The 132,836-nt window shown below is 43.9% G+C and overlaps 2 protein-coding genes across 6 annotated transcripts; both read left to right on the top strand.

Annotated features, from left to right (window-relative positions):
- Positions 1–26,621: 26,621 nt before the first annotated feature.
- Positions 26,622–68,246, top strand: LOC143928292 (torsin-1A-interacting protein 1-like). Of its 2 annotated transcripts, XM_077453086.1 has the most exons (11): positions 26,623–26,808; positions 29,046–29,096; positions 34,378–34,560; positions 36,116–36,208; positions 39,106–39,162; positions 45,442–45,495; positions 45,627–45,668; positions 47,313–47,366; positions 49,832–49,864; positions 58,181–58,213; positions 66,331–68,246. In XM_077453086.1, the coding sequence occupies exons 1-11, from the start codon at positions 26,754–26,756 to the stop codon at positions 67,113–67,115; spliced, it is 1,440 nt and encodes a 479-aa protein (XP_077309212.1). In that variant the 5' UTR covers positions 26,623–26,753; the 3' UTR covers positions 67,116–68,246. The 2 variants fall into 2 exon arrangements, with proteins under 2 accessions (XP_077309213.1, XP_077309212.1); XM_077453087.1 differs by lacking the exon at positions 58,181–58,213 and having other exon boundaries at positions 26,622–26,808.
- A 19,129-nt stretch (positions 68,247–87,375) lies between these two features.
- Positions 87,376–116,744, top strand: LOC143928291 (uncharacterized). 4 transcript variants are annotated; one of them, XM_077453082.1, is made up of 4 exons: positions 87,436–87,518; positions 100,888–100,940; positions 111,696–112,896; positions 115,544–116,744. In XM_077453082.1, the coding sequence occupies exons 3-4, from the start codon at positions 111,984–111,986 to the stop codon at positions 116,302–116,304; spliced, it is 1,674 nt and encodes a 557-aa protein (XP_077309208.1). In that variant the 5' UTR covers positions 87,436–87,518; positions 100,888–100,940; positions 111,696–111,983; the 3' UTR covers positions 116,305–116,744. The 4 variants fall into 4 exon arrangements, with proteins under 4 accessions (XP_077309211.1, XP_077309207.1, XP_077309208.1 ...); XM_077453085.1 differs by lacking the exon at positions 100,888–100,940 and having other exon boundaries at positions 87,376–87,518; positions 111,696–112,890; XM_077453081.1 differs by lacking the exon at positions 100,888–100,940 and having other exon boundaries at positions 87,376–87,518.
- Positions 116,745–132,836: the final 16,092 nt, after the last annotated feature.

Here is a 132,836-nt window from a genome sequence, read left to right as displayed (position 1 = left end):
ATGGGGGGGCCCCAAGAAAAGTTTTGCCCTGGGTCCAATCAATATTAAAGACGGCCCTGTTGATGAGGACAAGGAGCTCTTCCCGACAACCCTGGCCGTTGGTTGTTGGGGTCTGCGGGTGGGGGGCTTATTGGAATCCAGGAGCCCCCTTTAATAAGGGGGCCCCCAGATTCCAGCCCCCCACCCTATGTGAATGAGTATGGGGTACGATGTACACCTACCCATTCACCTGGGGGGAAAATGTACATAAAAAACACACAACATAGGTTTTTTAAGTAGTTTATTCATTAGCTTCGGGGGTCTTCTTCCGGCTTTGGGGGTCTTCTTGTCGGCTCCTCTGCTATCATCTGCTCTTTTACTAGAGGAGGAGCCCGGCTTTCTCCTTCGTCGTCGCTGCCGTCCGGGGGTCTTCTTCTGACTTCAGGGGTCTTCTTCCAACTTAGGGGGTCTTGTCCCGCTCTTCAGTTCTTCTGCCGGGCCTCCACAATCTTCTTACAGCTCTTTTACTAGCGTTGGCCCGGTCTTGTCTTCTTCTTCTTCTCCCTTCTTCCGATATTGACACAACGCTCTCTCTGGCCGTAATGACAGGGACACACTGCGCGGCGACTTATATAGGCATAAGGGGGGGTCACCGGGTGATGTGGTGATTCCACATAGTGACCCTTCCCCTTATGATGTCACAGTCCCAGCATCCCCTGGGACTGTGACATCACCCGGTGACCCCGCCCCTTATATAAGTCGCTACGCAATGTGTCCCTGTCATTATGGCCAGAGAGAGGATCATGCCAACATCAGAAGAAGGAGGAAGAAGAAGAAGAAGAAAGTAGGAGGGAGGAGGAGGCAAAGGCGGCAAAAGCAAGACCAGGCCAACGCTAGTAAAAGAGCTGTAAGAAGTTAGCGGAGGCCCAGCAGAAGAACCGAAGAGTGGGACAAGACCCCCAAAGTCAGAATAAGACCCCCAGAGCTGACTAATAAACAAATTTAAAAACCTGTGTTGTGTGTTTTTTATGTACATTTTTTCTCCCAGGTGAATGGGCAGGGGTACATCGTAATCCATACTCATTCACATAGGGTGGGCGGCCATAATCTGGGGGCCCCCTTATTAAAGGGGGCTCCCGGATTCCGATAAGCCCCCCACCCGCAGACCCTGACAACCAATGGCCAGGGTTGTCGGGAAGAGGCCCTTGTCATCATCAACATGGGCACAAGGTGCTTTGGGGTGGGGGGCCGCAGGGCCCCCCTTCCCCAAAGCACCCACCCATGTTGAGGGCAAGCGGCCTGGTACGGTTCAGGAGGGGGGGGCGCTCGCTCGTCCCCACCCCCTTTCCTGACCGGCCAGGCTGCATGCTCGGATAAGGGTCTGGTATGGACTTTGGGGGGACCCCCACACCGTTTTTTCGGCCTAGGTGTTCCCCTTTGAAACCATACCAGGCGACGGGGCTCGCGAGGTGTCAATCTCGCCGATGGAGGCGGCGACATTGACTTCCTTCGCTGGTCCCGTCTACCTGGAGTCACATTTAAAATGAACGGACTTTACGCCGTGTGTGGGCAAGTCCGTTCATTTGAAAAGTCCAGCGGACTAGCACACAGACAGGCGGATTGTCCGGCAGACAATTTTGAGTCAAAACTTCGTTGTCCACTGGTCTTTTGGGAAGAAACGTCCTCCGGAGCCCACACATGGGCAAATTGTGCAGCTGACCAGAGTCAACTAAGTCATCCGGATAGTCCGATCGTGTGTATGCGGCAATAGACATTACCAAAGACTGGGTTTCCTCCTTCCTCATGCTCTACCAGGCTTTAACTGTAGCTGTCTTCAGTTGCTCTTTGTTTGCGGGTCTTTCTGCTTGTAGTTTTGCCTTCAGCAAGTGAAATGCATGCTCAATTGGGTTAAGATCAGGTAATTGACCCGGCCATTGCAGAATATTCCACTTATTTTCCTTCAAAAGCTCCTGGGTTGCTTTTGCAGTGTGTTTTGGATCATTGTTCATCTTTACTGTAAAGCGCCACCCAATCAACTTTGCTGCATTTGGCTGAATCTGGGATGACAGTATATCTCATAACACTGCATAATTCATCCGGCTGCTTATGCCTTCTGTCACAACATCAATCTACATCTTTGACCCAGTGCCACTGGAAGCCATGCATGCCAATGCCATTACACTGCCTCTACCATGTTTTACAGATAACAATGAGTGCTTTGGATCATGGGTAAGGATGAGCTCCGGCGTGTTCGCACACTCCACATGCAGAGCCTGCCAGGAAGACGGCGCAGCGCTGTGCTAATAACAGGCAGTGAGCCATTGCCCCTATGAAGAAAGCTGCAGAGATCGGGAAATGTCTCACTGCCTGTGATTAGCGCAGTGCTGCGCCGACTTCCTGGCGGGGTCTGCACGTGGAGTGTGCGAACACGCCGGAGCTCATCCCTAATCATGAGCTGTTCCAAGCTTTCTCCACACTTTTTTCTTCCCGTCATTTTGATACAGATTAATCTTATCCATCCAAAGAATGCTTTTCCAGAAGTGGTCTGGCTTTTTTAGATGTTTTTTGCCAAAGTCTAAAAGTCACTTTTCTATTCTTCAGGCTTATGAATGGTTTGCACCTTGTGGTGAACCCTCTGTATTTGCTCTCATGAAGTCTTCACTTGATTGTAAACTTGGCAATGATACGCCCAGTGGCGGAATTATCAGGTTTGCAGCAGTTGCATTTGCGACTGGACCCTGCAGTTCTGTCACTTCAGGGGGGCCACCCCCCTCAATACCACTGCTGCTGCCAAACCCTCTCAGCACCACCGCTACCACCCCCTCAACCCTACCACCTATGCCACCGCTGCCACCCCCCCTCAACATCACTGCTGCCACCCCCTCAACACTACCACTGCTGCTACCCCCTAAATAATACCATGCCACCCCTGCCACACCCCTCAAAGCCGCCGCTGCCAGCCCCTCCAACACCACCGCTGCCACTCCCCTCAACACTATCACTGCCACCCCCCTCAATACCACTGCTGCTGCCACCTCCCCTCAATACCACCGCTACCTCCCCCTCAACACTACCAATGCTGCCATTCCCTCTTAACACTACCACTGCCACCCCCCCTCAACACCACCACCACTGCCACTGATGCCACCCCCCCTCAACACCACCACCACTGCCACTGATGCCACCCTCCCCAACACCCCATCAAAAAAAAAGTATCAAAATCATGCTTTTTCTGGGGGGGGGGGGCCTTCGTGATTTCTTGCACCGGGCCCTGAACTTTCTAGTTATGCATCTGGATACACCCACCTCCTGGAGAGTGTCCTTCACTTGTCTGGATGTTGTGAATGGGTTTTTCTTTACCATAGAGAGGATCCTGCAATCATCCACCTCTGTAGTCTTCCATGGACGTCCAGGACTTTTTATGTTGCTAAGCTCACCAGTGCATTCTTCTTTCCTCAGAATGTACCAAACTGTTGATTTGGCCACTCCTAATGTTGCTGCTATCTTTCTGATGGATTTGTTTCATTTTTGAAGCCTTATAATGGTCTGTTTCACTTACATGGGCAGCTCCACATGTTGTAGGTTCACAGCAATAGATTTCAACTGCAAATACCACACTTAGAATCAACTTGTAGCGGCCATAACCCGTTGCAGGGCGGCCTTGACTTAATGGGCTTCCCAGTTACCTTCTCTTGGCCTGCTCTTCCACTTCTAGGAGTTCCCAGGGTTGATACCCAACGACTTGTACACTGACACAGATGAAGTCCTTTCAAAAAGGTTTTATTTTGCAGTAGAACTTTCAATTAACACAGTTTCTTAGGGAAGAGTGGGCACGGGTGAAGAACTCAGGCACCTTGAACTGCAGGTCTAGCAAAGTCTCTATTTCCACCCAGAGAGTAGCCACTCGCAGCTGGGTACTTCAAGGCTGAACAGATCTCTAGCCAGAGATCATGGCAGTCAGCACGTTGACTCAAAACTTGAACAGTGTCAGAAACCATGAAACAGACGGAGACCGAAGTACAATCAAATCACACTTGTTTATTAATAAAAATAAAAAGGTAAATAGAAAAAAGCATAGTCAAGCATAGCCAGAGTCCAGAAGCCAGATCGGGTAGTCAGCCAGTCCAAAGTTCATTAACCAGAACGGGTAATCAGCCAGGCCAGAAGTCAGGGATCCAAGGAGAGCAACTGCAAGCAGGATAAGAAGCCAGGAGGGATGTCAGCAAGCCAGTCTTGAAACAAACAGCAGGAGATGGTTCCTTGTGATGTGACCAACGCGAAGGCAAAGGAAAAAGTGAGCTGGAAGGCTTTAAATAGGCAGGTCAGACGAGCATCATCCGGAACAGCTGGTAACTGTGGAAAGAGAAGAGAGCTGGCAATTAGCTGACAGCTGAGCGGCCAGCTCAGAGGAGAAAGGGCTAAGCCAGCCCTGACAAACAGACAACTAAGAGTAAACAGGAACCTTTTTCCTCCGTACCTTGAATGTTTCCCATCTCCTTTATGGTACTGGAAAAGTGTGAATTCGTCTATGTCCTTCTCAACTCAGCAACCAGGCACTTCTCAGTATGCCACTTGTCGGCCCTCCTCCGAAGAGTCCTCCTCCGGTCACTTCCACGAGCTGCGGGGTCCCTCCAAGCCGAGAGCACACCCAGATACTTTGAATCCTCCCTCAGTTACTGTGCCTCCGACCAGCGGGTTCCGAGACTCGGTAACAGGCGGATCCCTACCCCAGACCAGGCAGGTCTATCAGGGGCCACTGACAGGAACATGTTGCTGGGTGTCGAACACCCCGTGACCGGGACCCCTCACGGGGCTACCCCGGTCCTGGAACCAGACCAGACCACACGGGTCTCTCGAACAACTCCGGAACCCCGAACACGTGACCCACACCCCTTTAAGTACCCCTTCCCAGACTCCTCAGCGGGGTCCGGCACTCCCACTGATTGGCTCCGAGAAGGCCGATACCCAAACATCCAACCAGACTTGGTTCTAGAAAAAATAGAAAAATATGCGCTTAGTAAAAACCAATAAAAAATAAGCAGCTGAACACCATAACCAGGATACTGGGCACAAAGAAAACAGAAGAAATAAAGTGCAGCGCTTGGCCACTAAATGTGAATGTGACCTGACAAATTGTACAAAAAAATAAATATAAATAAAAAAAACTGTGAAATCAAATACACAAATAATGTGAAAAAAATCTTAATGAAAAAATCTTAAACTCAAGTGTCCAATGAGATAATAAAACAAACTGTGAATTCAAATGACCATGTGTAAATTGATGCAAAAAAAAAATTATATATAAGTAATGTCCTGTGTAAATATGAAGCAGAAGTAGCTGAAACTTGTTCATTCAATAAAATAGTACTTGACCACGTGGACCCTTCACCTCTAAACACTAATAGATGGAGGCTTACCAGATCCTCAGTGGCCCCCTGTTAGGGGAGGTCAAACTGCACAGATTCGATCACGAATCACATAACGTCTCGATAACCAGATGCCGGAGATCGTCCCAATCGTTAGGATGTCCCGTGATCTGCAGACCCGCTCGGATGCTCTCAGCACGCCTCCAAACGACGTATCACCATAGAGAAACAAAATGCGCCAAATCGTGTGATATAGTTTCAACAGGATTTATTTAAACCGAATAATCAAGCGCTTAAAATGACTCCACCGAGTCATAAGAAAAAAGATACAGATACCGTTTAAAAAAGCGAACGAAATGCTAGCAAGGTTAAAAAAACTCATCAACGTGAGTTAGTAATGCGAACGCAGATGCACAATGGGTGTGAGCGTGGCTACCCGACGATCGTTTCGTCAAAGATCTGACGTCATCAGGGGTACGCCCACACCATTGTGCCAAAGCTTTTTATAGCCTACTGATAAGGAAAGGAGCCCTGCCATAGGTTAAAACGAACGCTCCATCACGGGCTTAATATACTAACCACCGGAAGTATTAAACATTCGAACGGGGTAAGTGTCACAAAATAATCAAGTTAGTAAAACGGCCGTATAACAATACAAACCGATGGGGATATTTAAATATCTAAATTTCTGTTTATGAAGAACTTAAAAATGGAAATTAAAAAATGCTAAAAAATAAAAAATGAAAAATAAGAGATGTCGCCATCTAGTGGTTAGAAAAATAACTCCAATTAAACAATAGTTATATGTCTAAACCAGCTACCCATCATTACCAATAGTCTATTTACAAAATAGCCTTGTTGATAAACAAATAAAAAAAATTTAATTAAAATTAAAAACATTAACATTTCTTTGAATAGTGAGGTACAGCTCACATTCCAAAAAGACATAATAACCAAATTCAGTACAACATATCTATCAAAGTACTTAAATTTTGTTCACCAGTCAGCATTTGATAAAAGTAACCACTGTAACGGGCCAAGGAGAAGGACATCAACCGTTGTTAATAAAACAGTTGATGTCCCACTCCACATTAAGCCCCCCAGGACTGTGCGTGTCCAATTTATATATCCAATTAGTTTCAGCTCGTGAAATGGTACGCTTCGCATTACTGCCGCGCCAATGAGGCACATATTTTTCAATAGCTAAAAAAGTGGTACCTCTCGGCTCATGATTATGTTTCAAGTCATAATGTTTACTCACATTATGCTTATCAAAGCCCTTGCAGATATTAGTTATGTGCTCACCCAGACGTATATGTAACATACGAACTGTGCGTCCCACATATTCTAAACCACAGGGACACCTGAGGAGATACACAACACACTTAGTGGAACATGTAATAAAAGTTTGGATAGGATATGTGAGCCCCGTGCCACTTGAAGTGAACTCTGTGAATCTTCTCCCCCGTAATGCATTCAACTTACAGGCTCTACATTTGCCACACGGAAAAAAACCTTTTAGATCGCCAAAAAAGGTTGGTCTCGTAAGGGGGTCTGGGACGTTAGGAGCAATCATGTTCCTCAAATTAGTGGCACCCCTGAAGATAACATTTGGTCTATCTGATAACAAGGGGCCTAGGACACGATCATTCTTTATAACTGGGCAATGTTTTTTTATAATCCTTTTAATGGCCCAGTGCTGACTAGAAAAAATTGTGATAAAATCTAGACCATAATTGTCCGCACTGTCTGCCCTTGGTTGCTTATCAACCAATAGTGATTGACGATCCCTATTTCCAACCTCAACAATAATAGAGTCGAGAGTGTCACCATCATATCCCTTGGCCACAAATCTATTTTACTTTCAATATGTTTTTATTCACTATGCGAAGTCAGACAACAAGATAATATCACAAAAAATACAATCAGTAAACATCAGATCTTAAAGATGTGATTTTCAACATAAACATCAGTTAGGTCCTCCGACAGTGTAATTGGGAGTGCAGTTTCTCAAAACTGTAAATTGAACATAAACTATATGTGACAAAAATATTGATGAACTGCACATTACTTAGCAAACTAGAAGAGTATAGTGCTTTATCGCCCAGGTCTTGAAATATGCCCCACATTCTGCCATGCCCATTTACACCTCACCCAGGGAGCCGTTTAGGCCCGTTTTGTCAGGGGCGGTGATAGCGCAGGGAAAAGAACAGGGTGAGGGGGGAAAAAAAAGGGGGGGCAGTTCCCTTGCGCCCTTCTGCCGTGAGTATCAACATCATAGAGTTGCGCCTGATATCAAGTCATCTTTTATTTCTAAGATTGTCTTGCTGGACAGTAAATATGGAGAAGAAAAAGGAAAGACATAAAAGAGGAAAAAGACAAGGAAGAGGGAAAGGAGGGAAAAAGAAGAAGAGAGAAAGGGAGGGTCAACCAGTGGTAAATCACAAGGGAGATACATATCTGATCCACGGGTCCCATATCATATCGAATTTCTTGGTATTATTATGGAGGGTCCAGGTGAGTCTATCGTTAACCATGATCCAGTTAAGCTTAGTTTTCACAGAGTCAAGAGGAACCATCGACTGCTTCCAATATCTAGCTATGGTTATCCTGGCAGCTAAAATTATATATATTATTCGTTTTGAGGATTTTTTAGGAACTCCATCAGGGAGTTTTTGGAAAAGTGCAATTTCCGGGGCTCTACGAATATTAACCCCAGTTACTGTGTATATGAGGTTAAATATACGAATCCAAAATCTAGTAATCGTCGGGCACTGCCACCAAATGTGGTACATTGTACCCACCTGGCTACACCGTCTAAAGCACATGGGAGATGCAGATGGGTGCATCTTAGCAATCCTGGTTGGTACTAAATACCATCGAAGGAGGGTTTTATAATTAGCCTCAATCGGTGTTGTGTTAATGGATACTTTATATAAAGCATAAGCTATGTCTTGCCAGTCGGACAGTTCAAAAGTAGTGTTCAAGTCCCATTCCCAATGAGTCATATAGGGGAGTTTAGTATTTGGATCCGTAATAGCGGCATAAACAGTAGATATACGTCCCCGTAATAGGTCCTTTGATTGACAAGACAATTCAAAATTTGTAAGTGTAAACGGTCCATCTAGCAAACAGTTTAGTACGTATAAAGGAGATAATTTGATTACACCTAAACAGTTCGCTAGAGGGCATTTGCATTGTCTCTGTGAAGTACTGTAACGAGTGAGGTCGGTTCCCCTCTAGATAGTCAACTATCCTTAGGAGTCCTTTATTAAGCCACCATTGAAATACCTGTGGAGTCAAGCCAGGGGAGAATTCTGGATTACAGAACACCGGGGCCAATGGGGTATGCGGAGATGATAGCGGTTTACGATGTTGCACCCTGTCCCAGACCTCCAGGGAGTGAGACAGGGTGTGGCACAGAATGGGAGGGCGATGGGGACTAGGCAGCCACATCAAGGAGCCAATAGTAAAAGGGTGGCACGAGAGAGCTTCAATAGACACCCAAAGGGGTAGAGGCCCCTTAGCCGTAGTGTATGAAAGCTGTGTTATTTGAGCTGCTTGATAATAAGCTTGTAAATTAGGGAGGCCAAGCCCACCGCATGCTTTTGAGGCGTGTAACGTTAACTTATTCATGCGAGGTTTCTTATTACCCCAAATAAAGCGGAGAACATCCATTTGTAGGTGTTGTAGTTCTCTCCTCGGGACTGCAATGGGTAAGGTTCTAAAATAATAGAGTAGTCTGGGAAGAAATGTCATCTTAATAGAATTAATTTTGCCAAACCAAGACAAGGGATAGTCCGCCCACCGCCGGAGATCCTCCCGCAGTCGGCGAAAAAGTGGGGGATAATTAGCCCTATATAAAGTGTCGATCGAGGATGTCAGCTGGATGCCTAAGTATGGAATAGAGGTTGAGGTCCATTGAAAATTATAGGTGTGTCGCAACTGTTGTTCTACTAAGGGGGGCAAGGAGACATTAAGGGCCATCGTTTTCTGAGTGTTTAAAGTGAGTCCTGAAAGCTGGGAGAACTGGTAAAATAGGGACAACAGAGTAGGTAAAGTGACTGCAGGGTTAGTAACATACATGAGAACGTCATCGGCAAACAGAGAACATTTATGTTCCTGCTGTCCACAACATATTCCATGGATTCGAGGATGGGATCGAATTGCGACAGCTAAAGGCTCAATTGCCAATGCAAAAAGCAATGGGGAAAGTGGGAAACCCTGCCTTGTGCCACGTCGAATAGGAAATGAGGGGGATCTATAACCCCGAATAGCGACCTGGGCCGACGGTTTGCTGTAGAGTTTTTGCAACAGCGAAATAAAAACAGAACTGAAATCAAAGGCCCTGAGGATAGTAAATAAGTATTCCCAGTTTAGACTATCAAAGGCCTTGTGGAGGTCCAATGATAGCACTAACAGTTCCCGAGACCCAGGAGCATCCCATTGAGAACGAACTGCGGAGATCAACGCTATAGAGCGGCAAATTTGGTCTAAGGTTTGGCATTGGTTTATATAGCCGGAATGGTCTTTGTGAATATATTGTGGTAAAAAAGCACCTAATCGTAATGCTAATAATTTCGTAAGAATTTTGAGATCACAATTAATCAGTGATATAGGGCGGTAATTAAGAATATCTGTGGAATCTTTGTTTGGTTTAGGTATGACACTAATGTGGGCCCTATTTTTGTCTGGAGGTACTTCGCCACCGTCTCGCAAGGAATTAATATAGAGGGCCATATGGGGGACCAGATATTCAGAATTTTTTTTATAATAACTATTGGGGAGGCCGTCAGGGCCAGGCGATTTATGCAGAGACAATAACTTAATAGTATGGCATATTTATTCACAAGTGTTGGTTTTTTCCATAATTTCCCTATGAGATTCCGTGAGAGACGGTAGCGATACAGTGCTCAAGAAGTTGTTGATAGAAGCAGACACACTGCCCTGGGTTGGGGCATACAGGGTAGTATAGAAATCCTGGAATTCACTAAGGACATCTTGAGGGTTTTGAGAGAAATTACCCCCCGAGAGTCTAATTTTAGGGAGGGCCGTATGCGTATGTTTAGGGGTAAGTTTTCACGCTAACAACTAGCCTGGGCGGTCACGCCAGGTAAAAAATCTATGGTTGGCCCAACGAAGGCATTTCTCTGCCTTTGTAGTAAGGCATATATTAAGTTCGGTACGGGCCTGTTCAAGCTTAAGCAGCAACTCTGGATGTGGGGATCGTTTATGTTGGGTAGCTAGGGTTTGATATTCTTTAGTTTTGGTCAGGATCATTTCATTGTTAGCTTTATTAAGTCTGGATGCTAATTGAATCAGGGAGCCTCGTATTGAGGATTTATGTGCCGCCCAGTTAATAGCAGGATTGGTGTCCTCTGCCTTATTGACTTCAAAATATGCTTTTAGGTGGGCAATAATATCCGTGCAGTAAGATTCGTTACTGAGGACAGATTCATTTAGCCTCCAGTGGGACTTCGCTAACTTGAACGTTATATTAGAAAACAGTAGTACTACTGGATCATGGTCAGACCAAGGTGTCGATACAATTTTGGCTGCAGTCAATTTGGGTAACAATCCCGAGATGAGAAACACATGGTCGATACGCGAGTAGCGATTATGAGCCCTAGAAAAGTGAGAATAATCGCGAGTGGTAGGGTTGGCTTCCCTCCAAGCATCGACTAAGTCATAATGATGCAATAACTGTGCAAAAATTCGGCTATGTTTGGGAGGGGATCGAAGATGAGACAAATGTGATTTATCTAAAATGTGGTCCAGTGCTAAATTAGAGTCCCCGGCCAGGATCACATCTCCTTCAAATTCCTGCGCTAAAGACCGGAGCAAAGCCTTAAAAAATGCTACTTGATTCGTGTTGGGGGCATAGTAAACCAAAATTGTCACTAAATTATTCCCCAGGTGACCCTTAACCATTAGATACCTCCCCTCCTGATCCCGCAATACTTTAGACTCAGTAAATGAAAGTCGCCGCGACAAACAAAGTGCTACCCCTTGTTTTTTTTCCCCAGCATTAGCAAAGTAACATACGGGGTAATCCTTATGTATATAGCGGGGGGTGAAGGAGGAAGCAAAGTGTGTTTCCTGAAGACCTACAATATCCGCACCCAGTGATTTGTAATAATTAAATACCTGAATCCGTTTAGACGGGGAGCCCCCCGTACATTATGAGACAGCAGTCGAATGGTTCCAGTCAAGTCAGTTAAGCGGGACATGGTGTAAAATGTAAACAGTCATGATAGACAGACTCACCCACCGATGATAATGTGTGGACCCTTCCAATGACCAAGAGCACCTCTGGTTGACCCTCAAAAAGAAAAGAGAAAAAATAGTGAAGACTAGAAAGAGAGTAAAAAAGAAAAAGGAAAAGTCGACACATGGGCTTGACAACACCCAGTATCAACATGGATAACATAGGAAAAAACATTGAGCAACAGAAACTAAACATAGTTTAACTACGTAGTCCAGAACCTAGTTCTGGGAGTGTGGGAGTCTCCACCAAAGACGAACAATGGGGAGAGTCCTATCAACAGGGAGAGTGCATAGCCACCTCCCGGCACAAATGTGAAATAGTATTACGCCCTTAAATATATACCTGAAAAACTTGAATAAAACAAAGATCACAAATAGCAACCTGAACGGGAAAAAAAAACCCAATCAACAAGAAAAAAGAACCACAGTCGGTAGCTAATGTCCTATATTAGGACCACAGAGAAGCTACCGCTTGAAAAAAAAAAAAACCAAACCGCAGGAAAAAAAGAAAAAATATAAGAAAAAATATAAGTATATATACTCTTTCTATTCTCCCTTCCTTCCTGAGTCTGTCCTTCTTGTGCATTCAAGAAAAAAAAAAAAAAAAAAAAAAAAAGAAAGTTTCTCAGGTAACTCGGCGTGGTATTGCGGATTTCCTCGAAGTCGGGGAAGACCAGAGAGGTGAAAGCGGAGGGGGAGGGTCGTTAGCTTTTGACAGGTCAGGAGATGACAGGGTCTGAGTAATAAATCCCAACTTCAGCAAAAAAATTTCACCATCTGTAAACGTACAGAAAGCATACGATCGATTGTTATAATTGAACTGTAGTCGGAAGGGGTAGTTCCAGCGATATCGAATATTGCGTTGAATCAAAGGGGAAAGCAGTGGATTAAACGCCCTCCTTTTCTGAATGGTAGCTTGTGAAATGTCCGCAAAGATTTGGATGCGATGGCCTTCGACTTCCAAATCTGGGCGGTCCCTGGCATATCGCATGACCGCTTCTTTAACACCAAAGAAATGGGGTTTTACAATCACGTCTCGGGGAGGTCCATCAGGTTTCAGAGGGACCAAAGCTCTATGGATGCGATCAATTTCCATGTGGATGCCATCGATCTCTGGGACCGCCAATTGCATCAAAGAAGAAGTGAAAGAAGCCACATCTTTAACTGATTCCGGTAAGCCACGGATGTGGAAATTGTAACGTCTGGCACGATTCTCCAGGTCATCGATTCTATGGTAGGCTTCCTCTAAACGATCGTGGAGCTCAGTAATCCTGTTAGAATTCTGTGTGACTCTGTGGACGGTGTCATCAACTTTGGATTCTATGCTATCCAACCGACATCCTAAGTTGTGGAAATCTTGCTTCAGATCAGAAGCCAGTTTGGATGTAGCTTTCTCTAGCTCCTTTTTCAGCATATCTGCAAAGAGAGCGAGGAGGATAGTGTCTGGGAAATACGGTAATGGTGCAGGCAAAGGGTCAGGGGATCCCTCAGGGCTATCGGGATCCATATCTTGGCCACTGGTCTGGCTGAGGAACATGTCAGTCATGTCTTTTTCCAAGGCAGACGAGGCATGGGAAGCAGGGCTTGGAGATTGCATAGAAGCCTGGGACAGGGATCTGACAGGGCTGGATGCAGGACAGGGACGGTCCGTCGGCTCACCTGAGGATGGAGAGGCTGTAAGGGAGCCCATACAGAGAGATTCGCGGCCGGATGACTGTCCTCTGTGGCTGTGCTGTTCCTGTCTGCTCCCTGTGTGTTTGCCGGTCGCCATCTTGGATTTTCGGCCTGACCCACAAGGCGGGTGTAAACTGCCGCCATAAGCCTTCCCCACCGATCGGGTAAACATAGGGGTGCGATCCGCTCTATCTGTGCCCGCTGTCCCATTCTTGTACTGGGACGAGTGGGCCGGTGGGCAGCGTAAGTATGCTCAATGCGCCGGGAGTGTGCGGAGCGGTCTAAGCTTGCATCCGCTCCAGCCGCCCGCGCATGCGCTCCTCCACAAATCTATTTTTAAGAATTGATGCCTCCCTATAGAAATCTTCAGGAATGGTACAATTACGCTTTAAACGCAAAAATTTACCTTTAGGTACAGCCGACAACCATGATTTATGATGGCATGAATCCAAAGGAATATAGCTGTTCCTATCAGTCTTTTTAAAAAAACGTAGTGGTGACTATTTTGTTTTCCACAATGGAGATTTTTAAGTCCAAAAAATGGATATCAGTGGGGCTCAATATATGTCTAAGGACTATGCCTCGATCATTGCTGTTCAGATGGGAAAGAAAGAGCTCTGCAGATGTGCTGTCAGCATCCCATATGAACAGGATATCATCAATTAATCTTTTCCAGGCCACCAACTCTGGCGGCCTATTCCCCAAAACAGTGTCCTCCTCCTATTTTGCCATAAAGAGGTTGGCCATGCTGGGAGCAAATTTAGCTCCCATGGCCACCCCCTTTACTTGCAGAAAATGGGCTCCTTCATGCCAAAAATGATTACACGTCATAGCAAAAAGAAGTAATTCTAAAATAAAATTATGCTGGGTGACTGAGATGGTATTCTCCTGAACTAAAAAATTTTGTACTGCATCGTAACCCAATTGATGGGAAATGGCCGTGTATAACGAGGCTACATCAGCCGTAACCAACAAATAAGTGGATTTCCATTCCACAGATCGTAAGACATTAATAACATGTTTAGTATCCCTCAAAAAAGAAGGGGTACCCATCACCAGTGATTGTAGATAACAATCTATATACTTCCCTATACGGGAAGTTACAGAGTCAATACCACTGATGATGGGCCGCCCTGGAGGATTGCTCAAAGACTTATGAATCTTTGGCAGTAAGTAGATAATTGGCAAACGAGGCACTAGGGGAACCAAAAATTCCTTCTCTTTTTTATTTAAAATACCTATATCAAATCCTTTATTAATGAGTTCTTTTAGTTCACGTTTAAACATTATGGTAGGGTCCATAGGTAATGGGGAATAAGTGTCAGGGTCAGATAGAATCCTAGTCATCTCACTAGTGTACATTTCTTTGTCTAGGATTACAATTGCGTCCCCTTTATCCGCCGAACGGACCACTATATCCTTTCTGTTACATAATGCGTTGAATCCTGCCTTAAAATCCTGTGCAGGTTGGACTGGTTTCAACCTCAAATCATTAAGGTCTTTAATTACCAAATCACGAAAAACTTTTATATTAGGTGCCGTATTATTAGGAGTGTTAAAAAGGGAGGCATTTAACAGGCCCGAATGAACAATCATTGTTGATTCCCTAGCTAATAGTCGAGTAGGGTTACTCATAATGTATCTTTTTATGTTTAATTTACGCGTATATTTTTGGATGTCAATAAAGGTCTGAAATCTATTGAGATTGCGTGGAGGTGCAAATTTCAGGCCTTTACTGAGGGTTGTTAACTCTTCCTTTGATAACTCTTTAGTACTAAGATTAATAATACCACTACTGTCTACATCCTTCTCCTTTTTGGAGTGAAGACGTTTGCCCCCTCTGTACCCTCTCTTGTGTCCCTATATAATAGGGACAAGAAAGATTATAAGGATAATGTGGTTTAAATTGCAGGTATCTATTGAGAATTCTGGCCCACCACCAGCTGGGGTTGATTTGAATTCACAACCCCCCACTGTCTATAATATGGTAGCAAGTGGTGGGAGCGTTGTTGATCCTTATTCCTTACGGGGGCCCCCACATCAGGTTTCTCCAGCCTATTCTGGACGTTAGAGGGGTCCACAATCACAGCCGCACCCTTATTCCAATAGAGGATGGGGTGGTAGGGGAAATCCAAATCACCATCAACATTCAACCCCAGGTGGCCCTCCCCCACCTTGGAGGTTTAGGGGTGAAAAACCTTTTTTTCATGGTAGAAATAGAAGTAGAGATGTGAGACCTCCCCCTGATGTGAGGGATGTAGGGACCAATTACAGAGTTGATACCTCTAACAGATATGCTCCCCTTATGAGTGAGGCAATGAGGCACCCCGGGCCCTCTAGTAGATTTGGTGGTTCACAACCCCCATATGATCATCCCTCAGTAGGAAACCATTACCAACAGGGTTTTCAGGAGGGGACGCGGGGTGGACACAAAAGAAACGGGGACACAAGAGAGGGTGCAGAGGGGGCAAACGTCTCATGCCAAAAAGGAGAAGGATGTAGACAACAGTAGTGGTATTATTAATCTTAGTACTAAAGAGTTATCAAAGGAAGAGTTAACAACCCTCAGTAAAGGCCTGAAATTTGCACCTCCATGCAATCTCAATAGATTTCAGACCTTTATTGACATCCAAAAATATATGCGTAAATTAAACATAAAAAGATACATTATGAGTAACCCTACTCGACAATTAGCTAGGGAATCAACAATGATTGTTCATTCAGGCCTGTCAAATGCCTCCCTTTTTAACCCTCCTAATAATACGGCACCTAATATAAACGTTTTTCGTGATTTGGTAATTAAAGACCTTAATGATTTGAGGTTGAAACCAGTCCAACCTGCACAGGATTTTAAGGCAGGATTCGACTCATTATGTAACAGAAAGGATATAGTGGTCCGTTCGGCGGATAAAGGGGGCACGATTGTAATCCTAGACAAAGAAATGTACACTAGTGAGATGACTAGGATTCTATCTGACCCTGACACTTATTCCCCATTACCTATGGACCCTACCATAATGTTTAAACGTGAACTAAAATAACTCATTAATAAAGGATTTGATATGGGTATTTTAAATAAAAAAGAGAAGGAATTTTTGGTTCCCCTAGCGCCTCGTTTGCCAGTTATATACTCATTGCCAAAGATTCATAAGTCTTTGAGTAATCCTCCAGGGCGGCCCATCATCAGTGGTATTGACTCTGTAACTTCCCGTATAGGGAAGTATATACAGTGCCTTGCGAAAGTATTCGGCCCCCTTGAACTTTTCAACCTTTTGCCACATTTTAGGCTTCAAACATAAAGATATAAAAAAAAATTTTTTGTGAAGAATCACCAACAAGTGGGACACAATTGTGAAGTGGAACGGAATCTATTGGATAATTTAAACTTTTTTAGCAAATAAAAAACTGAAAAGTGGTGCGTGCAAAATTATTCGTCCCCTTTACTTTCAGTGCAGCAAACTCACTCCAGAAGTTCAGCGAGGATCTCTAAATGATCCAATGTTGTCCTAAATGACTGATGGTGATAAATAGAATCCACCTGTGTGTAATCAAGTCTCTGTATAAATGCACCTGCTCTGTGATAGTCTCAGGGTTCTGTTGAAAACGCAGAGAGCATCATGAAGACCAAGGAACACACCAGGCAGGTCCGTAATACTGTTGTGGAGAAGTTTAAAGCCGGATTTGGATACAAAAACATTTCGCAAGCTTTAAACATCCCAAGGAGCACTGTGCAAGCGATCATTTCTCGTGGAATGTGCCGTAACCGCCTCAGGAGGAGCCAAGCCCTTCTCTTTATAAGCCCACTGGATCGCTTGAACCACCCACGTGGAGATGGATCTGACCGAAGCCCTAAGGCCTTTGCTTTTACCATGAAAAAGAACAAAAAGGTAATCTGATTGCCGGAAAGAAGCTGTCGCCTCCAGGTATCGTTTCAGAATAACTCCCATGTCGAGAGGATGAAGATCCTGACTCCAAGCAGAATTAAAGGTAGTAAGAGTAATATCCTGATTTTCGTGGAAGACTGAGGTAACCTTTGGATTCGACCCCAGCATTGGCACTAGGACCACTCTGTCAGGGAAAAATGTGAGGAAAGGTTCCTTTGATCCTAAAGCCGCGTACACACGGGCGGACTGTATGGCCTACTTAGTCCGTCATACAATCCGACGGACAGTCCGTCATACTTTCGAATGAACGGACTTGACCACACACGGCACTTTTTGAGCGGACTAATACGGCGTACTAAGTCCGCCGTACTATCCGCCCTACTTTTGAAATGAACGGACTCGCCCACACACGCGGAGGAAAGTCCGCTCATTTCGAGCGCGTCTCCAGGTAGGCGGGGCCCGCGAAGGAGACGTCGCTTGCCCCGCCGCCTGGTATGGACTTAAAGGGGAACCCCAACGCCGACAAAAAATCGGCGTGGGGGTCCCCCCAAGTCCACAACAGACCCTTGTCCGAGCACGCTACCCGGCCGGCCAGGAAAGGGGGGCGAGCGAGTGCCCCCCTCCTGAGCCGTACCAGGCCGCGTGCCCTCAACATAAAAAACACAACACACGAGATAAAATGCTTTATTGCACAGCTCCGGGGGTCTTCCATCTTCGGGGGTCTTCTCGCCGGACTCCTCCGCTATCTTCTTGTAGCTCTTTTGCTAGCGGAGGAGTCCGGCTTTCTTCCTCGCCGCCGGCCTCTTCTCCCGACTTCGGGGGTCTTGTCCCCCTCTTCGGCTCTTCTGCCGGGCCACCGCGCCTTCTTATAGCTCTTTTACAGGCGGTGGCCCAGGCTTCTTTCGCCGCCGCCGCCTTCCGTTCTTCTTCTTCTTCTCCTTCTTCTCCAGGAGATGTTGACTCGACGCTCTCTCCGGCCACAATGCCAGGGCCGCGCTGCGCGGCCACTTATATAGGGACAAGGGGCGGTGTCACATGGCTTTATGTCACATGGGTTGGTGTCACAAGGGTTACGATGTCATAGTCCCCATGTGACCAACCCATGTGACAAAGCCATGTGACACCGCCCCTTGTCCCTATATAAGTGGCCACGCAGCGCGGCCCTGGCATTGTGGCCGGAGAGATCGTCGAGTCAACATCTCCTGGAGAAGAAGGAGAAGAAGAAGAAGAAGAAGAACGGAAGGCGGCGGCGGCGGCAGAAGAACCGAAGAGGGGGACAAGACCCCCGAAGTCGGGAGAAGAGGCCGGCGGCGAGGAAGAAAGCCGGACTCCTCCGCTAGCAAAAGAGCTACAAGAAGATAGCGGAGGAGTCCGGCGAGAAGACCCCCGAAGACGGAAGACCCCCGGAGCTGTGCAATAAAGTATTTTATCTCGTGTGTTGTGTTTTTTTTTGTACTTTTATTTTACAGGTGAATGGGTAGGGGTACATTGTACCCCATACTCATTCACATAGGGTGGGGGGCCGGTATCCGGGGGCCCCCGGATTCCGATAAGCCCCCGCCCGCAGACCCCGACAACCAACGGCCAGGGTTGTCGGGAAGAGGCCCTTGTCCTCATCAACATGGGGACAAGGTGCTTTGGGGTGGGGGGGCCGCGCGGCCCCCCCTTCCCCAAGGCACCCCCCATGTTGAGGGCACGCGGCCTGGTACGGCTCAGGAGGGGGGGGCGCTCGCTCCCCTTTCCTGGCCGGCCGGGTAGCGTGCTTGGACAAGGGTCTGTTGTGGACTTGGGGGGGACCCCCACGCCGATTTTTTTCGGCGTTGGGGTTCCCCTTTAAGTCCATACCAGGCGGCGGAGCCAGCGATGTCTCCTTCGCGGGCCCCACCTACCTGGATACCCGCTCGAAATGAGCGGACTTTTCTCCGGGCGGGAAAAGTCCGCTCATTTCAAAAGTACGGCGGACTGGCATACACACGGGCGGATTGTCCGCCGAAATGCGAGTACGACGGACAGTATTTAAAAAAATCCGAAATACTTAGTACGCCGTACTGCATGCTGAAAAAGTCCGCTGAAGCGCACACACGAGCGGACTGTCCGCTGAAATGTGTTTCGGCGGACTAAGTAGGCCATACAGTCCGCCCGTGTGTACGCAGCTTAATGACTGAATCTCAGAGACTCTCTTTGCTGAGGATATGGCTACCAAAAAAGATGTCATTAGGGACAATTCTTTGACTGAAAGTGTTCTGTCCAGTTGTGAGAAGAAGTCGAGAACCAGCGGTAAATCCCACTTGGGGAATCTAGGTTTCCTCTGTGGTCTAAGTCTAATTGCTCCTTTAAAAAATTGCTGAACCAAGGGATGTTTAGCCCAGGATACTCCAGAAAAGGCCGAAATTGCCGAGACTTGAACACGAAGAGCGCTGACAGATAGGGGAATGTCTAGTCCGGACTGTAAGAAACCCAAAACATCCTGAACCGTCAAATTACCATTGGAGCAAGACCTGGAAGACAAGTGACTTGTGAATCTAGACCAAATCCTCTCATACACCTGGTTGGTACTTTTCCTCCTTGCACTCATGAGAGTAGGAATGGCCTCCTTTGGACAACCCAGAGCCTCTAACCTTCCCCTCTCAAAAACCAGACCCTCAGACATAGATGGGCCGGGCAGGGATGGAGCTTCGAGCCCTGGGATAGAAGATCGGGTCTGAGAGGTAAGGGAATCGGATCTCTGACACTGAGGAGCATTAGAAGCGGAAACCATGGCCTGTTGGGCCAATAAGGTATTACAGCTATCACCTCTACTGCTTCTGATTTGAGTCTCCGCAGGAACTGTAGAATAATAGGAGTCGGAGGAAAGGCGTAAGCTTTGTTGAACCACCATCGATCCGTCAGAGCATCCACTCCGTAGGCCTGAGGATCCCGAAACCTGGAATAATACCTTGCCAGTTTCTTGTTGCAAGGGGAGGCAAATAGGTCGACCTCTGGGGAGAACCATAACGTTAGAATCCACCTGAAAACTTCTTCGTGAAGAGACCATTCGTTGTTGTCCAGACTGACTCGAGACAGAAAGTCCGCTTGGACGTTCTGCGTTCCTGGAACATAAGTTGCTGTAATGTTGACCAGGTTCTTCTGAGCCCAAGACATGATTGGCTCTACCTCCTGAAGAAGGGACAGACTCCGAGTACCTCCTTGTCTCCTTATATATGCCACTGCTGTTGTGTTGTCTAGTCTGAGTAGAACCGAGGTTCCTGAGACCAGATGACGAAAGGCTAGGAGCGCCTGGAAGGCTGCCCTTAATTCTAGAATATTCGACACCATCCTCCTGAAAGGGAAGTCCCAGGTGCCTTGTGCTACTTCCGTCAAACAGTGGGCGCCCCAGCCCCTGTTGCTGGCATCCGAAGTTATTGTTATCCATGAGATGGGGAGAATGGAATGACAATTGAATAGGTTCTCCTTCCGAAGCCACCAGGGCAGAGAGATTCTCATTGAAGATGTGATCCGGATAGGTTGAGTCTTGTCGTCTAGCCATTGGTGAAGAAACCCTTTTTGGAACGGTCTCATCTTCCATTGGGCCCACTTCACCATTGGAATCGTGGCCACCATAGTGCCAATAATTCTCAGGCACTGAAGAGCCGGGAGATGGGAGGCTGAGAGGGCCGGACGAATTCTGTCCCGAATTACCGCTACTTTCTCTTCGGGTAATGAGATGGTACCCTTCACTGTGTTGAAGAGTGCGCCTAGGAATACAAGAGACTGGGAAGGAATTAACTGACTCTTTTCTAGATTCAGGATCCAACCGAATTCTTGAAGAGTGGAGATAACCTGATCCTTGTGCAATAACAGACGGTCTCTGTCCTGGGCTAGCAGCAGAAGATCGTCCAAATAGTGGTGAAGACGAATTCCCTTGGTTCTCAATAGAGCCACTACGGCCAACAACACCTTTGAAAACACTCGGGGGGACGTTGAAAGCCCGAACGGGAGACATACGAACTGAAGATGTAGTTTTCCTACTGAAAATCGCAGAAACTGGTGAAAATCTTCTGCCACAGGGACATGAAAGTAAGCGTCCTTTAGGTCTATTGAAATCATCCAGTCGCCTGACTGGACTGACTGTTGTATTGTTGACAAGGTTTCCATCTTGAACCTTTCCTTTTTGATAAAACGATTCAGATGTGTAAGGTCTATGACTGGCCTCCAAGAACCGTTTTTCTTTTGGACCAAAAAAAGAGGAGAATAAATTCCTCTCCCTCGTTGATCGTCTGGCACGGGTACGGCAGCGCCTTGAGCCAATAAAGATTTCACGTAGGCCAACAAGATCTGCCTTTTTTCTTCTGAGGCCGGAAAGGAGGTGGGAACATACTTTAGTCTTGGGGACCTGCTGAAGGTCCAAGAATGGCCTGAAGAGACCGTTCTGACGGTCCAGAAGTCCTGGATTGAGGCCGCCCAGACATGCTGAAAATGTAGAAGACGAGCCCCCACCTGGCCTATCTGAGCGGGCCCAATCTCAAAAAGATTTGGTTGGTTCCCTCTCTCCTGTCGCACTGCTCTTCGCGGATTTCTTAAAGGAGGACTGCCTTGACTTCCATGATCTGGAATATTCCCGACCCGGTCTATAGCTACGGGCCTCCCTGGCCTGCTCTTGATATTGCTTTTTAGGAAAAAATCTCCTCTGGCTTTTTAAACGTCTATCCTGAGGAAGAAACCCTGACTTACCACCAGTGGCCCGGGTTATGGCATTATCCAATTTATTCCCAAAAAGGGAAGAACCCTCGAAAGGGATACGGCACCACACCTGTTTAGACGCTGGATCAGCCAGCCAGGGACGGAGCCAAAGAGCCCGTTTGGCGGTTACAGCTGAAAGCATAACCCGAGACACTAGGCGGATGATGTCAATCGAAGCCTCCCCCAGAAAAGCCGATGCAAGCCGTAACTCCTGGATAGGAGAGTTTTTAGCGACTTCATCCGAAATGTTTCTGAGGGTATCATCCACACCGTCCGTCCAGACTTCCATGGCCTTGGACATTGCCGCTAAAGCCAATGCTGGCTTGCATGCCATACCAGCAGTGAGGTAGACTCTCTTTAAATCGGAATCAATCCGCCTATCTAAGGCATCCTTGAATGAAACTGTATCTTCCAATGGAAGGGTCACATGTTTAACTAGTCTCATCACCGCTGCATCCACGAGTGGAGCAGATTCCAGATACTTGACCTCATCCTCCTTAAAGGGATATAACCTTAGGACTTTTGAGAGCATACTATTCTTTTTCTCAACTTTACTCCATTCATCCGTGATGACCTCACCAAGTTCAGACAGGAATGGAAAGTTAAGACGCTCCCTTTTAAGTTGCTTAAAATACTTCCTCTGTTTGGAAGGATTAGCCACCTCATCTTCCCAGTTCAAAGCCTCTCTGATAGCCTTCACCAAGGGGGAAAGTAAGGCAAAGTCAAACCCCACACAGGGACTATCTTCCTCAGATTCACTGACTGATGCAGCAGCTGAAGGGTGGCTTGTTAGAGAGGACTCCCAGAGCTCTTGAGCATGCGACTCCCTGACTGATGACTGAGGTGATTCTGACTGAGGTACAGGGGTCTGACTGGCCCCGATCCCCTTGAGGGATTCTTTCACCACTTTTTCCACAAGGGATCTTAGTTGCTGGTCCGTACCCCCTCTCTCACTAGAGGCTTTGGAAAAGCAGAGGTCACACAGGGATTTCCCAATAGGAACTTGCGATCTGCATCCCCAGCAAGTATTAATAACTGAGCGGCTGGAATGAGCCCTGGAGGAGCGAGATCGATCCTCGCTACGGCGCCCGGATCTTGAGGGTGAGCCGTGATGTTTAGACTTAGAATATGAATGCCGGTGGTAAGATTTAGAAGAATCGCTTCCTCTATGCGTTGAGCTGCGTTGCTGTTCTGATCTAGATGGGCTAAGATAGAGATAGAAAAGACATACAGATAAGGAAAGATAACAGACTGACTAATACCGGACCTCCCCCCCCTACTTCCCCCCCAGACAGTACCTATTATGAGAGGGCTGGCCACATACAGGCGGAGGTGAGTCCATATCTCTAGGGGTTTCCATAAATGCTGCAAAGATATATAAGTAAGGCTGAGAGCACCATACACACACACGCCCACCCCCTTCTTCCCAGAAGGCCACCTACCTCCACAGAAGAAATCCTGGACAAGGGGAAGTCACGAAATAACCTGCAAGCATTCCCAAAGCTTGTAGGCTATTTTCTATGTTTAAATAAGGCGCCTTAGTGACGTCATCACCGCGTCCTGTGCGCCGCTACTGCGCGAAAAGCGTCATTTTGCCGCTATCGCGCATGCGCGAACCAAGCCTCGATCCTGTGCCGTACTCGCGCATGCGCAGAACGAATGGATCAAACGAAAAACCAGGAAGTGAGCGGCGGCTGGAACGCAGGCTAATCCAGCCGCCATGCCTTTACTCACATACATGGACACACAAAAAACGAACGAAAATGAAGAAAAAGGCAAGGAACAAACACAAACTGCTGCCATGAAAAAGAGGAACAATCTTACCGCTCCCACACGATTGTCTCCAGGTCGAAGGTAAGAACAATACATACCGGACTTCTCAGGGCAAAATAGGTCACCTGCTATTTAGCTGGGCTATACGACCGAATGCGCAGCCTGCCTGCCAGTGGCTAGGCTCCTGGCTTCCTCCAGCGCTTATATCCAATGCCCACTCCATACCCTGCTAGTAGCTAGGGCTTAACGGAGTCATGCGACAATTCCATCCACAGTCGCTATTCGGCCAAACCAACAACGGAACCGTGTGGGAGCAATCTTCAGGTAGAAAGACCGTAATGGGTCCTACGGAGGAGGACAAAAAAAGAACACGGCCATGGGCAGGGAGCAAAGATTTATGGGAGTAGTGTCCTATAGGGTAGTGGAGGCGGGACTTAACCCACACGTTGCTGCCATGGAGTCTGTCAGGAAAAATGTGTTTTTTAATATATTTTTTTGTATACCGTATATACTCGAGTATAGGCCGACCCGAGTATAAGCCGAGGCCCCCAATTTACCCCCAAAAAACTGGAAAACTTATTGACTCGTGTATAAGCCGAGGGTGAGACATGGCTGTCCATCCCTGTGTGTCCGTCCATCCCTGTGTGTGTGTCCGTCCATCCATCCCTGTGTGTGTGTCCATCCATCCATCCATCCCTGTGTGTGTATCCATCCATCCATCCATCCCTGTGTGTGTGTGTGTGTGTGTGTGTGTATCCATCCATCCATCCATCCATCCCTGTGTGTGTGTGTGTGTGTGTGTGTGTGTGTATCCATCCATCCATCCATCCCTGTGTGTGTGTGTGTGTGTGTGTGTATCCATCCATCCATCCATCCATCCCTGTGTGTGTGTGTGTGTGTGTGTGTGTGTGTGTGTGTGTGTGTGTGTGTGTGTGTGTGTGTGTGTGTGTGTGTCCGTGCAGCCTTGTGTGTGTGTCCAGCCTACCTGTGTCCCAAGCCTCCGTCCCGAGCCGCCGTCGTCCCGAGCCTCCTCCGTCCCGTGCCGTGCCTCCCCCGTGCCGTGCCTCCCCCGTGCCGTGCCTCCTCCGTCCCGTGTCTCCTCCGTCCCGTGCCGTGCCGTGCCTCCTCCGTCCCGTGCCGATGGATCGCCGCTCTTCTCGGCGGCCATTCTACAATTCAAAATTCCGCCTCCGCCTGTGATAGGCGGAACACTCAATTTCCCAGCAGCCTGTGTTCCGCCTATCACAGACATCCTCTCATACTCGTCCGTAGTATGAGAATGAGCGGATGTCCGTGATAGGCGGAACACTGACTGCTGGGAAATTCAGTGTTCCGCCTATCACAGGCGGAGGCGGAGAAGGAGGCGCGGCTTTTGAAAATTAATGTCCGCCGTCTGTCTGCTCGATACGCTGATCGAGCAGTCAGACAGCGGCGACTCGAGTATAAGCCGAGGGGACACTTTCAGCCTCAAAAAAGAGGCTGAAAATCTCGGCTTATACTCGAGTATATACGGTATGTATTATAGCAAAAAGTAAAAAAAAAAAAAAAAAAAAAAGATTTTGTTTGGATACAACGTCGCACGACCGCGCAGTTGTCAGTTAAAGTGACACAGTGCCGTATTGCAAAAAAGGGTCTGGTCAATAAGGGGGCAAATCCTTCTGGGGCTGAAGTGGTTTAAGAAGAGTTCCGCGTGATGTCAGTGATCCAGTGATGTCGGAACCCCAGCCAATGTTTCCATTGTAGTAAGGGAAACCGGCAGTAAAGTGTGGTTCCCTACTGTGCAAAGCTCGCTGCGCTTCCTAAATGTCGTGGTGGTGGGGGAAGGAGGAGGGGTTGAACCTTGCCACAACGAGAAGTGGCGATGGGTTCCTGTGAAAAACAGTCCTCCCAAAAGGTGTCAAATGTAGCACCGGAAGGGGGAGGGGGAGGAGGCAGATAAGCGGAGGTTCCACTTTTGGGTGGAATTCCGCTTTGGGCCCCTTTTCACACGGATGGACCATTCAGGTCCTCCTGTCAGTTTTTTAGGTGGACCTGAACGGATGCTCCATAGGGGTGACATGTCCGCTGACATCCGATCCACTCCAATCCGCTAAAGTGTAATGGATGGAATCCCTACTTTTCCATCCATCTGGCGGATTGGATGAAAACGGACTCTAAATCCGATCTTCATCCGATCTCCCATAGAAGAAAGCCGCGCTCTGACAGGTCCGTTCCTGCGCAGTGTGCAGAGATGGACCTGTCATCTTCCTGCTCAGCGGAGCGATCCCTGCTGAGCAAAGTGGAGCCCTATACGGACACGTCTGTGTAAAAGGGCACTTAAAGTGGTTGTAAACCCTTACAAACCACTTTGACCTACAGGTAAGCCTAGATTAAGGCTTACCTGTAGGTCCAAGAAATATCTCCTAAACCTACATGGTTTAGGAGATATTTACTAAAAGTCAGGCACCGTTGTCAGCGGTGCGCAGGCGCACTTTTGCCGTTAGCAGCATGCTGCTGCTAACAGCGATATGCAGTTAGTGGCGGCTCCCATGCGCATGCGCGGCAGTGACGTCATCGCTCCTCCAGCGCTGTGAGTGGCCGCATCAGTGACAGCCGGAAGAAGATGGACGCTCCGGACTACAGGGGACAGCGGTGACTTAGCCGGCTCCTGTGTCAGGTAAGTGACACATAATGGGCTACTATGTGATGCATAGTAGCCCATTATGCTTTACCTTTGCAGGGAGACGAAGAAGTAAAGCCATCAGGGTTTACTTCCTCTTTAAGTGTTTTCCACCACTTCTAATGTGTGACCCCTGATAATGAAGGCAGAGACATGAAGCTAGATTTTTGCAGCCTCCATATACCAGTAAACACTGCGGCCACAGGGGGGCGCCCACACACCGGCGCGCACACACTAGTCACACCCAAACTACATCTTTCTATCTCACTTCCCCAAAAAACGAAACCACAAACCACGCCCCCTGCGCGGTGTATCACGAATGAGTGTCCCCCCGGAAACCTGTCCTAGCGGAACACTTGTTTACTAGGAAGTGGTACACCGTTCTGGAGTTGGTTTAACGACTATCTTGGCGGGCAGAGAGAGAAGCTGGAGATGAACACTCGGTCTAGGCAGAGAAACGGCGGGCAGGAGGCTGGCAGAGACGGGGGTGAGCGGGGTAGAGGGAGGGGACCATGAGAGGAAAGTGAAAGTAGCCCTTCCTCATAGCAGACATAGAGTGCACTGGGTGTACTATGGGCAGTGTCAGGGTGGGGGGAAGTGTCATTAACCACTTCAGTACCGGGCACATTTACCCCCTTCCTGCCCAGGCCTATTTTCGGCTTTCAGTGCCCTCACTTATGTTACCATAATAACATTATCCCTCTCTGGGGAAGTGATCAGTATTTTTTTTTTATTTGTATGTTATTATTATATGCAAGCATGTTACTGAGTGAAATTCATTCAGTTTGTTTTGTTCTAATTAGCTGTGATTGGCCAGAGCTGATTACATGGTACAGATGGGCTGTGATTGGTCCAGGCTGTACCATGCGATCACACTGACCAATCACAGCTAGCAACACAATTGCATACACTGGTTGGCTTGAAAGGAAGCCATCCATTGTTGATGACTGTCATGTGACCTGCTGTGATTGGTTACAGTGGTCACATGGTCCCGGAGGCGGACCGATACATTGAACAGGCATTGGCTCTGTCCGCTAAACGCAGCCAATGACAGATCGTGGCTGTGGGATGTGAATCGGGAAGACGTCATATGATGTCCGCCCTGATCAACGAGAGTTTCCTGCCAACGTCATCTTGTTATAGGCCGGGTGGGAATCGGTTAAGGGCTCATTCACACCATACGTGCCTGGGAACTGATGGGGAAACCACGCAGATTTCAAGTGATTGTAAAGGTTAATGGTTTTTTTTTTTTTTACCCCCAAAAAAAACAAACATGTTATACTTGCTGTGTGCAAGGGTTTTGCACAGAGCAGCCCCGATCCGCCTCTTCTGGGGTCCCCTGGCAGCGCTCCTGGCTCTTCACCGAGTGCCCCCATGGAGAGCCGCATTCCATGGGTGCGCTCCTAAGTTTTGAGTCCATTGACAGACAGCAGGACTCGGCCCTGCACCCCGTGTCACTGGATTTGATTGACAGCAGTGGGAGCCATTGGCTCCTGCTGCCATCAATCTATCCAATGGGGACCCGAGGCAGCGGCTGAAGCTGCTAGGCTAGTGCTCATCACTGGAAGGATTGGGTTCCGATAAGAAAAAGGGGGCCTGCTGCAGCACAGAAGGTTTTTCTTCTTAATGCCTTAAGGTGAAAAAAAACCTTGAGACTTTATAACTCCTTTCACTTGCAGAGAGGTCAGTTTACATCACTTTTCTTGCACACTGACATCAGTTTTCATGTGTGTCAGTTATGTGCCCTGTTCAAACCAATGCTGATTTCACGTCAGGATTTTTTTTCTGTACATGTTGCAGATTCCTGAGCAGAAGAAAATCTGTGCGTTGTGAACAGGGGACATAGATAACCATTGTGTGTTTTTTTATTTTTTTTTGTAGACCTTGCAGAACGCGTCCAGAAAAACTGATGTCTCAGGACATGGTGCGACGGGCTCGGGCCTCATTCACACCATGGTGCAGAGACGTCGGCTTTTCTCCATCCATTCTGCAAGGGCTCAAAAAAAAAAAAAAGTTCTCTTGTGTGCCCTGTTCACACCACAACGTGCAGATTTTTTTCTGTGCAGGAATCTGCAATGTGTATGCTCAGGGACAACCTGGACATACTCAGTTTGGTGTTTATTACTAGAGAGTTTTTTTTCTTGGGACAGTTGATGTGATAAGCACAGGGCCAATCAGCACTGTCCAGACAGAGGGTCAGGGGTCCTGCATTCTCATAGGACAGTAATGAGAGAATCAAAACTCCTCCTACAAGCTTTAACCAGACACAGATCTAAATCATAATATATACTGCTGATGAGAAAAGGTATTTAGCAGTTTATATTTACAAAAATAACTGCTTTTCCATGTTCAGTGTACTGTGGGAGATCAGATATAGTGAATGCAGGGTCCTGGGTTTAGTAACACTTTAAACCTTAAAGTGATTGTAAACCCTTACATACACCCAGTGAAGTGACTAGCCACATGTACACAGAGATGAAACCAATCCTCCTAAGTCATACCTGTTTATCTGCAGTCTTCTCACCTCTACATCCATTCAAAGTGCACAATTCATAATATTTGTCTGAAAAAAGGGGGGGGGGGGGGAAGCTGAAGTCACACTATGCAGAGTTCAGTGAGGAGAGCTGTTAGAGCTGATTGGAGGAAAGGGATGTGCCCCCCCCCCCCCTCCACACAGGAACAGAGCTGAGGCTGTTTAACAAACATTTTCTTTTTGTTTTGCAGATAACGAAAATGATTCTTTGATCCGACCATCGATCAGGAGTTCCAAAAAATGTAAATGCACTTGAGATTACATAAGAATGATGGTGTCTGGAATATTGTGGAAATTCAATTTCTTTCCCTACAAGTCCTTCTGATCTCTCTCTTATATTTATTTTTTTTTTTTTTTTTTTTTTAGTTCATCCAAGATTTTCGCTCTATAGCTGTACTTTTTTATTTGTAGATTTCTAATTATGTGTATGTGACACTTGAAGTGTTTATTAACCCAAAAAAATACAGATCCTGGTCACTTAAAGCAGATTGCACAGCACAGTGCTTGTGCTGTGTAATCTGCCCCAATCTAAACTGTAAAAAAAAAAAAAAAACCCTGGATCTGCCTTTTCCTGTATGCCCTCTCTATACTGACAACGAAGATCAGGGCTGCTCAGCCCTGATCACCGTGGTGAAAGTATGTCCCTCCGTCATACGCAGCCCTGCTATTCTCTCCTATCTCCCCCCCCCCCCTCCTTCCTGTCTGCTGTGTCTGTGTTTATGTCTTCACCCCGCCCCCACTCCCGCTGCTACTACTATTACAAATAAAAGCCTACAATGGTCACTGCCACCCCCTCCATTAGAGGCTCGCATAACACACTGTGGGGGTTATTTCCGAAAGGCAAATCCACTTTGCACTTGGAAGTGCAGTCGCTGTAAATCTAAGGGGTAGATCTGAAATGAGTGGAAGCGCTGCTGATTTTATCATCCAATCATGTGCAAGCTAAAATGCTGTTTTTTATTTTCCTTGCATGTCCCCCTCGGATCTACAGCGAGATGCTTCCAAGTGCACTTTCAGTGCAAAGTGGATTTTCCTGTAGTAAATAACCCTCTATGTACTTAGTTTTAAAAAACGAGCAGTCTAAATACCGAATTTCAGCTGTTTTCAGGCTGGTCACGGAACTCGTGGCCGCTTTACAGCTACGAGACAGAGCTTCTGCGGAGTAGACGAGCGGCTGTGTCATGTTCCGGGCTGGCGTCAGAGGGAGACCATGGCTTTTCCCACAGAAAACATCAGTCAGAGCTGTAAAGCGGCCGCGAGTCATGTGACCGGCCTGGAGACAGCTGAAATTCAGTATTTAGACTGCTTGTTTTTTTTTTAAAACCAAGTACATAGTGTGCTATGCCAGCCTCTAATAGAGGGCCTGGCATAGTCATATAAATGGGTTAACAAATCCTTTGAGTATATTAACAAAGAAAATCAGTAAGGCTTTTCAAAAAAGGGCCTGTATTGAACCATTCAATGTGAGAATCAACCACACCCTTCATAAACTCGTAGACCAAGCCCAAGCTAGTAAAATGGCAATGTTGGCATGCCACAGAAGGAACTGTGTCTGATCTGTTTACCAGCTAGTGGCTCCAGACCTAAGAAAATGTGGGTCTCAAACCTTCCCAATTTAGACCCGCTTTAAATTTTTTTTTAGATTTTACCATGTATAAATATATAAATGTATACATTTTTTATTTTTTTTTTGCTATAAATGACTGTAAACCACCCAAAAAATGTATATTTTTTTGAAAGCGGATATCCCAGAGAATAAAATGGTGCTGGTTACAAATTTAAGTTGTACGATATTTGTAGTTTTTTTTTTTCCTCAAGCACGTTTTTTTAGGAAAAATGCACCAAAATTAATTTTAATGCTAAAAAAAACAATTTTTTTGTAAAATATAAAAGATTGGGTTGTGTCGAGTAAATGGATATTAAAGATGTCGCTTTTTAACCCTTTCATGACTAAGCCTATTTCTGACATTTGTTGCTTACAAGTTAAAATCTGTATTTTTTGCTAGAAAATTACTTAGAACCTAATGGGGATCGTTTCAATATTTTATGTCACACGGTATTTGTGCATCGGTCTTTCAAACACAATTTTTTTGTGGAAAAAGACCCTTTCATGAATTAAAAAAAAAAAAAAAACGAATCAGTAAAGTTAGCCCAATTTTTTATTTTTTTTGTATAATGTGAAAGATGATGTTATGCTGAGTAAATAGATACCTAATATGTCATGCTTTGGAATTTGCCTACACTTGTGGAATGGCGACAACTACGGTACCTAAAAATCTCCATAGGTGGAAAAAAAAAATAGCGGTTACCAGGTTAGAGTTACAGAGGAGGTCTGGTGTTAGAATTATTGCTCTCGCTCTGATGAGCATGACGATACCTCACATGTGTGATTTGAACACCGTTTACATATGCGACTTATGTATGCGTTTTCTTTGTTGCGTGAGCTCACGGAGGCGATTAAAAAAAATATATATATATTTAATTTCTTTTTTCATTCTCTGTAAAAAAATAAAATAAATTTTGATCACAATGTTAACATCCCTTGTGACAGTAATAGGTGGAGACAGACCCCAAATACCTCCTTTAAAAGTATTCAGATACTCTATCTCTTATCCTGTCTAGTGGTCTCCAGAGTGGTGCCAGCAGCAGGAAAGGAGAGATCTTCAGGTCAGTGTGAAGTAATACACTGGGCATAATAGTATAGGGCTGCTTTACCACTGATGCACTGTGGTTTATGCACACCGTGGGTGCAGTGCAGTGTACCTGCAGCTATCCTACAGGTTTTCTACGTTTAGCTATAGACTTCTATAATATTCTGTGGTTTTGCCACCCCTACCTTTAGGTGTGATTGAGCACAAGTGCTGCTCCTCTGAAAAGCGATCCGGGTGTGTGTTGATGGGTGGTGAGGAGGTTATAAGTTTGCCTTCTCACCACCTGATTTAAACCCATTATTGCTGTGCAATGCACGCATTTGCGACACAGTAGTCCTGCAATTAAATGTTTAAGTCAGGTGTGAGATGGCAACACTATGACCGGTGATCTTTGACTTCACCCGTGTTGTTCAGGTAGATCTCCACTTCTCTAAGGTTGCCTACCCCTGCTTTTAATGGTTATCAGTTTAGCATCAACTGTGAACTATGGCCTTAGAAATATTAGTCACACTCTAACATTTGTGACAATACCTCATATGTGCGGCAGAATTGATGTTTACATACACGTCCTTGCTCTATGCTGCACCTTTTATATGGGCAGGTGTGTGTGGGGGCCCTGCTCAGCTCCATAGCATGGGAGGGAGGAAGCGACATCAAACATCACTTCCACCCATAGCTCTCAAGGGAGAGGAGGGAAAAAAAATTGTGTGTGTATATATATATATATATATATATATATATATATATATATATATATATGCATGCATGCATGCATGCATGCATGGGTCCTCATTTGGAGATTGCCTTCCATAGGACTGTTGCTGTTATTGTGACACCAGGAAGGGAGCCTTTGCGGTTGGCTTTTTAATGTTTTCTGCCATGAGAGAAGATTTTACCTTTGCAGTTGTTTGTGTATACTGGGGAGATTTCTCCCAGTGCAGCATGGCAGAACTTTTGATCAATTTAGCTTGGAATTTCCATTTCCTGTGTATGGGATTTCTGATGTGCTTTGTGGGACAGCTTTTCTTGGGCTGGTTTCAGACCTACATGACTGAGACAGACATTTGACTCATTCTGCAGTGCCCCGGTGGGAACAAGTAACGCCTCTTTTGAGGTTTCCCAGAACTACTACTTGCTGAATCGGCTCTAGTCCACCGACCTCTCTGTCAACGAAAAGCTACCTTGCGAAATACATTGGACTGATGCTTTTCTCATACTTATGTGTCTTGAGTGTTTACAATGGTCATGATTACACATATATGTGACTATTGAGGAAATTGTTCACCTTGTTGTAGGGGCTGTTTACGGGTGTATACAGAGTTTACTGATTCATATTTTTGTTACACATGTCTTAAAGAAGTCATCTTTATGTATTTAATACAATTTTGTTATTTTTATACATCACTGTGTCCGATATTATTCCAATAGGAGACTGCGTCCGATATTATTCCAATAGGAGACTGCGTCCGATATTATTCCAATAGGAGGTTTCAGCATCTAAAAGTCCCAGTACTCTTTCTCTTTGTTCTATTTTATCTGGGATGTGGTGCTGTATTTTGGCTGATATACGCTATTATTATAACTAAAGTATAAAAATTAATAGTAAAAAAAAATTAAAAATTCAAGTGCGTGCAATGTTGAATGCATGCATCGGTCCCAAATGCACACCAACAGCGATCATCCTACACATGTGAGGTATTGCTGTGAACATCGGATCATTAGATGTAATTCTAGCACCAGCTGAGTGGTAACCTGTAAAGTTGGGGTGTCAAACTGGCAGCCCTCCAGCTGTTTCAGAACTACAAGTCGCATCATGCCTCTGCCTGTGGGAGTCATGCTTTTTAGCTGTCAGCCTTGCAATGCCTCGTGGTACCTGTAGTTCCACAACAGCTGGAGGGCCGTCAGTTTGACTCCTGTGCTGTAAAGGCTTTTAAAGCATCGCTTATGAATAGTAAAATTTACATTGTTTGTCATGGTTGCACGGGTTTGTGCAATTTTAAAGCGTGACATGTTTATTTACTCTGCGTAGCGTCCTCTTTTATATTTTTCCAAAACGTGGGTTGTATATTGTTTTTTATATCACATTTTAAAAAAAGTTAATTTTTTTTCCCCACAACAATTGCGTTAGTAAAACCACTGTGCAAATACCACACACCAATTTATTCTCTAGGGCCTTTGCTTTAAAAAATATATATAATTCTGAGGTATTTTTTAGCAAAAAATTCTGATTGTTGCATGTAAACAAAGTGCCAGAAAAGGCTTGGTCTTCAAGTGGGTAAGAAAGCTGTGCCACTCTGCCCTCTCGGGGCTGGCTGATGTGTTTTTTTTATTTATTTTTTTACATACCCTTGACCCTCTGCCCGCCTTTCCTGCTCTCCTCTGCCCTGAAAGGGCAATATGACAGGTTCCCTTGTAAGAAATACTCACTGATAAACAACATTCCTGCACCCCCCTCTCTGGTTTGTATCATGAACTGTAGGAAAAAAATAAAATATGGGACCCAGTGACTGATGGAGGTGCAGAGCTTAATAAAAGTTTAATGTTATACTGCTAGTCATCTCCTAGCATATATTACAGTTTGTCAAGCTTGTTTCTCTGTGATCAGTTAAAGAGAAACTGAAATCTGAAAGCTATGCCCAAAAAAGGCAGAATACATTTGCTAAAGTTCCCTATAGCATAGTAAAATGTCACGTTTCAAGTTCAGGTTTATTTTTGATAAGTTAAAAAGATGATTTTTCATCGCTTACTATATAGTACTGCACTTTCCATATTCATTTACTTTGTATTGACTTTGCTAGGCAGAATTGCATCATTTACTTTCCATTAGCAAAAAAAACACCAAATAAAATGTCTGTTTTTATATTCTTTTCAGCCATCCCTAAAGGAGCTGAAGCCGTCGATGACAATACAAAAACTATTGGAGTCAAGATCGTGGCAGGTCTTGGTGAAAGCACAAAAAATAAGACTAATTTCAGTGGTGGCGGATACCGTGACAGCAGGAAGAAGATTAACGTTCCCAACTCACGTAAACCCGCATCAGTTAAAGAGATCATTGGTAAGTTACAGAGTGGTTTTCCTGAATACTGCTAGTATGTTTAAAGTGGTAGTAAAGTTTAGCTTCCCCTTGCACTGTTAATCTCAGTGTGCTAGTATGCGTGCCAGACCTTCATTGACTTAATAAAGCGTCCATTGGATTTTATATGAGATTGGCACAATAATTGATCACCACCATAAGAGTGTTTATTGCTTGTTAAGCATTGTGTGTGGTAGAGCTGCACGATTCTGGCCAAAATGAAGATCACGATTCTCGTGATGTAAAATCTTTCACATTATACAAAAAAAAATGGGCTAACTTTACTGGAGATTGGGGGAGATAGAGAGAGAGAGATATATATATATATATATATATATATATCTATCTATCATTTTATTCATTTTTTTTTTTTATATAATTTTATTTTTTCAAAAAAGATTGTATTTGAAAGACCGCTGCACAAATACAGTGTCACATAAAATATTGCAAAAATCACCATTTTATTCTCTAGGGCAGGGATATGCAATTAGCGGACCTCCAGCTGTTGCAAAAAAAGTCCCATCATGCCTCTGAGTGTCATGCTTGTGGCTGTCAGTCTTGCTATGCCTCATGGGAATTGTAGTTCTGCAATAGCTGGAGGTCTGCTAATTGCATATCCCTGCTCTAGGGTGTCTACTAAAAAAATATATATAATGTTTGGGGGTTCTAAGTAATTTTATAGCAAAAAAAAAAAGATTTTAACTTGAAACCAACAAATGTCAGAAAAGGGTTTGGTGTTTAAGTGATTAAGCTTTTTTCACTTACACACAGTCTATTCTATTAACAAATTGTTACAATGTTTATACTTGAGTTCAACTGATAAAGAATGTTTTGATTCTGGGCAGACTTCCCAGTTTTTCTCTTCCTTTCTTTTGATGGCTGTGGCTTCGGAAAAGCAGAGAGAATTCTTTGCATAGAAAGAATTGTGAAACACTTTAGTCAAAATCGCGATAACGATTCTTGATGGTTAATTGTGCAGCTCTAATGTGTGGCATTGGAATTCTTCCACAAATTGACACTCACAGCCAAGTAATTTATAAAAACATCAGCACCATCATCTGGGTTTTTTGTTAGGACACCATGGGGGTTATTTACTAAAGGAAAATCCACTTTGCACTGCAAGTGCACTTGGAAGTAAAGTCGCTGTAGATCTGAGGAGGACATGCAAGGAACAGCATTTTAGCTTGCACATGATTGGATGATAAAATCAGCAGAGCTTCCACTCATTTCAGATCTACCCCTTAGATTTAGAATGACTGCACTTTCAGTGCAAAGTGGATTTGCCTTTCGTAAATAACCCCCCCATTTGTACTGTCAAGGTTCTTGCGGTGTTTTCATACAGATTTCTATAATTTCCTCTGTGGTTAGTTCAATGTACTAGAAATTTGGTGTGTTCTTAAAGGGATACTGTACAGACCATCCCGCAGCTAAGATTATGCCGAAACATTCTGCATTTCCCATATCCCCACTACCTCTTCCCCCCCCAAATGATAACTATTACATTCTCAATTGCCTAATGCTCTAATCTTTATTGTAGGAGAAGATGATTCTACATACAGTGATAACGAAGCAGAGAGCAGTGAAGGAGAACCTACTTCTGTTTCTAACCTCCCTAAGCCTTCATCAAAAGGTTTGTGTTAGTTTGGCATATTTAATGGAGGGTTATGTTTACTGATGATCTCACCTACAGAAGAGGCTATTTTACCTCCACTTTCCATCTTTCTTCTCACGGTTGCCTAGCAAAATAAAGCACTAATTGAAACACTAATTGATGTTTATAGAAGCAGCAACATTTTCCAGTGCCCTGTGCAGATAGTACAATCATAATACTGTACTATTCTTAAGATTTGTAGAGACCATTTTGCCAAATTTATTACCGTGTCCTCTTTTATCCTCCTACGTTCTGTACACACGCCCCCCAGAAACATAATTTCCCTCTTGTGTGATTTGCTTGTGCATTTTCCCAGAAGTCTGCACTAAGATCCAAGTCAGATTTCTGGCATCCCCTGCAACAAATTTCATTTTTGGCGAGATACCAATAGGAAATCATGTCTAAAGGGACACGGACCCTTCAATTTTCTCATTAGAACCCTGCAAGTGCAGCAGCTGGTTCATAATTATGAAAACACTCCCATTAGATACTTTTCACATGGAACACGCAGGGATTTTTTTCAGAATAACAAATGGTAGGAATTTGCAACAAAGTTTGTTAAAATCATTGCTATGTACATATATCACCCTAGAGGGGAAAGTGTTTTTTTTTCCTCAACAAAAGTGGAGTTACTCTCTAAGGCTTCATGTACACTGGATGTTTCTACAACCTCTCCTGAACGATTTAATTTGACAGATAGTAATCCACGTTTAAAATGGCAGTTTTGGCACGTTTTAGCGAAGTTTTGCTGCATTTACATTTAGAAGCGTTTAAAAAAAATAAATAAAAAAAAAATATGTATAGTTATCACGTTTGGCACATGAAATGCCTCTAAACTCAGCTTCTGAACCCATTTTTTTGCGTTCCAAAAAACGCCTCTAAACTCAACTGCCTAGAAATTACTGTAAACGACCCCGTGTTTCAGTTCAGGAGCAGTTGAAAAAAAATGCCTAACTGCTCCTAAACATCTGTTTAGCAGCAGCAGTGTTGTACATGAGGCCTAAAGCTGGCCATACACCTGTAGATTATCTGTAGATTTTCTATGGTTAGATGGAAAAAGTGGGCGATTCCTCCATCCACACAGTTTAGCAAACATGGAGAAATCTGTTGCACTTTTTCTAACCATAGAAAATCTGCAGATAATCTATATGTGTATGGCCAGCTTAAGTCTGCTGGAAAACCGATATCTTTGGCTCTGTGCAGCTCTCACTGGCTCCCCCTGCTGACTTCACTGTCAGTACTATATTGTGTAATGTATGGATATCCAAAAGAGGAACCAGTGTGAGCCACAGAGGACCCAGGAGGTCGATTCAACCAGAACTGATGGCTTCCTGACTTGGGTAATAATTTCTCATGATCTGAGCAGAGTTCAGTAGCATGGACCTAAGGAAATCTAAGTATTTACCTTCACGTTTTACAGTTCTGCCTTTTCTGGGCATTTTTTTTTTTTTTTTAGTTACAGGGTTGCTTAAATTCTGAATATCTGGACCTGAATGCTGAATGAGCTTCTTAAAGGATGCGCAAACCCTAACCATGAACAGGAAGGTTTCTGTAGTCCTTTCCTAGTATGACCGTATTGCTTCTCCATAGATACAATATGCTGAGTGAGCATTGTCCTCCTCAGACAGGAAGCGTTTTTACTGACGGGATCATCAGATGGCAATAACGGAACAAAAGCGTAGAGTGGGGTACCCCCTTAAAAAAAAATATATATATTAAAAGTCAGCAGCTACAAATACTGCAGCTGCTGGCTTTTAATAATCGGACACTTACCTGCCCCAGGGTCCAGCGATGCGGGGTAACGAAGCTCCCCCCTCGTTCCCTGCTCCGCTCGCGGCGCCGTCATACATACTGTGGGCACCCGGCTGTGGCTTCACAGCCGGGCACCCACTGCGCATGCGGCGCAGGGCGCCGTGATACGCCGTACAGTCACCTGGAACACGTGACAGGTCCCAGGTGAATGTGTGGCACGAGGGGAAGTGATGTCACCAGCCCGGGCAATGAAGAAGGCAGACTATGAGGGACCCCCTAGCAACAGGTATTTAGAGGTGAGTAAAATATTTTTTTTTTTTTTTTTTTGCCAATTCATTTGTTTATTTATTTTTACGAATTTTAAGCAGCTTTTAATTTTTTGGTGGCAACACCACTTTAACACTAATGCAGAAACCACACCTAAGGCTGGCCATGGACGAAGCAAATTTCTTTCCTAAAAAAAAAATAAATAAATAAAAAAAAAAAAGCAAACCGTGTTGACAGGTGAATCACTCCTACAGAGCCATTGTGTTCTCCCTGCGGGGACGGCTATGACAGCCGCTAGCAATAATCGCATGTAAAATCCTGCAGGATGGTTGATAAAAAGTTGATTTATCGATCAACTTGGGTACATTCAGCCTGCTCCATACATGGTTCTAATTTTGGACAGTTCCTGCAGAACTGACCGAGATTCAAGCAGTCTATGTCTGGTTTGAGGATTAATATGCAATATATTACATTTTTGTTCCTGTATTTACATGTTTTCACAAACCGCAAAGTGTCTGCTCTCAAAAATTTGTCCCAAATCCTGTCAGTGTTTTTCTGTTCCTAACTGAAAGAAGCCTAAAGCAACATGTCTGTATTTTTCCGCTGACCTCAAGTTTTTGTCCGTCTGCTGCAGTGCATAGAAATAAATAAAACTTAAATAAAATAAAGTTAAACCATGTCATGTATTGTAAAAACACAAGAGACCGCACTCCAATGCCATATGAAACAGATTGGTGTAAATGAACACTAAGCCAAATTATTTCATGTTGTGACTCGTTTAGCTGCAAAACACAGCACTGTGTTGTTATGTATCCCTATTGTTCACTTTTTATTATCCTTTTTAATTTCTTGTTCAGATTACAGGTTCGAGCAAGGTGATCTGCATAGAACGTCCAATCTAAGATCAAGAAAAGGTAACAGATTTGCTCTCTGTATTTAAAGGAGACGTGTGTGTGGTGTGTGTGTATATATATGTGTGTGTGTGTGTGTGTGTGTGTGTGTGTGTGTGTGTATATATATATATATATATATATATATATATATATATATATATATATATATATAAATAAATTACACACACTGCTTTGCAAACGATGTAGGTAGGTGTGAAGAAATAACATAAGAATGCTTCTTCTTGCAAAGTGAGCAAACAGGAGAAAAATCGGAATCAAATATGTGGTGTGGCTAGCCTCTTTGACTTCAAATTGGCATCAATTCTTGCATACTTCAGGAGTTTTGTAGGATTAGAGTCAGGAGTATGCTTGACCAATTATAATAAGTAGGTGCTAATGATCATCAATTTTTATATGTAGATTGAAACATTCAGTCATTAACTGAAACAGATATATAGGAGGTTTAACCACTTCACGCAAAACAACGTACACTTACGTTGGTACTTTGACGCTAAATACCGGGGTTATGGCAGCAGTATATCGGGAACGCCATGCGTTTCTCTTTAAGATAAAAGTGGTCTCTGCTGCGGGAGAGTTGAACACCCCCTCCCGCCGCGTTCCGGTCGTCTCCGCCACTTACCTGACCTGCCGGTAGCGTCTTTTCCCATAGATGCCTGGCTGCCGAGTGAGGAGAAGATGGCCCCGCTCGGCTCCATAGCATGGGAGGGCTATACCCATAGCTCTTAAAGGAAAGAAGAAAAATATATAAAAAAATATATTATATATTTTTATAGATTTATATAATATAATTTTTTTTTTAATTACACACATGTGATAACAGTGTTCAAACCACACATGTGAAGTATCGCCGTGATCGTTGACGAAAGAGCAATATTTTTAGCCCTAGACCTTTTGTAACTCAAAACTGGTAACCTGTAGAAATTTTTAAACATCGCCTTAAGTCTCCATTCCACGAGCAGGTGCAATTTTGAAGTGTGACATGTTGTGCTTGTAGGACCGCTGTGCAAATACGTTGTGACAGAAAGTATTGCAACGACCGCCATTTTGTTCTCTAGATTGTTGGAAAAATAAATAAAAAAATTATATAATGTTTGGGAGTTCTAAGTAATTTTTCGAGCTAAACTGATTTTAACTTGTACACAAGTGTCAAAAAGAGGCTCAGGCCTCAGGGGTTGTAAAATTTGTGTTTTTTCACCTTAATGCATCCTGTGCATTAAGGTGAAAAAACTCCTGGCAATCACTGGCCCCCTAGACCCCCTTCCGGTTTTACTTACCTGAAGCCCTTCATTCAGTTTTCGGAGACACGCTGTCTCTCTCTCTCTCTCCTGGGGGTCCCAGCTCTTGATTGGATTGGATATATTGATAGCTGTCAATCAAATTTAATGACGCAGGGCTTAGTCCTGCATTCGGCGGCTATGGATGCCGAATGCTGGACTTGGGAGCGTGCCCACAAGGTAACCCAATTAGGGACTGCCGCTTTTCAGGCGCTTTGAAAGCCCTGCCCGTTCATTCCAATGGGCAAGATGCTGCTTGCAGGACCTTTTCTAACTTCCCGCAAGCGCACTGACTGAGTGTGAAAAGTCTCACACTGGAATGAATGGGAGGCGGTTTTCAGGTGCTTAGCAGAGGTTATTTCCAGCGCTAAATCGCCTGAAAACCGACACACTCTGAAAGGGGTCTAAAACTGGGCAAGTAGCAGTCAAACTCTGCTACTAAGGTGAGGTTGTAGAAGACAGTTTCATGTCACAGGTCATACAACATGGCAAAACTGAGAACAGCAACCAGATACAAGGTAATTACAGTTAGGTCCATATATATTTGGACACTGGCACAAATTTTTTTTATAATTTTTTTTTTTTCAGGTATTTATCTGTATTTTATAACATATTCAAGCTATAGTTATATAAAGAATATGGGCTGAAAGTGCACACACATAGCTTTAATTTGAGGGTATGTACATCCAAATCGGAGAAAGGGTTTAGGAATTGCAACTCTTAAGAATACCCATCCCCCTTTTTCAAGGGACCAAAAGTAATTGGACAATTGAATCAAAAGCTGTTTTTATGGCCAGGTGTGGGCTACTCCTTCGTTTTTTCTTCAATTAGGCAGGTAAAAGGTCTGACGTTGATTCCAAGTGTGGTATTTGCATTTGAAATCTATTGCTTTGAACCTAAATCATGCGTTCAAAGGAGCTGTCCATACAGTACAATGGCCTATTTTTCTTGTAAAGTCTTCAAAAGCGAAACAAATACACCAGAGAGATAGCAGCAACATTAAGAGTGTCCAAATAAACAGTTTGGTACATTCTGAGGAAAGAATGCACTGGTTAAATTGGCAACATAAAAAGGTCTGGATGTCCACGGAAAACAACAGTGGTGGATGATCGCAGGATCCTCTCTATGGTAAAGAAAGTGAAAGACACTCCAGGAAGTGGGTGTATCATTGTCTAAGCCTACAATCAAGGGAAAACTTCACGAGAGGAAATACAGAGGGTTCACCACAAAGTACAAAACATTCATAAGCCTGAAGAATAGAAAAGCCAGATTTAGACTTTGACAAAAACATCTTAAAAAAAACAAAAAACAAACCAGTTCTAGAAAAGCTTTCTTTGGACGGATAAAACTAAGATTATTCTGTACCAGAACGATGGGAAGAAAAAATTGTTGAAGTTTTAGAACTGCTCATGATCCAAAGCACACAACGTCATCTGTAAAACATGGTGGAGCTTGCAGTGTGATGGCATGGGCATACATGGCTTCCATTGGTACTGGGTTATTGGTGTTTTATTGATGATGTGACAGAAGCAGCTGGATGAATTCTGCTGTGTTTAGAGAGCTAGATCCCTTTCACACTGAGGCGCTGCCCATTGAAATCAATGGGCAGTGCAGCCGAAGTGCTGCTGCAGTGGCGCTTTTACCCCTTTTTTCGGACTATAATGGAGGTTAAAAGCGGCCGAAAAGCGTTGCAAAAACGATGGTAAAGCATCGCTAAGAATATCGGCGCTTTATCGCCGATGCCCGTCGCTTCTCAGTGTGAAAGTGCCCTTACTGTCAGCCCAGATTCAGCCAAATGCAGCAAAGTTGATTGGATGACGCTTCACAGTACAAGTGAACAATGATCTAAAACACACTGCAAAAGCAACCCAGGAGCTTTTAAAGGCAAAGTGGAATATTCTGCAATGGCCAAATCAATTGCCTGATCTCAACCCAATTGAGCATGCATTTCACTTGCTGAAGGCAAAACTAAAAGCAGAAAGATCCACAAAGAACAACTGAAGATGGCTGCCGTTAGAGCCTGGCAAAACATCAGAAAGGAGGAAACCCAGTCTTTGGTAATGTCCATGGGTTCCAGAAATGCAGGCAGTCATTGCCAGTAAAGGATTCTCAACAAAATATACAAAATTTAACATTTTATTTATGATTATATTTGTCCAATTAAATTTGAGCCCTGAAAATGGGCATAAAAATGGTTGCAGTTCCTAAAATGTGTTCTTGATATTTATGTTCAACCCCTTGAATTAAATCTGTAAGTCTTCACTTCAACATTTGGATTGTTTCCTTTTGAATTTTATTCTGGGGGCACCAAAAGTATGACAACTGTGCCTGTGCCCAAATATTTGTGGACCTAACTGTATATTGCATCAGCAACGTCTCTCAGGCAAAGATTTCAAAGCACGGGGGTTTCAAGATGTGCTAGATAAACAAGCAAAATATCCTGGCAGCACTATGGATGGAAGGACCTTTGATGATGTAGTTCTAAATGGTGACCCAGAAACAGCTCCTCTTCTCTATTGTGAAAAAAATGAGACAATCACCGCAGGGAGCTTAGACTCTACTTCAGTCTTGCTGCCCACTTCAGATGGGGGAAAGGAAAACTGAAGCAAAAGCAAGGCGGCGGCGCACCAGGCCTATTGCATTACCATTAAATTAGTAAATTCTACTTCCAATGTACTCACAAAAGTACAGGATAAAGTGCATGTATTACTATCCAGTCCCGAAACTGTATTCATGTCCATCCATAGGGGCATAGCTTACTAGTTTGAAGGGCTGTACCCTCGTTATCGGAGCTAATTAAAGGTCTTCTGGTAATGTACTAGACTGGTGTACCTTTTTTTTTTTTTTTTTTTTTTTTTTTTTTTTTTTTGGCATTTCAAGTTGTGCTGTTTAAACTCTTCAAGAAGCAGAAAGACATGGGCCACGTTGAGAACCGTAGACTATCCACTAAGGAAACTGTTGTAAACCCTTACATATACCCAGTGAAGTGACTGGCCTTGGATGATACACAGAGATTAAAAAAAAAAAAATCCTCCTGCATAAGTTGTACCTGTTTATCTGCAGTCTTCTCTACATCTGTCAGAAAATGGGGTGGTGAGCTGAAGTTGCACTCTGCAGAGCTCAGTGAGGCAAACTCTAATGCCCTGTACACACAGTCGGACATTCGGACGACAAAATCCATCGGATTTTTTTCAGTAGGATATTGGCCCAAACTTGTCTTGCTTACACACGGTCGCACAAAGTTGTTGGAAAATCCGATCGTTCAGAACGCGTATGACGGGACTATAAACGGGCCAATAGCTTTCGTCTCATAATTTATTCTGAGCATGCGTGGCACTTTGTCTGTTGGAATTGTCTACACACGATCGGAATTTAAACGATCAGATTTTGTTGTCGGAACATTTTAGATCCAACTCAAAATTTGTGTGTCTGAAATTCCGACGGAAAAAGTCAGATGGAGCCCACATCATAATGGGTGGGGACATCATCCGGTGATGTCCCTATATAAGTCGCCGCGTGTCCTGTCATAGTGACCGGAGACGGCAACGAGGCAACATCTCCTCCAGAAGAGAAGAACAGAAGACGGCGGCAGCGGCAACAAAAGACCAGGCCACCGCTTGTAAAAGAGCTAGAGGAAGGCGCGGTGGCCCGGCAAAAAGAACCGAAGAGGGGGGGCAAGACCCCCGAAGTCGGAAGAAGAGGGTGGCGGCGAAGAAGAAAGCCGGGCTCCTCCGCTAGTAAAAGAGCTAGCAGAAGATAGCGGAGGAGTCCGGCGAGAAGACCTCTGAAGACGGAAGAAGAGCCCCGGAGCTGTGCAATGAAGTATTTTAACCCTTGTGTGTTGTTGTGTTTTTTTTTTTTTCTTTCACAGGTGAATGGGTAGGGGTACCCCATACTCATTCACATAGGGTGAGGTGCCGGGATCCGGGCCCCCTTATTAAAGGGGGCTCCCGGATTCCGATAAGCCCCCCGCCCGCAGACCCCCGACAACTAACGGCCAGGGTTGTCGGGAAGAGGCCCTTGTCCTCATCAACATGGGGACAAGGTTCTTTGGGGTGGGGGGCTGCGCAGCCCCCCCCCCCCTTTCCTGGCGTGCTCGGATAAGGGTCTGATATGGACCTGGGGGGCGTTTTTTAGGCGTAGGGATTCCCCTTTAAGTCCATACCAGGTGACGGGGCCAGCGACGCCTCCTTCGCTGGTCCTGGCTACCTGGACCCGCGCGCAAAATGAACGGACTTTCCTCCGTGTGTGTGTGTGTGTGTGTGTGTGGGCGAGTCCGTTCATTTCAAAAGTACGGCGGATAGTTGGGCGGACTTAGTCCGCCGTACCTAGTCCATCGCAAAAGTACTGTGTGTGGGCAGGTAGCTCGTTCGGAAAGTCCAGCGGTTTGTCTGCCAGACTAAGTCCGCCAGATAGTCTGATATGTGTGTACGCGGCATTAGCTGCATTTCTGCAAATGGAGTTGGCGATTTGGTCAGGGTCAGTGGTGTCCTCCATGCTGAGAAATACAGGTAGATACTTATCCATCATGCTATACAATCAGTTAGGTGTGTGATTGGCCCCAAATTTATTCTGCAGAACATACATACAACCAAGGTCACCAAGAACTATCTGCAGTGTAAAGAACAAGGAGTCCTAGAAGTGATGGCCCCCCCCCCCACAGATCCCTGATTTTAACATCATTGAGTCTGTCTGGGATTATTATTATTATTATTATTATTATTATTATTATTATTGTTAATTGATAAAAATAAACTAGCACTTCCATTTTTGAAAACATTCTTAATTTACAATGTTTTTCACACCTGTCTAACACTTGCACAGAACTGTATATCAACTGTGTGTTTATTATTTGCTTGGAGTTCCGATGTAATGACTGTTAAAAGCCCAAAAGAGGAGTTAACAGATAAATGGGAATAAGAAAGTCTAGTAAATAAATTGAAAAATTGACATTTCAGCAAGTGTGATCATCTTCTGTTTTTTTTTTTTTTTTTTGTCATTGTAGATGTTAAAAACGATCCACTGGATATCGAGCCCAACAGATGCTACAATACTTTTGGTATTTTATAGTTATTGTGTTTGTTTTATTTAAAATCCCAAGGAGAAGTCTCCTTGTAAACGCACATCGTACAGCCCTTCCTTTTTTTTTTCTTTGCCTGCCCTTTTAATTTCTTGTCTGTCATTCTACAGCCGAGAAGAGAGATTTTGCCCAAAAACAACCACCAAAAAAAGGTACAAATTGGTTTCTACTTCTTGTGTTTAGCCCAAGGCTTAATTGCCTCAATGTTCTTATATTTTTTTATCTCCTGTATTCATATGTTTTTATATTTAAAATGTACCCACTTAATGTATACGCATAGTGCTTGTGCCGTGAAATTTTTCCCATTGTATGTTGTAAAATACCTGGTTGATCCTGCTCATCCTGTGTCCCCGTGTGTGCGATAATCATGGCTGCTGATCCGTGATACCGTGGTCAGTTTATATGCCTCTCTGCTATGAGTGTCTCCCTCTCTGCCTGTCAGCAATGTAGTGTAAGTCTGTGTAAGTACTGATTCCCTCCCCTCCTCTCCCCTCCCCCTCCCCTCCTCTCCCCTCCCCTCCCCAGGCTATTCTTGTAATGTATTAAAATCACTGGAATCCCCTCTGTTTTAGCCAGATATAAAGCACTGTGTTAATTTAAAAAAAAAAAAATTGTATTCCTCAATTTTATACAGTTCTGCCTTTTTATAAAGTACAGTCAATAGCATTTCCCCTTATTCGTCCCATGGACAATGATATCGTCTTTGGTTCTGTGATTCCTAGCTTGTGAAGGGACCTATTTTAGGACATGATGTGTATTGCAATCTCGAGCATGACTCTGATATTTTTCCACCTTACAATTTAATGTTGCTTGGATATTTTTTTTTACAATTACATCATTGTTTAATGTTCAGTGTTTGCATAGGAAAGCTCCCTTTTCAATCTGTACCTGTTATCGTACATTTTTTTTTTTTTTTTTTTTGCACCATGTTCATGCCTATGTTTATTTGTTTCTAATAATATTCAAGTGAAAGGAAAAATTGACACACCGTGCTTTTATATCTGCCTAAAACAGAGGGCATGCCAGTGTTTCCAACTAGAGACTTAACCTCTTTTCTACTTGCCGACCAGCCTCCGGCAGGTTGGCTCTCCTGCACGAATTGCCGCAGTAGTATGGCGGCTTGCGTAGGCATAGTTGAGGGCGGGCGGGTGCACGAATGCTGTGGGAGTGTGCCTGCGGGTCGGATGGACTCTGTCCACCAGTCACCTGCAATCACCTAGTACAAAGGCGGAACAGAGATCTGCCAATGTAAGCAAGTGGATCCCTGTTCTGACAGGGGTATGTCGGAGATTTGCTCTTCCCAGTGATGTCCCTGGTAGCCCATCCCCCCCCCTACAGTTAGAACACGCTGAGGGAACACAGTTAACCTCTTGATCGCCCCCTAGTGTTAACCCCTTCCCTGCCAGTGTCATTTTTACATTGATCAGAGCATTTTTATAGTAGACACAGTGTGGCTGATACAGAGTGTGTGCTAATGAGGGCAGCTCCAAAAAAAAATTGGACAGATCGCTGTACCTAACACACGCAGTACAGTGATCTCCCCTGCTATGCTATTGTGGCATCCATTGGCTACTAGTGCTGATCTGATGCCGTTGGGATGGTGGTTTTTCAGCATACCTGTGGACTGAAGCCAGTCGTGAGACTGGCTACTGTCGGACAGGGAGCTGTACACACAGGCTGACAGTCATACGGTTCCTGCATAACTGACTTATTTTCTGACAATTTTTGGCCTGTGTGTACTTGGCATTAGTGGAAACCTCCTCCTATCTAACTTTTTTATTTTATTTTTTTTCTAGCCAAAGCCGGAGAGCTACTCCTGGATAAAAATAGAGTTGAAGCCTATTCTGATGGTATGGTGTTTGTGTTTTTTTTTTTTGTGTGTGTGTATTTGCAACACAATTATATGAAATAATTCATAATTCATCCCCTTTTCAATGCAGTACCATCCTACATCTAGAAAGTGTTTTATATATAGATAGATAGATAGATAGTATAGTATAGTATAAATTTTGCAGGCAAAGAGTTATTTCTTTATTATTTATAAAGCGCCAACAGTTTATGGGCAGTTAATACTTTTTACACTGAAACCTGCAATGCCAGGCTCCTGCAGACACACAGTACAGATGTCTGCCCATACCTCACATATTGGCAGACAATTACTGAAGTGCCAATGAACTATAAGATCGTTCACTAGCACCCTCGCAGTTCTTTGAGAACTACCAGCTGTCTGCCATGGTGGCAGATGGTACTTGTTCATTTGTTCAAAGATCACTGTGATTGAATGACACAGAGTTCACGTAGGTGAACTTATCCTTATAACAAAATGCTGTCAATGCTAAAGTTAAATCTATTTAACAACTTCCTGCCCAGCCTATAGCAATATGACGACTGGAGCAGAACTCTTGCCAGTCTGGGTCGACTTCATATGATGTCCTCCTGGATTGGGTCTTGTGGGGCCACAATGCCGCAATGCAGTGCGATCTGTCACCAGCTGTATCTGTCGGACACAACCGACGACTCATTACTGTACTGGCCTGCTGCCGTTACCATGTGACTGTTGTAACCAAGCACAGCAGGTCACATGACAGTTGTAAACAATGGATGGCTTCCTTTCAAGTCATCTGTTTACAATTGTGTTGCTAGCTGTGATTGGCCACAGTGATCGCATTGACTGGGCCAATGACAGCCCATCTGTGCCATGTGATCAGCTGTGGCCAATCGCAGCTAATCACAACAAAACAAACTGAATCAATTTCATTCAGTAAAATGCTTGCTTATAGCAAAGAAAGAGAGAGCGCAATAATTCTAGTGCCAAACTTACTGTGTAACTGGTAACCTGTAAAGACTTTTAAAGCATCACCTATGGAGATTTTTAAAAACCTATAGATTGGCACCATTCTATGGGCGTATGCAATTTTAAAGCGTTACATGTTCTATATTTTACCAAAACAGTTAAAATTCATTAGTGTATTTTTTTTTCCCCAAAAAATTGCGTTTTGAAAAACCGCTGCACAAATATCATGTGATATACAAATATGCAACACCTACCATTTTATTCTCTAGGGCCTCTGCAGAGAAATATAAAATGTTTGGGGATTCTAATTACCGTATATACTCGAGTATAGGCCGACCCGAATATAAGCCGAGGCCCCCAATTTACCCCCAAAAAAACTGGCAAACTTATTGACTCGTGTATAAGCCGAGGGTGAGACATGCCTGTCCATCCCTGTGTGTGTGTCCGTCCATCCCTGTGTGTCCGTCCATCCATCCCTGTGTGTGTGTGTGTCCATCCATCCATCCATCCCTGTGTGTGTGTGTCTCCATCCATCCATCCCTGTGTGTGTGTGTCTCCATCCATCCATCCATCCATCCCTGTGTGTGTGTGTATCCATCCATCCCTGTGTGTGTGTGTGTGTCTCCATCCATCCATCCGTGTGTGTGTGTGTGTGTGTGTGTGTGTGTGTGTGTGTGTGTGTGTGTCCAGCCTACCTGTGTCCCGAGCCTCCGTCCCGTGTCGTGCCTTGCCTTCGTCCCGTCCCGTCCCGTCCCGTGCCGTGCCTTGCCTTGCCTCCGTCCCGTGCCCTCTTCGTCGGCGGCCATTGTAAAATTCAAAAGCCGCGCCTCCTCCTTCGCCTGTGATAGGCGGAACACTGAATTTCCCAGCAGCCTGTGTTCCGCCTATCACGGACGTCGTATCATCCTCGTCCGTAGTACGAGGATGAGACGATGCCCGTGATAGGCGGAACACAGGCTGCTGGGAAATTCAGTGTTCCGCCTATCACAGGCGAAGGCGGAGCCGGAGGCGTGGCTTTTGAATCATAGAATGGCCGCTGTCTATCTGCTCGACACGCTGATCGAGCGGGCAGACAGCGATGACTCGAGTATAAGCCGAGGGGGGCACTTTCAGCCTCAAAAAAGAGGCTGAAAATCTCGGCTTATACTCGAGTATATACGGTAGTTTTCTGGCAAAAAATGCTGATTTTTACATGTAGGAGAGGAATGTCAGAATTGGCCTGGCCTGGCAGTGATTAAACATGGAGAAATGTGATGTGTTTGGCAATGATGTGCTGCATACGTGTGTGTTCGTTTTTTAATGTTGCCTTGACATGCACGTTTTCCAAAATGTCTGTACATGGGTACAGCACATACATTTGTCTTGATATCATGAGTTTGTGGTAGCAGCGGCCAGATATCATATTTTCCACTTGGGTAGTTGTCAATGCGCCTGGTTATTTGTTTTACAACGTGCATATGAACTTGCCTGTACTGGTAAACAGACACAATTTATTTTAATGATATTTTTTTCTTCTCACAGGTGAGGAAGACAAACCCCAAACCAGTATCAGAAGTACGTCTCATTGTTTAATATGCTCCAATATATTGGCTTCGTCATGCATTTGTATTTAACAGTTAAAAAGCAAGCAATTCACATTTCTAGACATACAGATTACATGACCAGTTTTATTTTTTGATCTGAATTTCTAGATTGTTGAAATGTTTGTTAGTGATAAAGGGCAATAATGTACACTTGCTAAAGTGGACCTGACCTGTCCACCATATGCATAGACCTTGTCCCTACAGATACCTGTACTTTCTTCCAATCATTTTTTGTACGAGATAAATGAAGAAGAGTGTTTCCTATCAATCATTTTTCCTTTAGAGCTTAAGGAGGATCCTGCATCCTGCTCTATCTACATACAAAGATCCTTATATTCGACAGTTGAATAATAGCAGTGCAACGTAAATTATATGCAAACCCTCACCTTGTAAAACAGCCATTTTAGTTTAAAAACGAAATGAAAGGTAAAACCTTTGTGTATACATATAAAAACATTATAATTTCCTTTTTCTTTATGGTACATCACGGGACACAGAGGCTCATAGTAATTACTAAGTGAGTTATAGCTCACCTTCAGGTGCTGGACACTGGTGTAATCAATTAGACAGGAAATTTCCTCCCTATATAACCCCTCCCCTACAGGGAGTACCTCTGTTTTTCGCCAGTGTCTAAGATGTTGGTCACGGTTAATGAGTGCTCCTTAGATGGCCTGAACAGGGTCAGGGAGCTACGCTAGTGGATCCATTCAGAGAGCCAAATAAAGGCTAAAGTGGATGGTACCTGATGCCTTGATACCGAAGAACAAGGTTTTGCCTGTAACGCTTCTCTTAGGAGAGCTGGGCCCTGAGATCCGGCACCTTGGCCACATTGCTATACCACAGGTTTGCTCTGGCAGGGTACTATACAAGGCCCAAGGTAGTGGACCCTACGTACATAGGGGGCCCCGTCCTTGAAGGTCTGGCATGACACAAACCTGCCGTGATGGGTGAAGATTGGGTCACTGTGATATTCCAGCAGTACTCTGCAGCGAGGAATGGGGATTCTGCATTTGTTTGCAGTGTCTCTATTAAGAGAGCGTTCTGACTGTCTGTTTCCTGGTGGTCACCGGGAGCAGTGTGCTGGTCTATAATGCTTGTACTCTGGTTCAGGCAGGCTGCTGTTTTTTCCCCAGCCACTAGAGGGCGCAGATTTGCTCCTAGCATATTGTTGTAGGCAGGAAGAATGGCAGTCATTACCATGTGCTGACAGGTCGGACGGCCTTGGAGACAGAACAGTGGGCCATGAGTACAGACAAGTCATGATTATATACTGCATATTTTCTGCCCCTCCATGGGGCATGTACATGCTGTAAGTAGTAGATACACCCCTGGGTGATTAGCAGTTCACTTTAAAAGTGTCATTGTCTGCATGAGGGCAGGAACAGCATGGTAAGCTTGCAGTTTTGAAATGCATGTTGTTGTAATACATGTTTAAAAGGTTTGAGCAGAGTGCATATGTGCTTGGTATTTTACAGGTGTAGTATAGGACCAACTGCAGTTGAGCAGGTGCTTGCTTACAGACTTGCTAAAATCGCACAGTTGCTAAATAGACACAGATGTTGATATGCTTAGTTGCTAAAATCACACAATTGCTAGTTCGTACAGATGCTGATTTGTACAGTTGCTAAAATCTCTCAGTTGCTAACATGCACAGATGCTGAAATACACAGTGGCTGGATCGCACAGTGCTAGATTGCATAGTTGCTGCTGAAACGCAAGGTTCCTGTTTAAACAGGTTGCATAAAGATACATGGTCATGTGTGTACAAAATGCATGTTTGGACATGTTTTGTGTTTAAAAAAAAAAAAAAAAAACGCAAAACATGCTTATTTTTGATCACAACAGAACACGTGATCACATAAGGTGACCGGATCGCTTAAAGATGCATGTTTGTTTGTAGAGAGATGCATTGTTTTTTTTCTTTTCTCCTAGTCGCATGGTCACGCAGAAAGGCTTGATCGCATAAAGATGCTTGATCATCAGGCTAGAAAACCTCCACAGGATCTTCATGCAGGTGCTTGCTTACAAGCTAGCCAAATGCGCAACTGCTGGGATGCACAATTGCTAACGATCAAACAGTTAAATCACATGATTGCGGAAACGCATGTTGGCGGAGGATAGCTTCCTCTTTACTAGTCCACATGTTTGCATAAAATACATGAGTTTGGAATTTACATCATGTGGGTAAAAGAACATGTTCTTGTTGATCGTATAAAGATGCATGTTTTCGGTTTTTTACATAGTCGCATGAGGATGCTGGGTCACATTAAAGTGCTTGTTTGCACAGAAATGCCTAAAATCGCATAAAAGTGCTGGATTTTACAAGGGTGCTTGATTGCACAAGGGTCATTGGTCACACAAGGGTACTTGTTCGCACAGTAGTGCTTATAATGCATAAAATATTTGATCATATAAAAAATGCAAAATCGCATAAGGATGCATGATCGCCTATATTGGCATAGTTGCATAACGAGACATGTTAATTTAAGTTTTCCTTGAATATACAGGATTCCTTATGTTCATAGGAATACGTGTCTGCATGGATACATGTTGTGTAATGTTGCATAACACGTTCATAAAACGCATGCTTACTTGCAAGATGCCTGTTTGATAGCACACATGCTATATGTATGCGTGTATACAGCGCACACTTTTCTTGTTTTGCCTAAAACATACTTGTATGAATTCATGCTTCCATGAACACACACACACTTCCATAGATGCATATGGCGTTAATACTTGCCTCATGCACATATGGACCGTTTGCATATGTGTTTATTTGCACGGGCTACAGAGGCTGTCTGCGCTTCGCAGGAGAACAGCACCTCTTCCAGTTGGTGGTCTGGCCCTTCGGATTAGCCACCGTTCCCAGGGTAAAGGCCCAGGGTATAGCCATAATGGCATAGTCTGCTGCTGATAGATCAGTCCGTAGCATGTCTGGACCTTGGTGGTCCAGTATCTGGAACTCCTGGGTTGAGATCCCAGTCTAAAGGTACTTACGGTCGGTAAGGATCTTGGAGTGTTTTAGACTCAGCCCAAAAAGGGGTCAAGCCAAGGAAAAGTTTCTTACTTTTTACCTTTGCTAAGGTGCTAGGGAAGATGGCTTCATTCAAAGCAGTTCCCTATGCTCAGTTTTGTTCAAGGCTGCTATAAACCTTATTCTACCTGGAACAATTAGATCCTAACCTAGGCATTATCCAAAGGGTGTGGTCCCAGGGATACTCCGGAACCCCAGCAAAGATGGCAGAAAGGAAGATCCTTCATGCCAATTACCTAGGAGGTGGTGGCTACGAAGGCTGGCCTCTAGGGGTGGAGACCAGTCCTGAATGAGACCACTGCCCAGGAAAAGTGGCCAAGGAGGCACTAGAAGTCACACAGCCAGAAGGAAGTGGACCATGTTCTGGTTTGGGCAGAGGAGCTTGTACCTTGCCTATCGACAATCTTAATTTCGTGAAATGGAGAATTGGCATGCGGTTCTCTGGAGCCGTCAACAATTGTTCCCGGGAGAATTGCCTCTGTACCCCGACTTTTTTTTCCTGACCAGATAAGATTTTTGGGCATCCAGGTTCAACAAGAAGTTGTACAGCTTTGTGTCAAGAGCTAGGGATCCACTCGCATACGGGACAGATGCGTTAGTGACCCCCTGGGATAAGTTTTTCACTGATTTATACATTCCTTACAGTTCAGTTGCTTCCGCAGCTTCTATGCAGGTTCAAAGTGGAAGGGAAGCTGGTAATACTACTAGCCCGGCATGGCCCAGAAGATCCTGGTATGCAGAGATCGTATGGTTGGCAGTAGGGAAACCGTGGACTCTTCCATCTAGTCCAGACTTGCTTTCACAAAGGGCCAGTATTCCATCCGGCCTTACAATCGCTAAATTTAACGGTTTGTCTATTGAAGCCCACATTTTAAAGAATCGGGGGCTTTCGGGTTCAGTGGTAACTACCCTGATTAATGTAAGAAAGCGGGCCTCTAGGACCATTTATTATAAGGCCTGGAGGGCCTATGTTTCCTGGTATGAAACCAAAAGATGGCATCCTCGGAGGTATGTCATAGGTAGAATTCTTGCCTTCCTACAATTGGGGGTAAAAATGAAGCTAGCCTTGAATACCATCAAGGGTCAGTTCTCGGCCTTTCTCATTGTTTTTGAAAGGCTGCTTGATTCACATTCTTTGATCTAGGGCTAGGCCAAGGGACAATGCATATAAATCCGCCAGTTAGGTCACATTTGTGCCCGTAGGGTTGAGTCTAGTTTTGTCGGGTTACAAGGACAGCACCCTGGGCCGATGCACCATATTCCTTTGATCCTCCTAGCGGGGGAATTGGTGTTCTTAGTTGCGGTAGCCTCTGCAGGAAAGTTTCAGTGTTGGCAGCTTTCTTTTTGTTTAGTGCCATACTTAATTATTCTTAGCTAGATCCTTTTAGGAAAAAAGAAAAAGACTATCAATTGAATCAAGACGTTTCTTGTCTTCCTTTTACCAGAATCTTGTTTTGCGTAAGAAAAGTTATTACTTCCTCTCAATATATTGAGAGCGGTAAAGGTATTTCTCAGTGTTTCAGATACGGGAAACTGACGTTTGTTGTGCTGCCAGAGGACCCTAAAAAATGGGCAGGCAGCTTTCAAATCGACCATTAAAATGGTTGCACTCTCTCGTAGTGAGAGCAGTCAAGGCCTATCTGAAGCAACTGCTCAGATACGGAAAACTTATGTTTGTGGCGCTACCAGGAGGTCTCAGGAAAGGGCAGATAGCATCTAAATAAACTGTTTTTTAATGTTGATAAGTCAAGTTATTATTCAGGCTTGCTTTTTGAAGAAAAGGTTTTCTCCTTCAGAGTACTCTTTACCAGGGCAGTAAGCGCTTCATGGGCAGTTAGTTACCAAGCCTTTATGACTCGGATTTACAAGGTCGCCACTTGGTCGTCTATACATATGTTCACTAATTTCTATCAGGTGAATGTAAGACGGCAAGAGGATGCCGCTTTTGGCACAATATACTGCAGGCAGCAGTATAGGTCCTCACATCTGATGGCGATCTGCGTTTGTGTCTCCCTCCCTTCAGTAGGCATTGCTTTAGGACATCCCACTTCCTAATTACTATGAGCCTCTGTGTCCCGTGATGTACGATAAAGAAAATAGTATTTTTATAACAGCTTACCTGTAAAATCCTTTTCTTGGAGTACATCATGGGACACAGAGCTCCCACCCCTCTTGTGGGACACTTATTGCTTTGCTACAAAAACCTGAGGTACTCCCTGTAGGGGAGGGGTTATATAGGGAGGAAACTTCCTGTCTAATTTATTACACCAGTGTCCAGCACCTGAAGGTGAGATATAACCCACTTAGTAATTACTATGAGCCACTGTGTCCTGTGATGTACGCCAAGAAAAGGATTTTTCAGGTAAGCTGTTATAAAAATAAAAAGTTTTTTGTTTTCTTTTTTTTTATACGTGATCCCTCTATTCTTATCTGCATAAGGACCTAAAAAACTGGGGGAGGAGACACAGCAGCATATTGATCTTCCTAGTGAATGGCTGTGTCAGAGGAAGGGGCAGGCAGAACAAGTCTAATCATTGGAGGAAAGCAGGCTGGATTCCCAGTGCAGCCAGAAAACTGACCAATGCTGTGCACTAATGTTTAGTGTGGTCAGTTTTAACTAGCAAAGCAAAGGGACTGGCAGGGACCAGACCATTGATTTCACACAAAGGAGAAAATAAAAAAGCAGACAGGATTATTTTTTTTATACTGGCTACATGCACGTTATAATAGACACATATCAGGAATATGAAATGTTGGGGTTACATATTCTTTAAAGTGACACTATGGCCAAAATAAAAAATGGAAAGATGTGACACAGTCTGCCACTAGCAATAATCCCCATATCATAGTTTATTACCAGCCAGTAAGTTTGTCCTTTTTTTCAATTTCGTTGTGACATTGTGACCAAAATTACTGTCCATCGTAACAGTTTATTACCTGATGAGCCAGCCAGTAAGTTTGTTGTTTTTCAACTTTCTTTTAACATGCCAAACTGTCCAACAAAAAAATGACAGTTGGAGGGTTGAGACAAACCATTTACCACTGACTGGGGTACTTGCAATGGTTGGCTTTTATTCAGTTGGGCTTTAAATAGTTAGATACATATAAAGTCAGTCTAAATCTACTAGACCACTTACTCCACTGATTGACAGTGTTGCTGTCCAAGGGTTTTATTTATCCAAAGATACAGTGAAGGAGTGAATGTTGCGACCCCTCTCCTCACCACCCACCATGCCTAAGCCCCCTTCCATCATTACCCTCTGTGCCAGCGGCTACAAATACTGCAGCTTCTGACTTTTAATATATGGACACTCACCTGTCCAGTGAGCCCGTAATGTCGGCAGCCGAAGCTGATCTGTCCGGCTCTCGGCTGATGCCGCCGCCATCCTCGGATAGGGGATCAGGAAGTGAAGCCGTGCAGCTTGCCAAAAATATATAGAAGAATACTTATCGGTCTAAACTGAGGGAAAAAAAATGTTCTATATCTTTTTTGAGGATATTTATTGTAGCAAAAAATAATGCTATTTTTATTTTTTTCTTCAAAATTTGTCACCATCTTTTTGTTTATAGCGCAAAAAATAAAAACCGCAGAGGTAATCAAATACCATCAAATAAAGCTCTATTGTGGGGAAAAAGGACGTCAACTTTGTTTGGGAGCCACTTTAAAGTGACGCAGTGCCAAATCGCAAAAAGTGCTCTGGCCTTTTGCCAGCCAAATGCTTCGGGGCTTAAGTGGTTAATAGTCACCCTGCCTGCATGCTTCTTCTTCTTGCCCACTCTGTACCTCCTATGCCCCCCCCCCCCCTGCTTTCACTCACTCTTTCAATAAGTGCTCCTACCTTTTGAGACACAATACCCCTCAACCTTAACCTCCATATGCTCTCACTAGTGTGTGTGTGTGTGTGTTTCGTTTTTTTTTTTTTCCCCATACTTTAAATACACATACATTTTTGTATACAGTAATTGTACATTTCAAAATGCACTGTAGAGTTTGTATGGTCTTTCCAGAGATACAAGTTTCAGACATATGTTCTACTGTGATAAGAGAGGCATGGTAATGAATGTGAGGGGGAGGGCAGGGGAGTTAAGAAACTGCTTCTAGCATATATTTTATCCTTCTATTCGGCTAGAAATTAGTATTAGATAGAATTTAGTAATATGGTCTAGTGTGTGAGAGAGAGGGAGCACATGTGTTTCAATGGGTGTTAGTAAGAAAAGAAGAAATACTTTTGGGGGGGTATGCTAAAAAAGAGAAGAAAAAAATGCTGGGGTATTTGGCAGCTCTACTGCACGCAATTAGGTGTTCATGGCAGCCTAGTGTGAGGAGCACCCGGTACTCCTGGTAGTGAGTAATCTGCAGCCAGTTAAATTGTGTGTGTGTGTGTGTGTGTGTGTGTGTGTGTGTGTGTGTGTGTGTGTGTGTTTTTTTTTTTGTTTTTTTTTTTATTTCCCCTCCTGTCTCTGAGGAGGTGTGAGGTCTCCTATGCTGTGAGTCTCTTGGATTTTTGTGCAACACAACACTAAGGAAGGTAGAGTGGTTTGTTTACACTTCATAGTTAAGCTGGCCATACAAGTCCACCCTATGTGCATATATGTACCTGGCTCTGAACAACCACATAAGCAGAACCCCACATGTCCCGGACTATAATATGCAACTCTGGGTGGATCTAGGTACCAGCTATATAATACATTCTAGTTACTTTTGAGCGCGTGAACATTCTGGGAACTTGACTTGCTGGTATCCCAGATGCATCATCTTAATTTTTTATTTTTTTTGAAACCCTAAGTGCCCGTTCACACTACCGCGACTTGTCAGGCGACTTAGCCGCCTGACAAGTCGCGCTCCGTTCTGTACTATGGAACCGTTCTAATAGGAGCGACTCAAGTCGCTACGACTTAGAAAAAGGTTCCTGTAGTATTTTTGGGGCGACTTCAGGCGACTTGCATTGACTTCTATACAGAAGTCATTTTGCAAGTCGCCGCTGAAGTCGTGTGCAGGTCGCGTCTGTGAGTCGCGCTGCAAGTCGCGTCGCCCCTGTGTGAACGGGCACTAACAATTACCTTTTTATTTTATTTATTTTTTCACCCTTGTATTACCGAGACATACTGCGTGCTCTTCTTCTTTTCTTTTTTTTTTTGGTAATGGTTTTGCCCTAACAAAAATATATAGCACAACATATCCATGAACTTGCATTTATTAGTTGAATGACACCATTTCTTTCTCCTACTCATAATTTTTTGATCCCACAGGTGCAGAAAAATCCAAACCTCAACCAGTAAGAGGTACATTTCATTGATAATTTAATTGCTTAGTCAACATTTTTTATTTAACAGTTAAAAAGTAAGTAGTAGGTTTAATTCACTGTTTATTTGATGCCTTGCAATTTTTAGGCTTAGGGCCCTTTTCACACGGACTATCCGATCAGGTCTGCCTGTCAGTTTTTCAGGCGGTTCTCATTGGACCCTATGGAGCGGTGGATGTCAGGGGTGACATGTCCGCAGACATGCACTGCTATATGATCTGATCTTCTCCATAAAATACAGACGGATGGTGGTCCTATTTTCCATCCACCTGGCGGATAAAAACAGGTGGTCCATTTTCACCCGATTTTACCATAGAGGTCGAAGTGTGACTGTGTCCATCTCCGCTCTGCACAGTGAGTGAAGACGGACCTGTCATCTGCCTGCTCAGCGGGGATCAGAGAAAGCGATCCCTGCTTGGCAAGCAGATTCCGTTCCATGGATGCACCGTGTGAAAAAGGCCTTACATATTACAAGGCAAATACCGTTCCTTCTTCCTAATGCCGGAAACTCATAGTTAATTGTGGAGATGAACACCATGTGGCAAAATTAGTTTTTTTTTATCCTTTCAATGAAACACAGCTGATATGATAATGGAAAGATTGAGCGTTGATTTCTAGCATGGAAAACGTGTGAGAGTGATAAAGAGCACTAATGTACGTTTAATTAATTTAACCTGACCTGTCCACCAAACTCTCTATAAACTAACATTGCTTTGAAACCTTGTTTTGCCTGCAGATGCATGTACTCCCTTCTTACCATTTTTATGGGGTAACTGGGTAGGGCTTCTTGCTTTGTTTTCAATTTAGTTTTTTTTTTTTTTTTTTGCAAGTCTAAATAGAGGACATTGCATACTGCTGTAGCTCCATACAAAGATTCTGCAATTTCATAGTTGAATCTAGTCTAGTATACACTGTTAGATTTTTTTTTTTTTTTTTTTTTTTCCATTTAGCCGGCAAGATGAATGTACAAAACTATCAGGTTCCCCATCTACACAAACAAAGTTGATGGAGGAATCTAGCCCCCATGCCATTACATTGTATTATGACAGCAGTGGATCCCACCATGTCCTTTTGACAAATCTATTGGACAATTGACCTCTGTTGGGCTGGGATGACCACACACTGATCAAAGTCTATCCGGCCCCTGCTGAAGTTAAATTTTTATCAGTATATAGCCAGCTATACTCTCGGCTTGAAAAGATGCCATATAGCATGCAGAGAAATTTATTGGAGAACATATAGGTATTTGCAGGCACATGGTGCAAGCGTTTTATCAGTATCGCTGAGACAGTTTTTGCATCAAGTAAAAGTGTAAGTGACATGTGGTTCTGAACACTTTATCATGATTCTCATACTTTTCAGTAGACTCGGTTCAGGACTACTGTAGGTAGTCCTTTGCAGACCACAAAAAAAGACTTCCTTCCGGGCTTTTGTAAGACAGTTATAAAAATCTCAAGGACACTTTCCCTTTTGGGCTGCTGTAAGTCATACAGTGGGTATAGAAAAGAATCACCCCCCCTTTAAAATAATCACAGGTTGTTACTTTGCAGCCTGCAATGAAGACCGACATCGCTTTTGTTTTATCCAGCTGTATTTACTAGTGCAACGTATAACATCCAAAGATAAAACACCAGCATGGCATAAAAAAACCCTTAAAGAGGAGTTCCAGCTGTTTCTGTGTTTATTAAGTCAGCAGCTACAAATAGTGTAGCTGCTGACTTTAAATAAACACACACTCGCCTATCCCACACTCAAGCGATACAGCTGCCCGAAGCCTCGGTCCTCTCCCGCGGCATCACTAGTGTGGGCCCCCGGCTGTGACAGCTTGTGGCTTCGCATCCAGGTGCGCACTGCGCATGTGTGATTGGCCAGGCAATTTTCTGGGACCTGTGATGTATCCACACTAGTGGATACATTGCATTCAAAAGATTGCAGGGGGAGAGGAGAACTTCCGCCCGGGGTGCCGCAGAGTTTCAAATGGAAATGGGAGCCCCCCCCCCCCCAAAAAAAAAATGACATGCCAAATGAGGGATTCTAGGAAATAAAATGGTGACCATTGCAATTTTTTAGATAATTTGCACAGCAATTTTTGCAAACACAATTATTTTTATTTCACAAATAAAAAATAAAATAAAAAAGACACTAAAGTTAGCCCAATTTTTTTGCATAATGTGAAAGATTTTGCGCTGCGTAAAGAGATACCTACATGTCGCGCTTTAAAATTGAGCACACTTGTGGAATGGCACCAAACTTCAGTACTGCTCCATAGGCTACACTTTAAAAACGTTTACAGGTTACCAGTTTCGAGTAACAGAATAGGTTTTTTGCTAGAATTCTTGCTCTGGCTCAAACTTTCACTGCGATATGTCATATGTGTGGTTTAAACGCAGTTACATATGTGGGCGGGACCTACCTATGCGTTTGCTTCTGCCTGTGAGCACGAGGGATGGGGGTGCATATATATATATATATATATATATATATATATATATATATATATATATATATATATATATATATATATATATATATATATATATATATATATATATATATATATACATACAGGGGCGTAACTATAGGGGGTGCAGCAGTCGCGACCGCAACCGGGCCCTGTGATGCAGGGGGCCCATGCAGTCCCCTCTACATATGGCCGGCAGCAGCATAGGCAGCTAGGGGTATCAGTGCACCATGCACACGGGTGGCTGGAGGTGGAGGGTGACTAGCAGAGCTCCATGCTTGACTATCGCACTGGCTGCTCTTTAGTTGTGCATTCTCCGCATGACCTGTGTCCTCGGCCGGCTCCTCAGAGTACCCCTCTCCTGCTCCATGCATTGCCGCTCAGTCCGATGTCTGTTCTCCCCAGCCAGAGTTGAGAGCTGCCCTGGAGAAAAGGACCTCATCTCTTCTGGGGACGGGGACTCCATCCTGCCTAGGGACAGTCCCCCAATGGGGCACCTAAAAATAAAAAAATAAAAAATAAAAAAAAAACTACTGATACCAGTGGTGGAACTACAGGGCTCACAAAGGTCATACCTGTGACCACGCCCTGGAGTTCCACCGCGGGACTCGGAGGGAAGGGCCCTGGCTGGGGTTCAGGGGGGCCCTTCATGGTTTCTTGCATCGGGGCCCTGAAGGTTCTAGTTACGCCACTGTATATATATATATATATATATATATATATATATATATATATATATATATATATATATATATATATATATATATATATATATATATATATATATATATATATATATATATATAATTTTTTTATTTACGCTTTCCCTTTTAAATGTTTTGGCTCACTTTTATTCCTATTACAAGGAATGTAAACATCCCTTGTAATAGGAATAGGGCATGACAGGTACTCTTTATGGAGAGATCTGGAGTCTAGAAGTCCCCACATCTCTCCTCTATGCTGGAAAGCCTGAGATAAAAAAAATTTGAAAAAATCTCTGGCTTCCCAGAAAAGAAAACGCAGTGTTTACATCTGCTGGTGGTGGACGTGACGTCATGGTGTCACTTGCAGCCTCCGAGGGTCATAGAGATGGCCGGGGACCATCTGGTCTTACGGCCAGCTCTATGGTAAACTGTCACCATTGGCCAAATCATTCTCTGGCTCCCTGATCAAACGTGTGAGCCGGGAGAAGCATGGCGGGACGCCCCTCCCTCCCACCGCCTGTAAAAGCAAGCATGCGACTGAAAAGCTTGTTTGCTTTTACATTGCAGGAAATCGCCAACTGAGAAAAAATTTCTCTTTCGTTCATTGATGGACACAGCTCCATTAAATCTTAACCCTAGAGTTATTACGCCACCTTCAGGAGAGGACTAGGCAGAACATGTAATACGCGTGAAAACAACAGAACTGTACAGTCCTTCTGGCTATAACCCCTCCGCCTGCTTCCTGCAAACGTTTTTTTTTTCTACCTAGTGAAGAAGGACCTAGGCTCTCTGCCGGGATCATCGGTCCTGGGGATTTTTTTTTTTTTTTTTGATTTTTGCCTTTTGCGCAAGATATTGATCCTATGATCTTCTATCAACAGCCGGCTGGGTGACAGCCTGGTCGCGGGAGGAATCCCAGTTGCCGATCAATGTGCTCGAGCTTTAAGCGATTAGGCTATGTCTCTCCACATGGTCAATGATGCTACGAGGGCGTCAGATCAGGATCCAGTAAGACAACGTCACGTCGGTGTCAACCAACAAGGAGCTTGGTTGCAGCATGAGAGGTCACTCACATCCTCCAGTGGGCAGAGCGACATGTACCAGCCCTTTCCGCCATATACATCCCGGGTGTAGAAAACTGGCAGGCGGATTATCTATGTTGCCAGATGCTGGACCCAGGAGAATGGTCGTTGCATCTGGAGGTGTTCAGGATTCTTTGCCTGAGGTGGGGCACACCAGATGTGGATCTTCTTGCCTCTCGGCTCAATCGAAAGGTGCAGAGGTTCGTGTCCAGGACAAGAGATCCTTGGGCGGACGCGTCAGACGCGTTGGTGGCTCCATGGGAGCAGTACCGGCTGATTTACGCCTTCCCTCCGCTCAAACTGTTGCCTCGTCTGCTTCGCAGAGTGGAGGCCTAGGGGATTCCAGTGATACTGATCGCTCCAGATTGGCCCCGGCATCCCTGGTACGCCGACCTAGTACACCTGGTGGCAGATGCTCCTTGGTGGTTGCCAATGCCCGAAGACCTCCTATCACAAGGTCCAATACTCCATCCTGCTTTACTGTCGCTGGTTTTAACGGCATGAGTGTTGAAAGCCAGGTGCTGAGGAATCGAGGTCTGTCGGACTCTGTAATCTCCACTATGCTAAGGGCATGAAAATCTCGGAAGATATACCATCGTATGTGGAAGGCTTATATCTCCATGTGTGAGGAGATGAGGTGGCGTTTGCGCACCTATTCCTTCTTTTTCCAGGATCCTGCTGTTTTTACAGCAAGGAGTGGACCAGAAACTGGCTTTAAGCACCATCAAGGGACAAATATCAGCCTTGGCTGTCTTTTTCCATTGACAGTCAGATTCAGCCTAGTCAAGGAACCAAAGGGTCCCTTACCTGGTGGCTTCGTTCCCTGGCTCTTCGGCAGGGAAAATCCTTTCTCCTGCTGTACTTGGACGGTGGTCACCATGATTGCAGTTTCTCTGGGTAGGGAGGAGTCCTGGGCCTGAGCTCGGGTCAGGGTCACTGGAAGGTGGAGGAATCCAGGCTACCTATCAACATCTTGGAACTCCAGGCATACAAACTCTGTCTGGTTCATTGGACGGATCGACTTCAGGGGCTCCCGATACGGATCCAGTCAGACAATGCCACGGCGGTGGCGTATTTCAACCACCAGGGAGGAACAAGGAGTGTGTTAGATCTTCTGCCTGGAAGAAGCCGACATTCTACAGTAGGCAGAGCATTTCATCACGGCCATCTCCGCCGTTCACATTCCAGGGATGGACAACTGGCAGATGGATTACCTCAGTCGTCAAGTATTGGACCAAGGGGAGTGGTTCCTCCATTAGGAGGTATTTCAACAGATCTGTCTATGCTGGGGATCTCCAGAGGTAGATCTGATGGCATCCTGAATCAACAGGAAGGTGCAGAGATTTATGGCTAGGTCTCGGGACCCTCTGGCGGACGCCTCAGACGCTCTGGTCGCTCCATGGGCCCAGTATTGTCTGATCTACACCTTTCCTCCTCTCAAGCTTATGCCGTGGCTGTTGTGCAGGATCGAGGCAGAAGGAATTCCGGTCGTTCTAGTGACCCGGCACTGGCCTCGTCGGCCCTGGTACGCTGACCTGGTGCATCTGGTGACTGCCTCTCAGAGAGGATCTGCTATCCCAAGGGCTGATCTTCCACCTTGCTTTGCCATCGCTGGCTTTAATGGCCTGGCTATTGAAAGCCAGGTGGTAAAGAATAGCGGCTTATCTGCGTTGGTGATCCCGACGCTGCTCAAAGCTAGAAAGTCTACTTCCAGGAAGGTATATTATCGGACGTGGAAAGCGTACGTTTCATGGTGTGAGTCTGGGGTTTCATCTATGTTCCTTTTTTGATGACTCAGATTTAGACTTTTCATCAGAGGGGCGTTGAAAAGAATTTGGCATGGAGTACTGTCAAAGGCCAGGTGTCAGCCTTGTTGGGTTTCTTTCAATGCTCCCTGGCTTCGTACTTCCTGGTACGTACGTTCATTCAGGGAGTGTGACGTGGTTCCACCAGCACGATCTCCCTTGCCACCGTGGGACTTGAATCTTCTACTTTCGGTTCTACAGAAGCCTCTCAAAAATATTTGAGAAATTCCCCTGCTCACACTCTCACAGAAGGTGGCCTTCTTGGTGCCTATTACTTATGCTCGTAGTGTATCCGAGTTGGCGGTGATATCCTGTCGCTGCTTGGTGCTTCATAGGGACAAGGTGGTGATTCGTCCTTGTCCTTCTTTCCTTCCAAAGGATGTCTCTGATTTCCATTTAAATGAAGACATCGTGTTGCCCTCTGTGTCCCAGGCCGCAACATCTGAGGGAATTTGCCTTGCACACTTCAGATGTGGTACAAGCTGTCGGAGTGTATTTGGCGACCACTGAGTCTTTTCAAAAGTCAGACTCCCTGTTCATGATCAGACGGACCAAAGAAGGGGCTATCTGCTTCCTCAGCGACCATTTCTAGATGGATCAGGCAGACGTTTACTCAGGCCTATTTTATCAAGGGTCGGGTTCCTCTCTTCCCGGTGAAGGTGCACCCGACTCAGTCGCTGAGTGCCTCCTGGGCCTTCCTGTCATCAGGCATCTGTAACGCAAGTTTGCAAGGCGGCCGGCCACCTGGTCGTCGGTGCGCACTTTAAAAATGTTTTATAAGGTGGATGTGCTGGCATCTGCTTCTTTTGGCCACAAGGTTCTGCAGGCTGTCTAGAAGTATTTTTTTTATTTTTTTGCTGGTCAGGTGGGCTCCAGGTTGTTCTCGCTGAGGTTGTCTGGTTAACCTGTTTTTTTTTTTTTTTTATTGCCTGCCCCACCCCTCATGTTTGGCACTGCTTTGGGACATCCCTATGGTTTTGAATAAAGAAGGCTGTGTTTGTGAATGAATGAAAGAGAAAATAGGATTTTTGACTTACCGTAAAATCCGTTTCTCTGCGTTCATTGACACACAGCACCCCCTCTGGAGTTTTAATACTTCTGACACTGCTTGCTGCATAACTGAAGGCCTAGAGCAGAGGGGGAGGGGGGGGGGGGGTGTATATAACCTAGGACTGCCCATGGGCGTAGCCAAGTCTTCTTTTTTTTTTTTTTTTCTGCCTAGTGTCCTCCTCCTATAGGGGGTGATATAACCCCTTTGGTTCTGAATAAAGAAGGCTGTGTCTGTCAATGAACTCAGAGAAATGATCCTATTGTCTTTAATTTCAGGCTGCAAAGCAACAAAATGCGATTCTTTTCTATACCCACTCTATAAAACACTTTACTTTTTGAAACTTTTTTATTGTTTTACAGTACACCTGAAGAAAGTCTATAAACTTCCCTCAGGTCTCCTGTGAGACAATGATTAAAAAAAAACTGCAGACTTCCTTCTGGGCTGCTATAAGACAAATGGGTTGATTTACTAAAGGGAATCTACTTTGCACTACAAGTGCACTTGTCATGCAGTCGCTGTAGATCTGAGGGGAATATCTGAAACGAGGGGAATCTCTGCTGATTTTTATCATCCAATCATGTGCTAGCAAAATTTTTTTATTTTCCTTGCTCGTCTGCTTCGGATCTACAGTGACTGCACTTGGAAGTGCACAGTGGATTTGCCTTTAGTAAATAACCCCCACAGTGTGCTCTTTAGTTATAGAGCACAGCAGTTACTAAAATCGAAAAGGAGAACACTGATCAGATACATTCATCAAGATATGAGTTCCAAACAGCTCAGTTTAGTAAAATCAGCGAACACTGTAGTTTTAAAGCTAGGAACATGAAAACAGATGTATATAATTGTGTGAATTTCTTGTGCATAAGGTGGTTTTCACCTAATAGAGAAATTTGCAATTAACTCTTGACACTGGTGATATCTTTCTCATGACGGTACCAGGGAAATTCTTTGTTTTGAGACCTCATTCAAATGCAACTGTGTTTTTGTCTTGCAGGTACTTTCTGGATCCCGATTATAGCTTTGATTGTTATTTCTCTGGGAGTTTATATAATAGTCCTGAAGAATCCTTCCACACTCAGTGCAGAAAAACAACTGCAAGTCATGAATGCTTTCCAGGATAAGTTTCGAAAGCTTCAAATTCTTTTTTCTAGTCAGTCATCCAACCTTTGGCACAGAAGCCAAAGGATTCTAGAATTGCAGCTCCGTCATGGGAATGAAAACAAGGAACCTGCTATTATTTTATTAACCGCTGCCCAGGATGCAAAAGAGATGTTGTATTGTGTAGGCAACCATCTGGCAAAAACCTATGCTTCTGCCCTTAACAGAAGCTACACTGTCCTCTCTGGGACGGATATGCCCTCTGAAGACAGTGAACATGTTAAGCTGGATATTGATCAAAGGCTAAATGCAGGATTCCAGGGTAACAGCAAAGCAGCAGTGCTGCATCGTTTAGAATTACTGCCTCCTGGGTCGTTGATCATTCTCTACAAATATTGTGACCATGAGAATGCGGCTTTTAAGAATGTTGCACTGGTGCTAACGGTGCTTTTGAATGACTCTACTTTGCGACCAGACATTGGGCTTAATGAACTGGAGGAGACGGTCTATGACTTCTTAAAGGAAACATTCATTACTCAAGGAAAGTCCAGGACGTCCCATAACGAGATGGATGGGGACAAGCTGGGGGGAGTGTGGAGTCGCATCTCGCATGTTGTGTTGCCTGTGTTCCCTGCAAAAAACAATGTGAAAGAATGTGAAGAATCCAAAGCCGGTCCATGAAGAGAGCCATTCTTTTAAGCATAACAGGAAATGGGATCAGTGCTATATGTGCACTCCTAAAGAGCTCTCTGTTCAGAACTGTTTGAAGGAAATCTAGTTTCCCATACAAATATCATTTATTTCATTCCTTCTCCAATACCCCACCAGAAAACTAAAATAGAGCATTTTATTTACAGGTAAAGAAGCCAGTTTATTTGTAATAAACTTTTAGCCCTAGTCTGTTGTGCTCGGATACCATTGTTGATAACCTGGGACACCAAAGCTGGGAGTACCTCACTTCTCATCAACATTGATGGTCCTCGGCTGTGACTAAGAACTAAATAAACATGTCCTGGGTGACAGTTGTGGTTAGAGAGATGGGCCACCAATTGTAATGACACAGAACTTCCACATCAAGCCAGTGACTTAATCTGAAGTTCATTTATTGGCTGCAGCTTTCACTCCAAATACCTCATATGAAAATGTAAGCTCTGAAAAGGAAAGTGGCATTGTCTATTAAAATGAAGACTTTTTCCACAGAGATGAATTGAGCATACATATAAAAAAATATATACTTGTGACTGGAAGTATAATTCAGCAAGATTCTGAGTTGGTAAATATTATTTTTTTAAATTCGTTATAATTTGAGCTTCTGCAATGAGAAAAAGCTACTGAAGCTTCAGTACACAGTCACAGGCCCTGAATAAGCATCCAGCTAGCATTGTCTAAATCCTATTCCCTGTTGGTGACCCAGAAGTATTTAGGCCGGTGGATTAATAAGGCAGCTAGAATTTTTTTAAAAGAGTTCGCTATGACATCCCATATTTCTCTCAATACAAGGTGAACTGGTAAAATACAGAATGTCATAATAAATAAGCCACAGTTATTTATGGAAGGATGTCTGTATCTAAAATGGCCACAAAAACCCTTTCATTTTAGAAAATAGTGTAGTTGTTTGTGTGAAAGTAGTGTCCCCATGTCACTTTCTACTACATACTTTTAGCAACCAATGAATAATGCAGCTAGGTGCTGGAGAAGGTCTTTGAAAGCCACAAGAGATCAAAAGCACTTATGTATGGTCCTGCTTTTGGTGCACTAGCTCCCTGTTTTCTGCAGAATCATAAAATAAAGCCAAGCTGAGCAGTGTCCCTACCCTATGTACAGTCTTTCTTTTTTGACAATGTATTTTTGTTATCCCCATGTGTATGAATGCTAGGACCTGTGTGTATAATTTTTGCCACTATCTAAGGCCATTCTTTAGCATAGCACTGTGACTTAACATGTACCTGGTTTAAAAAAAAAAAAAAAAGGTTCACCTCCATTCATAGGCCACATTTAATTCATAGAAGCAGTAACCGCTTCTATGAATGGCGGAGATGGACGGAAAGGGCAGGTATAGCCGGGCACTCTTGATTCTATTAACCCTCGCTGCACTTGGAAATTTTAAGGGGTGGGGGGCATTGAAGGAAAATGTCTACCCTTTTTTTTTGTTTTTGTTTTTTTGTTTGGTAAACTTAAGGTTTAAAGGAAACCTGTAACAAAACAAATCGTCTCTGTGAATGCCTCAGATGGAAGCATAGTTGTTGCGGGGCAGTGATATCACTTGTTTTGCAGCTACATAACTTCATTTTCACTGCCTTAACTAAAGTGAAACAGGAGCCAGATAATCGCAGCTTTCATATGAGGTTTCTTACACTGGGCCTTATACTGCCTGAAGTAAGAACTGTATCTCACAACTTGCAGCAGCCATTTAAATTCAAAATGGTGTTAGAATTGACAATTGGAAAATGAAAGTTTTGAATGCATTACAAGCTGTTTTTATTTATGGATCTGAACTTGGCTGCATTGCTTTCAAAGTAGACCTTCACATATCCCTAACACAAAATCCAAAAACCTGTGTCTGAGGACATACATATGCCAATTGCAGGTATTGGCGAGGGGGGGACAAATTTATGCACATGTTTACTGATCATTACATGGCAACTTTTGCACTAGAAAAAAAACTTGTAATAAGATCAGTAAAAATGTTACACCCATGTGAAGGTAGCCTAAATCCGATGGCTTTGTTCAAATTATTCCCTCATACAGTTTTATAAGACAGGAATAGTGTAAAGATTTTAAAATAGTTGCATATTTTTCTGTTTCACTTAAAGTGGTGTTAAGCTGCTATTTATTTATTTTTTTAAAGTTACCATCTACAAACACTGTAGCTGCTGACTTTAAAAAAATAAAATAAGGACACTTTCCTGTCCAGGGAGCCCGCAGTGTTGCCCCCCCCCCCCCCCCCCCCGAGGCCGATTCGTCCATTGGATTGGGTGCAGGCGCCACCATTCCAACTAAGGGAAACTTTCCTACTGCGCATGCGCGAGTCATGTGGTGCTTCCTGAAATGGCTCCGTAGTCTTCTGGGACACATGCAGGTCCCAGAAGCCAGCAGGGGAGAAGGACTTGATGCACTGGGCTGGGTCGAAGGCTGGGATGGAAGTACACCAGGTAATTCGTAAAAGGTAAGTAAGAAAAAAATATATATCCAAAATCGAGTGGTGGAGGGGTTGTCTTTCCTTTAAGACAAAGTTGTAAAAGTGGGAGGAACTCCACTTTAAAGACACACTGAGAAAAATATAGGCTTCCACGTTTTCCTTTTCTTATGCAAACACTTGCTGACTATCTATTACTCATCCTTTCGCTTCAGTACTTTCACTGGCCCATAAAACGTACACAGATCAGGAGGTTTGGCTTCTGTGGTTGCTTGTTTCAAGTAACTGACTTTAAAAGTATCAAAGCCATTGAATGGTAACTATGCAACTGGCATATTTAGATAGAGATAACTAATTAACTTATTTACCTCAGTACATTCTTCTTAAAGGAGAAGTATAGCCAAAGCTACTTCTACTATGGATCACATGAGTTCAGTTAGTTCTGCACTCCTGTGACCCGCTGTTGGCTAACATCACTCAGCCGTTCCAGGCTTAAGAAAGGTCAGGACCATATGGTCTGTATCTGCACAGAAGCCTGGACCAGCACCTGGCTAAGCCTCTCGGCTATCCTCCTTAGCCGCAGAGAGATGCTGATCGACAGTGACGGCCCTTTGCTCAGAGCGGAGGGGAGAACTGAGTGATCACTCCAGAGCTGGCGGGGGACATACATCGGATCGATGCTGCATCCACCAAGGCAAGTATAATTGTTTGTGTTTTTTTTAAAACCTAAAACTTCTTTTAAGGTCACCTGCCAGCTTTGGCATTACATGTAGCAGATACAGAGCAGCTCCACAGTATATATTTAGTAGGTTTGTATCCATTGCTTCTTGCATCTACACATTGGTGTTGATTTACTAAAACTGCAGAGTGCAAAATATGCAGCAGCTGTGCATGGTAGGCAATCCGCTTCTAAATTCAGCTTGTTCAATTAAACTTTGACAAAGACAACTGGAAGCTGATTGGTTTCTATGCACAGCCGCAGCAGATTTTGCACACTCCAGTTTTGGTAAATCAACCCCATTTATAAAGCAGTGGTAAAATCTGTCTTCTGATTTAGTAAATAAAACAAACAAATGGCACATATACAGAGTAGAACAATTTTGCTTTAAAAACATTTATATAGCGCTCCACTGGCTTTGGGTCCTCAAAGCCCAGCAAAGCGCTATTAAATGCGTCAGAGTAAAAACAAAAAAGTAGAGTAGAGCTCAGACATGCGACCTGTCAGTCATGTGACCTGCCTCTCCTCCAATCATAGAGGTCTCTGCTGCGTTAAGTTTAGAAACTGTGGCCTACTACGGGCTCCACACCTCAGCCTGCATTTTATGAATAGAGGCTGTAAAAGGCAGTCCATGGGGAAAGTAACCCTGCAATGTGTAGTGCATCTCCGGAACTTCTCTCTTGAAAATTGGCCCCTTTTGAAGTATGGAAAATATTTTTTGTAGCTTGCACCACATCCTGTTTGAAACAGTGTTTCAGCTGTTACAAATAAAAGGGTAAATCCTGCATGTGACCTTTCTGAGCAAATGGCTATACTTTTTTTTGTGTGTGTGTGTATATGTATAAATTTGTACTGTTTGTTTGAATACACTGGTGTTTCCTTTTTTTTTTTTTTTTTTTTTTTTTTTCACGTGACGCGCTGAGAAAAAGAATTATCTTGCAGTGCCTGTTCATTTTGTCTAGAGCAGTGATGGCGAACCTTGGCACCCCAGATGTTATGGAACTACATTTCCCATGTTGCTCACCTATGCTGCAGAGTGCATGAGCATTATGGGAAATGTAGTTCCAAAATATCTGGGGTGCCAAGGTTCGCCATCACTGGTCTAGGGTGATAGTAATGAGCACAATACTTTCCTTATTCCTCATTCCTCAAGCAACTAGTGCTCTCCTCTGCTCCTGGGATGTAGCCAAGGCCTTGGCATCCTCATGTACAATGCAAGACTGCTGTATGTGATGTATGCATTGTACGCAATGACATCGGAGAGCTGCAAGTCGGCGGGCAGTAAAAAGGAATGGCTTCAGGGGACAGCTCTTACAAAGTGAGGAAAGAAATAAGGCAAGTATCTCACCCTATTCAACCTCCTAGACAAAATGAGTGGAGGGGACCACCACTGCAAGGGTAGCTTTTTCTCCAGCCTGGAGTTCAGCTTTAAAAGTGTATGTAAACCCTAAGAACCTATTTTCTTCCTTGTGGTACATTAAACACACTAATTATAATTAATGGACTGCTAACTCCCCCTTTAATGTGTTTAAAAGTACTTTTATCTACCACAGTACATTACTGTGCTATGTGACAACGCAGGTGCGTTGCCTTCTGCATTTTTTAGTGAATGTCAACGTGACGCATGTTACTTACGTTACTGTGCATTGTGTTAATATGCACAGTAACAGATGCATTCCACAATACGGAAGTGTAAATGGGTCCTTGAATCACTTCTTCAGTATGTTTGACATCATGCCTCGCTGTTTACTGCTTTGTTAAGCAAATGTTTCTTTTTCTTTTTTTTTTTTTTTTTCCTTGAAGATCCTGCTAATCACTACGTTTCCTAATAGGATTTGACTGCTACCGGTATAAACTACATGCCAATTAGCATCTACACTGTCACCCTGCCGTGCGAGTTCCTTTGGTTGGCTCTTGGGCTGCTTATCTGATAGACCTGATAAGCAGCCAATGGCTCACCTTGCAGACTGACCATGCTCCTGCTTTTTGTGAGGTAGTGGCTTAGTGTTGTCAGCTGGCAACAGGAAATTCTGTTACTGGCAGGATGTCCAGAAAAAAAAAAAACTCAAATAACTGCACAAAAAAAAATCTTTTCTTTTAATGTAGAAGTTCAGACAAAACCTAACTAACGCTAAACCTGCTCTCTGCCATATTCTAAACCTAATCTTTCTAACCCTATAAAGCAAAAATCATTATACTTACAGCTCATATGGAAAGTATTCTCAGTGCTTCACTTTTTCCACATTTTGTTACTTTACAGCCTTATTCCAAAATAAATGAAATTCATTGTTTTCCTCAAAATTCTACAAACCGTACCCCATTTAGACAATGTGAAAAGAATTTTGCTTGAAATCTTTTCAAAATGTATTAAAAATAAAAAAGGAAACAAATCCCATGTGCATAAGTATTGAGCTGATGAATCAATTACAGCCTCAAGTCTTTTTGAGTACGATGAAACAAGCTTGGCACACTTATTTTTGGGCAGTTTCTCTCATTCTTCTTTGCAGGACCTCTGAAGCTCCATCAGATTGGATGGGGAGTGTTGGTGCACAGCCATTTTCAGATCTCTCCAGAGGTGTTCAATCAGGTTCAAGTCTGGGCTCTGGCTGGACCACCCAAGGGCATTCAGAGTTGTCCCGTAGCCACTCCTTTTGTTATCTTGGCTGTGTGCTTAGGCTCTTGGTTTTCCTGTTGGAAGAGAAACCTTTACCCCAGTCTGAGCCCCAGAGAGCTCTGGGGCAGGTTTTCAACAAGGTTTCTGTACATTCATCGTTCCTTCGATCCTGACTTGTCTCCCAGTTCCTTCCGCTGAAAAACATCCCCACCGCATGATGCTGCCACCACTTCACTGTAGGGATGGTATTGGATAGGTGATGAGTGGTGCCTGGTTTCCTCCAGACATGATGCTTGCTATTCAGGCCAAAATTCACCATAGTTGTACTCCAATCATCCTTAAGATGTTTCTACAACTTGATCAGTGGAAACAGGGTGCAGCTGAGCTCCATTTTAAGTGTCATGGCAAAAGCTGTGAATAGTTATGTGCATGTGATGTGTTTTTTTTTTTTTATTAAATTTGCAAAGATTTCAAACAAACTTCTTTCACGTTGTCATTATGGGGTATTATTTGTAGAATTTTGAGGAAAATAATGCATTTAATCCATTTTGGAATAAGGCTGTAACATAACAGAATTGCCCTGTACCTATCCCGCAGTTAATCCGGTCCAATCCCAGAATCAGCTGTCAGTGGCGGCTTTAGTGTGGAGGTGGTTGTAGGAGAGGCAGCTGACAACGGAAGCCCCATAGTAAGTCTATGGGTGACATCACTTCTCATTCATTTTAGCAATTTTTGCTTTACAGGGATAGATAAGGTTTGGAATGTGACAGGGAGTGAGTTTGTTTTTGCTTGGACTTACACTTTAGGCTAACTGTATATAGTGTGACATGATGCCCTGAACATTTTGGGTTTACATACACTTTAATGAAAGCCTGTATATATATTTTGAGTTTAAGGCCATCATGTAAATATAAAGTTTAGTATTTTTCACGCTCTAGTACAGCTTGGCAATCTTTTGATGGTGTGTTCTGCACCTTTATGGCATTGCTAGAATACTGTTGAATCTTGTTCCATGTCTCATTCTCCATTTTATTTAGTGAAAATGACCTACTTTGCAAGATATGGCCATTTTAGAGCCAGTGCAAAAGTAAGTGGAGATTAGTGGGTTGATTACTTTGCTAGTTTCAACTGTAAGATTTCCCTGCCATGGTTCTATGTTCCACCTACATTGGAGTTTGTTTTTCCTCTCTTAATATAACTTAGGAGGTAAGACCTGGGAACATGGATCTTGCTACCAAAGTCTCCAAGCTATAGCGTAAATGTTTGTGACATACAGCTGAGTGAACCATTATATGCAACGTTAAAATTAATTGATGTTTTACCTTCCAAATTTTAATTCTGTTCAAGTCCCGTGATCCAGGTTCCCCTGTCAGATAGCATAATCTGACTCTAACCTCCAGTACAGCTCAGAGCAGTACAACTTTGTCAAATGTCTTCCCCTCTCCTGAGTATACTTACCTGTTTTAAGTTTGCTCCGGTCTGGTGATGTGTGGTAGTGAGCGGCGGCTGCAGGGGAGACTGGGAATTACTGGAACCATGCTGTCACTCATAAGTGACCTTGTCTGCACTCCATCCTCCCCGACCCCCACATATGGTTTGGATGAAATTCTACTTCAAATATCAGTGGGTGGACTGGCCTTATAAGCTGAACCTTGAAAAAAAATGTTAGTTGACGGCATAAGAGCTCTGTCCAAGTTTTGATTGACATTGGCTCCTGCTGTTGTCAATCATAAACTTTTGCTGGTTTTCTTTCTTTCTTCATTTTGGATGAATGGGGAGGGACTTCCCATTTTGAAGACTCAGCTGGAAGTGGGAGATAATATTTTTAAGGTGAGGGAAATTCCCTCTTAGACAGTTATCACGGGAAACAAGTATAAGCATTGGGAGATTTGCCTTCATTCTTGTTCTGGTGGCAACTCAAAATTGAATTTACGTTCACTTTAATTCCCGGTGATCAGAAAAATTGGCAGTTATTCTTCCTAATCAGAACACAGAAAAAAGGAAAAAAAAAAACTGATAGTGGTGTACTAACCCTTCATACTTCACCATGTAAAATCACCATGATAAAGTCTGCATTTGCATGGGCTCCTTGGTTGCCTGAATGGAGCTGGAGGGGCAAATCTTGATAGAAACCTATTTATTTGAAAACCTTTTGTTGTCGGATATTTTCGACAGCTTTTGGTTTAAGCATATCCAAAAAATTTGTGCTAAAGGTTCGGTTTACCCAAATACTTCAATATTTGGTTGATGAGTTGAATTGCCCACCAGCTTTTCACCTCAGTGGTACTCTAGTGGCCACATCTGTTTACTTTTATTTCTGTGCAGATATGCCTGTCACTATTTTTATCGGTGCTTTACTGTTGTTTTTGCAGAGGTTTTCGGCAGCTAGCTGGGGGGTTTTAACCCACTCTAGCAGCCGAAAAAGTGTTAAAACAACCCGCAAAGCGGCACTGCCCAGTCATTTCAATGGGTAGGAGTGGTGTATACACCGCTTCAAAGATGCTGCTTGCAAGAGTTTTTTTAATGTTTTGCCAGTGCTTCGCCTCAGTGTGAAAGCACTCAGGCTTTCACACTGAGACTACAGGAGAACTCTTTTTCAGGCATTTTACATGCGCTATTTTTTTAGCCCAAAAAAAATAAAAAATACCTTGTGTGAAAGGGGTCTTAAGCCGGCCATAGATGGTTCAAATCTTGGGAAGGTCAGCAGTCCGGTTTGACCAGTTCACCCTGTATGGGCAGGCTGTACACAAGTCCATGAATCGATCAGCTTGGGTACAACGAGCCTGTCAGATTTTTCATGCAATTATTGCCAGCAGCTATAGCTATTAGCAATCATGCCTATGCATTCTCCCAGCCGGGACCACTCTCTGAACCCCCCAAAAGGAGAACACAATGGCTCTGAGGGAGGGATTCTCCCATAAATACTGACTGGTATTGCGTGGTTGCAGGGAAGTAAATCTCTCTATCTATGGCCGGCTTTAGGTTGCATCTGTTCATCAAGTGGCCACTAAATAAGATTTGACTTACCTAAGCTTTGCGGTTAGTGTCCTTAAAATTAACAGACTTCAGTGAATTCTAAAAAAAAAAATTCTTTATGTCCAGCCTTCCTTCTACTGCTTGAAAGTCAGTGAAAAATAAGTTAAGAATTAAAACCCAACTCCAGCAACAGTAGAAATGCTTCCTCGCAGAGGGGCTGCAAGGATTAGCTGCTCGTTTTTAAGTCTAAGGGGCAGAAAAGCAGTTTCACTTACCCGATCCTCTGCTCTCCAGGCAGATAGCACTCCTCGATGCTCTGGTAGTGGACTATCCGTTGGTGTCCTCACGTCCAATGGAGGCATATGTATGCGGTCTCTCAACGAGTGGCCCTTGAGGCCCAGTGGCCGCATATATGGGGCCCTGTGTAAACGATTTACTGTACCGAGAGTGCGCTCCTGCTTGCTTCCAGCATGGTATACGACAGGGATTGGTAAGCTTCTGACTTGCGATCGTGAGCTTTCCGATCATGTGAGGACCACTGTGACAGCCCATCCCAGCGGTCACATGACTCAAGTGCCCACCTTCTGGCTTTTGGCACTCTTAAAGGACCAGGAGGTGGTCTGTGAGAAGAGGTTAAAATATCAGAGGGCATCTAACTAGAGTTTCCTAGGGGGAGAAGTGGCTGCAGGCACCAGTCTTCAAGTGCAGAGGATCATGGAAGTAAAAGTGCTTTTCCTGGTACACTAAATATAAACGCACAGCTAACATGTTCAGTGTGGGGGCAACCCTACTGCAGTAGAGGATTCTTAACTAGGAGTTCAGCTTTGAAGGTCTTTTCCAGACAACATTTTTGTATAGTGGGCCGTTTGGCTACCACACTTGTGTCCGTGACTGTCTGAATTGCACACTGATGGAAGTATGTGTGGTGTGTGTGACTGCTGACCAGTGTTGTCTTTATTTGAGGTGGTAGGTGTGACTGCAAATACACAGAGACATAGGGCAGGATGCTTCTCATCTATGTTGTATATATCATTTTCTGTTCAACAAACCAGATTTGTACACACAAGAAATATTGTTTGTTTATGCTATTCTAGTATTATACAATTAATTTTTTTAATGCACCGATTGTGTATACAATATATTTTGATTTATATGGCATTGTATGTTGAAAAGGCTATTAGCTATTTAAATGACATTTTTTAGATGAAAATATTTTACTAGTTTTCAAAGAATATTTTTTTAAGATTTCATTGTTAATGAATGTGGTGGAATTTTTCATGAAAAAAAGCAATAAAAAGATTTTGTTTTTAAGTTCAGCTTCGTGCTTAAAGGATCAATGAATTAAATAAAAAAATGGCTGAGGCCCCTATACATAGTGTGATCTTTAAATTCAAAGACATGTAAATCAGTTGAATGCCCCCTACACACGATCGGACATTCTGACAATAAAATCCATGGATTTTTTCCGACAGATGTTGGCTCAAACTTGTCTTGCATACACACGGTCACACAAAGTTGGTTGGAAATTGTGAACGTCAAGAACGCGGTGACGTATGATGAGCCGAGAAAAATGAAGTTCAATAGCCAGTGCGGCTCTTCTGCTTGATTCCGAGCATGCGTGGAACTTGTGCGTCGGAATTGTGTACACACGATCGGAATTTCCAACAACTGATTTTGTTTTTGGAAAATTTGAGATCCAGATCTCAAATTTTGTGAATCGGAAATTCCGATGGAGCCTACACACAGTTGGAATTTCCGACAAAAAGCTCCCATTGAACATTTTCTGATGGAAAATCCGACCGTGTGTACAGGGCATAAGGATTAACAGTGGTACATGTAGACACCACAAGGATCATGCATGTCTGCAGTATTGTTAGCTCAAACAATGTTTATGCCATGGCATGTTCACTTTAAACGGCTTATATCATGATGCATAATCCTCTCCAACCAAATTACTAAATGAATGAACTTTAACGGCACAAAAAATTCATGGAAACCAAAACTGTAACTTTTATGGGCTTATGACTTTTATTCTTTCCATCACTTGGACTGGACTTACATGCAATATTACTGATACTAGTTTTAATTTTTTCTTGCTTTAACTCTTGTTGACAGCAATTGAAAAAGTCTTGTGTTTGTTATTTTAATAGTAAAAAACAAAACATATACTTACCTCCTATGTTGCAGTGGTTTTGCACAGGGCAGCTGAGATCCTCCTCTTCTTGGCTCTTAGCCCCTCCGTCCTGTTGAGTGCCACCCCGCAATGGATACACGGAGCTGCCGTTTGGCCACGTCCTCTCTCTCACCTTGTTGGCTGAGTTTGACAGCAGTGGGAGCCAATGGTGCCGCAGCTGTGTCTCAGCCAATCAGGAGAGAGATTTGGTGACAGATTGGGCTCAGGTAATTATTAGGGGGGCTGAGGGGGCTGCTGCACACAGAAGGCTTTTTATCTTAATGCAGAGAATGCATTAAGATAAAAAACTTCAGACATTACAACCCCTTTAATATCTTACCTATGAGAATGTATATATTGTCTTGTTACCATCTTCACCATACAAACTCTGGGGGGAGTCGGATGCTTGTTTATACCTTGTTCCTGCAGGCTTCCTCTCATCTGCATGACATGTTCTCTGCTTCTCTTTGGCTCAGTCTGCAGCTGCAGGCAGTCTGATATCATGATGTACTTTGCAAGAGACCAGAACTTTTTTTTTTTCTCCCAACTGAACAGAAGAACAAGGTCTGTCAAAGAAAATGTAAAACATTCTCAGGAGATTGCTTAGGGGTACTATTTTAAAGGTGAAATCCAGACCGATATAAAATACTCAAATTTTTGCAGCAGTGTAAGTACCATAGTTTGACTTGGTAGAAGTCTGTTGTGGGGACTGGAGGACGAAAAAGCAGACTAAAGAGCTAATCATGTAATGAATAAAATAGTGTTGTGCTACCCAAACAAATAATGTGTGCAAATCAAATATACTACGACAAGGTATATTTTATATATCTCAAAAGTACTATGACTTTTTGAAATCTTCAATTAGTCTGCTTCTCCCCAAAGGTGACAAAAGTCCAAACACATATAATTGGATCAATAAAGAAATAGTCCAACAAATCAAGTTATAGTGCCAAGGCCAAAGGGTTTTAACTAACCCTCCATTAAAATAATAGGTGGAACATGATCATCCTTAAAGCAGAATTTATAGGTCAATTCCATTATCCAGAATCCAAGAAACCGCAGGTTACTGTTGGTTGTGTTGGGTCTATTCCTGTTATACAGGTGCAGGTTCTGTATCTGTGACCTGTTTTACATTACTTAACACCAGTAAGAAGCAGGTAAGGAGAACCATATGGCACTCAAGAAGGTTGTCACTTTTGCCTTATGGTAGGACAACACTGATAGAAGTCCAACATATCATGTAAAGCGTCTCACCTCACTTCCTGTCTGGTGAAGCCATTATCGCCAGAACATTGGTGAGGTGAAATCTCACCAACCGAGAGAAAGCAGTAAAACGGAAGAGTTTACCGAGCTTGATGATTGTAGTTGTATTCCATGTTACAGTTCCTGAAGTTTTGTAGTTTACAGTTCCAGAAGTCTTGTCTTGCAAATAAGGCAGCCCCGCTGTTTGTAATTTTAAAGACGCTTCTAAAGTTTTTTTTTTTTTTTTTTATATATATATATGTAAGTGCATGAATTTTTAATGTGGTATATCCCGTACTATGCCGTGAGGGGCCCTTGTGTTCTGTGAGTTGGTTTGCAGAGCTGCAGGAGTGGAACACCTGAATTTTTAAAGGGGTATAACACATTTTTTTGGATGGTTGAAAGAGGCACCATAGAGTGGAGAGGAACAGTATCGTGATAAAGGCTGGGAGTGACCCCTAAAGGGGGGAAGTGATATTTGACATGAACATTGACAAGTCAAAGTCTGAAGGTGAAGGCATTGGTGAAATGGTGGGAGTCACTACATATGTGGTTGGATTTTAAAAACACTTAACGGTATATTTTGTGCACTCTGATATCATGGAATAGAAGAGATCCACATATAGAGACTGGTGGAATTAATTGTATGTTTAATGTCGGGAAAGGATTGAATGCGCTTAAAAGAGAAATAACACTACAGACACTTTTTCACGTTCTGTATTGTATATGCATATACACTATTTGATTATCATATTTTATCACATATGGGTTTATTTATGAATGTTTTATAGAGATTTATAGGAAGTGCAACAACGATATATATTTGGTTATATCAGGGCTCGACAAAACCCGGGCGCCAGGTCGCATTTGCGACTAGAATTAGCGACCTGGCGCCTGGGGCAGCACAGCGGGGGGTATCCTGTCTCCGTGGACCCCCCCCCGGCGTGATCGCGTTGGGCCGTGCCGCCGGCAGCCGGTAATTGAGCCCCCGGCTTTGAGGCTTTCTGTGGTCCTATGGTTCCTTCTGGAATCTGGCGCCCTCTTGTGGTGGCCGTTGGAATTACAAACCAGCAATGCTAATATATAATTTTATTCTAACACCCTAGAGAATAAAATGGTGGTCGTTGCAATACTGTCTATCACACCGTATTTGCACAGCGGACTTACAAGCGCACTTTTTTGGGGAAAAAGAATTTAATAAAAAAAAATAAGACAACAGTAAAGTTAGCCCATTTTTTTTTTTTATATTGTGAAAGATAATGTTATGCCGAGTAAATCGATACCCAACATGTCATGCTTCAAAATTGCGCCCACTCATGGAATGGCGACAAACTTTTACCCTTTAAAATCTCCATAGGCGACATTTAAAAAATTCTACAGGTTGCACATTTTAAGTTACAGAGAAGGTCTAGGGCTAGAATTATTGCTCTTACTCTACCGATCGCAGCGATACCTCACGTGTGTTTTGAACAACGCTTTCCTATATGCGTTCGCTTCTGCACACAAGCTTGGCGGGACAGGGCGCATTTTAAATTATTTTTTTTTCTTCTTATTTTAACGTTTTTATTTTTATTTTTTTCACTGTTCTTTAAAAAAATAAAAATAAAAAAGTGTGTCACTTTTATTACTATTACAAGGAATGTAAAAATCCCTTGTAATAGAAAAACGCATGACGGGTCCTCTTATATATGAGATCCGGGGGGTCAGAGAGACCTCACATCTCATATTTACACTAAAATGCAATTTAAAAAAAAATTGTCATTTGAAAAAAATAAAATAAATAAAATGTCCCTTTAAGAGCTATGGGCAATGACTTGGAGACAGGTGGGGGGCTGGGGCCTATCTTCCCCTCACTCGTCTCCATGTCAGGCCAGGGACAGGTCCAGATCGCCGTCACGGACCTGGCTCCTAACTTTTTTAGCTGGCTCCTAGATTCCAAGCAAATTTGTCAACCCCTGGGTTATATGGCATGTGCGTACACGTGATTTTTTTAATTTTTTTTTGTAGCATAAGGAGTATTACCAGGTAGTGCTGGATTACCCTCCCCCCTTTAATTGTCGTGCGAATAAGATTAACTTGGCTCTGTGTAATGCAACATCATGACTACAGTGGCCTGTGTTCTATGGATTAGAGCAGTGATTCTCAACCAGGGTTCCTCCAAAGGTTGCTATGGGTTCCTTCAGAATTGGGCAATTTCTGCATCTCCGATAAGTTCCCACTGACACCATTGATCTTTTTAGCCATCTGTAATGAGGCAATTCTTCCCAATGCCCACAAGTGTAAGGACCATTCTTCCCACTGACCATCACACTATTGTATCACGAGTTGTAGATTTCTAATTTTTAGCAGGGGTTCCCCGAGACCGGAGAACTATTTCAAGGGTTCCTCTATGTTGAAAAGGTTGAGAAAGGCTAGATTAGAGAGTCAAGTCAAAGAATTTGAAAGTAATAAAATCCTTGTAACTGTCTCCGATGGGAGCTATCACACGAGGTCAAATCTTTAGCATCCTTAGGCATATCAGATGGTAGAAGACAAAGCAGGAATATGGCCAGTTAAAGAGGGATTCCACCAAAAAAAAAAATATTAAAAGCCAGCAGCTATAAATACTACAGCTGCTGACTTTTAATAAATGGACACTCACCTGTCCCGGGGTCCAGCGATGCCGGCAGCCGAGGCCGATCGATCGCTCAGCTCTTGGCTGCTGCCGTCACCATTCTAGGTGAGGGAATCAGGAAGTGAAGTGAATCGGCTTCACTTCCCGGTTCCCTACTGCGCATGCACGAGTCGCGTAGCGCAATAGGAAATCTCCGCTCTGTCACTGGGACCCGTGTGTGTCCCAGCAGACAGCGCGGCAGGGCAGGAAATGGCGTAGACTCCCACGGGAGTCTATGCCCGGAAGTGGGTGTAAATACCTGTCTTTGACAGGTATCTCCACCCCCCCTCCCCCCTGAAAGGTGTCAATTGTGACACCGGAGGGGGGGAGGGATCCGATCAGCGGAGGTTCCACTTTAGGGTGGAATCCCGCTTTAAGCTCAATGTGAGCTTTTAAGAGCGTGTGTAGAAGAACTTTTACTTTTAACCCAAAAAACATATCTCTGGACAGGACCAGTATATATGTAACGGCATTCCTGAGTGTTTCCAATCTCTCCAGCAATGGTCAGGGATACTGGGACTGAAGGAATGTAAGCAGGTGATATTGTAACAATGATAGAAAATTGTGTATTGATTTTCTATTATAGGTTGTGTATATAGAAGATTTGTGGACATAAATGTTTCCCCGTTCTTCAGGAGGGAATTTTCTATTTAAAATGTGTTCCCACTGTATCATATAAATGTGTCAGGGCTGGGGGGCCATTCAACTGTTGTAAATGTCAGGAACCAGAACTCTGCATGTTGCATCTGTAATGCAAAGCTTTTTAAAGGAGGTAATTGAGGGAAAGGTCCAGTTGAAAGAAGTAGTGTGCAAAGTGTTTAATTTGGAGGAAACTAAACAGGGCCTTAAGATGCAATTCGTATCCTTTTTTTTTTTGTTAACCACCCCCCCCCCCCCCCTTTCATGACTAGGCCATTTTTTTTGTAGTGCAGCACTGCGTTACTTTAACTGACAATTGTGTGGTCGTGCGACACTGTACCCAAATAAAATGTGTGTCCTTTTCTTCCCACAAATAGAGCTTTCTCTTGTTGATATTTGGTCACCTCTGTGTTTTTATTTTTTGCGCAATAAAAAAAAAAAACACCATTAAAAAAAAAAACTATTTTTTACTTTCTGTTTTAAAACCTATGCTATCAAAAAAAAAAAAAAAATCTAAATTCAATTTAGGCCAATATGTATTCTGCTAAATATATTTTTGGTAACAAAAATCCCAAAAAGCGTATATTGGTTTGCGCAAAAGTTATAGTGTCTACAAACTATGGGCTATTTATATATGGATTTTTAATTTATTTACTAGTAATGGCGACGATCAGCGACTTGTAGCAGGACTGCAATATTGCAGAAGACAGATCGGACGATAACACGTTATCGGTGACCAGTGACACTAATAAGTGATCAGTGCTAAATATATACACTGTCACTGTACTAATGACACTGATTAGGAAGAAGTTATTGGGGGCGATTAAAGGGTTAACTGTGTGCCTAGCCAGTGTTTGTGTACTGTGTGGGAGGTGCTTTTACTAGGAGAAGGCATGGAGCCATGCCTTCCCTACTGACAGAAAGGCAATTTGCCTTATTTACATAGGCAGACTTTGGTTCTGCTTCTGTAATGAATGATCAGCGGCAGACATCGAGTCCATGATTCCCGCTGTGCATAATCACAATGGAAGCGAGCCAGCGGTATGCATTCGCGCCCGCTACCCGGGAGTCACACGTGCATATATACACAGCGGCTGCCCTCTAGCAGTAAAATTGCTATAGGGCGGTCGTGAAGCTGGTAAAGTAGTAAAACGGCTCACCTTCAGAATATTTGCAGAGGAAACTGAAATTACCAAGTCAATTGTTTCTGAAATTGTGACTCAGGATTTGAACATGAGAAAGGACCCCATTTTGGGTAGTGTGGATAATGTCCAAAGAGCCACCGTTATGCAGGATCTGAACGCCATCCCACTTGAAGACTTGCAGAGAGATGCTGTGAAGAAGGGAAAAAAATGGTGGGAGTGTTGTGTACACTCACAAGGTGCACACTTTGAAGGAGACACTGTTCGATTGTAACCGTTTTTAAAATATAATTCTCATTCCTTTCTGCACACACCTTGTATATTACAAAGGTGAATGACACACACACCCACACACACAGGTTGGACTGGTGTATTTATGGAACCTTACCAACTATGTAAAGATTCCACAGTAGCACCATGTGCTGTATAAGGCTATTAGGTGAGGCTGGAGTGCAGAGAAAGGCGTTGTAGACTCCAGGTAAACTTATGCGTGTTCCTGATTCCTTGTGTAAACCTCGTATGATGGGGTACAAGTCCCATGAGACATTGCAAGACCCCAACAATCACAGGCATGACTCCTAGAGGCAGAAGCATGATGGGATTTGTAGTTTCAAAACAGCTGGAGAGCCGAGGTTCCCTACCCCTCTAGACCTCACATGTAGCTGAAGGTCCTCATATTAGTTACAATGAATTTGAGCTAACCATAGCTTTTCAATCTATGTCCATTTTTATTATATGAATATATAGGGTAGACCACAACATTATAGGTCTAAGGTGAATTGCATAATAATATTTAATAATGTCAGGGAATTGCTGATTCTCCCTGAGCTGTAGGGATCAGTAGAGCAACGTTTTCTACTCTTATATTAATTTTGTTCCACATTTTTATGCAATACAGTAGTTGTCAAATTGGTTATTAAGCACAGTTTCAGTAAAAAAAATACACTTAAGGTACATTTTTGCCATAAAAATGCAAAATGTTACCCAATTTTTGGTAAAATATAAAAGATCGTATTGTACTGAGTAAATTGATACCCAGAATGACAAGCTGTGAATTGGTTGTAAACCTCAGCCCTGAAATATGAACAAACACTATCCCTCTATAGCGTGTACTTGTCTCAGTCCAGAGCTCTAATTGTCCTTCGCTACCTTGCTCCTCTGCTATCTACTTGAGAAACTGCTGATAAGTTTTCCTGACACCAGGAGGTAAAAAGGTGATATGGGAGGGATCTCCAGTACACAGCCAGTGATTGACAGAATCAGCTTAGTTTCTGTGTGCTGTGTAAAGGGGGTGTGTCCTTTCCTTCCAATCTGCTTTCTGAGCTGTCCTCACAGAGCTCTACAGTGTGTAATTTCAGTTCCCTGTCTCCTACTTTCTGAAAGCTCAGACAAGCTTTATAAATTCTGTTTACAACCACTTTAAATGTATGTGTGCCTGCAAAACAACAATGAACCTCAGTAACCCCCCTACATGTAATCAGTGTGAGTTACTTGCAAATAGTTATCCTAGAATTATTGCTCTCACTCCATCAGAGTGGCAATATGTAAAGTGTAGTGCAAGCAAGGTGAAGGGACAGGTGCCAGTGAAGAGTGGAAGGCCCTGTTGTGGGGTTGTAATCTGCATCAGCCAAGCTGGGCCTTGTTTCGAGTTCCCAAGGGATTGATGTTGTCTCCATGTTTCCACCTTTCAGAGGAACTGGAATTCTAGTGTGCCCTATGGCAGTGATGGCGAACCTTGGCACCCCAGATGTTTTGGAGCTACATTTCCCATGATGCTCATCTTCACTACAGAGTGCCGGAGCATCATGGGAAATGTAGTTCCAAAACATCTGGGGTGCCAAGGTTCACCATCACTGCCCTAGGGAAAGGGAAGCGGCACCACGACAAGGTTCTGTGATGACTGCCCTAAACTGAAGCCAAATGGTATTCTGATCCTGAAGGGATTCATTCCATAATGAAGTGCTCATCTGAGTTTACTGTTATGCAGCAACCTCTGTACTCATAAGACTTGCTTCTGCAAAGTGGGTGGGTTGTTCTTGCTCCAGCTGCTCTGACCGAGGTATTCTTTTATAGCAAAAAGAGGAGGGCTATTGTTTCAAGTGTGACTCTACCAAAGGTTCAGTAATCAGATTAGGGATCGATCGATTATTGGTGGGGCTGATTATCCATACCTCCCAACATTTTGAGATTGAAATGAGGGACACCTACTAGCAAACGTATGTAGGAATAGGCCACACCCCTTAAAGGATAATTAACCAAAAAAAAAGGTTAATTAATCCACAAGGGCTTTTTTTTTTACCACTACTATTCCTTTTATATTGGCTTTTAACATTTACAAATGCAGCAATTTAGAATTTGGATGAAAGGTTTAGCACTGGGAAACACATTTTGAAAGATAAAAAGTGCAATTTATATACAACTATATAGATCAGACCAAAATGAGGGACAAATCGGAGGGAAAGAGGTTACTGTTAAGCAGCTTGAGGGGGGTAACGTCAGTGCCCAGGTGGCCGTTCCTTCAGAATGCACTGATGACATCATCGGCTGCATATATAGTAAATATAGTTACAGTACCTATAGGTAAGTCTATAATAAGGCTTACCTATAGGTACAAGTCAAATATTAAACTTTACAACCACTTGCCGCCCACCATATAGCAAAGTGGTTGTGTTATCCTGACCAGATGTTATATAACATAATCGGGATAACAAGCCACTGCGCATCCATCGTTCTTGTGGCATGTCACTCTGACGGAGACTCTTTACCATGTGATTAGCCGTGTCCAATCACAGCTAATCGTGATGTAAATAGGAAGAGCTGTTAATTGGCTTTTCCTCACTCACATCTGACAGATGCAAGTAAAGGAGAGCCGATTGGCTGGTCTCCTGACGGGGGGGGGGGTGGCGACTGTTAATCAGCACAGCAACCCCTGACACCCCCCCCCCCCGTGGATGCCCGCATCCCTGGTGGCAATGTGAGCCCACACATGATGCAAATCAGTGCTGACCAGCAATACCTGCTGGTGCCTCCTAATCAGTGATGCCCATCAATCAGTGCCACCCATAAATATCCATCAATGCAGCCTTAGTGCCCATCAGTGTCGCATATCGGTGCCACCTCATCCAATGCCTGTCAGGGCAGCCTCATCAGCGCCCATCAGTGAAGGAGAAAGCGTACTAATTTACAAAATTTTAGAACAGAAACTAAGGAAAACTTTTTTTTTTTTTTTCAAAATTTTCTTTATTTTTTTTTTATTTGTTTAGCAAAAAAAAAACGCAGAGGTGATCAAATACCACCAAAAGAAAGCTCTATTTGTGAGAACAAAATGATAAAAATGTTGTTTGGGTACAGCGTAGCATGACCGCGCAATTGTTATTTAAACAGCGAAAGCACTGAAAGCGGAAAATTGGCATGGGCAGGAAGGGGGGGCAAAGTGCCCGGTATTGAAGTGGTTAACACATTAGGGCTGTTAATGGGTGCTCACATTTCTTTGCAAGTCTAAATGAGCCCTTATGCACTTTAAAACAACTCCCAACAGTTTAAAGCAATTGATTGAATTATGTATCAAAAGCAAAGTGTTCTAAATGGTTGGACTGTAGAGAGGCTCAGAATAGTCACCTGCAGGTGGCGGTGTTCTCCCTGCTGGACCCGCCCTGCATTCCTCCAAGCAGAACGTTCCATAGCGGGTGAGATTTCCGGGGGAAGGATTATTGTGCTGCACAGGGAAGAGAGAAGTCTGAGCTGTCACAGAGAAGTGTTGGTGGAGAAGAGCTCTCCCCTGTACAGCAGAGGTGAGTGTCCCAGCTTCATGCTCTGTCCTTGTCATCTAGAGATATTAGAGGGAGGATTGCACTGAGGACAGGCACAGGGTGTATTCTAATGGGGGGTGATGGGAAAAGTAGCTTTCAGTTTCGTTTATCATCTTCTGTTGTTTTCTAAGTCTGTCCAAGGAGACCAGGAAGTCATTTACTAATGCAATAGACTGTTCCCTGAGCTTTGTACATGAGGAGCTTTACTTCAGTCAGCTTGTCATATTCCAGCAAGAATCCTGCTTTATTTATATTTTATATTTCCCTCACACATGATTGGGTGGGGGGTTCAGTCCTCTGTCACATCGCTGCGGCTTGTCATGCGATTTGACAGTTTCAAATCACATGACAAGCCGCACCCTGTTCTCCGCAGTCAAATCAGTGTGACTCCGTCGTAGTTCCATCGATTGTGAAAGTCGTTCCTGCACTGCTTTTTGTAATTTCAGGTGCGACTTACATAGATCTCTGTGCATGAAGACACACATGTCTTCCAAGTAGAGACGGGGCTCAGGCGTGTTCCAAATCCCAACATGAAGCCGACACTGCACCCAGCTAATCGCAGGCAGCGAGACATTTCCCGGGCCTCAGCTGCACAGATCAGGAAAGGTCTCCCTGCCTGTGATTAGCCGTAATTATTGGGATGCTCCAGCCCGGGATCGGCCTCCCTGGCACTTTCCCCTCTACCCTTCCTGACTGTCATTAGGGTTGCACTGATACTAGTATCAGTGTTGGTGCCCATACCGAGTATTTGCACAAGTATCGGTACGTGTGCAAATGCACCGATACTTTCAGGCTCGGTTCTTTAAGCTGTCAGTGGATCTCCCCAGTGTTAAAGAAGTCCGGTAAGTGCAGCTGTCAAAAAAAAAAGCAGCTGGCGATGATTATTCAAGCGGTGGGCCAGCTTATTTATTTATTTTTTTTTTTTTTTTAAGTCAGCAGCTACAAACACTGTAGCTGCTGACTTTTAATAAGCACACTTACCTGTCCAGGGTGCCCGCAATGTTGGCTGCCAAAGGCCGACCTGTCCCTCAGCTCTTGGGTCCCGGTGCCGCCATTTTATCTAAGGGAAACAGGCAGTGGAGCCTTGCAGCTTCAATGCTCGTTTCCTGCTGCACATGCGCGAGTTGCGCAGTGCTTTGTGAATGGGGTGCGCTGTGTTCTGGGACACACACAGTTCCCAGAACACAGCGCGTCCCATTCCCCAGAAGACAACGCGAGGAGGAGAAGACTGAAGATGACGGTGTAGGAAGTGGCAGATTAGGACGATCTGCCTAGCAACAGTCATTTCTGGTAAGTATGGTATTAGGTATGTCTTTTTTTTTATTTATTTATTTTTTTTCAGATTTTTTTTTTTTGGAACATTTTTTATGGAATTTAGTTTTTTTGGGTGGCCCTCCACTTTAACAACATTCCTCAGCCCTGAAACACTAAAATAAAAAGAAACATTGTTTCTTTTTGTATATTTCTGTTTCTTCATCTGCAGATCAAAGGGATGAACAAATGTTCCTCTGTTTAACCCCTTCATAACCCTTAATTTATTCTAATCAGCCTTAATTAACTCCCTATTCTCCTCCATTTAATTATTTTTTTTTCCTGCTTTTTCTTTTTTTCCCCCTTTTTGTTCCTGTCTATTTTATAAACGATAACCAATTAAAACTTTTTTTTTTTGTTTGCGAATATTTTTACACATATATTATATATTTGCACATTTCACTTTGAAAAAGCACTACATTACAAACAAAATAAATAGATTTTTTTTTTTTTAAATAACTTTTCAATGCTTTTCAATGCTGGTACATTGCTGACATCTGAAGTTAAAACAGTTGCAGTTGGTATCGGTTAGTACTTTTTTTTTTTTTTTTTTTTTTTAAGTATCGGTCACCCATCTACTCTGCTCTGGTGCCTGCCCCTCTTTGGATGGTACCAGGCAGGTGCAGGCATGGGCCAGCACAGAGGTGGGTGGAGACAAAGTCTCCTTTAGTATGGAGGGACTTCTCAGTGCTGACAGTTGCTTCCCCAGATTCACAACCTGGGCATCCAGGGAAACAATGTGCTTACGTTTTACACAGCAGTATTCACCCTCGCTCAGATGATCAATGAACACATACATGCCACAAGATGTACACTGAGTCACATCTCCACACGCGCTGGACATCGTACCCACTAATTTAATGGGGATTATACCCTGTTCAAATGAACTAACAACTAGCTTCCTGACACTAATACCCAACAATACACAGGTACTCAACAATGCAATACAAAGGCGCTCAACTGGCAAAGAAAGATCCACATAGAGTAATTTCCATTTTGTTATAATACCAAATAGTTTAAACATATCCACTCACATGGTATAGGAAAAAATGAGCAAAAAACAGGAACCGGAAGTCCACAGTGACATGCGTCTCACTGGCTGTAAATTACGTCACCACTCTCGGGCAGCTGATGCCTTTCACCCCTCCCACAGGGCATTATCAAAGGATACCATCGGGTGATGTGTTGTATGAATTTATAGCGTGCTACTCCTCCCTCCCACACCTAATCCCTAATCAATCTTGGCTTTTGCACTTCCTATATCGTGATGCAATATTTCTGTTCTTGTCCATCCTGGGTGTACAAAATCTCCTATTCAGTCCACCATCTTAGTACACCCAAGACACCTTCATATATCTACTACTAAAATGCTAAAATGATACATGCCTGAAATCTTGTAAAATGTATATAAATGTACTTATTAAAGTGGACCTTCAGTCATTTTTTCATCTTTCCATACATTAAATGTTCTGCCCTTGTTGTTTTAACTTTTGATAGTAAAACATTTTTTTCTGCCAGTAAATACCTTATACAGCCCACTTCCTGTTTCTTGTCTGGTAAAAAGCCTAGGCTTATGACATCATGCACAGCTCGCGCTCTCACTCTCATGAGAGTTTGCCAGCAAGTGTGACGGGATGAGTCATAAGAGGGCCAATGAGAGCTGCAGAGCCCGAGGTGTGCCGCTGTGTAAATCCAGGAAGTGAACAGGCAGCAGCTTCAGCTGCCCACAGTTAAAATGGTTGCAGCCAAACTCCATGGAGGGAGATTTCTGCAGCATATTTGGTAAGTACAGAATCACAGTATATATAAAATAATATGCAAAGTGGTTGGAAGGAAGCTTCAGAATGGCAAAGATGTTTTTATTACAAGTTATGTCAGCGGACTGCAGTTCCTCTTTAACCACTTTCAGACCGGACCATTTTGCTGGTAAATGACCAGAGGTCTTTTTACACTTTGGCACTGCGCTGCTTTAACTGGTAATTGCGCGGTCATGCAATGTTGTACCCAAACAAAATTTGCGTCCTTTTCTTCCCACAAATAGAGCTTTCTTTTGATGGTATTTGATTGCCTCTGCGATTTTTATTTTTTGCGATATAAACGTAAAAAGACCGCAAATTTTGAAAAAAAATGATATTTTCTACTTTTTGTTATTAGAAAAATCCAATAAACTCAATTTTAGTCATACATTTAGGCCAAAATGTATTCAGCCACATGTCTTTGGTAAAAAAAAAGTCAATAATTGTATATTTATTGGTTTGCGCAAAAGTTGTCACATCTACAAACTAAGGTACGTTTTCTGCAATTTACGCAGCTTTTAGTTTACGACTGCCTATCTCATTTCTTGAGGTGCTAAAATGGCAGGGCAGTACAAAACCCCCCCAAATGACCCCATTTTGGAAAGTAGACCCCCTAAGGAAATTGATAAGAGGCATGTTGAGCCCATTGAATATTTTATTTTTTTGCCTCAAGCGATTGAATAATGACAAAAAAAAAAATTTTTTTTTTTTTTTACACAAAGTTGTCACTAAATGATATATTGCTCACACATGCTATGGGCGTATGTGAAATAACACCCCAAAATAAATTCTGCTGCTTCTCCTGAGTACGGGGATACCACATATGTGGGACTTTTTGGGAGCCTAGCCGCGTACGGGGCCCCGAAAACCAAGCACCGCCTTCAGGCTTTCTAAGGGCGTACATTTTTGAGTTCACTTCTCACTACCTATTACAGTTTTGAAGGCCATAAAATGCCAAGATGGCACAAAACCCCCACAAATGACCCCATTTTAGAAAGTAGACACCCCAAGCTATTTGCTGAGAGGCATGTTGAGTTCATGGAATATTTTATATTTTGCCACAAGTTGCGGGAAAATTACAAACTTTTTTTTTTTTTTTTTTTTTTTCACAAAGTTGTCACTAAATGATATATTGCTCACACATGCCATGGGCATATGTGAAATGACACCCCAAAATAAATTCTGCTGCTTCTCCTGAGTACGGGGATACCACATATGTGGGACTTTTTGGGAGCCTAGCCGCGTACGGGGCCCCGAAAACCAAGCACCGCCTTCAGGCTTTCTAAGGGCGTAAATTTTTGAGTTCACTTCTCACTACCTATTACAGTTTTGAAGGCCATAAAATGCCAAGATGGCACAAAACCCCCACAAATGACCCCATTTTAGAAAGTAGACACCCCAAGCTATTTGCTGAGAGGCATGTTGAGTCCATGGAATATTTTATATTTTGCCACAAGTTGCGGGAAAATTACAAACTTTTTTTTTTTTTTTTTTTTTTTTCACAAAGTTGTCACTAAATGATATATTGCTCACGCATGCCATGGGCATATGTGAAATGACACCCCAAAATAAATTCTGCTGCTTCTCCTGAGTACGGGGATACCACATATGTGGGACTTTTTGGGAGCCTAGCCGCGTACGGGGCCCCGAAAACCAAGCACCGCCTTCAGGCTTTCTAAGGGCGTTACAGTTTTGAAGGCCATAAAATGCCAAGATGGCACAAACCCCCCCCAAATGACCCCATTTTGGAAAGTAGACACCCCTAAATTTAGGGGTACACTAGTGAGACTAGGTAATAAATGGCGGGTGCCCTGAAACTATAAAAAAATAACTAACCAACCAGCGTCACCTGTAACAGTTATATGGTGATCACTGGTGAAAGGGTTAACTAGGGGGCAATCAGGGGGCTTTATGCGGTAGTATATGGGGGTCCCTGGCGCTATAAAAAGCTGCGGCGAACCTAAATACCTACCTGCCTAACTAGCGTCACCTGTGACACTAATACAGCGATCAGAAAAACGATCGCTTATTAGGCTGGGTTCACACTGGAGCGATGCGGGAACGCCACGAATGCGCGGCGGGTTCCCGCATCGCATGCCTCCCGGCGGCAGTTCACACTGCCCTATGCGAACTGCTGGGAGTGTCAGTGAAATGTTACTGACACCCCCAGATCAGTTCGCATATCGCAGTGCGATCTGCAAACTCGGATCGCATGGTGTGAACACCCATGCGATCCGATTCTGCTGCGGGCCAAAAAAAGGGTCCCGTGCGAATTTGCGGCGGGTGCGGCGGGTGTGGCGGGTGCGGCGGGTGCGGCGAATGGCTGAACTCGAATCGCACAGAGATCGGATGTGATTTGCACTGCAGTGCGGTGCGAATCACATCCGTTCTCATAAACCGCTGCAATGTGAACCCAGCCTTAGTGACACTGGCGACGGGGGGTGATCACGGGGTTAAACCTTTATTGGGGGGGTTAGGGGGGTACCTTAGAACTAAAGGGGGCTAACCCTAACTGCCCTAACAGTTATTAGTCACAAATGACACCCGCCGGGTGATCAGGGGGTTAAACCTTTATTAGGTAATAAATGGCGGGTGCCCTGAAACTATAAAAAATAACTAACCAACCAGCGTCACCTGTAACAGTTATATGGTGATCACTGGTGAAAGGGTTAACTAGGGGGCAATCAGGGGGCTTTATGCGGTAGTATATGGGGGTCCCTGGCGCTATAAAAAGCTGCGGCGAACCTAAATACCTACCTGCCTAACTAGCGTCACCTGTGACACTAATACGGCGATCAGAAAAATGATCGCTTATTAGGCTGGGTTCACACTGGAGCGATGCGGAAACGCCGCAAATCCGCGGCGGGTTCCCGCATCGCATGCCTCCCGGCGGCAGTTCACACTGCCCTATGCGAACTGCTGGGAGTGTCAGTGAAATGTTACTGACACCCCCAGATCAGTTCGCATATCGCAGTGCGATCTGCAAACTCGGATCGCATGGTGTGAACACCCATGCGATCCGATTCTGCTGCGGGCCAAAAAAAGGGTCCCGTGCGAATTTGCGGTGGGTGCGGCGGGTGTGGCGGGTGCGGCGGGTGCGGCGAATGGCTGAACTCGAATCGCACAGAGATCGGATGTGATTTGCACTGCAGTGCGGTGCGAATCACATTCGTTCTCATAAACCGCTGCAATGTGAACCCAGCCTTAGTGACACTGGCGACGGGGGGTGATCACGGGGTTAAACCTTTATTGGGGGGGTTAGGGGGGTACATTAGAACTAAAGGGGGCTAACTCTAACTGCCCTAACAGTTATTACAGTCACAAATGACACCAATGCAAAAAAAAAAAAAAAAAAAAAAAAAAAATGACATTGGTGTCACTGTGACTGGGGGGCAGGGGTAATTGGGGGGGTGATCGGGGGGTAAAGGGGGGGTGTGAGTGTGCCTGGCATGTTCTACTGTGTGTGTAGAGTGTTGGTGCAACTCACCGATCCGCTCTCCTCCGTGTCGGAACGGAAAATACCGACACGGAGGAGAGAATACATCACTTCCTCTCCTGTGTTTACATTACAGGAGAGGAAGTGATGTCACGGGGGATTCCTATTCGTCGGGAGCGATCGCGAGGGGGTGGCCATGAACGAATGGCCGTCCCCTCGTCCGGGATCGCTCCCGCACGAATACCGACCGCCGCAGGCACCGGGCGGGGGCCCGATCGGGCCCCCGACCCGCGGGAGGCAAGGGACGTACATGTACGCCAATATGCCTGCCCGTGCCATGCTATCGACGTACATCGTCGTGCGGCGGTCGGCAACTGGTTAAACTAGGTTTACACTATGGGGACATTTGTTAATCCTATATAAAAATGCATTAAAACACTAATCTATAGCAGCTCACTTCTGGCTATCGCCATCTAGTGGCTGATTTGGGGAGTTATATCATATGTTCCACCAACCATCAATTCTATATATATATTGGCCTGCAAATTCATTTTAAAATATCCGTCCTGACTAATATTTCCATGGGGGCTATTCTTTTAGGTTCTACATGGAAAATATAAACAATAGAACGCTATAATTTTAAAATTGCCAGTATTTATTAAACTATATGTCAAGATTATATTAGGTATTTGAAATAAAACACCTAACGTCCATCTCAACATTTAACCCTCTAGGCGCCATGGTGGCTTGTTAGTATATCCACTTAGATGTGTTTTGGGATATAGCCCTTGTCCTATGCGATCCCCTCCAGTGTTTATTAACGCGGAGGTCCGCCCACCCCTGAAAAAATTAAAAGCCAGCAACTGCACATACTGCAGCTGCTGACTCCAGCGATGTTGGCACTGCAGCTGATGTTTCCATCAGCTATCGGGTGCATGCTGCCTCCATTGTGAGTAAGGGAACCCGGAAGTGTAGCCTTTCAGCTTCACCCTGGGAACCCTACTGCACATGCACGAGGCTCCACTTCTCTCTCCTACTGGCCCGGCGACAGGGAGAGGAGGAGGAGGAGGAGGAGGGAGCCCCAGCCGTGACGTCAATACCTTTGGCTGAGGCTCCCGGAACTGGGGAAAGCATACTTGTGAAAGACGGGTATGCTGCCCCCCCCTCCCCACCGAAAGGTGCCAAATGTGGCATTGGAGGTGGGAAGAGTACAATAAGAGTTCCATTTTTGCGTGGAACTCCGCTTTAACGCTGTCTATGCCACAGAACTCGAGTTACTTAGGGTCCCTGTTATGATACATTCTAAAATTATTGCACAGACTATGTTGTTGAAATCCTTATTTAATATTATTTTTATGTTCCCTCAATCTCATTTCCAGTTGTGTCGTTGTTCTTCCTATATATTGTAGCCAACAGCTGCCTTCTAATTCCGCATACACACGATCACACATTCCGACAACAAAATCCATGTTTTTTTTCTGACGGATGTTGGCTCAAACTTGTCTTGCATACACATGGTCACACAAATGTCAGAAATTCCGAATGTCAAGAATGCGGTGACGTACAACACGTACGGTGAGCCGAGAAAAATGAAGTTCAATAGCCAGTGCGGCTCTTCTGCTTGATTCTGAGCATGCGTGGAATTTTGTGCGTTGGAATTGTGTACACACGATCGGATTTTGTTGTCGGAAAATTTGAGATCCAGACCTCAAATTTTGTTTGTTGGAAATTCCGACGAAAAATGTCCGATGGAGCCTACACCCATTGAACATTTGTTATCGGAAAATACGATCGTGTGTACGCACCATAAGAGAGGTAAGTAATGTACTGTCCCAATAAATAAATTTTTCTCTTATATTCACCGACTGACACAGCTCCTCTCTTTAGACCATTGGGTTGTTACGCCACCTTTAGGAGAGCACTAGGCATGACATGTTAACATGTAATATAAAAAACAGAACTTTTTAGTTCTGCCCAAGGGGCGGTCCTTTAGGTAACAACCCCACAGCCTGCCTTGCAGCTTCAGTTTTTCTGCCTAGTGAAGGAGAAGGACCTAGAAACCCTGCGGGCCCATCGGTCCGTGGATTTTTTTTGCAGAAGCTTTGCTTTTTGCTCAAGATTAAAGATCCTGTGATCTGCTATCAACAGCCGGCTGGGTGACAGGCTGGATACTCTTATCCTTATAGTCTCCCCAGCCTGGCCAGCGAGCATGTGCAGACCAGAGCTCTCCGCGCTGGGTCAGCCACGACATGCCTCAGCACCAGAGGCGCTCAGTGAGCTTTAATGCTCCGGGGCTCACATATGACCTGGCTACTGATGCCTGTGTCACAGTGTGGCGGGCCAGCAGCCACCCTGTACTGATCGGAGAGTGGGTATGTGATGGAATGTCTCCCAGCTCTGCAGGACTGATAAGTACAGCTCTCTCTGCCTCGGTGGGGCTGGGCATTCAGGGGTCCCTCATCTCCCTCTCTTCTCTCCCTGTCCCTTTCTCCCTCCCCCCCTTTCCTGTGGGGGGATGCTGCATGGGCTGCTGAGTGGTGTGTGTGTGCGCCATAGACAGGGGCTCTCACCTGGGGGGGGGGGAACTGCGCTGGCTGGCTGTGTCCTGGATGTGTGTAGGTCTCTCCCTGGAGGCTGTGTCTGTTGATCGCTGTAGAGCTGTTCACCGCCATTTATCTGCCCGTTTTGTTTCACTGTCCCTCATGGTATACAGTGCTCGGTGGCCATCGTTGGTGGGGCAAGGAGCAGCATGCTTCCCTGTAGTTCGGCGGCCATTTTCCCTGTGATTATGTCCTTTTATACTGGACGCTCGGCGGCCATTTTCTTGAAGCCTGAACACGTTTTTGATCAGTTTCAGTGCCGTTTGCAGCAGCTCTGCACATTGCAGTGTGGTCTCTTATGCGCCTGGGAGCTGACACAGGACACAGGCACTACTAGCTGGACAGCGCAGAACCAGTCGGGGTGGTGAGTCCTACGGGAAAGAGCCCCTCAGCCAGCAGCAGTTAGGAGGGTGGGACCATCACTGTCCTAAGTCCCCATCAGTTGGCAGACAGGGTAGGGTCAGCATGGCTTTAGAAACTGGTGTTTCGTCCCCCGAAATCCAGGCAATTGCAACCGGGTCGCCTGCAGACTGTGCAGTGCCTCTGGACGCTTTGTCGGCGGTCCTCAATTTAAAAAACAGCCCCTGCCCATCCTCCGGGGAGACCTCTGATGCAGACTTGGGCCCTGCTGAGGCTGGTGACCACTGCTCTGTTGTTTCAGATGACGCTGACCAGGACCGATCGGACAGTGAGGATGAGTCCCCGTCCAGGTCCGTGCACGACAGAGCGCTTGTCGGAGCACTTATCACAACTGTGCGTGATAGCCTGAAGATTCAGGAGCCAGCAGATCCCTCTGCTGATGTAGCAGTCCCTTTTGGGTCCCGTAAGGCAGCCCATTCACCTAAGGTGTTCCCTTGTCTGACATATTTTGATAAGTTAATTTACAAGGAATGGGGTCGACTGCAGCAGACCTTTTTGGTCCCCAAATACATGGCGGGGCGTTACCCCTTTGAGGAGAGCCTTCTCAAAAAGTGTTCGGCTCGGTAGAGGGAACTCCTGCCTTTAAGGACCCCATGTACAGGAAGGCCGAGGCAGCGGCTTGTTCCTTGTTTACGGTTGTGGGGGTCAACCATGCGACCAGTACTGGCATCTGCACTTGTGTCGCAGACACTAACCGAGTGGGCAAAATGTTTACACCGCAAATTGGGAGAGCAACAGGCTTCTCCTGTCTGCGTGGAACTAGCAGACCAACTAGTGCAAGGCCTGAAGTACATTTGTGCCGCAGCCCTGGATACCCTTCCTCTGTTATCCAGGGCTTCGTTGTCAGCAGTGGTGCTAAGGCGCCTGATTTGGCTAAAATGCTGGTCTGCTGACCAGGCATCCACAAAAGCCCTGACGGCTCTTCCCTTCCTTGGCGACCGGCTCTTTGGATCCTCATTGGATGACATTATTAAAAATGCCACAGGTGGTAAGAGTACACTACTCCCACAGGCCAGGAAGGCTAAGGAGCCACGCCGTAGGCAAGGGCCCTCATTCTCCACTCACAAAGGGCTTTTTCGTCCGCCCAGGGCTTCGACCAAGTGTCCCCAGCCCGACTGGACGACCTCGGAAGGACCAAAGCGTCCCTGGAACCGCAAGCCTAACAAGCCTGCGAGCGAAAGTGCTGCCGCATGAAGGTTTGCTCCCGCCCGCAACACTGGTGGGGGTTCGCCTTCAGGAGTTTGCAGCCCGGTGAGCCTCTCGGATGTCCAACCAATGGGTCTGCGATCTGATTACCTCAGGCTACAAGATAGAGTTTCTCTCTTGGCCGCAAAACAGATTCTTTCTATCTGGCTGGGGTGGAGTAATGGGAGTTGAGTCGACCCAGGGCCTCTGGTTGGGGGAGGAATCCAAGTTGCAGATCAATCTGCTCGAACTGAGAGCGATCAGGCTATGCTTCTCCGTGTGGTCGATAAGACTTCAAGGGCGTCCAATCAGGATCCAGTCAGACAACGCTACGGTGGTGGCATACATCAGTCGCCAAGGAGGAACAAGAAGCTTGGCCGCCGCACAGGAGGATGCTCACATCCTTCTGTGAGCAGAGTGACATGTACTGGCCCTGTCTGCCATTTACATCCCGGGAGTAGAGAACTGACAGGCGGACTATCTAAGTTGCCAGAAGCTGGACCCAGGAGAATGGGCGTTACATCCAGAGGTATTCAGGCTACTGTGCCTGCGATGGGGCACACCAGACGTGGATCTTCTGGCCTCCCGTCTCAATCTGAAGGTGCCGAAATTCATGTCCAGGGCAAGAGATCCTTGGGCAGATGCGCTGGTGGCTCCATGAGATCAGTACCAGCTGATCTATGTCTTTCCTCCGCTGAAACTGTTACGTCTGCTCTGCAGTGTGGAGGCCCAGGGGATTCCAGTAATACTGATTGGCCCCAGCATCCCTGGTACGCAGACCTAGTAGGCCTGGTGGCAGACTGCCCTTGGCGACTGCTGATATGAGAAGACCTTCTGTCTCGAGGTCCGATTCTCCATCCTGCTTTACCATCGCTGGTTTTAAAGGCATGGTTATTGAGAGCCAGGTGTTGAGGAACCGGGGTCTTTTGGTGATCCCAACTATGCTGAGAGCGTGGAAATCTTCTTCCTGGAAGATATATCATCGTACCTGGAAGGCCTACATCTCCATGTGTGAGGAGGAAGGATTGCGTCCGTGCTCCTTTTCTATATCCAGGATCCTGCTGTTTCTACAGCAAGGAGTAGACCAGAAATTGGCTTTAAGCACCACTAAAGGACAAATATCAGCTTTTTTTTCAGCGACTCCCCCCCCCCCTGGCGTCTCACTCTAGTGAGCACTTTTGTTCAAGGGGTCCGTCATGTAGTTCCTCTGGTGTGTCCACCGTTACCCCTGTGGGATCTGAACCTGATGTTATCGGCGCTTCAAAATTGCCATTTGAAAATATCAGATTCCCCTGTTGACTCTTTCCCAGAAAGTGGTCTTTCTAGTGGCCATTACATCGGCCAGGAGGGTTTCGGAACTGGCTGCCTTGTCTTGCAAGTCGCCCTATCTGGTTATCCACAAGGATAAGGCGGTGTTGCGTCTGCAACCTTCTTTTCTGCCGAAGGTGGTTTCGGCATTCCACATCAATGAAGACATTGTGTTACCACCTCTGTGTCCTAAGTCGGCACATCCTAAGGAGGTGGCCCTTCATTCCCTGGACATGGTTCGGGCTCTGAGGGTGTATTTGTCTGCTACGGCTCCCTTTTGGGAATCAGACTCCTTGTTTGTTTTGGTGGCTGGTCCAAAAAAAGGCATGGCAGTCTCGTCGGCCACCATTTCCAGGTGGATCAGACAGATTGTAGTACAGGCCTACACCTTGAAAGGGCAGGTGCCCCCCTTTCCGGTCACGGCCCACTCCACCAGGGAAATCGGAACATCTTGGGCCTTTCCGACATCAAGCGTCTGTCGCTCAAGTGTGTAAAGCGGCAACAAAATTCTACAAGGTAGATGTCAGTGCATCGGCTGATGCCTGTTTTAGCAGTTTTGCAGGCGGCTATATAATTTCAATTGCACATACATTTTTTTTTTTTTTTTTTGGTAAAAACATAGTACTTTTAAGTAAATGCACTGTTGCATTTGTTACCGCAGTTCTGGTGCGGTTTGAAGGTAGTGCCTCTCCGTTGAGGAGCACCCTGTATTTTTGTGGGTAAAAAAGTTTAGTTATTCCCACACACTGTTGTTTTTGTGGGTAAAGTTTATACTAGTTCCCACATGCCATGGTGGGTGACGTTTTATGCTGTTTTCCCTCCCCTTGTTTTGGCACTGCTTGGGGATGTCCCAATGGTCGAAAGAGAGGAGCTGTGTCAGTCGGTGAATATAAGAGAAAATAGGATTTTTTGTACTCGCTGTAAAATCCTTTTCTCTGTAATTCACCGACTGACACAGCACCCTCCCCTCCTATTTTTCTCTAAGTTATACTGCTTGTTGACGTACTGAAGCTGCATGGCAGGCTGTGGGGTTGTTACCTAAGGGACCGCCCCATGGGCGGTACTAGAGAGTTCTGGTTTTTATATTACATGTTAACATGTCATGCCTAGTCCTCTCCTAAAGGTGGCGTAACAACCCAATGATCTAAAGAGAGGAGCGGTGTCAGGCGGTGAATTACAGAGAAAAGGATTTTATGGGGAGTACAAAAAAAATCGATTTTTTTATTTATAATATATGGGTTTTTTTCCCCATGCTATTAGATTTGAATTTGGTTATTTTCCTATTTCTGTGGCAGGTCCTGCATGTTAGATATCTGCCACAACTGAAAAACCTTCTACATCCTGAAAGGTAGCTGTCTTTTTTGGGGGGTCAGGTACATTTCTTGTGCACAAAAAGAGAAATGGGATTCCCACCTAAATTATTACATAGTAGTACTCACCGATTGTATATTGGGGGGTGTAATCATTGTTGGTACTGAATCAAGAGGGAAAAAAAATAAAAAAATAATATATATATATATATATATATATATATATATATATATATATATATATATATATATATATATATATATATACACTAAAGAGTTAACTACAGTACAATTTACTGATTAAAAAGCGCAAAATACAAAAAGTCACAGCAAGCAAAAATTCCCGTTTTATTCCCTGTATTTAGGACAGAGAAGAGCTGAAACAATTCCCCAATGTTCTATATTTCTCTATATCGATAAGAACAGACAACCCATTACAATCCATGAACTCGCTCCCGAAAATTGCAGGGAGAAAAGCTGGGGTAATGTCAGCAACTCACAGCCCCCCCCCCCCCCCAAGCCCCATGTAAACAAATAAGTAGCATAGATTTCCTAATGGGAGCAGTGTATTCCCGTAAATATGGATATAAGTAACACTGCTCCACAATGAAATGATGCGCTGTCCACATCACTCTGATATATCAATAGAATTATTAAATATTAATGGTCAGTCAGTCAGAAATGGGGCTAAATCACAGACCTAGATGGTTGGTCACAATAAAATATATATTAGTCCAAAGAAACTTTTTGGTAAAAAATCCCTTCATGGGCAGATGTATTAATTTCTCCAAAAAAGGCAATAAGTCCACATGAGATCTCTTCCTGATGTTGGAATGTAATGTAGTGATGAAGACAAAGATATAAGTCTCCATACCAGAGAGATAGAAGTCCCTGAGTGCTGCAATAACATGATATTTTATCCTTGTTTGAAAGAACCACAGATATGTTCACAGGTAGATTCAACGTGACCACATTTCTCGGTTTCCCAGCAGTGTGCAGGTAAACATCCATAGGCAATTGATATAACAATAGATCTTTATGCAATGGTGGTTACTCCCGGATCCAGATCAATCTGTCAGTGTATGTGTAGATTACTCACAAATCCAGTTGATAACACAGCGATCTCCACTAATCTTGTGTGGAGAACAGTCTGTCAATGTATGTGCAAAGCATACAAATCAATGGTGGCTACTCACGGATCCAGAGCAGAGATCTCCACTAGTCCTGTGTGCAGATCAATCTGTCATCTGTCTTGAGATGAGGAAGTCTGTGCTGAGGAATTGTATGCTTTGCACATACACTGACAGATTGATTTCCACACAAGATTACTGGAGATCTCTGTGTTATCAGCTGGATTTGTGGGTAATCTACACATACACTGACAGATCGATCTCCCTTCTCGTGTTTTTAACTTGTTCCTTTAGACCCCTTTCACACTGGGGAGCTTTGCAGGCGCTACACTGTTAAAAATAGCGCCCTGAAAGAGCCACTCCTGTCTCCCCCGAGGGCTTTCACATTGGTGCGGTGCGCTGGCATGACGCTAAAAGTCCTGCTAGCAGCATCTTTGGAGCAGTGTGTATACCCCTCCTGCCCATTGAAATGGGCAGAGCGGCTATACCGTCGGCAAAGCGCTGCTGCGGTTTTTAACCCTTTCTTGGCTGGTTTTAACCCCCTTTACCGCCGACGCACCCGCTGCCCCTGTGTGAAAGGGGCCTTACTCTTACTAATGTTTCTCTTTTGTACCCTTTTTTTAAAATAAATTTCAATATCAAATATGTACTAGTATATTTAAATACACTAACAAATTAAAACCAAACGCAAGCTAACATTTTATAAGCCGTTACAGCAAACCATTTTTTTTACTTTTTGGGATAAAGGTTCTGTTGAAAAACAGACTTATTAAAAGTAGAGAAGAAAAAAAGCCTACAAAAGAAAATGAATGCAGATATCGCATTACATTGATAAGCTGCAGTATAATACATGTTGGCATTTTGGGTTTAATGTAGCTTTAATCACCGGAATGTATAGAGGAGAGGTTTGCATTTGAATCGCTTTGTTTTCATGTTTTTGCAACATGAGCTGTATCATTTCCCAGGCAGGCTTTGTGTTTTGCTGTTTGTCTGCGATTCTCTTCTAAACTTCATTTAGGTGCATAATGTCCCAATGTTTCAGAACAGGCCACACGTGGGACTTTACTGGGCTGCCTGTGTGTGATATGAAATGGCAAAAAGACAAGCAATGTGATGATTCACACAGTGTGGCTCATCGTACCAGTTGGAGAGCAACCTATAAACTTTAACCCGTTTTACTGATAAATGGTATAATAATTTTCTACTCAGTGATACGGAACTATCTACCTATTTAACCACTTGCTTACTGGGCACTTAAACACCCTTCCTGCCCAGACCAATTTTCAGCTTTCGGTGCTCTCACACTTTGATAATTACTCAGTCATGCAACACTGTACCCAAATGAATTTTTTGTCCTTTTTTTCCCACAAATAGAGCTTTCTTTTGGTGGTATTTGATCACCTCTGGGGTTTTTATTTTGTTGAACAAGTCAGGAAAGTACAAATACCCCTCAAATGACCCCTTTTTTTGAAAGTAGACATTCCAAGGTATTTAGTAAGAGGCATGGTGAGCTTTTTGATGTTGTCATTTTTTTCCCACAATTCTTTGCAAAATTAAGATTTTTCATTTTTTTTTAAAAAAAATTTCCACAAAATTGTCATTGTAATAGGTTATTTCTCTCACTTGGCATGTGTATACCACAAATGACACCCCAAAAAAATTCTGCTACTCCTCCTGAGTATTACAATACCACATGTGTGGGACTTTTTCACAGCCTGTCCACATAGAGAGGCCCAACATGCAGGGAGCACCATCATGTGTTCTAGGAGCATAAATTACACGTCTAACTTGTTGACTACCTATTACACTTTTGAAGGCCCTGGAGCACCAGGACAATGACACGTGGCACTGATGACAGATGGCACTGATACGTGGCACTGATGACAGATGGCACTGATACGTGGCACTGATGACAGATGGCACTGATACGTGGCACTGATGACAGATGGCACTGATACGTGGCACTGATGACAGATGGCACTGATACGTGGCACTCATGACAGATGGCACTAATATGTGGCACTGATGACAAATGGCACTATGTGGCACTGATGACAAATGGCACTGACAACAGGTGGCTCTGGGGACAGATAGCACTAACAGGTGGCACTGGGGGCGGATGGCACTTTTTTTTTTTTTTTTTACACTTACGGCCACTGCAGCCGTTCATCTCTTCCCCTCTCACACGCTGTCTGTGTGAGGAGGGAGAGCAGCGCTGAGAGATGATCTCATGTGTTTACATATGAGATCATCTCACATTGGACATGCTGTAAACGGCCACTGTGATTGGCCTTTTACAGCGATCTGTGTTTGCCTGTCTCCGGGGGACACGGCAAACACAGAACTTCCCCGATGCGCGCCCGCGGCGGCGCCCACTGCCGAAGTAAACAGGACGGCCTCCCGGACTAAAGCGCCTGCTCTATAGCAGTCATTCGGCTATAGGGCGGGCGGGAAGAGGTTAATATTATTAGTGTACTTTTCTAAAACCCAGTGATGCACTTTTCAAATGTGCATTACTCCACCGGATTTGGGAGTGTACAATAGAAGTTAATGAGAGTAGAGTAAAAGAGGGCAGTCATAATCTGTCAGCTACTTGACTGGTTCCTGTCCAGTCACTGATCTTACTTTGCTGCTTAAGAGTATAAGTTCACCTTTTCAGGAAAAAATAAAAACTGAACTAACACACTCTATACCTTCGCTCTCCTCCGACCTTTTTTTTTTCCCTCAGTTTAAGCCGGTACGTATTCTTATACATATTTTTGGTTAAAAAAATCGCAATAAGCGTTTGGTTTGCGCAAAAGTTATAGCCTCTACAAAATAGGGGATTGTTATATGGCATTTTTATAATTTTTTTTTTTTTTTTTTTTTTTTTTTTTTACTAGTAATGGCGATCTGTGACTTTTATTGTGACTTCGACATTATAGCAGACACATCAGACAATTTCGACACATTTTTGGGACCATTGTAATTTTTACAGCAATCGGTGCTATAAAATTGCATTGATTACTGTAAAAATTACACTGGTAGTGAAGGGGTTAACCACTAGGAGGCTAGGGAGGGGTTAAGTGTGTCCTGGGGAGTGATTCTAACTGTTAGGGGGCTTGGCTATGAATGACACTTCACTGATCACCGCTCAGGACCACTCTGCCCATGTGAAGGGGAGGTCCCCTTCCTCCAATCAGCTCTTAAACAGTGTAACTGCAGCCTTTTCTCTGCTGCTGACAGATGAAGAAAGATTTTTAACTTGGAGACCAGGCTTTTTTCTGACATTTGTTGCTTACAAGTTAGTATTTTTTGCTAAAAAATTACTTGGAACCCCAAACAAACTCTGTAAATGCCGTGCAACCTTGGGTCTGTCAGCAGCAGAGTGGCACCGTTTACTTGACTGGGTTGTGATTGGCAGGCGATATCACCAACCAAAGCAGCAGGGGGTTTAATTCCTGCTACAGCATTTGTACACCTTTTGGCTACTGCCTCACCTAATTGAAACGCAAGATTGCCACACGCTGCATGTGATTGTGCAATGGTATTACGGGAATTGGATTTTTAAATTGGGTGTGAGATGGCGACACTGTGCCTGGTGATCTTTGACTTCTCCCATGTTGTTCAGGTAGATCTCCACCTCTTTAAGGTTGCCTACCTCTGGTGTAGAGTGTGGAAGACAGCAGACATGCAAGTAAAACTTATGCTGGAGGATTTGTTTCATCTATGTATCATCCGAGACTGTTCACTTCACTGGGTTTATGTGCGGGTTTGCAACCACTTTAAGTAAAATTAAACCTTTTTCCTAATCAATATACAGCTGTCACGTGACCCAGATCTTTCCCAGTCTGTCTGCAGGTCAACATAAGCAGGAGGAGCTTCTAGATCTCTGTTACTGGTCACATATTCAAAAAAAAAAAACAGCCATTGGTATACATAGTAAAAATAATATCAATAAACAGTTTTAAATTGTCATACAAATATATATTTGAAATAAAATCGTTATTTTTTGGCAATAACATTGTGTGGGTGGATTTCTGCTATGGAACGCCCCCCCCATCCTGTGTCTTAGAATAAGAGGGAGGTGAAGCCTCCATTAATCTACATGTAATATCCTGGACCCATTGTTTTTAGCTGGTTAGTGGGCATGTAGGAGGAGGGAGGGAAATTGGTCATCATTTACCACTGTGTATACCCTCACATGTGTGACTCTGTAGTCACATGGACTGCTCAGGTGTGATGGGGAGGAAATACTCAGCATAGAAACTCACTGAAAACTGAGCATGTGCAGAGTTGCAACCATAGCTGCAAAATCCCTAGCTGAATTGAGGACATGAATGGAAGGCGGAGTTAGATAGCAGCAGGATCAACCAGGTTTTTTGCAGAATACAAAAAATGAATCTCATGGTGACTGAGTGAGTATGAACAGCATGTAATACTCTATTTTATTGATAGTTCTTTATGATGTGGATTAGTGACACTCTAAGGCAGGGGTAGGCAACCTCGGCCCTCCAGCTGTGGTGAAACTACAAGTCCCATGAAACATTGCAAGACCCTAACAATCACATGCATAATTCCTAGGGGGAGAGGCATGATGGGATTTGTAGTTTCAGCACAGCTGCAGGGCCGAGGTTGCCTACCCCTGCTCTAAGGTCTGACTCAACTAGCAGGAAACAGAATGCCACCAAAAAGTGCTGAACACCACTAAAAATGCACGCTTGCCAGAAGGCAAGCGTTTAATCGCTCACACAATTTCCACAACAGGGTCTCTAAGGTGGTCCTCAAACTACCAATCGGACTCAGACCGGAATCACACCCGAAAGAGCTCGTACACACGAAGACATGGTCTCTCAAAAAATATAAGCAGAGGGACTTCCCATAGTGTAAATCTGGTATACAACTTTATTTATAGATAAAAAGATATACTTACAAACATTAACAATAAAAAGCAGCGTATATGCTGGCCAGCAAGCGAGCGCCCGTTCGCTCAGATTTCACGTGACTGCGTCAGCACGTCCTAGCCACCTGACGCACGTTTCGTCACACGATGACATCGTCTGGGGTATAGAATATCAATCCCTTTTGTATAATTAAAAAGGGGTTGTAAACCCCTGTTTTTCTTTATTTAAAAAATAAAAAAACATATACTTACCACCACTGTGCAGTTCATTTTGCACAGAGTGGCCCCAATCATCGTCTTATGGGGTCCCCCCAACAGCGCTCACGGCTCCTCCCCGTATGGGTAACCTTAGGAGAAGCACTTTCCCTGGGGATTACTGTGTGGTCATGCTCCCGAGTCCAGAATTTGCATCCATAGACAGAATGCGGAAATCGGCCCCACCCCCCCAGCGCCCGCATCATAGGATTTGATTGACAGCAGTTCGTTACCAAGCGTCTCTGGCCACTGCATATATGCACTGCACTTCAGCAGGGTGGCTCTATTGCACAAAACGACATACCTGTACTTAGTTTTGTGCATGAGGTACTGTTGGTCGTGCAGGTGCCGGCCACCCGCCATTGCTCCACAGAGAGGCGGTGCGTATTTCTGCCTATGTAAACCTGTTCTGACATGGGGCAACTCTGTCTGTTCCTAGTAATCGCGATCTCTGTGTTGGCCCAGTGAGCCCACCCCCCACACAGTTAGAACACATTAAGGAAATAAAGTTAACCCTTTGATTGGCCCTAGTGTTAACCCCTTCCCTTCCAGTTTCATTTATACATTGATCAGTGCATTTGTTTTAGCATGGATCACTATTGGTGTCACTGGTCCCCAAAAAGTGACATTTATTTGTCTGCCGCAATGTTGCAGTCCCGCTAAAAATTGCAGATCGCTGCCATTACCAGTAAAAACAAAGAATGTAGTCCCTAAATCTATCCCCTATTTTGTAGATGCTATAACTTTTGTTTACCAAAAACATGTAGCAGAATACATATTGGCCTAAACTGATGAAGATATATATATATATATTATTTTTTTGGATATGTATTATAGCAGAAAATTAAAAAATGTTTTTTTTTTTTTTTTGTTTGTTTTTGTTTTTTAATTGTCAGTCTTTTTTTGTTTATAGCACAAAAAATAAAAAAATGCAGAAGTGATCAAATACCACCAAAAGAAGGCTCTATTTGTAGGAAAAAAGGACGTGAATTTTATTTGGGTACAACGTCGCACAACCGTGCAATTGTCAAAGTAACGCAGTGCCGTATCCCAAAAAACGACCTGGTCATTAAGGGGGTAAATCCTTCGGGGTTTGAAATGGTTAATAAAAGAAGTGAGTAATTGTGAAAGAAGTCCCAAAAGAATGTGTGAGAAAACCATATGAGGTCAAAATTTTAATCCTTTCACATTCCAAATGATTTCACAAGTGTCCCCACATTCCAACTACCTGTGTAAAATGATGTCCTGACGTCGGAGCCGATGACGCGTGACAATGTTCCAGAAGGCATATCTATATTTATTGGTGGCAAAATCCAGCTGGGGACATGGTGTACATTTGGAGGATAGAGATCAAAGGATATTAATGAGCATATTTGGCCATTTGTATCCCAATGGTCCACAGCATCTGGTATGAGGCTCCCTAAACAGTGTCTCTGGGTGGTGGATGCACATTCTTGTGGCATCATATGGATGGTGAATGGATTTTATATTGACCTCATATGGTTTTATCACATTCTTTTGGGATTTTAATCAAGTTTTTTTTTTTTTTTTTCACAATTGCTCACTTTTTATTAATACAGGCATTGAAAAGCTTATTTTTATATGTATGTTGTTTTCACATTTATTAATGGCTTACTCATGATGAATTTAGAGGTCAGTTTAATGATTGATTACTGTTGAATAGGAAGGGGCACCCAAAGATCCAATTTCGGGATGTCCATTTAAATCAGCCTAATTTTGTTCCATTTATTCCCGGCTTAAGACCCCCATACACACTATACAATTTTGTTATCTGATTTCCTTTACATTTACCAATACCATGTAGTGCAAGGGCCTGCCTGATTGCATTCAAATTTAAACTCTTATGCCCTGTACACAGGGTCTGACTTTCCCACGACAAAATCGTAGTTTTTGTCTAGCATACACACGGTCGCACAAAGTTGTTGGAAAATCCGATCGCTCTGAATGCGGTGACTTAGAACACGTACAACGGGACTATAAATGGGGCAGTAGCCAATAGCTTTCGTCTCGTAAATTATTCTGAGCATGCGTGGCACTTTGTCCATCGGAATTGTCTACACACGATCGAAACTTAAATGATTGGATTTTGTTGTCGGAAAATTTTAGATCCAGCTCTCAAACTTTGTGTCGGAAATTCCAACGGAAAAAGTCAGATGGAGCCCACACACGATCGGCTTTTCCGACAACACGATCGCACATTTTCCGTCGGAAAGTTTGACCGTGTGTACAGGGCATTAAGGTTTGGCCACATATTATATGGTTCTGGTAAATCTGAAGGAAAAAATCTACAGAAAATTGTATAGTGTATATCCAACTTCCCATCGGAATAACTCTGAACGTTTTTCCAACAGAGTTCTGCTGAAACTGTCTTGCGTACAAACAATCACACCAAAGTCTGATCGTTAAGAATGCGGTGACGTACGACGGGACTAGATAAAGGAAGTTCAATAGCCAGTAGCCAATGGCCTCCGTCTCGTACTTGCTTCAGAGCATGCATAGTTTTTTGGTCCGTCGGAATAGCATACAGATGAGCGGTTTTCCCGATAGGAATTGGTTCCATCGGAAATATTTAAAACATGTTCTATTTCTAGGTCCGTCAGAATTTTCGTAAAAAAAAAAAAAAAAAAAAAAAAGTCAGATCAGGCATACACACGATTGGAATATACGATGAAAAGCTTCCATCTGACTTTTTCTGTCGGACATTCCACTCGTGTGTACGCGGCATAAGAGTTTCAGTTTGTATGCAATCAGGCAGGCCCTTGTACTACATGGTTTTAGTAAATCTGAAGACAAAAATCGCCCTTAAAAAGTATTTTCTTGAGGCACCCCAGGCTTGGTTCACGTTACTGTGTGTCGTGGAACACGCGCAAAATCGCGCTCGATCCTGACACACAGACAAATGCTCTGCTTTTTAATGGTGCCCCACACATTGGAAAACGTGGAGTGCTTTTGGTGCAGTGCAATAAAAAAAAAAAAAAAAAAAAGGCAGAGGACTTCTTTCTGTGGGTAGAGAAGCCCGTTGAAATTAATGGGCTGCCCTACACTGAGTACTCACATGTCAGGTTGGAGCGGCGGTAAAACCACATGCTTGGGTTGTTTTTACCACCCCTAACTTCTCCCCCTTTAGCTGTAGAGGCTGCAGCTGGAGGTATAACCAGGGTGAATGGGGCTACACTGCAACTACCCCACAACTGTGTGCATTACACGGTTGCGGTGTAGTGATGCTGCATTTACAGGCTTAAAACAGGTGATGAGGAAGCAACATAATGACACTTTACCACCTGTCAAATGCCTCTGAAAAGCGATCTGTGCATGGATTGCTTTTCGGAGGAGCAGCAGTCCTTGCTGCTGACACAAACCAGCCCCCCTCACCTGTTTTAAAGCGGAGGTCCACCCTAAAGTGGACCTTCCGCTTATTGGAATCCTCCCCCCCCTCCGGCGCCACAATTGTCACCTTTCAGGGGGGAGGGGGGTGCAGGTACCTGTACAGTACAGGTATCTGCACCCACTTCCGGGATAGCTCACTGCGGAAAGGGGCGTAGATCTACGCCCCTTTCCGAAAGTCCCCCGCTGCCTGCTGGGAAACACACAGATCCCAGAGGCAGCGGGTCCATCCTTATTGCGCAGCGCGACTCGCGCATGCGCAGTAGGGAACCGGGAAATGAAGCCGAAAGGCTCCACTTCCTGATTCCCATACCCAAGATGGCGGCAGCACCCGAGAGACGATCGAGAGATCGGCTTCGGGTGCCGACATCGCGGGCGCGCTGGGCGGGTAAGTGTCCTTATTTTAAAAGTCAGCAGCTGCTGTATTTGTAGCTGCTGGCTTTTTAAAAAAAAAAAAAAACTGCGGAACTCCCGGTGGACTCCCGCTTTAAGCCCGTAAATGCAGCATCACTACACTGCAACCGCAGTTGCAGGGTAGTTGCAGTGCAGCCCCATTCACCCTGGTTATACCGCCAGCTGCAGCCACAGTATGTGTACACCCCCCAGCTGCTGCCTCTGTAGCTAAAGGGGGAGAAGTTGGGAGTGGTAAAAACAGCTCAAGCATGTGGTTTTACCGCCCCTCCAACCTGACATGTGAACAAACCCTTGGTTCACATTTGTGTGTCTGCATGTAGGGCAGACCATTCATTTCAATGGGCTTCCCTACCCACAAAAATGCAGGGAAAGATGTCCCCAACTTTTTTTTTTTTTTTTTTCAAATTGCATTGCACTAAAAGCACCCCACATTTTCCAATGTGTGGGGTAGCATTAAGAATTAATGACACCCCTAAAGAGCAGAGCAATTGTCTGTGTGTCAGGAACGATCACGATTTTATGCGTGTTCCGCGACACACAGTAATGTGGACCAAGCCTTGGACTGGGATGCCTCAAGATTGAAAATACTTTTTAAGGGCGCCCCAGCTGGAAAAAAAATTTGAAAAACGCTGCACTAGACTATAATCTATTATTAATTCTTACCACTAAATTGCCTCACATGAAGTTTTCATTGTTTTCCCTAACAGATATTGATCGGTGTATGATTGATTTTATTCACACAAGGATCACCCAGATCGGAGAAACCATACAGAACCTAAATCTTTTAAGTTGTTCTTGGAACGTGCAGAATAAACACAACCTCCAGAAAGTGTCTTTCAGTAATGTAATCAAACATATTTGGAAAAAAAATGTTTACATGCGAATAACATTAAGAATAATCACTAAGCTCGAATCGAACATCTAATGAAGCCACTAACTCAGTTTAGAAACAAATCCACGTAGGATTCTCAGCTGTGACACATTAATCTTTCAGTATGTCTGACCAAAAACAACAAAACAAAAAATCTCAAATTGTGGACAGTGAAAATGTCCCTTCAGAATCGAGCATCAATGAAGAATTCAAAGACAGTGACACTTCCAAAGAAGAAAAACAAAAACAGATGAGGTTGGAACAGAATCAGAAGTCTACAGTAGATCATTCGAGGGAAGACCTAAAGGAGCCAAAGGTGGAAAAGAGTGCATTGCTGGGGGAGGCTGCGAAGAGTGCATTGCCGGGAGAGGTAGAAGAGAGTGCATTGCCAAAGGAAGCTGAAATTAGAATGTTGCTAGAGGAGACGGAGAAGAGTGCATTGCCAGAGGAAGCAGGGAAGAGTGCGTTGCCAGAGGAGGCAAAGCAAAGCACATTGCTAGAGGAGGCAGAGATGAGTGCATTTCCAGAGAAGGTGACGCAAAGTACTTTTCTGGAGGAGGTGAAGCAATGCGCATTGGTAGAGAAGACGGAGATAAGTGCATTGGTAGAGGAGGCAGAGACGAGGCAGAGTGCGTTTCCGGAGGAGGCGGAGGTGAGCACGTTGCCGGAGGAGTCAGGGAAGAGTGCGCTGCCACAGGAGGTGAAGCAGAGTGTCTTTATGGAGAAGGCAGAGGAGGCAGAGATGAGCACGTTGCCGGAGGAGTCAGGGAAGAGTGCGCTTCCACAGGAGGTGAAGCAGAATGTCTTTATGGAGAAGGCAAAGGAGAGTGTGCTGTCGGAGGCGGAGATGAGCACGTTGCCGGAGGAGTCAGGGAAGAGTGTGCTGCCACAGGAGGTGAAGCAGAGTGTGTTTATGGAGGAGGCAAAGGAGAGTGTGCTGTCGAAGGAGGCGGAGCCGAGTGTGTTGCCGGAGAAGAATGTGTTGCCAGAGGGGGCGGAGCATGCAGGGGTAGAGAATCTGTGGACACGAGGTAAAAGTAAATGTTCAGTTTATATTTTAAATTCAGTTATGTTGCTAGTAATAGTTGCTAATGATACAGTAAAATGATAATAAATTATAACTATGGACTCAAAAAAAGAAAAATGTGCTGCAGCACTTAATTATAAGTGAACTTTCACTCTGTAGTTTTACCTTTTTAAAGTGGATGTAAACCCGATTCATGAAATTTGACCTGGGCACATATATCTGTAGTGTTTTCTCATCTCTCTCCAAAGCCCTAAATCCTGTGGCTTTCTCCTGCTCCGTTCTTCTGTTATTAGCATGCTAACTTTTGACAAGTTCTGACACATGATAAAATCAGCCTGAAATTTGTGTCATAGTTTCATAGTTAGTAAGGTTGAATAAAGACACCAGTCCATCCAGTTCAACCTGAGTGAGTGTCTACAATTGTCCCTATCCCTGTACACTGCACACTCACATCTGTTCCTACCCTCAAGGAGCCCTCAACCCAAGGTCCCCATTCGTATACTAGGGCCAATTTTGAACAGAAGCCAATTAACCTACCTGCATGTCTTTGGAGTGTGGGAGGAAACCGGAGTACCCGGAGGAAACCCACGCAGGCACAGGGAGAACATGCAAACTCCAGGCAGGTGGTGTCGTGGTTGGGATTCGAACCAGCGACCCTACTTACTGCTAGGTGAGAGTGCTAACCACTACACCACTGTGCCGTCAGAGTGGGTGCTATAAATTAGCAGACAGCTGGTCAATTCCCAGCACAGCTTTGAAGTCTCTGCCTACCTGGAGGGGGGTGTGTGCCTTTCATCCAATCCGCTCACAGTGAATGGCAAGACTCCCTCCCCCTGCTGGAACAGGAAGAGAAGATTTTAACATGAGGAACACTTTCTAAACCGTACATAAAGCTGAAGACAACAGCTATACATGTAAAACTTATGTAGGGAGATTTGTTTCATCTCTGTGTATCATCTGAGGCTGTTCGCTTCACTGGATATATGTGAGGGTTTACAGCCACGTTAACCACAAAAAAAAATCCCTCAAATACCTTTTTGAAGCTGCCAGTAAAGTCCACCTAATGCACCTTCCTTAGATAGTGTGTCAACAATGCTGCACTACTTTTTAATTCAGAGCAGAGCTGCCACTCTCATGTAGGCTGTGCTGCTTGCACTACAGTGAGTTGAGATGATGTATCTATCGGCATAGTCACGAACCTGTAGCTTGTTAAGCAGCACCTGGCCATACCTAGTCCTGCCCACTTTCTGGATTGACAGCACTGCCTCTGTTGCTGAAACCCTCCCACTATGATCTGCAGTGTTTTGGGAACATGTGAGATACAAATGGTAGGAAGGGGAAAAAAAAAAGGAGGATTTTGCTCAGTGGACAGTAAAGGAAGACGTATGTTTACTTTTTAAAAATTGGCATCAGATAGTAACTGGATTTGGTTAGACCAGGGCTTCTCAATCTTTTTTTACCTTGGAGGAACCCTTGTCCTGAAACTCTTGAAATAATCACATCTACAGCTCACAGAACATTGGTGTGATCAGCAAGCTGTTTATATAACAATTATTTTTAAAAATAGAATTAAATCGAATGGGATCAATATTAAACGTACCTATTTAATGTGAAACTTGTGGGCGTTTTTTTGTTTGTTTTTTCTGTATGGATGCTCACTGGATCCAACTGGAGATAAACAGTCTACAGGGGGTCAGGAGGGCACAATACATGGTATGGGAGCATGGCACGTTACATGAGGGCAGGGCACATTATGTGGGGGCAGGATACGTTGCATGATGGCAGGGCACATTACATGGTTGCAGGGACATTACATGAGGGTAGGGCACGTTACATTGGAGCGGAGAACGGGGGATGCCTGCAACTGACTGGTAGATTGCTGCGGAATCCCGGGTTGAGAAAACCTGGGTTAGACTGTCATAGAGGAGCATTTATTTGTATTTTACAACAACTGTTTTTCTGAACAGAAGTAGTTCTCTGGAATACTATTTAAAGTGAGAAGGAATACAGAATATTTAAGGCCCCTTTCACATAAGGGGGACCCCGGATGCAATTTGCTTGCTCAACAGGGGATTTGTCTGCTGATTCCCCCGCTGAGCAGGCGGATGACATGTTCATGTCCACTCTGCTTTTGCAGAATGGACACAGCCCGCTCTCCTCTATGGACAGTCGAATGTAAACGCATCGGCTGATCTGGCAGACAGATTGGGAACAGATCCCCCTTCTGTTTTGTTTTTGCTGGATCGCTGGAAAGCAGCCGGGTGTGTAAATGGACAAAAGCCAGTTTACATCTGGCTACTCATAGAGGAGAATGTGGGGTGCGGTCGGTTCCCACTGAAAAATGGACAGGCGGACCTGACTGCCCATGTAAAAGGGGCCTTACTCCACCCACACAATGGACATTAGATACAAATTTCACTAGCAATATGTGGCAACTGTAGGTTTTATGTTCAAGATTTATTTCTTACCATGTAAAAAGTTCTATTTCGAAAGATGACCTGTCCTATTTCATTACTTTGTAATGAACTGAGACACTAGTCTACACGTTTTAAAATATAATTGTTTCCATCCTGCCTTTATTATAGGACCTATAGGGAATTGTGTTGTCTATTTGTTGCAGCAATGGTGTCATGGTGTGTTTTTTATTTCTATTGCAGTCGGTGCAGCTGTTATCATTCTTATTGCTGTTGGTGTTGCTCTATGTGCCAATCAATTCTGCGGAACCCAGACTTCAGACTCCAGATCAGCACTTCAGATTTTTCAGGATGAATTTAAACAACTCCAGAAAGATTTTCCTGAACAGAATCGCAACGTGTGGTTAAGAAGTGGAAAAATGCTGACAAATCATCTCAACAAATCTCATCCCGATGAACCTGCTATGATCATGCTTACTGCAGCCCAAGATGCCAAACGCACTTTATTATGTTTAGGTAGTGGTCTAGCACAAACCTATGCTGTTGCCCTCAATTCCAGTTGGTTGTTGATCCGTGGTCCATCTGAAGCCCAATATGATTCCAGTACTGCCAAACTCCATATAGATGAAAAACTAAGCTCAGGATTTGAGACTAAACATCGTGCAGCAGTATTAAATCGTTTAGAAACTTTGCCTCCTGGCTCCTTGCTCATCCTTTACAAGTACTGTGATCATGAAAATGCTGCATACAAGAACGTGGCACTAATATTCACTGTATTACTGGAGGATTCATCACTTGAACCAGACACTCCTCTCCCAGAGTTGGAAGAAAAAGTCCGGGACTTCCTGTGGCAGACGTTTATTCGCTCTGGCACCATACGATCACATCAGGAGATGGATAGTGATAAGCTGGGTGGGGTGTGGAGCCGTATTTCTCACCTTGTTCTCCCTGTACTTCCAGTCAAAAGAATAGAAGCTGGCAACTGTCCTTTTGATCGTGAATGAGATTAGAATAAGATTGCTGGAGACAATATGCAATATGTTGCACTAATCAGAACTGAAAGACTTTCATTGATTAACTTACCTTATTCCCATATACTGTACTGGGATATTCTTTTAATAAAATTGTGCCTTATTTTTTTTTTTTTTTAAAAGACAGTGCCCTAAAATGGAAGCCCATCTGTTGTAACCCAATATCTTACGAACCACTATAGTAGCATCGAATTGACCAGTTTGACTTCTAATGAAAGTGGAATTCAGGATGCAGATGTGGCATTCAAATCACACACTATTACATTTTTTAAAGTTCCTATTTGATTTATTGCCCAGAACATTTATATGATTTTATTTTGAAAAAAGAATTCTGCCATATTTTACCACTAAGAAGATATCTAATGATATAGGAGACAGAGCAAAAGCTGCAAAATAAATTGTATTGTTGTAAACGGCTTTTATCTTATACATTTTAAATTTGAACATGATTTCAATCTGATCACATATTTCTTCTTTCAGATGGATATGTTTGTAGGTAATACTTGTTCAAAAGATATGCACACCTTCTAACTTTCTGATATAGGGAAAAAGGGACACCTTGTAGCAAAAAGTATGTAGGCACAACTCTGCTATCCTAACTTCCCCTCCCCCTTCTGCACACGCACGCCATGAAGTGGAAAAGTGGAGCTATGGGGAAAAAAAATTAAGAAAATCTAATAGGATTAACATTGCCCAGTCTAGTTGTCCTATTCTCATGTTAAAAAGTGGCAGAAAAGGCGTAGTCTTCAAGTGGTTGAAGTATTGTTTACAATATACTGTATTTTTCGCACCGTAAGACGCACCCTCCCCCTTAAAATAGGGGAAAATGTCCCTGTGTCTTATAGTAGTCAGAATATCGGCGCTCGGCTTCTCTGTGGAGGAGTGAGGACAGGATCTGAGGCGGATACTCTCAGGGGCATACCAAGTAGGAGCGGGAGGAGGCGGTCTGCCCCGGGTGCCAAAATACAGGGGTTGTCAGTGGCATTGCGATGGTGGTGCGCTCCGCACCCAGGTCAGTTGAAACCCACCAGATGTGACACCATCACACGACGGCAAGAGCCCTGGCTGTGTTTTTTTTTTTTTCCAACCGGAACACCCCCAGCACCGTGGTCTGGTTCAGTCCTTCTTCCAGCTCCTTCCACCGGTGTTCTGCCGTATAGTGTCCGGCCATGGAATAGTGTCCGCCTGCGCAGTACGGGGCAGACGAAGCTTGGGAAAATTTCCGAAGCTGAACGGCGCCTGCGCCGTGAGTGGAGGTGGTAGCCCCACCATCCAAGCGGACATAGGGTTCTGAGTATTAAAGGGCCCGCTCGCCACGCTTCGGGCTCGGCCTCGCTGCGCTCGGCTCTTTTTTTTTATTCTAACTCTATGTCCACTTGGATAGTGGGGATAGAACCTGGACTCACGGCGCAGGCGCCGTTCATCCTCGGCAATTTTCGGAATCTGTGTTGCTGTGTACTGCGCATGCGCAGTACACAGCGGACACTATCCGATGGAGGACGTTATTAGACAAGACACCGGCAGCTGCTGCTGGAAACTATGTCCCCAGCCCTCCTTCCTAGCTGCTGCCCGGGTTTATCTGAGGCTGAGAGCCAGCCAGCAGGCCAGCCAGCCAGAGGGGGTTGTGGAATGTAATGGCAGCAGTGTCCTCCACTGCCTGAGGTGAGCTGGTGATAAAGGGGTGGGAGGTGTGGGCTGGCATGGTATACACTGCCCAGTCCCCTGAGCTGTTGTGATAGAATAGGCTGAAGGGGTATTTGTGTCTGTCCTGTCACCCTGAGCTGATCTGGGAAGGGGGCAGGTTGCTGTGTCCACCACCACCCAGGTATCATGTAGCTGAGCTGATTTGATAGGGGGATGGTATTACTGTGTCTCCACCACCCACCTATAGTAGTAGCATAATAAATATTTTAGGACACCATTTGGTTCAGAATATTTTTTTTTTGTTTTCCTCCTCTAAAACCTAGGTGCGTCTTATGGTCCTGTGTGTCTTATGGTGCGAAAAATACAGTAATACCCAATTGTTTGGTAATATTTAAAAGAAGATGTTATGCCAAGTAAATGGATACCAAACATGTCACACTTTAAAATTGCATATTGCAATTTTACTATCCATAGGTGACGCTTTAAAAGCCTTTACATGTTGTCACTGTAGAATTACTTTCCATGATCTGACGTAGCAGTGATACCTCACATGTGTGTGATGTTCAGTGTTTGTGTGTGCAACAGCAACGCATGTATTCGCCTTTGTGCATGATGGGATGAGGCACATTTAAATGTTTTTTTTTTTACTTTTACACTGTCGCTTTAAATTTTTTTTTTATTCACTTTTATTGTTATATATAACACTGTGGCGGGACAGTCCTGTCAGAGCGCTGCTCTCCCCTATGGGAGATCGGGTGATGATGGACCGCAGTGTCCGTCGTCACCCGATCTGATCCGATGGGAAAAGTAGGTTTTTCCTCCGTCACACTTTTTCGGATCGGAGCGAGTCGAATGTCAGCGGACATGTCACCGCTGACATCCGACGCTCCATAGACCTCTATGGAGCATCCGTCCAGGTCTGCCTGAAAAACTGACTGTCGGACCTGAACGGATGGGCCATGTGAAAGAGGCCTAAAGGAAATCGAACAACAAAAGTTGTATAGTGTGTTTTTAGAAAAAAAACTCAAAGAAACGGAAGTGCTCATGTTAGCCCTGACATTCTCTTGATTTTTCTATCAAGCATAGGCCTAAAATATTAGCCAGACAACATTCTTCCTCCTTTTTTAACCCTTTCAGTGCCAGAGCCATTTTTTCTTTTTTTTGCACTAATGTTTAAAAAATAATTTTAGACTTTAAGATTATGCAAAACCCCCAAACATATTTTTTCTGAAATCAGACACCCTAGAGAATAAAATGGTGGTAGTTCCAATTTTTTACGCCACACAATCTTAGCAAAACAGTTTCTGAAATTCATAATTTCTGAAAAAAGTACCCTAAAGTTAATTTTAGGGCACATAAACAAAATATCCACCTCGGCTCCGGAAGGTTTTACCCCCTTCATGACCGGGCCATTTCTTGCTATTTAGCACTGTAATACTTTAAAGCGGGAGTCCACCGGGACTCCGCATTTTTTTTTTTTTATTTTTTTTTTTTAAAGCCAGCAGCTACAAATACTGCAGCTGCTGACTTTTAAAATAGTGACACTTACCTGTCCAGCGCGCCCGCGATGTCGGCACCCGAAGCCGATCTCTAGATCGACACTCGAGTGCTGCCGCCGCCATCTTGGGTATGGGAATCAGGAAATGGAGCCTTTCAGCTTCATTTCCCGGTTCCCTACTGCGCATGCGCGAGCCGCGCTGCGCAATGAGGACGGTCCCCGCTGCCTCTGGGATCTGTGTGTTTCCCAGCAGGCAGCGGGGCACTTGCGGGAAGGGGCGTAAGTTACGCCCCTTTCCACAGAGAGCTATCCCGGAAGTGGGTGCAGTTACCTGGATTATCCAGGTAACTGCACCCCCCTCCCCCCTGAAAGGTGCCGATTGTGGCACCGGAGGGGGGGAGGGTTCCGATGAGCGGAAGGTCCACTTTAGGGTGGACCTCCGCTTTAACTGGTAATTGTGCAACACTGTACCCAAACAAAATTTATATAATTTTTTTTTTACACAGACAGCTTTTTTTGTGGAGGTATTTGATAACCACTGAGTTTTTTATTTGTTCTATATAAGGGAAAAATTACTGAAAAAAATTTAAAAAAGTGATATTTTCCAAATTCTGTTATAAAATATATCCAATAAAATGAAATATCTTAATATATTGAAGCCAAAATGTATTGTACATGTCTTTGGTTAAAAATAATTCCAAAAAGTGTATATTAATTAGTTTGTGTGAAAGTTATAGCATCTACTAGACATGTGCACTGACAAAAAAAATTAGGTCATTTCATTAGTTATTTAGATTTTTTCAGAAACTTGGAAATTTCTTGAATTTTTAGATTTAGATTTTTCGGATTTTCCGAATTTCGAATTTACAAATTTTCGTTTTTCCGAATTTTGTATCTACGAATTTCGGATTTACAAATTTTGTATTTTCGGAATTTCAGATTTGGAAGTCCAAAAATGTGAAAATCTGAAAAAAAGAAAGAAAATCAGTTTAATAACTATTAAATTAACGAGTACGAATTTATTCGACGTTACGAATTATGTGAAATAACAAATGCCACGTCTAAACAAATGGAACGGAACAAATTAATATTAAATAATTAATAATAATAAAGAGGTTTTATTATTATTAGATTGTTACCTTCCATTTAGTTAGATGCGGCATTCGCTATTTCAGATAATTTAATTCGTAACTTTGGATATATTCGTTACGTTCACTAACAGACAAATTTGAAAGGAATTCCAATACCTATAATTTAAAAGTTAGTTATTATTTAGAATTAAACAGATTTTCTTTCTTTTTTTACTGATTTTAGAATTTTTGGAAATTCAAAAATTCGGAAACCTGAAAATTGGAAATTCGTAATTTTGGAAATTCGTAAATTGGGAAATTCGGAATTAAAAAAATTTGTCAAAATTGGTTAAACTAATTTGGAACTAAACGAATTTGCACATGTCTAGCATCTACAAACTATGGAACATATATTTGAAAAAGCATCAAAACTGATGTACTTTTGAAAACAAACAATTTTAGTTTCTGCCATAAAACATATCCATTAAAAAAACACGATATTCTTCACAATTTGGCCAAAATGTATTCTGCTTAGGGTGGATAAAAATCAATACTTTTTTTTTTTTTAATCAAATTTCTTTTATTATAATGCTGTTAGAGTAAAAATCGATATCTCAAGATTGTTTGTTTGTTTTCTTTTTAAGACACATCAATAATTTAGTTTATTCACCATTAAATGGAGCTTAGTTATGTAGCACGAGGCTGTATATTCTGCAATATTTAAAGGGGTTGTAAACCCTTACAACCAACTTTGACCTACAGGTAAGCCTTAATCTAGTCCAAGAAATATCTCCTAAACCTATACGGTTTAGGAGCTATTTGCCCGAAGGCAGCCACCGCTGTCTACGGCGCATGCGCCATAGACAGCGGCGCACTGGGGCAGGCCGCAGATCACGGCAATATGCCGCAAGCGTCGGCTCCTGTGCGCATGCGCGGGAGTGACGTCATCGCGGCTCCGGCGAATCACAGCGCTGGACCCGCGAGACCCAGAAGTCGCTCCGGGATCCATGGCAGCGGCGAAGAGGAAGACTGAGGACTGCTTCGGGGGCTTCGTTCTCAGGTAAGTTATTCATAATGAGCTAGTATGCTATGCATACTAGCTCATTATGTCTTTGTCTTGCAGGATTTTTTATTTTTTTTCAGGAATTTTTAAAAAGGGTTTACAACCACTTTAAATTTTTGGTAAACTCATTCAATGAATCAAAGCACTGCATTGATGCATTCATACAATTTTGCAGTAACCATGGGATAAAACAAAGTTCAGGAATATTCCTTTATCCCATTAGTTGGCACTATGTCGCTTTAGCTGACAATTGCGCGGCCATGCGACGTCCCCAAACAAAATTGATGTCCTTTTTTTCCCCACAAATAGAGCTTTATTTTGGTGGTATTTGATCACCTCTGCATTTTTTTTTTTTTTTTTTTTTTGCGCAATAAACATTTTTTTACTTTTTGCTATAATAAGTATCCCACAAAAATATATAAAAAAAAAAACAAATTTCTTTCTCAGTTTAGCCCAATATGTATTCTTCGACATATTTTTGGTAAAAAAAAATCGCAATAAGCGTATATTGATTGGTTTGCGCAAAAGTTATAGTGTCTACAAAATAGACACAATACAATATTTCTTTTTTACTAGTAATGGCGGTGATGTGCAATTTTTATCGAGACTGCGACGTGGCAGACACATTGGACACTTTTGACGCATTTTGGGGTCGATTGACAATTATACAGCGATCAGTGCTATAAAAATGCACTAATTACTGTATAAATGTCACTGGCAGGGAACGGGTTAACACTAGAGGGCGATCAAGGGGTTAACTGTGTCCCCTGTGTGTGTGTGTGTGTGTGTGTGTGTGTGTGTGTTCGTGTTCGTGTTCTAACAGATCAGTGTAGATATCCCCTGTGTGGATTGACGCTTACCGGCTCTCCTCTCCTCTCCTCTCCTCTCGTGCTGTTAGTGTGAGGAGAGAATTGCTGGCTTATCCTGTTTATGCTGTGATTGGACACAGCTGGTCACATGGTAAAGAGCTGCTGTGATTTTTTATTTTTTTTACCCTGATCTGTGAACAGTGTAAAGGACACAGCTATCACAGATCCCTACTAATGCACACTGCAGGGAGCGCGCAGGAAACGCCATTGCGTCAATAACGCCATCTTGGAAAAGTGCGGCCAAATAACGGCTACAGCGCAGTTGGGAAGAGGTTATTGAGACATCAGTGGTCTGTCCTCCAATGAAACGAATGCAGTGAAGATCGCTTTTTTTTTTTTTTATAAACTGAGCAGTGTGAAAGGGCCCTAACACACACTACCGGTGGCTACAGCCATTGGGAGTGAGTGTAAATTGCCTGCTGCCAGCAATGTAGGATGCATGACTCTATTGGTAATATTTCTACATCTGAGTTTCTAGGTTTGGACACCCATGATTGTGTTCTACTCTACTTTCAATTTTTTTTTTTATATTGATATTAAAGGAAGGACAAAAACACATAAATATACAGGGTGGCCTGAATGAGATTTGAAAATTATTGCAGGTAGATCTTGCTGTTGGAGTATCCCAAAGGTGTTCTATCGGGTTAAAGTCAGGACTCTGTGCAGGCCAGTTAAGTTCCTCCACCCCTGATTCACTCATCTGTGTCTTTATGGTCTTTATTTTGTGGACTAGTGCGCAGTCATGTTGGAACAGGAAGGGGTCATCCCCAAACTGTTCCCACAAAGTTAGGAGCATGAAATTTGTCCAAAATGTCTTGGTATGCTGACTTAAGAGTTCCCTTCATTGGAGCTAAGGGGCCAAGCCTAACCCCTGAAGAACAACCCCACACAATAATGCCCTCGCCACCATATGATTTGGACCAGTGCACAACGCAAGGTCCATAAAGACATGGATGAGCGAGCTTGGGGTGGAGGAAGTTGACTAACCTCCACAGAGTCCTGACCTCAACCCGAGAAGACCTTTGGGATGAATTAGAGCGAAGGCTGCGAGCCAGGCCTTCTCGTCCACATCAGTGCCTGACCTCACAAATGCGCTTCTGGAAGAATGGTCAAACATTCCCATAGACACACTCCTAAACCTTGTGGACAGCCTTCCCAGAAGAGTTGAAGCTGTTGTAGCTGCAAAGGGTGGGCCAGCTCAATATTGAACCCTACGGATGCCATTAAAGTTCATGCACGTGTAAAGGCAGGTGTCCCAGTGCATTTGGCAATATAGTGTATAAGAAGCCTATAGCTAAAGTCTCACTTTTGGCTGGACTGAGCCCTTTTGTCAACATATTCAATTGGCTACAAGTGACACTTCTATTGAGAAAGGCACACATGTTGTTAAGCTCTTAAAAGGGTGTCTAGGAGACTAGCTGTATGGGTGCTGCTTATGGAAGGGCAGGAGCTGAACAACCCCCCCCCCCCCAGCTATATGTTTGAAAATCCCTTGCCAATTAACCTAAAAAGTAATTATCACTATCCTATGAGATGCTGACCTGGAGCAAGCATGCACATGGGGAACGTCACATATGACAAAACGCGTCTGGAGGAGGATATGTGCTGACGTCACCATGTTGTCTCGCTAGGAGGACGCGTTTTGTTTGTAGCCGCCTCTCCTTTTTTGCACAATTTTAACTTTTTAAATGTAAGTGCAATACCTCATTTTATAATAAGTACTGTTTGAGGCAATATTATGCTATGTCTTCTCTTCTTATGCATGACTGAGACACTGAGCAATCAAAGCTTGCCAGACAATAATCTTCTGTACAAGCAAAGGCCTTGGCTGGGCTAAAGCCATCTGCCTGGTTTTGCTTGCCAGCTGGTAAGCAAGTTTTTCTTCAGGTGGTGGCACAATTTGTTGATCAAGCTCACTTTGGTGTTTGGATCAGAATTGAACTGTCATTTCATCACATTCTGTTACCTACAAGCAATTGTTTGGATTTAACCTTAAAGCAGCACAGCTTCTTTCCATACTTTGTTTTGTGCATATCTCACAATAAGCTGCTGCTTATTGGACTTTTTAATTATTATTTGACATATGTATTTCATTCTTTTTTTTACTGAGCACGTTTTTGTTCCCCTTTGTTATAATCCTTGCAATGTACATAGATCACCCAGAGGGGAATGTTTTTTTTTTCTCAATAAAAGTGGAGTTGCGCTTTAAATGTTGCCCCAGGTTAGTGACCCGCTGGGTAGTGAAATGTGGATTATAATGACAATCCTGGTGCCTTTCCCTTTAACTGGTTCAGGGTAGTACATCCAAAGAGTGAACTGTTAATCACAAGCTGATGGCTACTACTGCAGCCATCAGCCGTTGTCCATTTTGTTCAGCCGTCCGTTGGCTTCAAAGTGAAAGTGATGTGGCGGCTGTAAAGCTGACGATCGATTTCACAGTGCGGGTGCTGCGATGCCTCCTGACCGCAATCACTGGCTTCAGTATAGAAAGTGGCGTGAGAATAAGGCATATCCATGCCTCAATCTCAGATGTAAACAAAGAAACTGGAAGAAACAATGATTTATTCACTTCTGCTTTCAAATGCACCATTTCCTGACTGGTACAGCCAGTGGGCACATCTAACCGAGCAGATCTGTGCTCAGATGGTGTGAAGGGCAGGGGAGACATTGGGGTCTAATACAGTGCTCGACAAAACCCGATCGCCAGGTCGCATTGGCGACTAGAATCAGCGACCTCGCGCCTGGGGCAGCATAGCTGGGGGTATTCCGTCTCCGTGGAACCCCCCCCCCCCCGCGCGCGCGATCGCGTCGGGCCGCGCCGCAGGCGGCCGGTAATTAAGCCCCCGGCTTTGAGGCCTTCTGTGATCCTATGGTTCCTTCTGGAATCTGGTGCCCTCTTGTGGTGGCCGTTGGAATTACAACCAACAATGCTAATGGGATTGCCTGCCAGTCTTTCTCCATCCCTTTACTTAGAACCCCTAAACAAAACAAAACAAAAAAAATTATATATATATATATATATATATATATATATATATATATATATATATATTTTTTTTTTTATTATTTATTCTAACACCCTAGAGAGTAAAATGGTGGTCGTTGCAATACTGTCTGTCACACCGTATTTGCACAGCGGACTTACAAGCGCACTTTTTTTGGGGAAAAAATTTTTATTTAATAAAAAAAAAAAAAAAAGACAACAGTAAAGTTAGCCCAATTTTTTTTTTTTTATATTATGAAAGATAATGTTACGCCGAGTAAATCGATACCCAACATGTCACGCTTCAAAATTGCGCCGGCTCATGGAATGGCGACAAACTTTTACCCTTTAAAATCTCCATAGGCGACGTTTAAAAAATTCTACAGGTTGCACGTTTTGAGTTACAGAGGAGGTCTGGGGCTAGAATTATTGCTCTTACTCTACCGATCGCAGCGATACCTCACATGTGTGGTTTGAACACCGCTTTCATATATGCGTTCGCTTCTGCACGCAAGCTTGGCGAGACAGGGCGCATTTAAAACATTTTTTTTTCTTATTTTAACTTTTATTTTTATTTTTTTCACTGTTCTTTTAAAAAAAAAAAAATGTGTGTCACTTTTATTCCTATTACAAGGAATGTAAAAATCCCTTGTAATAGAAAAAAGCATGACAGGTCCTCTTATATATAAGATCTGGGGTCAGAGAGACCTCACATCTCATATTTACACTAAAATGCAATTTAAAAATGTCCCTCTAAGAGCTATGGGCAATGACTTGGAGACAGGTGGGGGGCTGGGGGCTATCTTCCCCTCACTCGTCTCCATGTCAGGCCAGGGACAGGTCCAGATCGCCGTCACGGACCTGGCTCCTAACTTTTTTAGCTGGCTCCTAGATTCCAAGCAAATTTGTCAACCCCTGGTCTAATAGACCCTTACGTGTTTATTTATTAAAGTTGGAGAGTGCAAAATCAGGCTCACCGCTGCATAGAAACCCATCTACATCAACATCAGCTTGTTCAGTTAAGATTTGTCAATAAAAACTTGGAAGATGATTGGTTTCTATGCAGAATTGAGCCTGATTTTGCACTCTCCAGCTTTTGTAAATAAACCCTTTAAAGTGGTTGTATACTCTTTTTTTGTAACTTTTACCTACAGGAAAGCCTATAATAAAACCTGTACGGTTTAGGAGATATTCCCCTCGGTATGCGCCGCTGACTGCAGCGGCGCATGCGCACGAGGAGATTCTCGGCCTGAAAATCCGGCAGTGGCCGGCGGCCGGAAAGAAATCTCCCGCGCATGCGCTATCGCGGCTCCGGCCACTCACAGCGCCGGAGCCGCGATACCCTGAAGAAACGCCGAGGGAGCATGTCAGCTCCCTCGGCGTGGATTGTGCCAGATGTCGGGGCCTCGTTCTAAGGTAAGTATTTCATAATGAGCTAGTATGCGGTGCATACTAGCTCATTATGCCTTTTGCTTTGCAGGTGTTAAAAAAATAAATAAATAAATAGCGGGTTTACTACCGCTTTAATGTCTCCAAAAAGAGTACCCGTCACCTGCCCATTGCTATCACATGGTGCTTTAATAACCCCGTGTGATAGATGTCAAGTAAAAATAAATAACAGAAAAAATGTTTTGAAAAAAAAAATGATATTAAAGCGTATCGTTTTTTTTCTTCCCATATCTGTTGCCCTGCACACATGCAAACGCATTCCCAGGCTGGGCACGTGTTCACAAACTGTGATTACACAATCATTTTAGCAAAAGAGCTCCTGGTTAAGGCCTCATGCACACGAGACGCAGATGAAACCTCTGTTAAAAAAAAGCTGAAACGCGCGTTTAGAAACGCGCGTTTTGCCGCGTTTGCATGCCGCGTTTAGACGCGTTTAGACGCGTTTGCGTTTAAACGCGTTTATAAAGATAACATCATGTAGACCCTCCCCAAGCTCCCAAAGCATTTTTTTTAACTATTTCTGCTATTTTGATCAGAGTGAGCAGCAGCAGCATAGAGAGCAGTTGTACACTTGCATTTGCCGTGTCACTTGCCACGGCACCTGCCACAAGTTGTGGATTGTCCACTTGCCACGTCACTTGCCACAAGTTGGGGATTGTCCACTTGCCACATCACCTGCCACGTCACCTGCCACAAATTGTGGATTGTCCACTTGCCACGTCACTTGCCACATCACCTGCCACGTCACTTGCCACGAGATGTGGATTGTCCACTTTCCACGTCATCTGCCATGCCACCTGCCACAAGCTGTGGATTGTCCACTTGCCACGTCACCAGCCACATCACCTGCCACAAGTTGTGGATTGTCCACTTGCCACGTGACCTGCCACATCACCTGCCACATCACCTGCCACAAGTTGTGGATTGTCTACTTGCCGCATCACTTGTCACTTCACCTGCCACGTCATTTGCCACGTCACCTGCCACAAGTTGTAGATTGTTCACTTGCCACGTCACCTGCCACGTCACCTGCCACAAGTTGTGGATTGTCCACTTGCCACGTCACTTGCCACAAGCTGTGGATTGTCCACTTGCCACATCACTTGCCACGTCACCTGCCACGTCACTTGCCACGTCACCTGCCACAAGTTTTGGATTGTCCACTTGCCACGTCACTTGCCACGTCAGCTGCCACGTCACTTGCCACATCACCTGCCACGTCACCTGCCACAAGTTGTGGATTGTCCACTTGCCACGTCACTTGCCACATCACCTGCCACGTCACTTGCCACGAGATGTGGATTGTCCACTTGCCATGTCACTTGCCACGTCACCTGCCACGTCACTTGCCACGTCAGCTGCCACGTCACTTGCCACAAGATGTGGATTGTCCACTTGTCACATCAACTGCCACATCACTTGCCACATCACCTGCCACGTCACCTGCCACAAGTTGTGGATTGTCCACTTGCCACGTCACTTGCCACATCACCTGCCACGTCACTTGCCACAAGATGTGGATTGTCCACTTTCCACGTCACCTGCCATGCCATCTGCCACAAGTTGTGGATTGTCCACTTACCACGTCACCAGCCACATCACCTGCCACAAGTTGTGGATTGTCCACTTGCCACACCACTTTCCACGTCACCTGCCACGTCACCTGCCACAAGATGTGGATTGTCCACTTTCCACGTCACCAGCCACAAGTTGTGGATTGTCCACTTGCCACGTCCCCTGCCACGTCACCTGCCACAAGTGGATTGTCCACTTGCCACATCACTTGCCGCATCACCTGCCACAAGTTGTGGATTGTCCACTTGCCACGTCACCTGACACAAGTTGTGGATTGTCCACTCGCCACGTCACTTGCCACATCCCCTGCCACAAGTGGATTGTCCACTTGACACATCACTTGCCCCATCACCTGCCACAAGTTGTGGATTGTCCACTTGCCACGTCACCTGACACAAGTTGTGGATTGTCCACTCGCCACGTCACTTGCCACATCACCTGTCACAAGTGGATTGTCCACTTGCCACGTCACTTGCCACGTCCCCTGCCACAAGTGGATTGTCCACTTGCCACGTCACTTGCCACGTCACCTGCCACAAGTTATGGATTGTCCACTTGCCACGTCACATGCCAGTCACCTGCCACAAGTTGTTGATTTTCCACTTGCCACGTCACCTGCCAAGTCACTTGCCACGTCACCTGCCAGGTCACTTGCCACGTCACCTGCCACAAGTTGTGGATTGTCCACTTTCCACGTCACTTGCCACTTCACCTGCCACGTCACTTGCCACAAGTTGTGGATTGTCCACTTGCCACATCACTTGCCACCTGCCATGTCACTTGCCACAAGTTGTGGATTGTCCACTTGCCACGTCACTTGCCACAAGTTGTGGATTGTCCACTTGCAATTGCAATTGTTTAAAATATTTTTCTAATGGTTTTTCATCATTTGCAATCATTTTTGAGATTTTTAATGTAAAAAAAAAGGTCACCTTTAAAAACGCATATAAACGCAAACGTGGCTAAACGCGGGTGCCGCGTTTAGCCGCGTTTAGCCGCGTTTTGCGTCTGAAACGCAGAAATTTTTGTTTCTGAACGCATTTTTTTGCTTCTGGAAAAACGAGATTAAACGCAACTGCATATAAACGGAAAAAAACGAGACTGTGTGCATGGACACATAGGATAACATTGAATGAGTTCAGGTGCAGTTGAAAAAACTGTCCAACTGCATCTGAACGCGCGTTTAACTGCGTCTCGTGTGCATGAGGCCTTACTCTAAACTGATGCAAAGTCTCAAAATCTAAAGTTTTTTAAAGCATCACTTATGGAGACCAGCACAACCTCACCTTTTTATATACTATCAAAAATGGGTATTATATTGTGTGTTTGCACAACATTTTTTTTATTATACATGTTTTTACAAAAATTTGTGTTTGATAAACAGTTGCCCAAATTTAATTTGACATAAAAATTTGCAGATATCATCTTTTTTTTTTCTACAGGGCCTCTGCTTTCAGAAAAAAAATATATAATGTTCTGGGGGGTTTCAGTCATTTCATTGCCAAAATGAAAGATTTTTATGTGTGCGCAAAAAAAAAAATTACTCTAGAGCCGCACTGGTTAATCACAAAATTTGGAGGAAAAATTATGATCTTTTACTAGTAAAACATATGTAGGTATGCTAGCATTAACCACTTCACACGAAACTATGTACCTGTACTTCGTTTTGAGGAAATGGTTGTACCGATTGTCATCTCCCCCACCTTCCTGCCGCTCCCGCCCTGGTCTTTTGTCCCACCGGAATTGGGTTTAATGTGGTCTCTGATGTAGTAACCTAGAAATGACATCACTTCCGGTCCACTCGGCTGCCAATGGCGCTGATTTAAAAAAATCCACAGTATTCCAAAACACCAATTTTGGCGTTTTGAATACTTTTAGGTGCAAAGGAGAAGAACCCCGATCCCTCCATAAAGAGTACCTCTCACCGCCTATTATTGTCACAAGGGATGTTTACATTCCTTGTGACAGCAATAAAAGCGATCAGATTTTTTTTTTTTTAAAGAGTGTAAAAAAAAAATGATTTTTTTTTTTTTTTTTAAAGCGCCCCCTATCCCCGTGTGCTCATGCACCAAAGAAAACACATATGTAAGTTGCACCTGCAAATGTAAACAGTGTTAAAATCGCACATGTGAGGTATCGCCATAATCGTTGGAGCAAGAGCAATAATTCTAGCAAAAGATTCTCTGTAACCCTAAACTGGTAACCGTTAACAATTTTTAAAGTGTCGCCTATGAAGATATTTAAGTAATGTAGTTTGTCGCCATTCCACGTGTGTGTCGCACATGTTGGGTATCTATTTACTTGGCGTAATATCATCTTTCACAATATACCAAACAATTGGGCTAACTTTACTGTTTAGTTTTTTTAATTTCAGTGGAATAAATTTGTTTCTAAAAAATTGCGTTTGAAAGACCGCTGCGCAAATACCGTGTGACATAAAATATTGCAAAGACCGTCATTTTATTCTCCAGAGTCTTTGCTAAAATAAATATATATATAAAAATAATGTTTTGGGGTTCAAAGTAAGTAATCCTAGCAAAAAAATATTGATTTTGACTTGTAAACAAGTGACAAAAACAGGCTTGGTCCAGAAGTGTTTAAAACAAATTTAAAAACACATTATATTGCAACTAAAAATTCCTCGACTAACTTCCTATTGGGTTAAAGTTTTAGAGAACTATATCCAGAGAAAGCTATTGGATTTTCACAGTGGTTAGCTTGTCCATCGTGTCTCAAAATTAAGATACCTATAGTTATATTTTTATTTGATGTTGGAATTATTCTTAGCAATATTTTATCCACTTTAAACAATTATTTCTACAGTATTTTCAAATGCGAACTACTAGAGTAGCAATAAAATAACAATGTTTGGGTATTCATTACAACTGTGTAGCAGATGCTGCCATCTAGTGACACCTTTTTATATGGTTTTTGTATATCCATGTGTCTGTCACAGATTGGCAACCATGGAGAGATCTATCTGAACAATATGAAAGAGATTAAAGATCACCAGGGTGCAGCAAGCCTTTTCTGTTTTAACATTTAATAATAATAATAAAAGAAAAAGGTTTTAAATGACCATAACATAGAAAGTATTTGTTATTTGATTCAAAATACAGGTAATAGTCCAATACTACAGGTGGAAAAAACTATTATTATTATTATTATACAGGTTTTATATAGCGCCAACAGTTTGCTCAGCGCTTTACAACATGAGGGCAGACATTACATTTACATTACAATTTGGTACAAGAGGAATCAGAGGGCCCTGCTTGTTAGAGCTTACAATCGAAAAAGGAAGGGGCAATTGATACAAAAGATAATAGCTGTGGGGGATGAGCTGATGGAGGAAGTAAAACAGTGTTAGTTAGAAGCAGGATAGGCTTCTTTGAAGAGAAGGGTTTTCAGGGATCGTCTAAAGATGGATAGATTAGGGGACAGTCGGACAGATTGAGGTAGGGAGTTCCAAAGGATGGGAGAAGCTCTGGAGAAATCCTGGAGGCGAGCATGGGAGGAGGTGACAAGGGAGCTAGAGAGCAGGAGGTCTTGAGATGACCGAAGAGGGCGGCTTGGTTGGTATTTTGGGACTAGGGCAGTGATGTAGCTGGGGGCAGAGTTATGGATGGCTTTGTAAATTATTGTTAGTACTTTGAATTTTATTTGTTGGGTGAGTGGAAGCCAGTGCAGGGATTGGCAGAGAGGGGTGGAGGACACTGAATGGCTGGTATAAAATAACAAAGAAGGCCAACAGATCAGGCACTGATGATAAGTGCTACATACATCTATAGGTTTAAGTCATATGATGTAGTAACAAGAAAAAAAAAACGATATAAATCTGAAAATATGAAAAATGGGCACTCCAAGCCTGAGAATTGAACACTTGAGGTCCAATTCAAAGCACCTCAATGGCTCACAGCAAGCCTTTTTCTAAGGACATAATATAGCAAGACCACATTAAAAAGTAAGGACCAGTGTTTTAACTCACACCATACCTCCTTTTCTCCTGATACACACAGCCACAGGCTTTCTCCTTTCCCTCCTTCCAATCACAACAGCCTTCCTGGAGAAGGAGAGAGCAGCCTGCTGGCTCTTTTCTCTTCCCCCTACCTTTGCTTGCTGCCCCAGCACCTATCTGATGTTACCATCACTACTTCTGCAAGTGGGATGGTATATATAGCAAAACCTGGATGCGATCTACCCATCATAATGCCGTGATTGACCTATTGCTGACCCCTCATTAAGTATAACGGAGAAAGGGGCTCTCATATGGTGGGAGGTAGAGGGTATTGGCGGGGGTTGCAGAGCATTGCAGAGTGTTGCAGGGTATTGGCGGGTGTTGCAGAGCATTGCAGAG

This window comes from Lithobates pipiens, unplaced genomic scaffold (genome assembly GCF_037356315.1).
Source record: "Lithobates pipiens isolate NorthernLeopardFrog02 unplaced genomic scaffold, aLitPip1_a1.2 Scaffold_23, whole genome shotgun sequence".
In the NCBI taxonomy this organism is placed as follows: Eukaryota; Metazoa; Chordata; class Amphibia; order Anura; family Ranidae; genus Lithobates; species Lithobates pipiens.
Note: the sequence above shows the minus strand (reverse complement) of the source record. Positions and strands in the feature narration are given on the sequence as shown.

What these genes read in the sequence shown, in the direction of transcription:
- LOC143928292 (XM_077453086.1), top strand. Translation starts at nt 26,754, where the DNA reads ATGAACACTCGGTCTAGGCAGAGAAACGGCGGGCAGGAGGCTGGCAGA. An exon ending in CCCTAAGCCTTCATCAAAAG is followed by an intron (nt 36,209 to 39,105) that starts GTTTGTGTTAGT and finishes TTTCTTGTTCAG; the next exon opens with ATTACAGGTTCGAGCAAGGT. An exon ending in AGTTGAAGCCTATTCTGATG is followed by an intron (nt 47,367 to 49,831) that starts GTATGGTGTTTG and finishes TTCTTCTCACAG; the next exon opens with GTGAGGAAGACAAACCCCAA.
- LOC143928291 (XM_077453081.1), top strand. Translation starts at nt 111,984, where the DNA reads ATGTCTGACCAAAAACAACAAAACAAAAAATCTCAAATTGTGGACAGT. An exon ending in TCTGTGGACACGAGGTAAAA is followed by an intron (nt 112,897 to 115,543) that starts GTAAATGTTCAG and finishes TTTCTATTGCAG; the next exon opens with TCGGTGCAGCTGTTATCATT.